The sequence below is a fragment of the Gastrolobium bilobum genome, unplaced genomic scaffold (genome assembly GCF_033153095.1).
Source record: "Gastrolobium bilobum isolate Gb01-03AN ecotype WA unplaced genomic scaffold, APGP_CSIRO_Gbil_v1 utg6170, whole genome shotgun sequence".
NCBI lineage: Eukaryota > Viridiplantae > Streptophyta > Magnoliopsida > Fabales > Fabaceae > Gastrolobium > Gastrolobium bilobum.
This window is the reverse complement of record NW_026896618.1, coordinates 24,413-167,111: the sequence shown is the minus strand read 5'-3', so window position 1 is coordinate 167,111 and position 142,699 is coordinate 24,413. Positions and strand designations below refer to the sequence as shown.

The 142,699-nt window shown below is 34.9% G+C and overlaps 13 protein-coding genes, 5 non-coding genes and 2 pseudogenes across 21 annotated transcripts in view; 15 read left to right on the top strand and 5 right to left on the bottom strand.

Annotated features, from left to right (window-relative positions):
• Positions 1-2,195, top strand: part of LOC133301033 (uncharacterized protein At1g51745-like) — a 5,723-nt gene extending 3,528 nt beyond the window's left edge. Inside the window, exon 4 of the mRNA XM_061500629.1 lies at positions 775-2,195. Coding sequence (XP_061356613.1) covers positions 775-1,850 — 1,076 coding nt within the window. The 3' untranslated portion in view covers positions 1,851-2,195. The remainder of the gene's footprint in view (positions 1-774) is intronic.
• Positions 2,196-4,279: 2,084 nt separating this feature from the next.
• On the top strand, positions 4,280-7,608 carry LOC133301036 (large ribosomal subunit protein eL28y-like). The gene is made up of 3 exons (XM_061500633.1): positions 4,280-4,466; positions 4,788-4,951; positions 7,281-7,608. The coding sequence occupies exons 1-3, from the start codon at positions 4,319-4,321 to the stop codon at positions 7,419-7,421; spliced, it is 453 nt and encodes a 150-aa protein (XP_061356617.1). The 5' UTR covers positions 4,280-4,318; the 3' UTR covers positions 7,422-7,608.
• On the top strand, positions 5,304-5,389 carry LOC133301044 (small nucleolar RNA R24). Its single transcript, XR_009750126.1, has one exon. It is a non-coding gene; the product is annotated as a small nucleolar RNA R24 (small nucleolar RNA).
• LOC133301046 (small nucleolar RNA R24) lies at positions 5,494-5,583 on the top strand. The gene has a single exon (XR_009750128.1). It is a non-coding gene; the product is annotated as a small nucleolar RNA R24 (small nucleolar RNA).
• On the top strand, positions 5,731-5,820 carry LOC133301048 (small nucleolar RNA R24). The gene has a single exon (XR_009750129.1). It is a non-coding gene; the product is annotated as a small nucleolar RNA R24 (small nucleolar RNA).
• Positions 6,045-6,134, top strand: LOC133301049 (small nucleolar RNA R24). Its single transcript, XR_009750130.1, has one exon. It is a non-coding gene; the product is annotated as a small nucleolar RNA R24 (small nucleolar RNA).
• Positions 6,736-6,825, top strand: LOC133301045 (small nucleolar RNA R24). The gene has a single exon (XR_009750127.1). It is a non-coding gene; the product is annotated as a small nucleolar RNA R24 (small nucleolar RNA).
• Positions 7,609-10,787: 3,179 nt separating the features above from the next.
• Positions 10,788-14,855, top strand: LOC133301041 (pentatricopeptide repeat-containing protein At2g30780). 2 transcript variants are annotated; one of them, XM_061500638.1, is made up of 4 exons: positions 10,788-10,927; positions 12,570-12,660; positions 12,989-13,429; positions 13,505-14,855. In XM_061500638.1, exons 3-4 carry the CDS (start codon positions 13,034-13,036, stop codon positions 14,627-14,629), a joined length of 1,521 nt encoding a protein of 506 aa, XP_061356622.1. In that variant the 5' UTR covers positions 10,788-10,927; positions 12,570-12,660; positions 12,989-13,033; the 3' UTR covers positions 14,630-14,855. The 2 variants fall into 2 exon arrangements, with proteins under 2 accessions (XP_061356622.1, XP_061356623.1); XM_061500639.1 differs by lacking the exon at positions 12,570-12,660.
• Positions 14,856-17,626: 2,771 nt separating this feature from the next.
• LOC133301042 (anoctamin-like protein At1g73020) lies at positions 17,627-22,802 on the bottom strand. Its single transcript, XM_061500640.1, has 16 exons — positions 22,626-22,802; positions 22,167-22,236; positions 21,907-22,022; positions 21,377-21,503; positions 21,192-21,292; positions 21,017-21,108; positions 20,826-20,930; positions 20,433-20,705; positions 19,550-19,682; positions 19,349-19,462; positions 19,145-19,212; positions 18,916-19,046; positions 18,641-18,723; positions 18,394-18,501; positions 17,941-18,099; positions 17,627-17,860 (listed from the first exon to the last, which is right to left on the bottom strand). Exons 1-16 carry the CDS (start codon positions 22,800-22,802, stop codon positions 17,732-17,734), a joined length of 1,986 nt encoding a protein of 661 aa, XP_061356624.1. The 3' UTR covers positions 17,627-17,731.
• Positions 22,803-26,325: 3,523 nt separating this feature from the next.
• On the top strand, positions 26,326-27,859 carry LOC133301039 (ESCRT-related protein CHMP1B-like). Its single transcript, XM_061500636.1, has 2 exons — positions 26,326-27,135; positions 27,253-27,859. The coding sequence occupies exon 1, from the start codon at positions 26,484-26,486 to the stop codon at positions 27,096-27,098; it is 615 nt and encodes a 204-aa protein (XP_061356620.1). The 5' UTR covers positions 26,326-26,483; the 3' UTR covers positions 27,099-27,135; positions 27,253-27,859.
• A 6,995-nt stretch (positions 27,860-34,854) lies between these two features.
• On the top strand, positions 34,855-38,918 carry LOC133301029 (IAA-amino acid hydrolase ILR1-like 4). Its single transcript, XM_061500623.1, has 5 exons — positions 34,855-35,211; positions 35,396-35,521; positions 36,628-36,942; positions 37,591-37,719; positions 38,526-38,918. Exons 1-5 carry the CDS (start codon positions 34,855-34,857, stop codon positions 38,916-38,918), a joined length of 1,320 nt encoding a protein of 439 aa, XP_061356607.1.
• An 8,546-nt stretch (positions 38,919-47,464) lies between these two features.
• LOC133301040 (IAA-amino acid hydrolase ILR1-like 4) lies at positions 47,465-51,907 on the top strand. The gene is made up of 5 exons (XM_061500637.1): positions 47,465-47,933; positions 48,199-48,324; positions 48,894-49,208; positions 50,363-50,491; positions 51,376-51,907. The coding sequence occupies exons 1-5, from the start codon at positions 47,577-47,579 to the stop codon at positions 51,778-51,780; spliced, it is 1,332 nt and encodes a 443-aa protein (XP_061356621.1). The 5' UTR covers positions 47,465-47,576; the 3' UTR covers positions 51,781-51,907.
• Positions 51,908-52,497: 590 nt separating this feature from the next.
• Positions 52,498-55,602, bottom strand: LOC133301032 (glycosyltransferase BC10-like). Of its 2 annotated transcripts, XM_061500628.1 has the most exons (3): positions 54,830-55,602; positions 53,363-53,445; positions 52,498-53,281 (listed from the first exon to the last, which is right to left on the bottom strand). In XM_061500628.1, the coding sequence occupies exons 1-3, from the start codon at positions 55,331-55,333 to the stop codon at positions 52,804-52,806; spliced, it is 1,065 nt and encodes a 354-aa protein (XP_061356612.1). In that variant the 5' UTR covers positions 55,334-55,602; the 3' UTR covers positions 52,498-52,803. The 2 variants fall into 2 exon arrangements, with proteins under 2 accessions (XP_061356612.1, XP_061356611.1); XM_061500627.1 differs by having other exon boundaries at positions 52,507-53,445.
• Positions 55,603-59,139: 3,537 nt separating this feature from the next.
• On the bottom strand, positions 59,140-63,319 carry LOC133301028 (protein HEADING DATE 3B-like). Its single transcript, XM_061500622.1, has 5 exons — positions 63,104-63,319; positions 61,893-62,000; positions 61,055-61,797; positions 60,271-60,322; positions 59,140-60,161 (listed from the first exon to the last, which is right to left on the bottom strand). The coding sequence occupies exons 1-5, from the start codon at positions 63,317-63,319 to the stop codon at positions 59,160-59,162; spliced, it is 2,121 nt and encodes a 706-aa protein (XP_061356606.1). The 3' UTR covers positions 59,140-59,159.
• A 10,191-nt stretch (positions 63,320-73,510) lies between these two features.
• LOC133301026 (transcription factor bHLH87-like) lies at positions 73,511-81,280 on the top strand (annotated as a pseudogene).
• A 7,163-nt stretch (positions 81,281-88,443) lies between these two features.
• Positions 88,444-96,022, top strand: LOC133301034 (vacuolar protein sorting-associated protein 26B). 2 transcript variants are annotated; one of them, XM_061500630.1, is made up of 12 exons: positions 88,444-88,678; positions 88,912-88,966; positions 89,102-89,176; positions 89,353-89,427; positions 89,568-89,640; positions 90,729-90,773; positions 90,895-91,006; positions 91,161-91,227; positions 91,487-91,531; positions 91,818-91,873; positions 92,253-92,428; positions 95,441-96,022. In XM_061500630.1, exons 2-12 carry the CDS (start codon positions 88,964-88,966, stop codon positions 95,617-95,619), a joined length of 906 nt encoding a protein of 301 aa, XP_061356614.1. In that variant the 5' UTR covers positions 88,444-88,678; positions 88,912-88,963; the 3' UTR covers positions 95,620-96,022. The 2 variants fall into 2 exon arrangements, with proteins under 2 accessions (XP_061356614.1, XP_061356615.1); XM_061500631.1 differs by having other exon boundaries at positions 88,902-88,966.
• Positions 96,023-97,621: 1,599 nt separating this feature from the next.
• Positions 97,622-102,334, bottom strand: LOC133301031 (probable LRR receptor-like serine/threonine-protein kinase At1g05700). Its single transcript, XM_061500626.1, has 13 exons — positions 102,250-102,334; positions 101,614-102,154; positions 100,841-101,319; positions 100,592-100,730; positions 100,435-100,506; positions 100,244-100,315; positions 100,077-100,157; positions 99,582-99,745; positions 99,248-99,456; positions 99,032-99,158; positions 98,514-98,582; positions 98,241-98,430; positions 97,622-98,164 (listed from the first exon to the last, which is right to left on the bottom strand). The coding sequence occupies exons 1-13, from the start codon at positions 102,332-102,334 to the stop codon at positions 97,753-97,755; spliced, it is 2,640 nt and encodes an 879-aa protein (XP_061356610.1). The 3' UTR covers positions 97,622-97,752.
• Positions 102,335-116,747: 14,413 nt separating this feature from the next.
• On the bottom strand, positions 116,748-120,966 carry LOC133301025 (probable LRR receptor-like serine/threonine-protein kinase At1g05700). The gene is made up of 13 exons (XM_061500621.1): positions 120,876-120,966; positions 120,251-120,791; positions 119,477-119,955; positions 119,228-119,366; positions 119,071-119,142; positions 118,901-118,972; positions 118,747-118,827; positions 118,227-118,413; positions 117,891-118,133; positions 117,676-117,802; positions 117,506-117,574; positions 117,233-117,422; positions 116,748-117,159 (listed from the first exon to the last, which is right to left on the bottom strand). The coding sequence occupies exons 1-13, from the start codon at positions 120,958-120,960 to the stop codon at positions 116,748-116,750; spliced, it is 2,697 nt and encodes an 898-aa protein (XP_061356605.1). The 5' UTR covers positions 120,961-120,966.
• Positions 120,967-130,474: 9,508 nt separating this feature from the next.
• Positions 130,475-132,433, top strand: LOC133301024 (uncharacterized). Its single transcript, XM_061500620.1, has one exon. It carries the CDS (start codon positions 130,475-130,477, stop codon positions 132,431-132,433), a length of 1,959 nt encoding a protein of 652 aa, XP_061356604.1.
• A 404-nt stretch (positions 132,434-132,837) lies between these two features.
• LOC133301023 (uncharacterized) lies at positions 132,838-139,997 on the top strand (annotated as a pseudogene).
• Positions 139,998-142,699: the final 2,702 nt, after the last annotated feature.

The window sequence follows — 142,699 nt, the reverse complement described above, 5'->3', positions numbered from 1 at the left end:
TGCTACAGTATTTGAATTCAAGAGTGTCTTCTGTATGTGCAATGTGTAAAACTTACAATTGCCATATGAATGCTTCACAGTTCATCATCACCCCTTTTTCACTTCTTTGTTTTCTCATTATGCTAATTTTCCATTTTTGTTTTGTGTATGTTGCATTAATACGTTAAATAGTTTGTGAACTGCCTCACTCAGAATATGGAATTTAGAAAAATAGAGATTGAAAATGAATGTGGATCCTGGAAGAGACATAATGATCGTACATATTGATTCATAACAGTTGAATGAGCTAAGTTGAAGCATGCTTTTATGGTTAGTTTCTTTGGAAATAAAATCTTGGGATACATTGACCCTTAATTTTGACCTTGAACGAGTTGCACTCATGTTACTTATGTAGCTGAAACAAACTTATTTGAATTGTATAACTTGCCCCCTTTCATGGTTTGTGTTATGTCCCAATATTATGTGTAGAAATTGATTGTTTCAAGTTGCTTGTTGTGCTGTACAGGTGGATTAAGCATAAATACGTTAATTGTATATGTGAATTTATTCCTTTTCTGAGGTTTGCATATCAATGCCACTTGCTTCCCTAATCCCATTTGTTTATCTTTAATCAATATAATCCTCTTGCCTGTTTTTGAAGCTGTAGAATATAGTCCGGTTATATTTCTTCTCTACTGCTTCAGTTTAGCCATGCTATTCAAGTGTGCCTTTTTGTATGTTGTGGTAGGCCTGGGCTGGATAATTACTTTGCACTGATGTAATATCTTTTGCCAGGTTTCTCACCCATACTTGTTTCTTGTTCATCTGACAAGCCTCAAGTTAGTGCATTGGGACATCAATCTTGTCATGCTAGTCAATCTGAAGTTCCGTCATTGAGAAATGAGGGCAAGAATGAATCTGGTTGTTCCAGTTCAGCTGCTGGTTATAATAGTGTTGGCTGCAGAGCAGACAAAGGTAGTTCAAAGTGGCAGTCAAAAGGGAAGAGGAATTTAAGACATACAAGTAAAAATAGAAAACAAATTTCAAGAAAATATATGGGCATGGATCATGAATCCAATGCTTATTTGCCAGGAATGGGGAACTTGGATGGATTTTGTCAGGGCGCAGGTCAGAAAGTTGATTGGAATGGAATGGGTGCACCCCATGCTTCATACAATTGTACTTCTCAAGTCAAGTGCAAACCTATTGCTGAAGGTCAACTAGATGGACTTCCGGACTTGAGCAAACATATTTGGGGGACAACAGCAGATGAATCTCTCCTCACACCTCAGAGATTGCTACCTTATCGCCTTTCGCGCTTTACAGTTAACTCCAGATATCCAATGGCAGATTTTCCTGGAAGAAATTATTGTTCTGATGCTTCATTATATGATGTTAAGCTAGAAGTTAAATCCAGTTACCGGCCACAACATGTCCCTTTGGTTTCTCTTGTGAGCAAACTGAATGGCAAAGCCTTTATTGGACACCCTTTGACAGTTGAGGTTTTGGATCAAGGTCATTGTGATAAAATATTGAGTGGCATTGAATGTGACTTGGAAGTTGGTGACATCTATTGTGTAGCCAAACCAAACTCGGTAACTAGAAGAATTCCTTCCAAGAATTTGTCGCGTTTTTCGCGTAGGAAATCTTACAAGGCAAAAAAATCTGGGCTGTTAAATAAAAAGATTCGGAAGTTGTCATCATTAACTGGTCACAAACACTCAGAAGAGGAAAGAAAACCAGTGGTAGATAAGCTCAAGGGTCCTGTTATAGCTTGTATTCCCCTTAAAGTAGTATTCAGTAGGATAAACGAAGCAGTGAGTGGTCAGGCACGGTCCACACACCGTGCATTACCAGCATCCAACCCATGACTTCAGTTATTCGGTAGGAGTTCCATTGAATGGATGTTGCGGATAATTATTTCTTTGGAAATTTGAGAGGTTTTGGCTTAGTTATGCAGACAATAATATCTACTTATTTTTAACTATATGCACAGTTTGCAGCCCCACATATTCTGCCATGAAGGTTAATCTTCTGTACAATTTTAAGACATTTTCATGTATAATTTGTAGGAGTTAAATCATCTGAGGCTTCTCTTGGCTTTGTAAATAATGTAAACATTGGATGAGGTATAAAGATGATATAGTATTAGGTGTTTGACCTGATATTAGGTTCTTAAAATGTTATGAATTAGGTTTTTTGAATGTTCAATAACTCTATATTGTACTCTAATGTTTAATAACAAAAAAAAAAAAAAAATGCAATTGTGAAAGCATTTGGATCAGTTTTCAATTTTCTGTTTGTATGGAACCTTATTATGCTATTAATGCATGTGCAGGTTGTCAAGTGGATTAGAACTGTTCTTTTTTATGTTTGTTTATGTCTTGGGTTTTATTTTAGAATTTAATGTTTCTACAGTGAATGTTGATAAATTATTTGCATTCACTCTCAAAACTAAACTATGTCATTTTGGGATTGAATGATTAAAAAATTAAAATGATAAAGACTATTATAACATATAAAAGAAAGAAGAGAATAATTGTTTTATTAATTATACTAAGTTTACATTTTTTTTAAAAAATAATATGAATTTTTAAATATGAATTTTTTTATTTAAGTTTTAGTATAGATTCATGTGAGCTCTGGTTCATCTTTTGTCCCTCTAAAGTACTGGTATCATGTTAATACATAGTAGGGGTGTGAACTATCTACTGCAGAATTCAATAGTTTAGTCTTGCTTTATGTAGGGAGTAAGTTATTTTGGTTATGTTAGAGTTAGACTTGATGGTTTACTCCAAAGCTACCTGTATGAATCCAAGTTTAAAACAAAAAGAAAAAATGTAATTGTGAGAACATTTGGATCAATCACCATTTGAATTTTCTGTGTTTGCATGGAACTTGTTATGCCATTAATACATATATGCAGGTTGTCAAAAGTACTAGGGTTTATCTTTGTTGTGTGTATGTTTATTATTTGTTGTGCTTTTTTATGGATAATGTTTTTCTTATGTCATTGGAGAGAGCTTACCTCATGCCATAGATCCTTCGAAATTTGAGCCATCAAATTTTTTCTTTTCTTTTTGTTATAGTGTAGGACCCACTTGAATATGTCTCTATAGAAGATAGTCTTGTCTTCAATGACATAAGAAAAAGCAATCCTTTTTTTTATTGGTGTAAATATTTAATTATTTTCTGGTGTGATTATCTTTGACTAACTTATAAAAGAAGAAAACAATTATTTTATTAATTATACTAAATTTCAATCTTACATATTTTTTTTTTTTTAATTTTAGTATAGATTCATGTAAACTATAATTTGTCCTTTGTCTCTCAAAAACTAGGTGCGTAACCTGGTGTGGATCGGCCGTAGCTGGTTAAGTATAATTCAAACCAACAAATTATTGATTCAGTTACTTTTATGTGTGGTGTACCTTATTTGGGTTAATTTACTCAGTATGCATTTTTCTTATTTATATATATAATTAGAGTTTAAAAATAGTAATTTTAAATAAATATTTTACTAACTTATTTTAAAAAACATAATTTATTTGATAGGTTATGATTAATTGAATGACAAAGCTTAAGTGGATATAAAAGATACATATTTAATCAGAAAAAAATAATCTTATAGCAATGTCAAATTGATTATTCAGTTGATAATAACAATAAAAAATTCCTGAGAGATGGACCATTACTACTAGGTTATAAAAAATGGAAGATATGGAAGAAAGCAACTAATGTATGAACCAACAAATCACATGATTGTCATCCCTCTCTCGTTCTGTTGATATTTTTAAGGGAAATATTAAAAAAAGAAAAGAAAAGAAACCATGGCCTATTCGTTTCCCTAGTGATACTCTTTCAGCATTTCAAATTCAAATAATAAATGTAATTAGTTTGGCTATTTTCTGTCATTTTCCCCTATTTTTTTAGCAAAGTATTAACAGAAGTCTAGATGATTTACATAAATTTTTGAAAATTTTATTTATTTATTCCAAAAAATCTATAAATAAAAGTTAGATTACAAGTTATTTCATAAAATAAGTTAATTAAATATATTTATAAAATAAGGGAAAAGTATTTGAGCCATGTTTATTTATTTATTGCTAAGGTTAAGATTAATCTTTTGTTCCATCTTTGTTTGTTTTTTTGCTGAACCTTGGGCCCATTAGTAATCAGATCCAAATCCAACACACAAATATACAGATAATGTAAACGGATAAATGGGTCGAACTTCCCGACCCGGTTTATTCAAATTGATAAATTAGGGTTTCCATATTGTGACTATAAATAAAGCCTAAACCAAAACCCTAGTTGCTCGATTCAGGTGAAGGAGAAGATGGCGACGGTACCAGGGCAGCTCGTGTGGGAAATCGTGAAGAACAACAATTCATTTTTGGTGAAAGAGTTTGGTAATGGCACTCAGAGCGTTCGATTCAGCAGAGAGAGCAACAATCTCTACAACCTCAACTCTTTCAAGTACTCTGGTATGTGCCTTTTTTTGTTTATGGAAAAAAAAATTGATTTTTGAAAATGGGTACTTGAAAAACTTATCCTTTTAATTGATAATTTTTTTTTGAATAATATTTACTTCACTATTAAAGCAAGTGGTAATGTTTGGAATTGTATTATTGAGGTAGAAATTGGGCTGGTAATGTAATTTTGAGGATCATGTGTTTACCCAATGAGGTTAGGGAAGGGAGAAATCTGATCTCAGAGTTGATTCTTTTAAGGAACCTTTTTATATGGTAGAATTTTAGTATTTCAATTACTTGTGATTAAACTTGACCTTTACATTGTTATGCTAGGCTTGGCAAACATGAAAACTGTTACCATTCAGCCTGTGGGTAAAGATCTGTCTGTGTTGTTGGGTACCACCAAGACAAAGAAACAAAACAAGCCTGCTGCTTTGCTTCACAAGTCTGTCATGAAGAAGGAGTTCAGGAGGATGGCAAAGGCTGTCCAAAATCAGGTAATTAAAATAGAAACAAAGCTCACTTTGGTTTCTTTTTCATAAATGAGAACCGATTTTATGCTGTTGCAGTTAGGTTAAATGTTCTATTGCATTATATTTTGTTATGGATCAGTTGGACTGCCCTTTTTTAAAGGTACCTTGCCAATATGTCTTGGTTTTAGTAATTTTTGTAGCTCGTAGTTGGGGGGATATGGTGCTAGATTTGTTTTAGGCATTGCAGTAAATTGCAAGTGAAACTTAAATAAGATGAGCCTTTTTTCTTTTTTTCCTTTTTTAAGTTAATATGAAACCTCTTTGAGCCTTTTCCCTTTTTTAAGTTAATATGAAACCTCTTTGAGCCTAATTTTACACAGCTGTGATGAGCCTCTAACATATAAGAAGAACAGTTGGGTTTCTTTAATGAAATATACATGTTACGCTTGGCTTCTGAGCTAGATGTTGCAGTACATTGCAAGTGAAACTTAAATAAGATGAGCCTTTTTTCTTTTTTTCCTTTTTTAAGTTAATATGAAACCTCTTTGAGCCTTTGCCAATAATACACAGCTGTGATGAGCCTCTAACATATAAGAAGAACCCCTAGTTGGGTTTCTTTAATGAAATATACATGTTACGCTTGGCTTCTGAGCTAGATTTGGTGTAGATTTGGGGGATATGGTGCTAGATTTGTTTTAGGCCTTGCAGTACATTGCAAGTGAAACTTAAATAAGATGAGCCTTTTTTCTTTTTTTCCTTTTTTAAGTTAATATGAAACCTCTTTGAGCCTTTGCCAATAATACACAGCTGTGATGAGCCTCTAACATATAAGAAGAACCCCTAGTTAGGTTTCTTTAATGAAATATACATGTTACGCTTGGCTTCTGAGCTAGATTTGGTGTAGATTTGGGGGATATGGTGCTAGATTTGTTTTAGGCCTTGCAGTACATTGCAAGTGAAACTTAAATGAGATCAGCCTTTTTCTTTTATTTATTTTTTAATTTCTCCAGTCGATATACTTTTTAATAAGTAAGATCTTTTGTTGAGATCTGTCGATGCTTAGGAAACATATCATTTTTAAGTTAATATGAAACCTCTTTGAGCCTGTCATTAATACACAGCGGTGATGAGCCTCTAACATATAAGAAGAATCCCTAATTGGGTTTCTTCAGTGAAATATACATGTTACGCTTGGCTTCTGAGCTTTCTAACATTCAGAAGTTCTTTCATGAATGTATTCTGTTGATCTCTTCCTGATATAAGGTTGTTAATAGAGGAAATCTTACACCTTTCTTATGCCGGCTAATCATTCTCCTCTAATCTGCATCCAAGTTATCATAAAATAATCATATTTGGTCTTAGTCTGAATTTCCATAAATGTTTTGCATGTCCCCATGAAGCCTACTGGCTTTTGGTGTCCAAAATCAGGTAATTAAAATAAAAACAAAGCTCACTTTGGTGTCCTTTTCATAAATGAGAACCAATTTTATGCTGTTGCAGTTCGGTTAAATGTTCTATTGCATTATATTTTGTTATGGATCTGTTGGACTGCCAGGTAACTTGCCAATGTGTTTTGGTTTTAGTAATTGTTGTAGCTCGTAGTTGGGGAATATGGTGCTAGATTTGTTTTAGGATTGCAGTATTTTGCAAATGAAACTTAAATGAGATGAGACTTTTTTTTTTCTTTTTTTAATATCCGCTGATGTACTTTTAAGTAAGTAAGATGTTTTGTTGAGATCTGACTATGCTTAGGGAACATGTGGTTTTTAAGTTAAAATGAAACCTCTTTGAGCCTTTGCCAATAATACACAGCGGTGATGAGCCTCTAACACATAAGAAGAATCCCTAATTGGGTTTCTTCAATGAAATATGCATGTTACGCTTGGCTTCTGAGCTTTCTATCATTCAGAAGTTCTTTCATGAATGTAGTATGTATTGTGTTGATCTCTTCCTGATATAAGGTTGTTAATTGAGGAAATCTTACACCTTTCTTATGCCAGTTAATCATTCTCCTCTAATCTGCATCCATGTTATCTTAAAATAATCATATTTGGTCTTAGTCTGAATTTCCATAAATGTTTTGCATGTCCCCATGAATTCTCATGAATAAGCCTACTGGCTTTTGCTCTGACAGTTACTCTTCATTACTGGGTTATGAATGTCACTTTTAGGCTTCAATCGGCAATCATTATCTCATGTTTTCCAATTGCACAAGCTTTCCAAGTTAATGCAAATTCATATTTTTTCCTTGGATGCTTGCTTCTAAGAATTTGATGAAGTTGTTATTTCATTAAATCCATATAGTAGCTACTTTTGTCTGATTTCTTTTTACCAATTATGCAATGTGCTGCAGGTGGTGGATAATCATTACAGGCCTGATCTCAAGAAGGCAGCTCTTGCAAGGTTGAGTGCCGTTAACAGAAGCCTCAGAGTTGCCAAGTCTGGTGTCAAGAAGAGGAACAGACAGGCCGTGAAGGTCCGTGGTAGGAAGTGAAACTGAATTGAGAAGAGTTATGTTGCTTTCAACCCTCGTTTTTGTCCCCTCTTATTTTTGTTTCTAGAACTCCATTCTAGATTTCCTGTGTTGTTTTTGAAATGCAATTATTTTTTATTTAGTATTCAATATAAAACTGGAACTAGCATGTTATAGCTTTCAATGATAATCGCATTTTGGTTGTTGATATGTGTCATTGGTATCAAAGGAGGGATGATTAGTGTCATTCCTATTGAAACCCTTGATCGGCAGAAGCATTTTACTTCTGTATTTCTTTTATCTTATTTGCTTAAGAACACAGCTCACCCTTCCTTGAAACCATAGCTGAAGCATGGTAAGCACAAAAGCTGCATAAATGTTATCATTTCAAGGGAAGTTTAACTTGACGTGTTTGGATTATTTTACGTGGAAAAACCGGGAAGTTAAGAAGAGTTCGATTTGTAACCATCCCAAGTAACTTCGTCTATTAAGATTTTGGCATTATAACGATACACGGCATGAGTTGGATAAGCTGAATTGCATCTCTATATGGTCCTCGTCAGTCGTCATTGCCATGTCCTTAGTTGAATATAATTAATTAAATCTTAAGTTAACTTGAAGCTTGAAATTGACCAATTTTATACGCTGTAGTCTTCGTAATGAGCATCATGTTTAAGTTAGTTCTCATTTGATTAGATGAAAATATAGGGGATAGGACAACTTAATGGGTAAAAACTCGTTGAATACATGAACTAGAGAAGCATTGCTAATTAACAACCAAAAAAGTGCAGTAATAAATTTTCCGCCCACTAACTTTTATCCAACATGCATTAAAGAGGGTTTTTGATCATTGAAAGGATAACAAAAAAACAAGGCTTAGAGGCTGTTTGGATCTTCTTATTTTTAAGCTAGAAGCTACTTATAAGCTAAAGCTAAAAAAAAGAGCTTAAAAAAATAAGCTAAAAGTTGTTTGGAAATTACATAAAAGTTTTAGCTTAAAAATTACTTAAAAGTACATATTTCAAGAAAATTATCTCTTTCTATCTTTATCACTCTTCATTTTAAAAAAAAAGCACACAATTCAAGAAAAACAGATAAGAGCTTAAAAAAAAAGCGGAGCTTTTAATTTTCAGCTTTTTTCTTCGTTATAAAAAAAGAGCTTTTCGTTATAAGAGCTTTTCCCAAAACCTGTTTGGCCTAGCTTATGCTTATAAGTAGCTTGTAGCTTAAAAAAGAGAGGATCTAAACAGCACTAAATCTCGTAAAACCACCTTATAGTTAGGGAGGGTCATTTTTAAAACACCACTTTACATTTTTTCAAAACAATTAAACCCCCATACTATTAAATCAGAACAATTAAACATATTTAATAATCTTAAAAACAAATATACCCTTCTCCAATTATCACTCTTCTCAGCCATCATGAGAATAATAATTCTGTGTTTGATTCTTCGGAGGATTCACATCCACTTTCAAAAGCATCTGCATTTTCCACAAATGAAAAAGCTACGTTCCACAAGTAGCGTATTTGAGTATTTGATAAATACTAACCCAGGCTGGCAGTTCAAAGATTTCCTCGATTCATCATCATCACCTTTTGTTTTGTTTTGTTTGGTTTCTCCAAGGTTTGTCTTTGTAATGAACCTCTTCCTAGTTTCATTTGAATATAATTGGGGATCTGAGAATTTGATTATTATGTTGATGAACTGCATAATGGTGATGATGTGTTGCCATTGCTTGGCACTTGTAATGAGAGAAATATTGCTGTTCTTTGATTGACCAAAAATATATATCAAATCTTGTCAAAATCTCATTCTCAAGAAAGAGAGAATAGAAAAGTGGTGGATATTTGGTCAATTTTTGAAGCTTTTATTTTTTGTTTTAACTCAAGTAACTTTAAAGTTAAAAATAAAAGGTTATGCCAAATATGTTGTAAGTAAAGGGCTTGGAGAAGATATTTTCAGAATATTGCCTATGATTTCAGTCAAATCAGTAATAAAATCCGGGAGATCCATGTTGTTGATGTTTGTAGATGGTGTTGGCGTAATAATAAGTTGTAATATGAACAACCACAAAATTTTGTACATAAATAGCCACGTAAATTGACATGGAGGACGATCATTTGTCAGCATTGCATATGTAATAAGTTATGTGCCCTTGTTATATAAGAAAAATGTGTGTCATTTTAAAGGATGTAAAGTTATGTCATTTTAAGTGAGAGAAATAGATAAATCATGAAAGAGAGAGTGAAAAAAATAAAAATAAAGGTGTAGGTTACATTTATTTATGAGAGTAAAATGATACAAGTTGTATCATTTAAAATGACAAATACTTTATTCTTGTTATATATATTTGTTTAAAAAAAAAAAAATTTATGTGCCATTGCATCAGTAATTGATATTACCTTGGGAGTGAATCGAGTCATTGGTACTTTTACTTAACCAGTTGCCCGTAATATATTGTGCAGGCCCTCATTTTATATTGATGAAGCACATATAAAGCCGAATGCTTCTGGCCTGGCTATATCTAAGTTAGGTGATTCCAAGATGCCTATCCTTTGAATCCCCGTTACAATCTTTATGGTATTCTTAAGTGGTTCTTGTGTGAACTTACGAAGATTAAGTTGCATCCAAACTTCAAGTCCCAAGCACTTTCACCCAACAAAGAGTTTTAGAAACTAAAAAAAATATAGAGTAAATACTCTTTTCGGTCCTCTGCAAATTTTAGTATGTCCGTTTTAGTTCCTTGCAAATAAGAAGGCTATTCGTGGTCCTTAAGAAATTCAAAGTGGATCCATTTTAGTCTTTTTTGAATTTGTGAGGGACCTCAATTTCAACTAAATGAATTCATTTTGAATTTCTTAGAGACCACAAATAGTCTTTTTATTTGCTAAGAACTAAAACGGATATATGAAATTTGCTGAGAACAAAACAAAGTATTTACTCAAAAAATATATTAATGGGCCAACATATAACAATTTAAAGGTAAAAGTGAAGATAGATCCTTAATTAGGGTTGACAATATATGTCACGACCCGACAACCAGATATGAAAAATTTGTGTTCGAGTCAATCTGATATTTTATTATTTTTAATTTTTATAAAATTATTATACTGATTTTAGTGAATGGTATAAAAGAAAAATAGTAAAGCCTATTTTTAGGAATTAAATTGAATCTTTATTGAATTTTGAATGAATCTTAATTTCAAAGAATTGGAATTACACAAAACCCAAAAGTTAATTTTTTTTTTTTTATTCATGACAAAAGTGAAAATTATATTTTTGATTAGCACCGAAAATGGGCTTTACTCCATAAAAAAAATTAAATTAGGATTTCAATTTCGAACCATAATTTACATTCATTCTCCCCCAACGCAGCCGACATCAAACCCACCTCATTGACCATCAGATTGCGTTCATCATCGCTGTGGGTCAAACTGAAATCACCGACCGTACAGTTCGAGTACCTCGTCGGTCTGAGCTTGCAAAAGTTGGCGCTCACCGAAGCTATTGGCCAACGTAGAAGAAGTAAGTAGCAACTCCAACTCCATTGCCCACAAGCTGTTTGATGAAATGCCTTATATATTTGACATGGTTTAATAAAAAACATGATGTTGGTGGCTTCATAAGAATATATTATGTACAGTACACCATAAGTTAGAACAAAAATTAGATCATGTCTTCGGTATTGGATTAGATACAAACTGTCGACCTCTCTCACATACTCTATAATTCGAAATACAACCTTATCAACACTCAAATAGAATTTTCTTACCTTTCTACACCATAGAATTCTATTTCCGTTGCAAGTGTGTTATGGCTTTAATGTTGTTCAAGTGTGTTGTTCTATTACTTCATCACATGGCATGTGTGGCTGCCAACAAATTTAAGGAAACAGAAGCCTAGCTTGGTAATGAGTTTCCCGTGTGCTATAAATTGCTTCTGATTTCTGAAAGGACATGTATAGTAGCATATGATTCATATCTAATGTCTAGTATGGTGTGGAGCTTCTTAACCTTCAAACCCGGACACCAACAAAGATTAAAAGAACTTGTGAGGAATGAGGAGTAAAAGATATGAATTTCTTGTTTTTTTTCCCCCACTGATTTGATTGATGCTTTTTGGTACTGGGTTAATGTTGGAACTTTGAACAGAAATGACTTTCTATGGTTGAGGAAGCTCATCGAGGTTCACACTTTGGTTTATAATATGCGAGCAACAAATTATAGGTCATTCAAAAGAATAGCTAAAGTTATATTAATTAATGAATGTAGTTTAGAAACAATGTACTCAGAAAGAAGGTATTCAGGTCGATAGTTGTTTATCACATTGATTTCCCTTCTTTATTATTTTTTTAAGAAAATCCAAAGCAAAAAAGAGTGGTGATAATGAAACTTTTTTGTTCTCTATCCTTTTCCCGTTCCCACTTTATCTAAAATTCTAAATTAGTTGCTCCTAATGTGTTCCCTTTGCTAGGAACAAAATGATTATAGGCCATGGGATGTAGTTTAATTTCATATGGGTACTTTACCTGCACTTAGAACTTGGTTCTGAAATTGTTATGCTTTATCTTGAGTAATTTTATTGTGTGAATTATTTGTTATTGTCATTTTGCTGGTCGTGATGCTTTTGCAATAATGCAACTTGAGATGTTAATTGAAGCAGGCCTTGGCTAGACGTTTTGACATTTCTCAATCAAAAACTTCTTTGCTTGCGTTGGTTCGTGAATTGTAATAATTTTTGCATTACTGTATGTTTAATTTAAACCGATCTTCCTTATTTCATTAATCATGTGAAGTTTCTGAGATGGGCATTGATATTTTGCAGTGTAGCAATAATAAATGCTGGTTAATAATAAAAATCGAGAATGGGCTTTTTTTATAAAAACAAATACATACTAATTTTTGAAAGGCTCACGGGCTAGCTCTAACCAATAGGGCTTTTGGCCTTATTGAGTTTATATCATTGCTAAATGAGTCGGGCTGGCCCGTTTTGACAGCACTACATGACTCATGTACAGTTTCATTTAAAGGTGCCGCCTTTTCAGTCAATCAAGTCTCTGTGTCCTTCCTTCAAATGTTTGAAATAACATTAGTTGTTGAACCACATGTGATAAACAAGGATTTATGATAAAGTATTCATGTATATTTATGTGCGACATTTTGTACAGGGGCTGGAAAGGATGGCACTTGTTAAATCCTTAGCTGTAGTCAAAGACACTTGCTGATTTTGAATTTTTGGCAGCACCTTAATTTGATGGAGTGGGTATTTGTAATGGAAGACACTTCTTTGCTGATTTTGAATGTTAAAACCAAGGATACATGTGATATTAAAATTATGGAGAAACGTTTTGCTAAACTTTACAGATTTTGTTGGATGTAATTTTGTTTTATCGTGTAACTGCTAACAAGTGATATTGAAATTATGGAGAAATGTGTTACTGCTAAATTATGGAGTAACATTAACTAAATTGCTTGTAGCAAGGTTGTCAAGTCTTACATATGGTATGAACTTTGCTCATTTCAATCAGTCCAGACTAGAAAATCCACAAAATCATTCTCATTATTTCTTATTTTTGTGGTTCTTAAGGGGTTTCTTCTCTGTAAAACCCTAGACAAATCTCGAGCAGTGACAATGAAGCGAATGCGGAGATTTTCTGCAGATGCAGCGCAAGCTGAGTTGTTATTATCCCAATTCGATGGAATCTCTCTCTCCTCAAATCCCAAAGCCATTCACCCTTTCACCACCACTATGTCTTATGGGTCAACCCGCAAGGTCAACACTTTGCAAAACAAGGTATCAGGCATCGTTTCCTTGTTCACTGCAAAGCCTGGCTTTTCTCACAAAGAGGAACTCACCCAAAAAGTCACGATTTTGAGGAACGAATTGGTTCAGGAAGCCTCGGACTCTATTAGGGTTCGTAAGATTTTGGACGAGAATTCTAATTCGCTAAGTGGGTCTCACCCCGGTGGATCCGCATTGCTTGAGCTTTTGCATCAGTTGGATTCATGGCCTTCCCTGGCCCTTGAGGTATTTGCAATTCCTAACTTCGATTCAGTTAAATCAATGATTGTAAATTTGAAATTAACCCTTTTTTTTTTCCAGGTGTTTGATTGGAGAAGAAAGAGCTCTGATGTTGGCACCTCCATGACTACTTATGAGTACTCTAAGGGTATAAAAGTTGCAGGTAGATCTAGGAATGTTGATCTTGCGGTTGAGATCTTTAAGGAGGCTGCAAGCAAGGGCCATAAGACAACCAGCACTTATAATGCATTGATGGGTGCTTTTATGTTCAATGGTCATGCTGAAAGGTGCCAGTCCTTGTTTTGTGATATGAAGAATGATGCAGCCTGCGATCCTTCCATTGCCACATACAATATTCTTGTATCTGTTTTTGGTCGCTTGTTGTTGGTTGATCATATGGAAGCAACATTCAAGGAGATGAAGAAGCTAGATTTCTCCCTTAATATAAGCACTTATAATCATTTAATTGTTGGTTATATCGCAGCATGGATGTGGGATGATATGGAAAAAGTTTTTCTTGAGTTAAAGTCAAGCCATGTCAAGCCTAACTTGAAGACCTACCTGCTGATGCTTCGCGGATATGCGCTTTCCAGTAATCTAGAGAAGATGGAAGAGACATATTCCTTGGTAAGGGATCATGTAAATGAACAAGAAATACAGCTGATTAGGTCTATGATATGTGCCTATTGTAAAAGTTCTGAAGCAGATAGAATTAAGAAAGTAGAGGTATTGTTGAAGTTTATCCCAGAAGTAGAGTACAGGCCATGGTTAAATGTGTTGTTGATTAGGCTCTATGCTCAGGAAGACTGTTTAGAGGAAATGGAGAATGCAATAAATGAGGCATTTGAGCACAGAACCCCTGTAACAACTACTGGTATTATGAAATGCATAATTGCAACTTATTTTCGGTACAATGCTGTAGAAAAGCTAGAAACTTTTATTAGTCGTGCTGAATTTGCTGGGTGGAGAATATGCCGCAGCTTATATCATTGTAAGCTGGTCATGTATGGGTCACAAAAGCGCTTTGAGGAAATGCCAAGAGTGGTCGATGAAATGGAAAGTGTCAACATTGATTGCTCAAAAAAATCATTGTGGATAATGTACAGAGCTTATCTGCTTGGTCGTCAGAGATCCATGGTTCTGAAAATATTGGGTCAGATGTTCAAGCATGGTTATGAAATTCCCTTGGATGCATTTCCGTCATAAGATATATTGTCTGAGTCGATTTGTAAACTCAATTCAGTAGATTAATGTGAAGATGTTCATTATGCTTGCTAGTCAATTTGTCAACTCAAAAGTCTACTGCTGTAGATTTAATCTGATAGTTTATGTTTTATGTTCACCAGCACCAACACATCCTGGTTGAAGGGATGCACCTTAAACTTTCCCTTAGAATTGGAATTATTTTATTAATTTATATTTTGAATGGTATTGGTAGCACAGTCATATTACTGATCCTGGGAACTGGAAATAATGATAAAGGACTTTGTCTTGTGGAAGCTCTTAAATTTTATGTTACTTTTATGCTGTTTGTACATTAATATTTACGGGTTAGTTATCCTGCACAGATTGAGAGGTCAAATATTTGGTTTTTGTAGAATGCAAGGACCCAGAGGTGGCAGGGATTCTTTCTTTGACTTTAGTTACCCTTTTGTTGGTTTTGGAGGCTTTGGTACCTTTGGACCTCCCAGGAGTCTATTGTCAAACTTTTTGGGGGGAAGGGACCCATTTGATGATCCCTTCTTCACCCGTCTACTCCCTTTGGTCCAAGTGGAAATCCCTTCACCCCAGGTATGCATCCATCTGGATTTCTTGAGCATCAGGCTCCAGAACCTAGAAAACCCAGAGGGCCAATCGTTGAGGAATTGAACTCTGATGTTGAAAAAGAGGATGCACTGGAACAAAAACTATCTTGATTTCTGTGGCTTAAATAGCTTTTAATTGTTTCTACTTTCTGCATGTAGTAAGTTTTGTTGGGGACCTTGGCACCCAGCATAAATAGTTTTATATTCTATATTTTAGATTTTTCTAACACCACTGTTACTTGTTTGCCTCGTCCACTGCCATATATTACTATCGCAAATGTAGATGGGATTTTTCACTGAGAAGAATAATTCATCGCATTTGAAACCTAATGCTTGTTATTTCATTTTTTTGTTATTTATGTATTGTTGTGCCTATATTGCGTCCATTTTAGTGGTAACGCTATTGTTAATTTGTTATATGGTGATGTGTTATTATTGCCAACATTTGGTCCTCTAATGATTAGGCCTGACTATTGTCTGGCTTGTCACGTGTGACAATCATAAACGGCTTGTCACAAATGCGCATATACCCAAATCTTATCTATTAGAATATTGTTCAAATTATTCTTCATAGTTAAGCTAACGCGGTCTATATTATTTTCATAGAAATTTTCCAAATGAATAATGCAATTGGTGCACTCGTACGGATTGGAATATATCTAATGTTGAAAGGTAAACACCATTCCTATGGAAGCCAACCATTGTTTTGCATATTATATTCAACACAAATACATTCATCCTATACAAAAGAAATAAAGAGTTTTAAATTTTCGTTTATAATTCTATTAATGACTTCTCTCAGACAAAAGAGAAGAACAAAATAAGAGAAAAATCAAATAGAATATGGTGAGGTATCAATTAATTTAAACTTGCTAAGGAATCAATCCTAAAAACTGTTGACAAAGTCTAAAGTCAATGAAAACAAATTATTACACGCATTGGAATACTAGGTTACTTGTCATAGTGTAACTCTTCAGCCTTATAAATAATTAGACATAATATATAGTTTCATTATTAGTAAATATATTTCTTTCACCAACTATTCTGGCTGCTGATCAAACAGCAGCCATGTCTGTAAAGAAATCACATTCTCTCAATGATGGCAATGCCACTGCCATCCTTAAGGGACAGAAACCTTCGAAACGGAGGCGTTTTGGTCGTTGTTTCTCTTCGGTGGAGGTGTCTATGGAGCCAGGGAAGAAGCTTAAAGACATGGATTCCAACAAGTTGAAGACTGAGATTAAGAGGTGGGCTAAGGCTGTTGTTGCATATGCACGCCAAGTTAGTGACCGTTTTGGAAGCTCTCATGGCAAGTCAGAAATTTAACTTGATGGAATAAAAATTTGTTGTCTAAGGGAACAAAATGGAAGAACTGTTGTTGGTGGACTATGAAGATGAGCTTTACATGAAAACATGGTGTCGCCTTGAGATTTTGTGCATAGATGTTAGAGATGTGGTTGTTGTACATATGTTCATGTGAAGCAAGATGGATCAAATAATGTTGGGGGAGGTGAAATTGTGTCCCTGAAAATTTACAATGACAAGAATCAAAGCCTTATCATTATGAAGGTAGAATACCAAATTACAATGAATTTCAATCTCACAACAGATATTGTATATATAATCTGGAATAAAAAGTAATTTTTATTTTCTTCTTAGCTTGGGTCGATTTCAATTTTGGGTTTCCATAAGATAGTTATGCTATAAATTATAAGAAGCCCTGTTTGTAAAATTGATTTTTGATTAATTCAATGTTCAATAGATAAGCTGCTACCATTTAACTGCTTATGTACCTGCCTTCTGGGATATAGAGTTTTGCCAAATACACACTTGTAAGGAAGCGTTTAGTTACAAATATCAAAAGGAGAAGCAATTGAAGGTTTGAAATGTGAATTTTTGACTTTTCAATCCAAATGTATCCTAATCAAATCATTAAATTGCATTTCAGTATTAAACCCTAGCATCTTTTTCACAGGATAAACCCTTTTTGTCAACTAAGCTTTCATCTTTTGGAGATGTCACTATTTGACATTGGTCTGTGCAACTATTGATCTGCTGCTGTCTCTGTCTCCATGCAGAACAATCCAATATCATTGTGTCAATACAGTTTTTTTTAAACAGTATTTACATTGTGTCAATTACACCAAAATATATAAGTCTCTCTTTTCAGAATAAATAACAAAAAATATAATAACTTTACAAAAATGCACCTCAAAAGAAAAATCCCAAAATGCAATTCTCAGTTCCAACAATATCTCCCCAAGTATTGAGTACTACAGCTATAAAAGACAATTGAAAGGGAAGACTAAACTGTAGGATTATATAGGTAAAGTTTTCTTATCAGTTCAGAAGAGGGAAGAAGACAAACGTGTGGATTACAGCAAAATTCCTTCTTAATATACAACTCAGCCGTGGGAAACTGAGATAATAAAAAAGAACAATCTAGCTTAAGCTTTCTTTGTTTTGTGCTGAAAAGACAATGAAGTGACTACTTCATAAAAAATCAGTCCAACTTTTTAACATCTCTAAAAGTCTTGTTTCCTCCAGAAATGGTCCTCAAAAGCTTCTTAGAACACATATCCTGTGCTTGTGTAGTGTGTTTTGCACGGTTGGCGCTTACCCAAGCAGGTTCCTGTAAAGAAGAAAACTTTCATCTCTGATAGACATGGAAAGGAATGATTGTGGATGGGAAGTAAGAGAGGAAACAATCACCTCAGGAACCAAGCGAGAGAAACCAAACTTAATCAACAAGAGGACATGCTCAATGATTAAAATTGCTACAAGTCCAGGCTCTATTTTCCATTTTCCCTCCTCATCAAATAGCCATGCTAAAAGAGCACAGTTTGTGCATATAGACATCAATATGAGAAACTGCAAAATGAAGTACATCCTCATATCAGATTAAGTTAAGATCAAAATTAAGAATAATTCATAGTGTCACACGTCAAAAGTTTACTGATGAAGCATCATTCATGTTTAAAGACATACTTTTACAAACATCTAATGGCAATGACAGTTGACAGTTTGGACTAACATAATTCTTTTACATGTCCCTTCATCAATTAAAACTTAAAAGGTGACATGCTAAAAATTTCAAAAGATACACCTTTTATATAGTTGCTTATTTGGTACGCACGAGTTCCAATCCAATTTATCAGAAACTACCTGAAATATGTTAAGCCAAGCTCCTACTGTTGCTGCGGCACGAGGAACAGGCCGTCTCAAAATTGCTAGCAGCTTCAATGCATCTGTCCTGATTTCCATAATGTTGTTCTGAACAGGGAGGGACTAAGTTGTCAACAATAAAATATTTTACAAAAGCTCAAAATAAATTAAAGAGCGTTTATAGCAATGGTGAAGGCAAGCAAAAGTAAGTACAAAAAAACAAAAAGAAGGTAGACAAAAGCAGTACCACAGCAGCAAAAGCAAATGCAGGTGGGAATGCACAAGCAAACATCAAAATCATTCCAAACTGCAACGCCAACTCCAAGAAATCTGCAATCAGGTTAGGATTTTTCAGTTAAATGAAAATGTTAGGCTTGCGATGCTTCCGAAACATGCCGAGAAATTAAGTCTTTTTAGTTCTAACTTCTAATACACGTTTAACCAAATGAAATTACTTATATTCCATATGTTCAAGAATTAAATATCTTACGAAATTTGAGAGTATAATGGATTTGGAAGTACCATCAAATAAACCATCTTCAAGCTCCTCACCAATGCTAGCAGAGTAAGAAGGTTTAAGGTATTCTTTCTCCACTCTAGAAGTAAACTGGATTTTATCTGTTGATTCTCCTTTCTCATTCTTCTTCTTGTGTCTTGACAAATGAAAGATAAATTAGCTATTGTATGGTGGTAATATGGTATACAACGTAAACCTAGCATAGTCCATGTCTAAGGGGATTAAAAAGCTTACCGAACCCTGTACTTTTTATAGCTGTACTTGAGATAAGGAATTGAATTTTCCAACAAGTTTTCAAACACCTGGAATTTTTTATTTTTTTTCACTCCACTAAGTTAAAGGAGAAACTCCAAACTAGAGAGTGGGAGAAAGTAGAAAAGAAAAGGGATAAGGGGAGAAGGAAGAGACAAAGAAAACAAAAGAAAACTTTTCTGTGACCTCAGACAGAAGGAGGCGCTGAATCAACACTTTGCGAAGAGTTGAGAAGTTACGGTGCAGTAGGGCATGGTAAAAAATTCCAATGTATGTCTGCATGAAGTACAGACCAAACACCTGCAGGAGAAAGTAATCTTCTAAGCTCCATGTTTACTACTAGGGAGAAAAGCAATATTGGAACTATTAATTCCCCATCATCATTACCTTGTAGACCAAGCTGTCAGCCCGTTTTTCTGTGTTTTCATTGTTTTCAGACTTGATAAGTTTGACAGACACCTTGCCACCAATCTTGGTAATATACTGAATGGCGAAAAGATAAATAGCAGTGAGCCCAAACCTGAACCCCAACATTTAAAACAAGAGTCATATTAAGGAAATTTTTTGACTCTACCAAATATAAGAATTTATTGACTAACAATAAGTTAAAAGATACATTTTAGTACCCAATTACAGATTATTTAGTAGAATCAAACTAGTCCTTTCTAATGGGATACAAATTCAAAATTTCCAAGTTATTTTGGCAATAACAAATGGCATTCATGAGTTCTGTATGGACGAATGAGAAGCCTGTGGGACTGTTTTAGAACAAAATGAATATGACTTGTAAGTTCTTATTCTCGTGTACAAAGGCAAAAGGTCCAGATTGGCATGCGTGAATCATGGGATGAATTGCATCTAGCAAAATCACACTCAACAGAAAAGATGGCAGGTATTCAAATAGAAATAGTATATTTAAGAGCAATTATTAGTTTGACAGAAACAAGAAGGCTAAAATAGGGTTATTGCAACTAAATATGTCAAAGAAAAAATGACATTAAAGGACGTGGTCACATCAATACTCTTAAGGGGCTGAAAATATAACACAAAATCTTTCAGAATGGTTGAGAAAACTATATCAGTAAAGATGGTGACGACATAAATGTTGCAAACGGAAGATCCTTTTGTTGAGACACGAGAACAAAAGAACAATATAAAATCATTGGAATAAGTGAACAACCTAGAGAATAAATTTCCTAAAAAGAAATAACAGAATATTCAACTAACACTACCAAGTTGAAGCACAAAAAAGAATTATTCAGATTCTTACTTAATTACATCAGAACCAACAACTTCATAAAGATGAGCGTATGCCAACTCAAATGGTAACTGGAGGCATATTATGCTGAAGATAATGAGAGCGTCATTTCTGAATCGCATGAGACGCCCAAACCACTCATATCTCTGGAATACTTTCTTCCCTTCTACTTTATTAGACTCAAATACTTTTATGAGTTCCATAGGGGGCTGTAGGGAGCTTCCCTTCCTGCCTGGAATCTTGTAGCCTGGGTCAGTTACAACTTCAGAGCTACTAATAGGCCATCTGAAACACCAAAACATGAGAGAAAAGGTATGGGGGCAGAGGGAAGAATCTCAGCAAGTGGAGGAGTCCATAACGAAAGCGAATGCACTGATCTCAAAAGAAGTAGAAGTAAATCATTACCTGGCTAAAAGTGCAGAATTTTTACGTTTCCAGAATTGAGAAAACATTACAGCCCAAAGTATCACCACGATGAAGAAAACAGGGAGCATTACTAATTTCAATGACCTAAAATGTAATAAGAAGTCATATAATCACTTAACTAGATGCAAACCAAAGAAGAAATAGTAGCATAAACAGACAGATTGGCCCACCCAAAATCAATCAATTGCAAAGTAAGCCCAAATGCAGCAGGGAAGAGCAGCCACCGTGTGTACATTCCAAGAAAAGCAAAATAAATTGCAATCTGCAGATTATTCATTCCTTCATTGGATAAGAATGGACAATCTCATTTTCAAATAATGTCATAAAGCTCATAGTCTCATTCACCTTTGCCCCATAATATGAATAAATCTCATCGATTGGCTGACTTGTGAAGTCCCACCACTGGAGTGCCCAACTTCTGAGAAGTTTCTTTCTCTTCTTTTCATCTATCAACCGCAAGCAATATTAGTTCAGGCTTCAAGTGATGCTAAATCTATAGAAAATTTGATGGCACATGTAAGTAAAAACACCATGCAAAGGAAAGACTTGCTTAACAATGTTCTCTGATTCCAATTTCAGAATTAGATTCTCCCCTATTTCCCAATGAATTTCTTTTCCATCAAATTCAAGGGTTATGGCTGACTTGCTGTTGTTTACCTGCAAATTCAATTTACAAGAGAACCAAAATATTAAGACATGTCAATAGGGGAGTTCATACAAGAGTGCCATTCCATGATATTCATGTCTATAATGCTGATCATAGCTACAAAGTTAAATAACAAGCCATCAATTTTTTTGTTCATTCATCATCACAATAATGCATTTTCATAAAATTTTCTTGAAGTAAAAAGTCAAAGCATCTATGATCTGGGAATCTGATAAAACAAGAAGTGGCATGTGTGGAACTGGCTAATAAGTAAAACCAAATCAAGAATTGAAAACCTGATATTTAGTTAATGGAAAATTTGAAAGCACACTCCCTATTAGGATTGACTACATAAGAAGCCGAATTCTATTAAGAAGGATTTTGACATGCACATTCACTACGAAAAGAACTCACCATTCCATATATCAAGTGACAGTAGCACTGGAAACGCTCACACCAACTGAAAACCGAACCATCAGGTTGTTTCACAAAAGCTTCGACCTCCTCCACCTCAAATTGCAAATCCATACCTGGCAATGAGCATAAGAAATAGTAACATAAACAGAAGAATTGCTCAACCAGTCAAATGCTAGTTATCACCATGTGACACAATGAACTTAAACATAAATAGCATTAGGTAGAACAGATGCCCCTTTTGGGGATTTTTCATATACCAATATGAGTTCGTTTCTTGATTTGCAGTTCAGCTGCAGCCCTCCCCAGTGTCTCCAAAGGTGCAGCCAACTACACAAATGAAAGCTAAGTTTTAGTTACTCAACAAAAAAGCTTAAATTAAACACACAGAACCGAGTAAACCACAAGATACATGCACCATGGAACAAAATAAGAAGAAGAAAATGCTTGTCAAAAAACAGACTAGAATTCCCCAGACAAACCAAGAAAAGGAACAAATAAAACCACAATTTACTTCAGATGACAGAAACAAAAAACATTCCTGCCACACTATTATGCAATGGAAATTCTATGAGGCATGAAAATATGTATGAGAAAAAAAAAAAAAAAAAAACTTCTGCCACGCTATTATGCACCATAACGTTGGTTAAGGTGACTTGAATTAATATAAAAAGAAACAAAACGGGTTAAAACATAGGGAGGCATTGATAAAACCTAACCTTGATAAACTCATCTGCAATGCCAATAACTCTCTCAACTACAAACCCCACCTTCGTAAACTCCTCTACAAGGACGCGTGCGCAGTCAGAGGAGGATTCATCTTTTTCCTGCACAACCCTCCTGGGAATTACCACCCCAATCTCAAAGGCAGGTTCTTCATTTCCATGCTCCTTCATTTTTAAATAACAATGACACAATGTACGCGAGAGGAAAAAAAAAAAAAAAAAGCAAGAAAATATAAATTCAAATGAGGAGAAGAAAGATTCCTTTTTGGCCAAAAGGGGTTGTTGAAAAAATTGCCATAAAAAAATGAAGAAATTTTGAGGGAAAAAAATGGAGGTTTTATTGGAATGGGCTGAAAAAGCAACCTCTAGGGGAGTGTCTTGTTTAAAGGGTCAAACACAAATGACGAGATTTTCGAGGGAAGCGGTGAAAGTGGAGATGATAAGATAAACACAAACTAACAAATTGGAAGGAAAAGGACAGAAAGAAAGAAGGAAAATACGATGAGAATTGAGTTTTGAGAGAGATGTCATGTAACAGGGGAAACACCCATTATTCGGCACCAACCTGTTCCTGTGCTGAGGACTGAGGAGGGACATACACATAACATAAGGACTTGTCCACACGTGCATGCATATTTCTCTTGCTTCTTTTTATTTTAACACATTATTAATTTTTTTTATTGACTTGTAAAAACTTTGGAGGTGCTAAGAAAAAAAAATGCTAAGTATAACCTCCTCCCCCAACTTATATTAATAAAATCAATATTTATGGTTAGTTATTAATTTCACTTATATTTAATGATTCTAACTTATTAATTATATTTGTTTATATATATATATATATATGGGCTTTGGTTTCGTCATTCAACAGGTTTAATTTTTTTTTTTCCTACAAAAGTAACGACAAGATAAATAATAATAAAAAAAAGTTGAAGAAGCACTGTTTTCATTAACTTTATTTTGTCTTATGTGATTGCATGATATCATCTTTTACCTGCAACATTATTCTTATTAATCCCTATATATATATATATATATATATATATATATATATATATATATAAATATATATAAATAAAGAAATATTTCTAGTGATGAATCATATACTAATTAATAGTTATTATAATTTATCCAAAAAAAATAGTTATTATAAACTATTAAGAGTACAACAAGGGGTGTGTAAATGAACTGAACGGGTTTAGTTTTGATCTAAATAAGTTAAGTTTATACAAAATAATTTGAGTACGAAGCAAAATATTTTAAGTCTATCAAACCTTCTATAACTATAAAACTTAGAAGAAAAAAATATATATAGGGGAGATTGGTAACACTAATTTTTTTTTCCAGTTCTATGTCATCATTTAGGGGAGATTGGTAAGCTTACATTCATTCTCTTCTTCAATAGGATATATGCCATGGCACTTGCCCACTTGCATCAAATCCCACCGTGTGTGGTGTGCAATGATACATTGCAGCGATTTGGGTGAGTACTTGTTCTTGTTCGCCTTATCCTTTATTCGTTACTCTTTAGCAGATTTAACAGAAATTAAATGCTTCTGAATTCAGTTTCGAGGAATCGAATCTGAGTGAATGAATTTTTACATTAGTTGAAATGAATTAAGTGAGCATTACACAAGTGAAAAAATTCATTCATCTAATATTTTAAGGGGGCGTTTGGTTGATGAGAAATTTTTTAAATACTAGGGAAATGTAATTACTAGAGAAATGATTGGAAAGTGAGTTTGGTAGGAAAATATAAAAAAAGTTGTTTGGTTGACCGAAATATTATCAGAGAACTTTATTTAAATTTGCAAAATCTATGTTCGGGAGAAACTTTGCACCTGTTTTTTCACTTTCCCAGTTATCTCAAAATACCACATCTCAAGTGGTATTCCGTAATAGTGAATTTCATCTAAAAATCAACACAAAAGTCATTTCCCCATCTATCCTATTTGCCTAGTATTTTTTGAAAAAACCTAAACTAAACGTGATATTTTCCAATATTCACTTACACTTACCCATCAATCCCAAAATAAACCTTGAACCAAACAGGGTGATTGCTACAAGAGAAAAAAAAAACACTGAGAAAATAATTTTGTTGGAATGTGATGGAATTTTTTTTTTTCGGATAAGTTACAAAAATGTGTTTGGTTGACCAAAATTTGTCCCAAAAATATTTGATTAAGTTTACTGAGTTGATGTTTGGTTGATTGTGAAATAGTAGTCAGAATGTGAGATTATTTCACAAATATAACCCCACTTTTATTTTTTCATTCAAAATTAGTATACAAAAAGTAGGGTTAATTTGGTCAACATTATTTTGGTTACTTTTTATTTCCCATGCAAAAAATTATACCACATAATCTATGAATTTTCTAACAAGATAGCCGTACAAGAATTTACACATAGCAACAAAAATCAGATAAACTTTTTATCGAAAAAAGATTTGCATTTATTGGTACCAAATATGACATTCTAATTCTCCTTATCAAAGTTTTTCAAGGAATTCCAGTATAATCTATGTAACAAACGCCCACTAAGGTAATGGAAAGGAAGCATATTTTTAGTACCAAAAAAAAGAAGCAAATTTTGATAATAGATTTGAAGATGTATAATTACGTTAACTATTTAATATTAGATTTTTTATTTGTATTCGTATGTTTTCATGCATACACATTTCGCTTCCACTAGGCGCGGGGCTTACAAGTCGTACTTTTGGTTCTATTCAAAAAAAAATTGGCGCTAAATCCAATTTGCATTTCATTGGGTTGGAAGTGGATAATATAAGGTTGTACTTGTACCAAGATAGTTTGTATCAGGTTGAATGTTTAAATTTTACTAATATACAAAATAAATAATATATATTCAGGGAAAAGTATTTGTCCTTTTAAATGACACAATTTGTGTTATTTCACTCTCACAAAGAGATAGGACCCATACCTTTATATTTTTTTGTTTACTCTCTCTCCTTCTTTATCTATCTCTTTCTCTCACTTAAAATGACACAATTTTACATACTTCAAAAAAATACACACTTTTTCCATATATTTATCATAATAATCAAATTTGTTTGCATTACATATATGTGTAACGTAACCAGAAGAAAAATTCAGTCAATACTAAAAGACTCATCAGCTAGAATTTAGTCGGTATCAATTTTAAAAAACTCAATTAATACTAAAGTTGTACATAATTCTATGTTATTTTTAAAAATTAACTACAAGTGGCTCCATTATTGTATATGGGAAAAGTGTGTATAATTTTGAAGGATGTAAAGTTGTGTCATTTTAAGAGAGAGAAAGAGATAGATAAAGGAGGAGAGAGAGTTGACAAAAAAAATAAAGTTGTGAGTCCCACCTCTTTGTGAGAGTGAAAGGATGTAAGTTGTGTAATTTAAAAGTATAGACACTTTTCCATTGTATATACTATATAAATAACACTTCATATCCAAAAGTTTAAGTAGATTTTTATCTATGTTCACATTTAATCTTGTCGTTGCATCAAAACTGTTTTTAAATTGATCCTTATACTTGAAATCGTTTTTAATTTAGTCCATATATGTCATACTCATTTTATATATTTTTTTACGATTTTATTGGTTCAAATTGAAATAGTCGAGTTAAAAAAAGAGAGAGTTGATTACACTTGATTTTATACTCATTTGAACTTGCGGTGTTCCCCATCATAAGTTTTTGAAGGGCGCGGGCAGAAGAATATGCCCTGTTTCCTCACAAATATCACAACATCCTCCATTTCCTCTCTTTCAATCAAAATCCCCAAATTTTCAAATTCACCCAAAAGCCCTAGTTTTTCTTTTCTTCTTCTACCTCTCGAGGAATTAATTAGGTAACAATGGGGAACACGGAGAAGCTGATGAACCAGATCATGGAGCTGAAATTCACCTCGAAATCGCTTCAGCGTCAAGCTCGAAAATGCGAGAAGGACGAGAAATCGGAGAAGCTAAAGGTGAAGAAAGCGATCGAGAAGGGAAACATGGACGGCGCTCGAATCTACGCCGAGAACGCCATCCGGAAGCGAACGGAGCAGATGAACTACCTCCGTCTTTCATCGCGCCTCGACGCCGTCGTTGCACGCCTCGACACGCAGGCGAAGATGTCGACGATAAGCAAGTCGATGGGAACAATCGTGAAATCCCTAGAATCCACTCTCGCCACCGGAAACCTCCAGAAGATGTCGGAGACCATGGACAGCTTCGAGAAGCAGTTCGTGAACATGGAGGTTCAGGCTGAGTTCATGGAATCCGCCATGGCTGGATCAACCTCGCTTTCAACCCCTGAGGGCGAGGTTAACTCCCTCATGCAGCAGGTCGCAGACGATTACGGCCTTCAGGTCTCCGTCGGCCTCCCGCAGCCGGCGGCTCACGCGCTTCCCGCCATGGACGCCGCAGACAAGGTCGACGAGGATGACTTGTCTAGGCGCCTAGCCGAACTCAAGGCCAGAGGGTAAAGGAAAGTTGAGATTTTCATTGTCTTAAGGATGATGGGTATGCACTGTATGTATTTTTTTAGTAATTGTGGATTTTGCTACTTACAGTGGATGATTTGTGTTGTGTGTTTATTGAATTTCATCTGAATTTGTCTCTTTAAGTTATTGTGTATAGGTTTGAAGGAAACCTTTACAGGTTGGATTCATGCAATTAATGTAGACTCACACAATGGATCTGATTCTTAACTCGACCTGCACACAGCAGAAGCTTTGTACTAGGTTGTTTTTATTATTATTATTGTTGTTGTTGTTGTTGTTGTGTAGAAAGAAAGCAAGTCTTGAGCCGTGGTAAAGCTACTTTTTTTATGATTGAAAGGTGACGAGTTTGATTCTGGAAAACAACAATATCGTTGCAAATATACCAGAATAAGGCTGCATATAGAACTGTCTGCATCCCTACTCTCGCTAATCGGTGTTTATGGGGAGTGATTTTTTAATTATTATTGTATAGAAGTTGCTTGTGGGCATTTCAATTCCCTTTGTCTGATGTGAAAATCTGGTTGTTTCTTATGGATATTGACTGTGACCATGAGAAGAGAATGCTTGTGTTTGTTTCTTTTTCTGTTTTAGGGGCGGGTTCTCATTTTCAATTGTAGGATGTGGTACTGAATTTGTGAATGGTTAAAATGGGTCCTAGGTGAGATAGCTATTTAGTAGATTGGTGGTGTTTTTCCTTTGGAAATACCAAAGCAACAACATTAATTGTCTTATTGGTGATGTTGATTGATAGTTGGCCTTGTGTTTGATCTGTGGAGGTTGATGCATGTAAGGATTGTAACATTCATTACTTGGTTATGCTGCATATTCTTGACCATATTGGATCCAGAGTTTGTAGTTGTCTTCAGAATGCTTCTTGTCATATATAAATCCACGTTTTCCCTTATAAATACCTCACTTTCCATTGAGAGTCACATTTTGCATACCATTCTTCATTGTTGTTACTGTGCTGGATTTCAGCTGTATAGAGCCAATCATGTCCTTCACCTCCCTCTCGATTCTCAGCCATACCCTGCCCGAGACTCTCTACAAGGTGATTCCATTATTGAGTTCTAATTTTTATTATCTCATTGGTTCACTGCAATATTGAGTTTTAAATTAGACCAAGATATAGTGATATTTTGTGAAAAATTAATCCAAAAGTTTAAATTCGTGAATAAATGATTTTTATATTAAACTTTTCTAATACACATTCTCACATAAAAGTTCATTAGACTTAAATGTTGCAGAAATTTTTCTCCAAATCAAAGCTGGTACACCTTCCGTATATATTAGCCGTGAAAACCGTGTTTTGAATTTATACCATGATTCATTACATATTATATTGGGGAGAGTTATATTTATAAACTTTTTGTTTACAAACTCTTATAAACTATACTATGTTCTCCCGGGAGAACATTGAGTTACACTATGTTCTTCCGAGAGTACATAGTGTAATTTACAAAATTTTATGAAATTTTTTTGTAAACGGAGCTTTTCCCTAATATGCAAAACTTTGCACAGTATAATTAATTTATATGAAATTATATAATTAAAGTTTATGCATTGAGCGCTCACGGTCCAACATGTAGATGCCAGAGCAATTTTAGGCTACTTTTACTAGTGCACTCTGAAAAGCCCATTAAAAGCATGAAATGTGGGCATTCAGAACGAAGAGTAGTCTTGAACTCAAAGGATGTAAGAAAATCTCGTAAGAAAAAAAAAAGGAGAGAGAGAGAGAAAAATAAAACCTATTTCAAGATTGAATTTATAAGTGCTAATTTTGTTGATCATGATATGGTCAATTTAATTAAAAATTTGTGAAATGTGAGCATTATATGGATTATCTCATTGCTTCCCTTGCTGCTAATAATAGACAATAGTATCATTCCCTCACAAGCAATTATAAAATAAATTTCCTTAATTCCAGACAGAAAAAGGGAGGATGACCCTTTCTAATTGACTATAGCTAGTGAGGAGAGAATGATAGGTGTTGCAGTTTTCTTGAAAATACTTGCATTGTGCAAAATCGAGATGGTTGTTAATTAGAACATCAACGTCTAAGTGTTGAAATACATCATATAGATTAGGCAGCAGAACATGTATATCTAATGGCAACTGGCAAGTGTTAATCAAGGTCCACTGTTGGGTCATAATCTTCAACTATACGACCATGGATGGATTTTTGTTTTTGTTTCCCAAGTTCACCAAGAATCTAGAGGTTTCCCAATAAGATAAGATCAACCAAATAAGGCAATTTGTATTTTTAACATTTCCTAGCTAGTCGTCCTTACTCCTTGTAGTATGGCATAAGAAACAATAAATTTATGGAATAGGTTATTTCACTGTTATTAAACCCGACCCGGGCATCGACCTGATCGAGATAATGGGTTACTGGATCCCTGGTCGGACCGGCGGATCACTGGTCGGATCGATTGACCCGGATATATATAGATATATAAAAAAATATATAGATATGAACATATAAATTCAATTATATTTTTCATAACTAAAATGAATTAAACATGGTTCACTAAATAAGCTAAAAAACATGAAGCATAAATAAATAAAAATGTACGCTATTACTATGTCAATTTAAATTGCAACTCAGAATCTCCATAAACATACATCTCAATGTCATTGAACTCATATTTTTCAAATTCAACTATATTAAAATAACATATGTCACATTCTCTTAATTTATTATTCCGCAAATTGCTTCAGTATTTGAAACTGAAATTTGAGGTCATTGTAGAAGAGTATATTAGCAAATAAAATTATAAAAAGTTTTTACAATGAGTTCTACATTTTTTTCTGATAAGATGAAATAATTTTGATTTTTTGATTTTTTTTAAAATGCATGACCCGACCGGATCAAATGGTCACTGGGTCACCGGGTTTGGCCGAGTTTTGACTGAGTTTGACCGGATCGATGCATGGCCGGTCCAATGCTTGACTCGGACCGGTCCAATGACCAGGTCTCCGGGTTTCGGGCCGGGTTTTACAACAGTGGATTATTCTATCTATATTTTTTTAATGTCTATTTTGTCTATCAATCTCTAATAATGTTAGATGAGAATCTCAAGAAAAGAGAGAAATATAAAAGTTAGTTGAGATTATGATCTAATAATGTTGGAAAGTGGCAGGAAGAAAAAAAAAAGGTAGATAAAATAACTTATCTCTAAATTTATATAACAGATTTTGGGCATACTATTTACTTTTGCAACATGATGGACTAACAATCATCTTATGCAATTCAGAAATATTATTACATTAATGTATTTTTTTGAAAAAAAATTAAATTTATAAAAAATAAATCTAACGAATTAGAAATACAATTTCAATTTTTATAACTTTCTTTTACAATATATTTATGATTTTTTTGCATTTTCACTTTTAAAAAATAAAAATAAAAATAGTTATAATTTACAATTTTCAAATTAAATGTGTCGTTGGCTATGAAGTGGGTCGAAGTGTTTTGTGTACTTTGGACGGAAATCAATGGCTGAAATAACTGTTGATTGACGAAAATCAACGGTTAAGATATGGTAGTAACATTATTTGGTAGTAACGATATCATATTCCAAAAAAAATTGATATTATTATTTAAATAAAAAATTACGAAAACGTACTAATTTTGAATCAATTTTTGAATTTATAACAACTATTCGCGCCTCATTTGGGCCCGTTAAGGGTTGGGTTACGCTCAATTTGGGTGCGACTTACTTGGTGATGACACGTGGCATAAAATTTTCAATAGTTTTACAATAAAACTTTGAAAAATCATAGTTTTTGGCTTGAGTATCAAAATCAGGTATTTTTTTATTTCACATAACTTATCGAGATCTACACAATGACACATCATTTAGTACCGTGTTATTAAACCCGACTGGACATCGGCCTGGTCGAGATAATAGGTTACTGGATCACTGGTCTGACCGGCGGGTCACTGGTCGAATCGGTTGACCCGGATATATATAGATATATAAAAAAATATATAGATATGAACATATAAATTCAATTATATTTTTCATAACTAAAATAAATTAAACATAGTTCACTAAATAAGCTCAAAAACATGAAGCATAAATAAATAAAAATGTACGTTATTGCTATGTCAATTTAAATTGCAACTCAGAATCTCCATAAACATACATCTCAATGACATTGAACTCATATTTTTCAAATTCAACTATATTAAAATAACATATGTCACATTCTCTTAATTTGTTATTTCGCAAATTGCTTCAGTATTGAAAACTGAAATTTGAGGTCATTGTAGAAGAGTATACTAGCAAATAAAATTATAAAAAGTTTTTACAATGAGTTCTATATTTTTTTCTGATAAGATGAAATCATTTTGATTTTTTGATTTTTTTTTAAATGCATGACCCGACCGGGTCTACGGGTCACTGGGTCACCGGTTTTGACCGGGTCAATGCATGGTCGGTCCAATGCTTGACTCGGACCGGTCCAATGACCGGGTCTCCGGGTTCCGAGTCAAGCCGGTCGGGTTGGGCTGGGTTTTACAATAGTGTTTTAGTATATTTTATCTCTCACAAACATAGTTCAAATTTGCAACAATAGTACTACAATCACAAGAGCATTTAAACCCATAAAGCCCTCGAATTCTTTTCGAACCAATACCATAAGCTGCAATATGTGTCGTCGATGTTATCAGGTGGGTTTAGAGAGAGTCTATGGCGGGGGACCACCTCCAATGAGCTAAACTTACATCGATGTTATATTTACAACCTACTTTCGTTTACAACCTCTTATAACCAAATCTTAATCGTTGATTTCCGTCAATCAACGGTTATTATTTTCGTAAATCAAACTTATTAATTAATTATTAATTCGTAATAAATATTAACCTTTGATTAGCGGAAACGGTTAAGATATGGTTACAAAAGGTTGTAAACGAAATATGTTGTAAGTATAATCTTCCTCTTAAAATTATTATAATAATGATAATATAATTATTGATTTTTTTCTTTCCATATTATCAATAATACGATTGTTGATTTGTTTTCCTTATTGTCAATATTATGACTATTGATTTTTTTCCTTTTCTTATTTTGTTAATTTCGTTAATTTAATGCTCCATGCATGTCTATCAGGTAACCAATGGAATCATGCCATATATAAAGTTTTACTTTAAAATGAGTCTATGTGATTGAGTTATTATTAATTATGGTTATGCAATGATATTTTGTAATTTCTATAAATTCATTCAAAATATCAAATTTATTATTATAATTATAATATGATTTTTTTCTTTTCTTATTATCAATAATATGATTGTTGATTTTTTTTCCTTATTATCAATAATTTGATTATTAATTTTTTCCTTTTCTTATTTTGTCAATTTGATTAACTTAATGCTCCATGTGTATCGGGTAATGAATAGAGTCATGCCATATATAAAGTTTTACTTTAAGATAAGCCCATTTGATTACGTTATTGATAATCATGGCTATGTAATGGTATTTTGAAATTTCTATAAATTCAAAATATCAAATTTTTTATAATATATAACGAGGAAGGTTATTATAATCTATTTTTGTTTTCGATCTCTTACAACCATATCTTTTTTTTTTAGTACAAACTTACAATTATATCTTAACCGATGATTTACTTACAACTATATCTTAACCGATGATTTCCGTCAATCAACGATTGTTAATTTGGTTAATAACCGTTGATTGATGAAAATCAACTGTTAAGATATGATTGTAAGAGGTTGTAAACAAAAATAGGTTGTAAGTATAATCTTCCTCTATAATAATATGATGAGGGAGGTTATATTACAACATTTTTCACTTACAACTAAATCTTAACCATTGAATTCTGTCAATCTGTTGATTATAATTTATTAAATAATAATAATTAATTAATAAATGTGACCCAATAAATTATAATCATCAGAGTGACAAAAAAATGCATTAGTTAATACATCAACCCTTTATCAGGCCTTATCCTATCCTCATAGGCCTGATTAAGTTATACATCATTTTGATGTATAAAGGATCCTACTGTATAAACTTATACTATACAATGGTCACACCAAACAACTAAAAATATCATAACGTATAGTATAAACTTATACTATCAAGCCTTATATATGATACCAAACAGGCCCCTAGTATCATTTTGTGGGAAAGGTTTAAAGCCTTAATTATGAATCCGTTTCGAACTCCGGATTAGTCCATAAGAAATCTATAAGATTACCGGAAATACTCTTAAAAAATGATAATTTGATGAATGAGCCAATTATAACTAGAAAAATAAATATTGTTTTATTGAGATAACTTTTTTTAGGTTTCTGTTCTAAACCATCCAGGAAAAACAATATTAATGACAACCAAGATTATGTGGAACATATTATCAGCCGAGTCATTCTAGATTCATAAGTAACTTCAGTTTTACTATGGGGGTTGTAATTGGATAAATTGATTAATAAATATTTTTTTTTTTTTTGGACATTACAGGGAATCGAACCGCACACCTAATACACACTAAACACACCCAACACCACTAGGCTATCCCTAGTGGTGCTAAATATTTTTACTTTATTTTATAACCAGTTTATCCTAGCAATTTTATAGGCGCACAAACCAGTTTGTAATATTATAGTTAATTTTTTTTTTTTTTTTTATAAACTTTTCACAAATTTATGACTGACGTGAACATAGAAAGAAAAAAAAATAACTTTCATATTATATTTATGTACTCCGGAGTACATAATTATAAGGGATCAAATAATATAATCTTATATATTTTAAAAGGATACACATTAAAACCTAAGTTAAAAATAATTTTTTGCTTACCAAAAAATAAATAATAATTTTTTTTCCTTGAGAGACACTAATTTCTGAAATTCTACTTAAATTAAACTGAGTAAATAAATTTAAGATTTCATAAATGTAAAGCACACTTAACTTCCGAAATTTGATATGTCGGTGTCAAATTCAATTTAAAAACTCACATTTTTGTGTGTCAGTACATATGAGATTTTTTTTATTTTATTTTTTTAAATAATCCATAGCTCTCCCAAACACGATTTGCATTCTCACATACTTGAATCAATATTTTATTTAACAGAATCAAATATTTATCACCTATTTACCACTTGAACAACCCCTTTTGATTTATGCCATATCCATAAGTTTCTTTTTTTTTTTAAAAAAAAAGGGAATCATATTTGCTAGAGATAACATAAACCGGAGTTATGAAACTAATGTTCCAAGAGCAAATTCATGAACCCAATTAGAATCATGAGAATATCCTTGGATGTTAATGAACCCAATTCTAGACACATGTAGTCAATTCACAAATCACAACATTTGGCAAAAATGCATTGAAACTGAATAACAACAGCAAAATTTGTGCTGTCAATATACCAGTTACCTTAAATTCTTCAACATTGCTTTATCTTTTTTGTTCTCTGTCAGAGAGAGTTACCTTAAAAGAGAAAGACTTAGTGGTTAAATGTTTTTGTAGTTTAACAGTAGAATACAAATTGTAATAAAGTGTAAAGGGACGTGGTGTAACAGAAGCTGAAGTTGTTGCGTACACGTTAGTTTGTTAAGGGTCTGAACTTGTATATAATAGTGAGTGATGGTGTAAAATGACTATCAGAAGAATAATACAGAAATTGTTACTTGTTTTTTCCTTTTAGATAGGTGCTCTCTTCCTAACATTCTCTCACTTCCACAACCACTTGCAAAGAAACATCAACATGAGTTTCTTCAACTGGGTCCATTTGTTCATCATTTTGCATGTCTTTGCTTCTACACCTGTCTTTTCATCAAAAGATTCTTCCTCCACTTCAAACCAACTCTTCACTAACTTTCTAGACATTGCCAAGAAGCCTGAGGTTTATGATTGGATGGTGAAAATCAGAAGGAAGATTCATGAGAATCCAGAATTGGGTTATGAGGAATTTGAGACAAGTGAACTGATAAGAGCAGAATTGGATAAAATGGGTATCCCATATAAACATCCAGTTGCAGTCACTGGTGTTATTGGCTTCATAGGAACAGGAAGTTCGCCTTTTGTTGCAATCAGAGCTGATATGGATGCTCTTGCCATGCAGGTTATATCTATTCTATCTATATACTCATTTGTTGAACAAGGGTTTTGATTTTTGATTTCTGATAGTTTTATCTATCTGGGGTAAGACAACAATGAACAAAGAGTTTTGTTTTCCTTTCATCATATTATATTGACACTCTACTTTATTCTATATTTAATTGGTTTATTGCCATATCTAACCTTAGGAATTGGTGGAATGGGAGCACAAGAGTAAAGTACCTGGAAAGATGCACGGATGTGGTCATGATGCTCATGTTACCATGCTTCTTGGTGCTGCAAAGATTCTCAAACAGCATGAAAAAGAGATACAAGTATGGCACTTTATATTGGCTTCTTTGTTTCTGTTTCATTTATTTTTCATGTTATGTTCTGCATTATTTTTCCTCATATACTGCTCTTCTGATTTCAATTTAATTTTTTTTTCTTTGGATGTTGTTCTGGAATGAACATTAATGTCTAGCAAGAAAACTAGTATTTTTATCTAAGGAGTGTGTGTGTGAGTCACCTGCGGTGGATAAGATGTGCTCTGAGCACAAGTGTGTAGATTATAGCCATGGTAGCTAGCCTTGTGAATACTGAGATAGGTTATAAGATGAGTTCCTTCTTTGTTAAGTATAAGGGGTTATATATAGATAAAATGCACTGGGAGATTGTGCCCTTAGTGGGTAGTTGCAGGTGACTTAACGGTGTGATGCAATGCTTAGTGGATGGTTATTGGTAGTAGATGGAAGTTAGGGGAGAGTGGTGGAATGAGATTCTCCATGTAGTGGGGATAGAAAGTGGGAACCACGTGGTATATAACAGATATCAATATAAAATTTCTGATCACTATCCACTAGGTCCAATTTGCCATCTACTCAAGAAATTTGGCCCTTTTGATGATTATATATGTTTTTTTTTTTTGGTATAATTTCAATTCTGTTGGTGTACTTAGCATATGGTCTTTTTTTAGTTTTTTCAAATTTCTTTATTTATTTTCCTTTATTTGGGTTCATATTGCCAACCAATCACAAATTTGGATAAAGATGATATTAATGTTAATGTTAATAATTTCAATCATATCAAAGTCAAACATGTCTTCTGTTTATAACATAATGGTAAATTGCTGCCCAATTATCAATGCAAGTTTCTTCTCTCACACCAACTTTGTAAATTACAATCATTCTATCATATGGTATGCATCTTAATCCAGTTTTCAATTTTAATATAAATCAACCTTGGTTCTTTATATTGTCATATAATCTAGGAGAAGAGAGAAAAGAAAACGAAAAGAGAAAAAGTTAAATCTGGCCCCCTTATCATTTTACTATATCACCACAGTCAGCTTTATCTGCTACTTTTCTCTGAAATGTATTGTTCTGTTGTCTTCATCCTCTAATGGATCCCTAATAAGTTCATTAATTTGTTGTCTAAACAGGGAACTATTGTTCTTGTTTTCCAACCAGCAGAGGAAGGAGGAGCTGGGGCTAAGAAAATTTTAGATAGTGGAGCCTTAGAAAATGTTACAGCTATATTTGGATTGCATGTGTATCCTGATTATCCAATAGGTGAAGTGGCCTCAAGGTCTGGTCCATTATTGGCAGGAAGTGGCTTCTTTGAAGCAATAATAAGTGGAAAGGGAGGTCATGCAGCTCTTCCTCATCATTCTATCGACCCCATATATGCAGCTTCTAATGTGATCGTTAGCTTACAACATCTTGTTTCTCGTGAGGCTGATCCTTTGGACTCCAAGGTATATTTGTTTCAACTTTGCTAAAATGGTATAACAAAATGGCTTGCTATAATTTATCATAAAGTGGTTATGAATTGGATCTAACCGACCCATTCTATTAAAAAATAATTAAATATTATGGAATTTCATAGTACAGGTAAGTGGATTTGTATATTGTTCATTCTTCCTGTCCAATGAACTCTTTTTTGAGCGGACATGTTAGGGAAATATACTATAAAACTATTAATATAGCCTTCACTTAACAATTTAAGTTTTTGGATTGAATTGACTTTATACAGACTTTCATTTCTTCCTTTTTCCTTGACACCACCCCCTTAGCTATGCTTTCTGTTCCTTTGGTATACTTGAGGTTTGATAGGCAAAACACTCACTTATTCCTGAGTGGATGTGGATGACAAGCAGGGTAATATATGTCCTTATTTATTTGCTAAGATAAAAACTCTATACTCTATTCTGAACCCATGAATATGCAAAGCCTACTAGCTTATGGACCATTTCCCTGTGTTTGTGCATGTGAGGGTACATGACATATATATATGATTATTTTTTCTTATTGAATATAATGAAAGGTTTATTTCAAGGACCTTACTAGCTTATTTATGGTAACAATCCTCTGTGCCTTCCTAATGTAAAGCAATCTCCCCACAGGTTGTGACGGTAGCAAAATTTCAGGGAAGTGATGCATTCAATGTTATTCCTGATTCTGCCAAAATTGGTGGCACCTTCCGTGCTTTTTCAGTAGAAAGCTTGGAGAAATTAAGACAGCGCATTGAGCAGGTATGTTACTGTGGAAAATAAATTCATTTTATATGCATAAACTGAAATAAATGGGGAAGTTTTTCTAGAGATGCACATACAAGAATGGGGCAACATTGTTATAATAAAAATTTCACATTCTTCTAGTTTAAGGAAAAATAAAAAAAAAAATGGGGCCAAAATCTAGTAGACATTCTTTCTCCTTTTGTAGACAAGTCTACGGGCCTTATGAGTTTGAGACTTTGAGGGTAACCTAAGGGGTCCTAATCTAATCAATGTTATTAACTCCGACCAGTCAATAACTCAGTCGGGATACTGGGTTAATGTGTCACTAGTTCAACCGGTTAAACTGAATTTTTATAAAAATATGTAATAAATATAGGGTTCCTTTTTTGTCATTTGACATGACAAGAGCACTTTCCTACACACACAAATCAAGTGTGGGTCCCACGCTTAAAAAAAAAAAAGTCAGACCAAAATCAGGATACGACGCCGTATCCTTGTTGCAGGAATGAACAGTGCCATTCCTGCAACATGATTCTTATATTTCCCATAAATATAATAGTAGGTGTATTTTAACATCAAAGTCCTTGTAAGTTGTAACATAGAAGTAAGTGTTGCTGGCAAGTCCGGATGGAATGCAAAACTTAAAATATTTTATTAAATATTTCAAAAACAGGTACTGATGACTCCACAATAGTTAGAGCCTTGTGCACTAGGCCTCCCTTATAGAAAAGCTTGTTCTGCTACTGAAAAAATGATTGCAGTGCTGTTGTAGTTTTCATTGCAATTCTTGTAGGGGCCTAAAGGCTGATTCATTTATGCAGGTTGTCATTGGGCAAGCTCATGTGCATAGGTGCAATTCAACGGTCAGGTTCTTTGATATCTTTCCTCCAACTGTAAACAATGATGACTTGCACCAGCATTTTCTGAATATTGCAGGGAATTTGCTTGGTATTAAAGTTAATGACTTTCAACCATTGATGGGAGCTGAAGACTTTTCATTCTACCAAAAGGTTATACCTGGCTACTTCTTCAAGCTTGGAATGAAGAATGCCTCACATGAACGGCTTGAGTCATTACACTCACCCCATTTCAAAATCAATGAAGATGCACTTCCTTATGGTGCTGCACTCCATGCATCATTAGCTACTAGTTATCTTCTAAAATATCAGCAGGATGTACCTCTTGTAGAGGGGAGATATCATGATGAATTTTAACTCTCTTAATAAATAATAAAAGCCAATGTTGACTTAATTGTTTCTTGCAGCAATGACCTGATATGTGCATTGTTTTACTTTAAGCATAGTTCAGTTATGAAGGTATTGGATTAAAATCATTAGATATGTTCATATCTAGCCTATAAATGGGAGTAAGACAAATAAACTTGGACAGAATTAAGAAAGATTATTATGTTTTGAACACTTAAAAACTCTTGCGAATTTGTCGGCCTAAAGAGTATTAAATTCGATTTTTGAGAATAGCATTTTTTAGAGAAGGTATATAGAGACTTAAATTCAAAATTAGATTGGTGCGGATGCTTAAGATTTTAAGCACATGCTGATATTTATAAAAAAAAAAAAAAAACGGAAAACTTTAAAAAACCTTACAAGTTTCCTCGAAATCACTTAATCACTTTTCCGAAATTTTCTATCATTTACCCCTTAGTTAAAATTTCTTTACCACTTACCCCCTAATTTGATTTTTCATCCAAAATTTTGTAAACAGACTGAATTTTTTTTTTTTAAAATATCAAAATTACCCTTAATAGAAAAAAGAAAAACATAATTTCCTCACAAACACTATAATAGCCCTAACCTAATTAATTAGCAAATTACATGTAATTAAATAATTAGCATGTTTTAGTGAGTAAAATTAAGTATGAGGCTTAATTAAATGAATCTGAGTCACTTTGGAGTTAAAAAGTGTACTCAGTGAAAATTAAGGGGTATAAATGGGTGTCAGCAAAAGTGCCCAAAATATTAAAAAAAATGAAAATATTCCTAGAATAATATTCCAGACTTTTGGGTAAAGTTTGATAATTAATGGAGTTGAATAGATAGATGAACTAATACCCACATGTTACCACTTAACTTATGTTAAGTGATAAAACAAGAAAGAAACCCAACCCCCCAGAAACCATCGACAGAAAGAAAAGAAGGGGAAAGAAGAAGGAGAAAGGAGGGAGAAGGAAGGGAGGAAGAGAGAGAGAGAGAGTTATTCTCAACCGATTGGAGTGATTCAAAAGCCTAAATCGCTTAGAATCTCGCCCTCATCATTAATCCAAGCTTGGTTCTTAGTGGGGAGCTTTGTGTGGTGAGATATTGCCCCTCAAAAATTCGACCATTTGTGAAATTTTGGGGTTTTGAGAGCTTCAACCTCCATTGAAGCTTGAGGAGCCATCAATCCTTGGTTGTGCAACCATTGATGGTAAGATTCTACCCCTTGAACCTTATTTTCATGGAAAATTGCATGAGTTGGGGTTCAATGAATAGTAAATTGGGGTTTGTGATGAAATGTTGTTAAATTAGCTATGTTCTAGGAAGAATGGAGCTTAGAGCATGTTGTGAAAAATGCTAGGAACGACATTTAATCGGTGAAAATGAGCTTAGATAGCTAAATGAGCATATTTGGAAAATGGCAAGAATATGACACTTAGATATTGGATTTCTTGCATTGTTGATAAATGGTTTGGTTTGGTTGGTTGTTGATTATGCCTTGGTGTTGTCTAGGATTGTGGTAATTGGACCAACCTTGAGAGACCAACCGTTGGAGCAAGCTATGGAGCTTGATTAGCTCATTGGATAGGTAAGTTCATGCTTATGTTTGGTATGAATTGTATAGCTTGGTTGATAGCTATGAGATGTTATTTGATGCAATATGTGTTAATTGCATTAAACCTTGTGTAGGTTTTGTTTGAGAAGTGGAGTATTGTAATTGACTGACTGTAGAATCCGTGGGTGGTGAACAAAGGTCGAATTGAAGCTTGAGGTAAGCCTTCAGACCTTGGGTGTAATTCCCTTGATTGTTCCACCAAGCGCTGAAAGGGTAGTGGTAATTATAGTGTATATAAATGCAATAAAATAGTGTAATGCTTTGTTATACGTATGTGTATGCATTTGGTGTGGCATAGGATGGTGTTTCCCTATGTAGTATGTTGCATGACGATGCGTAAATCATACTTGGTAGTTTAGCTGGCCAGTAGGACTATTTGCATCTGAGTTTCCTTAGGACAGCTTGAGAGCTCGAGGGATTTCTCGTGGAGATGTATTGCACTTTGCATAGATATGTATTTACTGCATTATTATTGTTATTGCTATTACACTGATATGGAACTGTGGGGTGGAGAGATGCTCCAAGGACCCCTGGTTTATTGGATATATTCGTATATCTCACCCCGTGTTGTGGGGACCCCCTTTTAGGTAAGGAAGCTGCAGGAGCCTCTGATGGCAAGTGGCCTTATTTGCAGTAGTTCATGCATGAAGAAAATGATGTTTTGAGATCATACATGTTATTTTGTAGATTTACATGTATAGGATTGATCATTGATAGCATTGACGTATGTATATCTCGTTATATTTGATGGACTTAGCCTATGATCATGCCATTGGATATCTCTTTTGTTGATGAGAGCGAAGGGATGATCATAGCCTTTTGTAGCTAAGTTCCCCGTTATCTAATTAAACTTGTATTAATGTTATTTACTTCAAGGTTATGAATGCATGATGAATATTAGAAATGTTGAGCTGAATTGTCTATTAGGAGCTAAGCTGTTAGATTGGGAAACGTTGAGAAAACAAAGATTATGCTGCCCAAATTCCGTTCAATCAATGATGAGAGGATGAGAGTTAAGCAATGATATAGGGATATCGCAAGCTTGTTAAATAGGTTGTAAAATGTGTAGGATTGATTCCCCTAGAAAGATACATGAAAAATATGAGTATAGGAAATTGCCCAGAAGAGGGGGCTTAAGCCTGCAAATGGGGGCTTAAGCCTGCTCAGGGGGCTTAAGCGCCCTAATGCACCTGTGAAGACCAAAAGCTCTCTGCCGCCTGGGGCTTTAACGCCCAAAATGGGGGCTTAAACGCCCAGGTAGCGCGCTTAAGCGCCCTGGAGCGAGCTTAAGCGCCCTTGGTGGCTAAAAAATGTAAATTCCCTCTGTCTGTGGGCGCTTAAGCGCCCTGGAGCGCGCTTAAGCGCCCTGCCAGCGTAGTTTTTCAGCATACACCTGAGTTAGTAAAATTGTCATAACTTGAGCTACAGAGCTCCAAATGAGAAGCAGTTTGAAACCACGCGTAGCTAACGAAGAGATCTACAATATAGTAGAAGTTGTGAAATAAATAAGAAGTAAATTAATGGTTTAAAAATGGAATAAGAACATGATGTTAAACTTGATTTATCTGATTCCGCAAAGTAATATGGTTATGATCACGCAATTGGATATTTTAAATTCGGCGTCGTTTTAAAAAGAAAAATTTATCCGGATTTTTAATTGAGCCAATGTGATTGTAACTGCGCTTAATATCATAATGCGATGTTAACAAACCGGTTCTAGAACGGGGTGTTACAAACACAGTTTTAGACGAACTCACGGAATGTTTTCTTTAAGGTAGCCTTGTTAGAATTAGTAATTATTAAAATTGTTTCCTGCAAATCCCATTGCTATTAAACACCGCACTTACAATTGTTGGTGTTGTTCAAATAAAATTATTAAAGAGGCATCATCTCAACATGTTTTGATCTTTCCTTTTCTGTTATAAGCTTTTCTGCTTTTATATAACCAACAAATCTGACTTTATAAATTTATTCAGAGCCGCACTTTATTTTGCTTGCACAGCAACTGAAAAGCTTTACATTCTGTGCTTCATATATGCCTTGTTTTTCTCTTAATCATATGATATTACCAAGCAAACATGCAGAATGTGCTATTTCATTGTTTTCTGTGTCGTTGAGAGTAGAGGGGGAATTCAATCGTTGATTTACATTCACGTATTGCTTATGTGAGTTTGTCTAAAACTGTGTTGGTGAGAAAATTATGTTTTTCTTTTTTCTATAAAGGTTAATTTTGATGCCTTTTAAAAAATTTAAGTCTGTTAACAATATTTTGGATGAAAAATCAAATTAGGGGGTAAGTGATAAAGAAATTTTAAGTAAGGAGTAAATGATTAAAATTTTTGGGGAGGGAGTTAAGTGATTTTGAGGAAACTTGTAGGGGGATTTTTAAAGTTTTCCCAAAAAAAAATTCTAAATACATACTTTGCAATTTCAATATATACTTTGTAAATTTAAATAAAATTATAAGTATATTAATTGATGTATAATTTGAATCAATAAACATATAGTGAGGGACGTACAACTTAAGTATTAATATTTTGACTAATACCCTTGAAGATTGCAACTTCCAAGTATTTCTACTCAAGATAACAGGCGGGTGGCAATATGGGTTGAGTCCCGCAAATTAACCCGCTAATCCGTCCGGTCTAAAAATTGGTCAATTCAACTCGTCCTGGCCTTGTGGGGCAGGTTGACTCGCCAGGTCATATTTTTTTTTTTACAATTAAATAGTATTTTATTTGTTATTAAGCTCTTATGATATCCAATTTTTTTAAATCTTAGTACTCCTTAAAATAATAAAGAATAAAAGCTTTATTTATGACAAGTTTTATTTATATATGGAGACAAATGAGTTCCCAACGAATATTTAACTGAATATTAGTATATATGTTAGATTGAGATCGAAAACAATTAAGATGAGTGTGAAATAAAATTAAATAATATTATAAAATTCATAAAATATAATTCATTTTAAATTTTAATTAATTTTTTAATTGACGGGTTAAAATAGGGTGGGTTTATTTTTCAACCAATATTCATGGCAGGTCAACTCACCTCACTATATTTTTGACGGGTTGATGGCGGGACGGATCAGGGTGGACCAACTCGTATTGCCACCTCTAGAAATGACCATATGAGATTAAATTATGAGAATAAATTTACATATTAGTCTTAAAAAGGAGTGTTAATGGACTCTTTTGTCCTTTTTTTTCAAAAATTATCACCAATTTTTCTATGTTGGACCGCATTGACAGCTAGTTGTTCAAGTAAATGAGACTAGTTACTCGAGTAACTTATGTAAGTGAATAATTCAAATTTTGATCCAGGAATAATTTTTATTAAAATCAAGTTCTAATATCTTGTACATGTATAAATGAATTTGAGATGAGTGTTTGTGGTTCCAGAATGATTGAGAACAGTCTCCATATAAGCTTTTCATATCCTAAAATTATGTAAACTTTGAAAAGACATAATTTTTGGCTCGGTTGTCCGAATCAGATTTTTTTTTTATTTCGCTTAACTTTCAAGATTTATGCGATAACAAATATCAAAAGGGATTTGGTCAAACAAAATTCCAAAAAAATGATTATTTCATGGGTTTTGGGAATGAAAAAGTAAATGAACATAAATATTTAAAAGCAATGCCACATAAACATAAATGTGCACATAAAATTTAATTTATTAAATTTAGTTTAGGGTATGAAGAACTTTGATGAAGATTGTTCTCAATTGTTTTGGACCCTCGAACTCATATATAAAGTCTAAATATATGTGTGCATGATATAACAATAAACATGGATTAATAAAAAAATAATCCAATTTAACTAGTCATATTGAAAATTAACATAAAATTAAGTTGACACTTTAAATTGAATGAGAACCACCCTTAATTGTAATTTGTAAATGACCCGCAGGCCACAAACACCTATCCCAAAAATTTATTTATATGCCTACAAGACATTATGATTTGGTTTTGATAAAAAAATATTCGTGGATCAAAATTTAAATTACCCATTACCTGAATTACTCGTGTACCGTTTGAGGTCTATAAGCCCACTATGTTCTCGGTAGGGATTGAGTCAGTGTATGGATTATGCTCTAAGCGTTGGTATAGACCAAGCTCAAAGACATTGTTCCAAGTATATATGCGGATGATAATGGGGTAAGGTGTGTGTAAGTGTACTCAATGTAAATGGGCAGAATAACGATACATAAGATACCTGGTTGTGTGCCCTTGGTGGGCTATTTATAGAGAAAGGTGATGCGATTCTGTATGGGTTGGTGAGGAGGGGGTCAACCCTCCTTGGTATCTGCTCTGGGAGGCAGACGTTGCTGGGGGTGGCAGTCACTGCTATGATAGCAGTGATGCATCCCTTATGCCTGGCGATGTCAGCATGTGGCAAAGGGCAGTTTCCTCTTTAGGCACCTGGGGCGACCTCCTTAGGGGCTAGAATCCCAAGTCGAGACATTTTGGTGTCTCTCCTAGGAAGTGTCACCGCATCGGGGGTTGGGGAGCAGAGGATTGGTAGGGCTGACGTGGATAGGGAGTTTGGGCTTGGGCCTTTGGGCTACTATGTTGTTGGGTTATCTGGAACAACTCGAGTAAGTTATTTACTAAAGTAATTAACGGTCAACATAGTCAAACAGAAATACTTTAATATATAATTTTAATAAAATATTAAAATTAATATATAATTTAAAAGGAGGATAAAGTGATAAAAGATTTTAAATACATGACACAATAATCAATCACCCCTAAAGAGTCGACTTAAAATATAGAATAACTCAATGGGGCTCGGCACTTTTAACGCATCTAATGACCTACTTGTCATTTTACCCATCATCCCGTTCTCACATAGGGGCGTTGTGTCGTGCTAACAAAAAAAGGGCGTTCTGAAAAGGCACGTATATGATATATCTATATGGGGAATGCGTTTGTACTGTTGTAGGAAAAAAAAATTTGTCCTACAGAGAGAACATTTTGAGAGAGAGAAAATGATTTCAAGAGAGAGAAAAAACAATGAATGGGTCCCATGATAAATTGTCTATATAGGAAAAACGAAAAAAATCCTGTAACATTACCGATTGATTACCCTATCTATATATGTGCTTTAAGAGGCATATATTCATTGGAGGTGGCAAATAGATCAATCGGTTCAATTTTAAATTGGGTCATAATAATGAATAAATAACAAAAAAAAAAAAAACAATTTCTCGATAAATTTAATAGAGCACCAGAGCCAGTAGTTGTAAAATGTTAATAGAATATTATTGACAAGTTATTAATATTATTAGTCCAGTATACCAACATATAGGTTCATGGAAACTTTTTCTCAATAAATAAAGTATCAATCCATTTAAGATTTATTAAAATACATATTAAAACACCCTTTCCATGCATGATTCATTCAATGTATGAATATTCAATTCACCCATTAATGATAGGATGGATGAATATTCAACTCGTCCATTTGAAGTTATAGTTTTTTTTATTATTAAAAAAATTGCTATTCTCTCCTTTATCTAAATACATTTCATTATTCACATTTGCATTTATCTCAATTACATGCATTTACATTCTTGATGTGTATTCCATTTTCTTGCTTAGCATTTGTTTCAACCGGATGCTGTTATGTACATCTATTTTTTAAGAAAATAGGGGATTTGAGTTCAAATAGATAATACAATCCAACCATAAAATTAATTAACTACCCATTAACATTAGATAGGCGCACCTGTCATTTAAAAAATTGTAATTCTAATAACAAAATAATCACTCACTACTTAAACAATCCAATAATTCAAAAAATAAAAAAATAAAAAATAATAAAAATAGCTGTAACAGATGCACATGGACTTCTTTTACATTCAAATACATTTTATTTAATTCAATAAATTCTATGTATATCCATTAGACATCCAATAAAAAATTTGTTGGTTCATAAACTATCCATTGTCTCCGTCGGGTCGACCAAAAAAATCAGTGATATAATTGGTTCGGTTTTCATATTTGTGTAAAAAAATTGAGGCTTGACTTGACCTTTTAGCTTTATGTAGGTCTAAATTACAAGTTTGATCTTACCTATATTTAAAAAATAAAAATATTGGTCTAGGCCTGTTAGCCTATTTAAGACTATTAAATATTGAATTATTAAAATAAATAACTAAAATAATATTATTTTAGAGTAAATACCATTTTTGGTCCTCAGCAAATTTCACGACGCCCGCTTTAATCCATTGCAAATAAAAAGGTCCATCGTGGTCCTTAAAAAATTCAAAATAGACCCATTTTAGTCCTTTTAGGGACTAATACGGGTCTTTTTTGAATTTGTGAGGGACCACGATTTCAACTAAATGGGTCCATTTTAATATTTTTAGGGACTACGATGGACCTTTTTATTTGCTAGAGACTAAAATGGGCATCATAAAATTTGTTGATGACCAAAAAAGATATTTACTCATTATTTTATTATTCAATATTACTAAAATAATAATTTTATTTAAAATAAATATATAATATAAACAGACTTGTAGGTTTATAGGCCACACTTATTTAAAATAAATAATATAATATAAATAGACTTATAGGCCTTAAGTGTATGAAAAAGCTTAAAACCTATTTTCTAAATATATTTTTCTAAAAAGTCTAAATCTATTTTCTTTGACTATTTATAATAAATTAAGATTGACCTAATATAGACTACACCGTAGCAGTCTCTATAGACCGGCCTAATTCATTTATATATCTATCATAGAGAGATTGTTCACGCGCAATAAAAAAAAGCCAAATGTAAAGAAAAAATTTAATACACGTGGCGTGCTGTTACCGGATAAAGTTGTATTCATATTTAAAGTTGTATTCATATTTTAAAGATTGTTTCAGTGAATCAGCAATATTTTCTTATAAAAAGTTTTCCAAGACAAGCAATGGTTGTCGTTTTAAGATTTCTGTCCCTCAAACCGAGGTGGTTCGTTTCATTCTCATTTTGCTTACTCTTCTTCACTCTTTTCTCTTTCACAACCACTTGCGAAGAAACATCAACATGGGTTTCTTCAACTGTGTCCATTTGTTCATCATTTTGCATGTCTTTGCTGCAACTTCCATCTTCTCATTAACAGATTCTTCCTCCAAATCAAACCAACTCTTCACTAACTTTCTAGACATTGCCAAGAAGCATGAGGTTTTTGATTGGATGGTGAAAATCAGAAGGAAGATTCATGAGAATCCAGAATTGGGTTATGAGGAATTTGAGACAAGTGAACTGATAAGAGCAGAATTGGATAAAATGGGTATCCCATATAAACACCCAGTTGCAGTCACAGGTGTTATTGGCTTCATAGGAACAGGAAGTTCGCCTTTTGTTGCAATCAGAGCTGATATGGATGCTCTTGCCATGCAGGTTATATCTATTCTATCTATATTCTCTTTTCTTATATGCTTGAACCAGGGGTTTGACTTCTGATTCCTTATAGTTTTATCTATCTAGGGTAAGACAACAATTGTTAATATAAGATTAAAGTGGATTTCAATTAGGCCTTTAAGTTTTTGGATTGAAATGATTCTTTGCAAATATGAACAAAGAGTTTTGTTTGCCTTTTATCAAAATATATTGACACTCTGCTTTGTTCTATGTTTAATTGATTTATTTCAATATCTAACCGTAGGAATTGGTGGAGTGGGAGCACAAGAGTAGAGTACCTGGAAAGATGCACGCATGTGGTCATGATGCTCATGTTACCATGCTTCTTGGTGCTGCAAAGATTCTCAAAGAGCATGAAAAAGAGATACAAGTATGGCATTTTATATTGGCATCTTTATTTACATTTCTTGTTATGTTATGCTTTATTTTTCCTCAGGCACTGCTCTTCCGATGTCAATTTAAATTGTGTTGTCACTCCAATTTGCCATCTGCTCAAGAAATTTTCCATTTTGATGGTTATATACTTATATACGTTTTCTTCTCTTAAATTTTTTTGTTATATAATTCCAATTAAATCAAAGTCAAAACATGTTTTCGGTTTCTAACATATTCGTAATTTGCTGCCCAATTATCAATTCCAATCAATATAGTCCATCATGCCAACTTTGTAAATTACAATCATTCTATCATCTGTTATGCATCTTAATCCGTTCAATTGTATTCTCTTGAAAAATCATCCTTGGTTATTTCTACTGTCACACAATCTAGGAGAAGGGAGAAAAGAAAGCGAAAAGAGAAAAAGTTAAAGTTGGCCCCTTTATGATTCTAGTATTCCAGCACAGTCAGCCATATCTGCTACTTTTATCTGAAATGTCTGGTTCTGTTGTCTTCATCCTCTCATGGATCCCTGATAAATTCATAATTTTGTTGTCTAAACAGGGAACTGTTGTTCTTGTTTTCCAACCAGCAGAGGAAGGAGGTGGAGGGGCTAAGAGAATATTAGATGCTGGAGTCATAGAAAATGTTACTGCTATCTTTGGATTGCATGTGGCACCTAACTTTCCAATAGGTGAAGTGGCGTCAAGGTCTGGTCCAATATTGGCAGGAAGTGGCTTCTTTGAAGCAATAATAAGTGGAAAGGGAGGTCATGCAGCTATTCCTCAACATTCTATTGACCCTATATTGGCAGCTTCTAATGTGATAGTTAGCTTACAACATCTTGTTTCTCGTGAGGCTGATCCTCTGGACTCACAGGTACATTTTTTTCAACTTTATTTCTTCCTTTTCCCTTGCCACCACCTGCTCATTTATGCTTTCTGTTCCTTATGTCATTGCTAAGATCAAAACCTTTATACAGTACTCTGAACCTATGACTATGCAAAGCCTAAGCTTAAGCTAGCAACGTAATTTGGTTTAGTAATTCTTGGCTTCCCTTGCCTTCACTCACTCTTCTTTTTTGAATGCTTTCTGCCTAAAGTTTAGAAGTACCAGTTCTACCTTTTGTTCACTTTACTTGTTTGAGATGTTGGATTTGTATATTCTTGTATTAAGTACTAGAAGAGGCACCCATGATATAGATGCAAAGTAAACCCATGATGAAAAGAAAATTTAACCTGACAGTTTTTTAGCTTTTTATTTAATAAAAATTGAATGTCAGCTGATTTTAAACTTGGATTTGGATTTTCGAATGTGAGGAGTGCACTCTGGAGAATAAAGTGTAGAATTGTAACTTTTGATGAGAAAATCAAGGGTTTAGGATTTTATAAAATAGAAGCATCCGTATAACAGATCATGGATATATGATAATCCACTTCCATGATTTTCTTATTCTTTATCAAAGAATAGAGATTGAAATGACTCATGACTCATACAACGCTTACACACTGTCTTGTGTGCTGTTTTCACTGTTTTGTGAAAAAATATACCACAGCTTCATCTGTTTACAATGATGCTAATTGAACAGGAAAATATTTCAGGGCACAAGAAGTGACAATATTACTTACGTGTCGGTGAAAAAGTAGATAGACTAGCATAGACTTTGTTTGCACAAGCTGTATAGGCTACATCAATCAACAACTGACACATCATTACTTTAAATATAACATAATTACGTTGCACAAGGATTTAGTTATTATTTAATATCCAACAATGATGTATCAATTATTGATTAATTTAGGATACACACAACTTGTAGGGACCACCTTACACAAAAAATTCCCCCTAAAAAAGATGTGATAGCAGAACACGACTCTAGGACCGTTTCTTTGTGTTTGTGCATGAGCGTGTGTACATGTCTATATGTGATTATTATTGCTTATTGAATATAAGAAAGGCTTGTTTCAAGGACTTTCCTTGTTTATATGGTAACAATCCTTTGTGCCTTCCTAATAAATAGCATCTCCACACAGGTGGTGACGGTAGCAAAATTCCAGGGAGGTGGCGCATTCAATGTTATTCCTGATTCTGTCACAATTGGTGGCACCTTCCGTGCTTTTTCAAAAGAAAGCTTCAAGCAATTAAGACAGCGCATTGAGCAGGTATATCATGGAGAAGTAAAATTCATTTTATATCCATAAACTGAAATTATATATTATGCATATGTCCTAATAATTTTAAATACTTTTTTCTTAAATTTTTTTTTTATCTTTTAATGTATACTTTTTTAACTTATAATTACATATACAATATACTGGATACTTACTAGTAAGGAAGCTAGTATGTGACCCAATGGGTGCAGCTCAGTTGGTAATTTGGCGCTGAGTTAGTGGGGTTGGACATGTGTTCGATTCCTGCTGAATGCATTCTTGGGGAGGGGGCTGAACCTTTAGCCATCACTGCTCCCCCGCACTCCGGATTAGTCCCATAGCCGGCTCAAAGAGTCGAAGCTCGTGGGGATACCGGAGGGAGCCAACTCGCCTCAAAGAGGTAATTAGGGTTGGGTAACTCCAAAAAAAAAAAAAAAAAAAAGGAAGCTAGTATGTGTGTATAAGGACAAACACGACATAAAAATGCTGCATTAGCATCACAGTTGTGTCTCTTAATTATTCTTATTTATGGTCATAGGAATAATTAAACATAACTGCAAATGGATTATAGATTGCACAAATTTGAGGAACCATGTGGGGTAGTTTTTCTTGAAAATGCAAGGAGATGCACATAGAAAGATGGGGCCAAAATCTAGTAGGCGTTCTTTTTCCTTTTGTAGAGAAGATTATGGGTCTTATGGGTTTGAGACTTGGAGGGTGAGCATTTGTGCAAGGTAAGGCTACATGTATAGTCCATAATAGTAAGAGCCTTGTGCACTAGCCACCCTTTATGGAAAAGATTGAGTCTGTAACTAAAAAATGATTGCACATTTGCACTTCTAGTGTAGTTTTCATTGCAATCCTGGTAGAGGCTAAAGGCTGATTCATTTATGCAGGTTGTGACTGGGCAAGCTTCTGTGCATAGGTGCAATGCAACTGTCAACTTCTTTGATGAAGAGAAACCTTTCTTTCCTGCAACCATAAATGATGGTAACTTGCACCAGCATTTTCGAAATGTTGCAGGGAGTTTGCTTGGCATCAATAAAGTTAATGACATGCAACCATTGATGGGAGCTGAAGACTTTTCATTCTATCAAGAGGTTATGCCTGGTTACTTCTTCATGCTTGGAACAAAGAATGCCTTACATGAACGGTTTGAGTCAGTACACTCACCCTATTTCAAGTTCAACGAAGAAGCACTTCCTTATGGGGCTGCACTTCATGCATCATTAGCTGCTAGTTATGTTCTAAAGTATCAGCAGGACGTATCCGTGGTAGAGGGGAGATATGATGAACTATAAGTTATAACACTGTTAATATTTAATCAAAAGGCAATGTTGTCTTATTATTTCTTGCTGCAATGACCTGATATATGCATTGTTTTACTTGACACATAGTAAAACAATATTGCACCTATAAAATCATTTGATATATGCATTGGTTTGGGGACATTGCTTTACGCTCTCTCTTTAAAATCATTAGATATGTGCATATGTAGTGTATAATGGGAGTAACAGAATATTTTTAAGATATTTAATGAAGAATATAACGTTTTGGACACTTTCTTTCAATAATCAGGAGCAATCGTTCATATATATATTCCTCTGAAGAAGTTCCTAAGAAGTATTTCACAATTCTAATATATACTCCGTAAATTTGAATCAATAAATATAATGTTGAAAAAGTAGCTTGCAGAAAGAGTTGAAAATTTGAGTTACTTTATAAACTATTCACTTCTCACAACCCAATGTGCCTAGAGTTGACAATGAATCAATAATTGAGTTATCTCACTTCTCACTACTCTCAATGTAAAGTAAGGCAAAATGATTGCTTAATGATATTTTAACCTACAAACAACAGGAAACAAGATTATACTTCTGACATCTGAGTATGCTTCATAGATATGGCCTCTGCATCTTAGTTGCAAGGCAAAATAAGTAACAGGGATGGAGACTAAACTGCCATTTGCAATAACCACAAACCGGATGCCTCAGAATAATATAAGTGTAGGTGATATTGCATCATATAATGTTCAGGAAAAATAACTTGTGCTAGTGGCAAGACATATTCCAAAAAGATAACTACTATATTTATTTAATTAACAAGTAATCCAACAATATATATTAGTCTATATTTTGACTAATACTTCTATAAAATGTGGTTTAGATTCATTGTCCTACACATCTAAACGCAGGAGGAACAACTCAAAATTTCTGCAAAATAGGGAGAATAGAAGAAGATGAATCATGCCTCTAAAATGGAGTTAGCTGATAGCTAACTAACATGCTCTAATCAGCACTCCTTCAAAGATAGCCATGATCTTCTCAAATTCCTAGAGCTTTGGGTGATATATCTAAAAGAGGAGCCAAAGCATTAGGTGCAAATTTTCTTGCAAATAAGAAACAAAGAGAAGTTGGCTGATTATTATAAAGACAAGTCTGGTCTTGCAAAATTTTCTTGAAGAATTCCTCTTTTATGTCGTCCTTCCCAAAGGTAGCCGGGTGAGCACCACCCCTTGACCAGTCCACATAAGTGAGGCTTCTATTTGCCAAAAGATGAGGAGTGCTAATGGTTAACATTGTCTGGAAATAGTGCTCATCAACATAGCATTTGTGTGGTGTGCAGAATTCTTTGAGCTTAGGATAGTAAGTACTGTCTTCAACTATCCTAACAGCAAGTTCTCGATTAATTTCAAACCACTGAGAGCCTTTGCGCCAGTCACTCATGTTGATCTCAGGTGCCATGTTTTCATCATAGCGTCCTCTCCCATAAGGACCAGGTTCATCAAATGAACCCATAAAGCTATACCTTGAACGTGATATGTAACGGTAGACAATGCTGAAGTTCTGGAGAGGAATGCAGGACTCAGATAAGAGGATAAACCATTCATTTGAGATATCAAGCAATGCATTAGCCAGAAGTCTTCTTTCAGCATCACACATAGTCATCATTCCCCACTCTGCCACCTGTAAAGAAGATGCCTAGTTAGAAATTTCTTAAAAGCAGAAAATATTCAACCTGAATTATATTTAATCCCTAAAATTAAGGGATTTGATATCTCTCCTAAAATACAAGGATTTGATTTTGATTAAACTCATGCAAATCAGGATTCTGCACAAACCCGTACAAAAGTCGCATGAAAACTATAATAGATGACCTTTTCTTGAGTTTATGCCAACAAAATTAATATTCAAACAACAGATTAATAGGAGTCCTGCAACTAAGTATCACAACCATGCCACATAAAAGCTGACCCAAGCTTATATATAACACTTAAGATGGTGGTCTAGCCATATACATTAAGGCAAGAAGGTGGTGATGGTCTCATAGCGCATACAAGATGTTTGAATCATCCTGTAGACCCAAGAACAAGCTCTTGAAGCTTCATTCTCCTTCCCCTCCGGCTCTCTCTCTCATACCCAGCAATTCTTGTGTCCTAGTTCTCTAGTCTAATAATTATTATATCATAAATTCTCAACCCCCATCATAATTTGCAAATTAGTCCAATTTCAAAAACATTTATTTTCTTTCCATTAGGCATCAAGAAATTCATAGACCATGAATACTCTCTGCATTCCAATGTCCCCTTCTAGCTGGATGATTTACTAAATAGCCTTTCAAACCGATCCGATCACATAGAAAGCTTATCTTTCTATTCTCACCAACGTCAAGACTCAATGCAGTAATTCCTATAAAAAGATGCTGGCAGACTGAATTTATTAACCAAAACAGTCTTCATGGAATAAAATTTTAATTCATAAAAGAGTTAGAACTACAATTCATAATAAATTGTACATGCATACATCTCTGAAAAATGATACAATACAACAGTCAACAGCTTTTAACACACCTCAAAAAGTGATGGTATATGAAGCTATCTAGACTAGGGGTGATAAAAATTACAACTGATAAAAAATTCCTTCTTTTTAATAGCTACATATCATAAATTTGGGCAGAATCACAAACACAACAGCCACAACATCAAAATGAGAGATGGGTTCTTCCCCCAATTGAAGGTCAACTTACCCATATATGTTTATCCCAGGAAAAAAGACCAATTCTCCACTAGATCTTATATGGACAAAGGACTAGAATATAATCATCATTTGATATGACCTAAAATTAGCACCCATCATGAAACTCCATAACAAATAAGGTGGATAGGTTGAAAGGCAAATAAATAGCTGGCATTGCTAAGCCTCAAAATAAACAATTTTGATGACAGACATGTCAATTGACAGATGACAATCCATACAGATAATGCTACTGTCCCGATGAATACATATAGCACCTAACCACATGAACCATGTTTTAAAAACAAACGTAAATTAAAATAAAGCTCGCTTATACCTGGCTTGGAATCAGTCTCCTATAAAAAACCGATGATGGTGGAAAACTAGCAGTGTAAGATGGCAGTGAATGAACATAGATGGAATAAAGCCTCTCATGCCCTTTAAAGAACTTCTCCCAGAGTGGTGCCAGTGGCAAGGGTCCCTTGGTCAAGAACATGAAGGCAATCTTGGGAACTCTTTTAAAAGGATAACTCTTGATCCTTGGAACAAAAGAAGCACGCCAGAAGAGTTCAGTGTCATTCATCTTATGCATCAAACCTGATGGAGGCCTAATCCAAGTTTCTAAGGTCGCTGGCTGCTCAAAGCAAGGCTTGAAGGTAGACTGTACCAGAGCCATGTTATGAATACCAAAATGCCTAATCATGTACATACTAAGAAACGAAGCACCCAAGCCAATAACCAAAAAGAGCAAGAAGAACTGCAGAAGTCTCAAAGGGAAGGGCCTAGAGGGAGTAGTTCTTATGGAAGCAGGGTCCTTCCCTTCCTCCAACCTAGACTGCATGGTTTTCCCTTTGCTCTCTTCCAATCAAATTTAGGAACTTGGTACTTGTGTGCCTTCACACATGATCAAATCACAAAAACACCTCATATGCATAAAAGAAAAAAAGGTTCACTTTTCAAGGAAAAACCAGATTAAAACAAACGCGTCATACTATTATATCACATGGGGCATCATTCTATTCCACCAAATGGGGTATCATTCCTTATTGGGAGAAAATCAGAACCCATATCAAATAATAGATCAAAACACCAATAAAGCTCGAGATCACATCAAATAACGATGGAAAATCAGCTCCCCATAAAACCAACACTAATCATACCGTTCAAAAACCAGAAAGTTATGAACAAAATCAAAACTTTGCTTTACTGTTTTCTCTGTAAGGATGGAAAAGGCATTGGATGGTGGATTAGAGAGGGAAGAAAAACAGAAAACAAAAAGCAGAGAAGCGTGAGAATCGCATCACCATGTAGCTATATCGTGGTATGGCCAGAAAGCCAGTTTATATACACAGTTCAATCAATAACAAAGAAAGACGTTTGAGGAACAAAGTGATGGATCCCTTCACACTTTTCTTCTCTATTCTTGAATTGCGCCAGATTTCAATGGATGTGGGAATGGTACTGTCCTTTCAAGCTCTCTTTTTTTTTTTTTTTCATTTATCAACTCTCTATAAAATCGTGCTAAGTGGGGTGAATGTTACTTTTATTCTTTTTTCACTTTTTTTCTTTTGGCCTTGTCTGAATCCTCAGATAAAGGAAAGTTGAAACGAACAGTAACATCATAAGTGGTTCTTTGAAGCCTAAAGTTTCATATATTTTTGTCTGTTTTGCTTTTGAGTTTATTAATGTTGTTTGTTATAATGTATTATGTTGGTGTTTTGTTTTGGGTTCGGTTCGGTTCGGCCCATTCTATTGTCATTGGTTTACCCACTTCTATGGTCAATTGTGGTTACACGTGTACTGTTTTCGGCTAGGCCGTTATGTCTATGTAGCTATACTTTTCCACAATCACATGCTCATTGTTGAAAATTCACCACCATAACCATGTTGTATTGTAATGTAATTTTATTAAAAGGCCCTTTTCATTTTTTTGAATCTTCATTTGTATCCAAGTTCTTCATGGATGATGGAGCAGTTTCTAGAGAAAGTAAATTGTTGGAGGGTTAGTGTATGATTTTCTTTTCATTTCTAAGCATTTTTTTTCCCTCCAATCATATTGTTACAACAAGGTATAATAATTCGAAGATGTTACAAGTTAGAATAATTCCAAAACCACCAAACTTTCATGCAACAACTTTTTCAGTCCATTTTGAACCATGACTAGATTTTTCTTTTCCTTTCCTTCAACGTTTTGATGTTGATGATGGCAACGTTCATTTTAAGATTCTTTAGTATATAAACAATGAGAAGATGACATTCATAAATGCTTCAAATCTGCTCTTTGCAAAAGTAGGTTTAAGTGTCTTTAAAAGTTTTTTTCAAAGGAAATTACATTATACTTCATAAGATACCAATAATAGGGTCTACTTTGGGGGCTACCATATGGGACAGAAAAATTTAATATAGAGACCGAAAATTGAAGCATTTTTTTAAGGGAGTTCATTTTAACTATTGCCATCAACGACTTTTAGATAATTATTATTATTAATTGATTTAATTAATATATATTTAATAAATTTTACAAACAACAATAAACTATTTTTTAAGTTTTTTGTTATACAAGTGAGAATAAACACATAACCTAATATAACATATCCAAACTTCTCACCACTAAATGTCTAGACCAATTCTATTTGCTTATTTTTTAAGTTTTTGACAATGATTAGAGGGATTGAATGAATTGGGTGAATGAATTGTTTCAAAATAAAACTCCTAACAAAATTATCAACTTTCAACGTTTAGCTTCATTACTTTTCTTGTGGATATGTGAATGCTTATTCTTGGGAGGTTGCATTCATTGCATTGGTTTCTTTTTTAGGAATCTGAATCCAATATAATTCTAAAAGGAACTATAGGAACTGCAGTTAAAAAAATCTGATGGCTAACATTCAATATCTGTATAACACGTTAATAATTTAATTTAATTTAATCTGATGGATCATGATCTCATTAAACCTGGTTACATCTGCAGATAAACGACTATATCGATCATTAATATTTTATTACACACGAACAAAAAATTAATAGTGGAGATTTTACACAGTTTATCTTAAATTGTAAACGAACATGATCTCATTTTTAATTAATAAGGTCGTTGTCAATTTTTATTGTTGCGTGTTTGAGAAAAATGTTCAGATATCTTCCTATATATTTAAACTTATTAAAACAGGTGTAAGTTAAGCAAATTACGTGTGGGTTAGGTAAAAAATATAGGGAGCTAGCAAATTGCTAACTCATCTCACACCATAGGTTTGGCAAGTCAACTTATTGTCCAAAATTATTTATTTTGGGATACGATAGTATGCTTATTTTTTTGTCATGTTTATTTTATCTAATTCTTTTTAGATTATTAGATTATAATTTCAATTGATTTTCACTATTTCTCGCTTCTTCTATTATTAATTAAGATTATGATCTAATGTTGTTGTGAAAAGTAAATAAAATAAATGGATCTGGATCATCTCATATTAAAAAAAGTATATGACATAGTCATGTGAAAAATCATAATTATATAAAGATAGATCAATAGTAATAAAGGAAGAGAAAAAAATATTAAAATAGATAGTTATAAAATCATAAATGTTGATTCACATTTGTATGGTTGTGATCTTTCCACGTGACTATATTATTTTTTTTCACATAAGAGGATCAATTTTCAAAATAAATATAAAAAAAATAGATATAATATCATATCCCATATTTTTTTACATTAGTTTTTATCATGATAAATTCTTTTTTTCTAATTCAAAATAACTTGGTTTTAGAATCAGTTTTGGAATCACGAGAGTAATATTAAACCTAAAGAGAATATAGCTGAAAATTTTCATGTATTATATAATTTAATAATAATTTGATAAAAAAAAAAATTAGACATCAAACTATCGGGTTTGCCCGACACAATTGGCGGCAGTTACTGTTCAGACAGGCCCAAATCAAAGTCCAAATAGGGACAAAATATATTTATTTGGATACAATTTTTGTTGATCCAATTCTTTTATTTATTTTTTTCACTCTAGGCTAATTTTCAACACCCTTACTCTTAGAAGCACCTGGTCAAAAATAAATAAGATTTTAATATTTTTACAATGAATATCTATATTTACTTTTAAAACGACGTCGCTTTGAGTTGAAAAAAAATTATAATAATAAAGACTATTATAACTTTAAAATAAATTATAATTACAAAAATACCTTGATTTTTGCTAAAAAAAACAACGTCGTTTGAGGCTATATTGACTGCAAAAAAGATGAACCCAATAAATAAACAAACAAATAATAGCGTATGACATTGCCCAAAACGTCTACATTTATTATTACCCTTTACGCTTGTACCATCCATATGTTCATTTAGCTATTTGAAGGATACATTATTTTCTTTCAATATTAACTTATGATTATTACCAATATATTTATATATTAACATATGATTTTTGTTCCATAGATGTAACCTCTTTCTACAAGCCAGAGCTGCCAATATGAGGTGGATGAAGTTTCTGCATTTCCTAAAGTGGTTGGTATATATTACATGTGTATGTGTGTCTATGTATATGAATCCATTCCGGGGTTATATTTATCAGAGAAAAATGGTTATAGATACAGTGTTAAGAGTGTGAGGCTATATTGTCAAATTCGAATATCTTGACTTAATAGACATATTATGAGATAGGCTAGTTACAAAGTTTCCTTTCTTCCTGTATTGACCTGAATATCCGTGCAGCTGATTCAGTTGCTGATTTTGGATTATGAGGCAAAGCCTTGATTACTCTTGGCTGGTTTTCAACATGTGTGTTCCTATCTGCTGATGACCAAAATGTTGGTGACACAGGAAACAAAGGAAGTACATCTCCTTTCACCCTCTTGGATGGACTACTAGCTGTGCTTCTTTGTGATTCTTTATCTTTCATTGATTGATAAGTTGAAATGTTTCTTGACATCACTTGACTCATATTGCTGGACATGTTAGATAAGCTTTGGTACAATATGGCAGAATTGACTTCTCTACATGATTGGTGATTTTCAGGACCATTAGACTGTCCCATTTCCTCAATAGCTGAAGCTGATATAGATGGATGCATGAATGGTGGGCCACATGGTGGTAAGAACTGAGGTAAAGATGAACCAGAAAATATTCCAATCCTTTGTTGAGAACCTGGTGCAAGAGCTGATGCATCTGAAACATCCTTGCTCCCTGGATTGAAGCTCATTGTACCACAAGCACCATATAAGGGTGCCATGAAACCTGAATTTGGAGGGCAATGCCCTATGATTGGCTTATATACAAGGCCTTCAGATGGGGACATGACAGGAACTAACCATTGGTTTCCTGGTGGAGGGTAGACACAGCTTGAGGACTGTTTGGAATTTATATCTGCAGAGGCTAGTGCAAGGTTTCCTAAATGATGGCCATAATTTGAAGGCTGATTAACTTGGCCTTTGCTTATGTTGTTGACACAAGGAAGGGGAATCTTCCCAACTGCATTGTTTTTATCATGCTCAGTAGTTGTGGCCTTCTCAGACTTGCTATCTACTTTAACAACTGAGGATGGTCGTTTACTGACAAAGTCAGATTGTAATTGCTTGGATGCTGCTGATGTTTTGAGTGGTGACTTGTTAAGTATGAGTTTATCTTCAAGCAATAAATGGGGTGACCCGGCAATTAATCTTTGTACCTGCTTTTAAGACATGATGTAGTTACTTCTCATACGACAATGTGAGTGAAAGCAAGGCACTCGTATTTATAAGAACAAACAGTCAATAATATTTCAGTCCGGCAATTACCTTTATCAATCTATGCAACTCAAACACTTGGAGGAGGAAGATTCTCTGTTGACTGAATATAGTAATTAATGTCAGTATCAGGTCCAAGTAGGGAGCAAAATAAAGAAAAAAATAATATGAATAAGTGAAATATATGAGCACTTATTTTGATACTCTTAATTCGCTCAAAACACTTATTTTGATATTGTGAATCGTAAGCCTTCCACTGTTTAGTACTTTCAAACCAAAAAGTATAAGACATGCTATATAATGCATGTGTGTACCAACTAATCCTTGGAGATTCAATCAAACTGCATAAACTTTTGGTCTCAGGATTCATATACTATAAAATTTGGCAATTGACATGTTCTTGCGATATATACATTTTGCAGTTACAGTCATTTAAAATTTACACTTGAGCAGAGACAATGTTTTGATGCATATAACTAGCGTAATATTTCATCCATTAATAATAAATATTTTAAGGAAGTAGGAAAATTAAGCACCAATAATTCATAAACCTAGCAGATAGAGATGACCGACATCAATCTTTTGACATTGTCTGGCTTTGAAGTTTAGTATAGCATCGGGGAACCCATGTGTATCTGTAAGTTGCTACAATTTTATTTTATTTTTATAAAGGGGAACCAAAATTACTATAGATCACATTAAAAACCATGCAATAGAAGTTTCAGAAACTTATAGAGATTATCTGTAAACAATAACAAACTCAGCTTAGTTCAGATGTAAATTTATGAAGTTTAACAAAAAGAGAAAAAGACCAAACATAGACAGATAAACTTACTTGATGATAATAGTTCTTGCTTTCCAAAATTGCTTTTCACCTATAATTTCTAGAACATTGTCAGGGGAAATATCCATACCCAATGTACATTCTGAGCTGGGTTTATTTAAGGCATCAGAATGTTTATATGTATCCTCATCTTTATTCCCATCTCTCTTGCTTAGGAAGCAACTTCTACTAATTTCCAACTCACCAGGACAATTGTGGACATCACTGGTTACTGGCTTCTCCATGCAATGGTCCCTTAAGTTGATTTTGTCCCCAAAAGCTGCATGTTCCTCATGTGTGTGGTCATTGCTACCTTGCAATGTTTTCAACCTATCTTCTGAAATACTTCTAATTTCTTCCTTCAAAGATCTATGTTCTTTCTTCTTTGGTTTAGAATTCCAACCTTGCACCGATGAGATTAATGATGCATCTGTCATATCACTAAAACCATTTAATGAGAGAGGAGACCCTTCCTCTGGCTTCTGACTTATCTCACTCACTTCTGTATGCTCTTCCATCTGGTTCTTCCCATGTTCTTCTACTGACTTCAGTTCCATGGCTCCAGGTGAATTCACCATCTTTCTAAATGAATTTAGACTTTTAAGTGAACAGCTCAAAGCAAGTTTGTCCTCATCTTTGTCATTTTGGATGATGCTACAGCATGAAATTTTCCCATTGGCAGAACCAGAATTTATAGAAGCATCTTCACCATCAAGTGTTTTCAGAGAATTCTTACTACTGATGAAATTATTTTGCTGAAAGAAATTGCATTTACCAGTAAATGACAATGAACATCAGAAGTTTATTTTTGGTAATTTGTAAGTTTCATAGGTTCTTACTCATGACTCACCATCAATTTCGTTAAGTTAATCTTTCTGGAACTATAGGCTTGAATCTTCTCAGCCAGAATAGAAGGTGCAGTGGAGGTGCAGAATTGGATGCTTTGACTGCTATTGACCTGCAGCATAGTATAGACATCATAATTAAACTGGCTATAAAAGGTGAACAGAAAAAACTAATGGTAAAGATATGTCAATATGTATTGCATGTGTGTTTATGCATGTATGCTGCTCAGTACTTCATGCTTCCCTCTGAAGAAATGGGGAAAACAAAAAGAAGAGAGAGAGAAAATCAGAACTACTTGTGCCACTCCCCCTCTCCCACAAGAAAAAGAGTGATATTTATTGTTCAAAGATAAGGAAACATAAAAGGAAGGAGAGGAAACAGACAAATATTTGAAAATAAGAGAATAAGGAAAGAAAAGTGATTAAAAGAAAAGAGATAGATGAAGTAATTCATCATTGCTGGCACAGTTGTGTGTTCCATTTCAATATATCATTTAAGGCTTAAAATATTTTTTTATTATTACTATTATTTAAATTAAGGGGACGAACTGGAGCAGTGGTAAAACTGTTCTTTCATTACTGAAAGATCATGGGAGTGATTTTTTTTCTTTTTTTTACTATTTCTTGAATTATGTTCGAAAATTCAAGTATATTCTTATAGGTTTTGCTATACAATATGTGTAAAAAAAAATTATTTTCTTCTGGTGACAGTTTCAAGTAGTATTATGATTTCATGCAACTTAATACCTTCTTCCTTACTTGTATCAAAAGTCTATACTTGAGATATTTAAAATCATTAATAGCCTCACCCAACAGCTTAAGCTTTTGGGTTGATTTGATTCTTTACATGGTATCAGAGCCTCGGTGTACCGGGTTCAATCCTCACTGCTCCTCACTTTCTTTCAAGTGGAATTTCTTTCAAGTGGAGTTTCTTTCTTCGCACGGGTAGGTGGGCCTGTGCATTATCCACCCTTCAAGTCCAGTGTGGACTCTCGTGTGAGGGAGCGTGTTAAGATATATAAAATCATTAATATAGCCTCACCCGACCGCTTAAGCTTTTGGGCTGATTTGGTTCCTTGTACTCTCTTTAGCTTGTGAAAGGGATAAAGATAGGTAAAACATAGTGAGTTCCATTCCATCATTGAAAATAGGGAAAAGATAAGAAGATACAGGAAATGATTACAGGTAAAAGTTTAAGGAACGTTAATTGACTCACGTGGCTAGATATTGAAGGAACTGTGTAGTTTCTGAGCGGGGAAGGAAACAAGGATGCTGATCCTGAGGCAAAACTTTGAGAAGGGATGCTGAATTGTTCATAGAGAGCCATCTTATTCCTTGGGGGTGCTTTTGGTCCTCCTTTTTCTGCATCTTTAACATGCAACCTAGGAAACATTGGGCTAATCTCCTTGCCCTCATCAATTTCCCCCTTCATCCTAGTCCTCCTTCTACACTCTATCCACTATAAGAACCTCATATCTCTGCCAAAGTTACAAAATATAGTTTTTCATTCCTTTAATAGAAAATTGCCAATCGAGTGTGTGTTTTTTCAGCTAGGCAAAACCACTTCAGGAGTATGAGAAACTCAAATTTTCAAGATAGAAACAAAGTTCTGTTTGGCAAATTTAGCCAGGAAAAAAAAAGATTCCAACCATATTAAAATAAATCAATTAATCCACAAGCAATTCATGGTGTAACTTTTATGAAAAAAAAAAAGTTTAACCCGCTTCAAAGAAACAGCTTTTCTGATGGTGCATTATAAACAAGGAGGAGGAGCACATGAGAAATGAGAGGTAAAACACAAATTCAGAGGCACCCACTTCTCAAAAATTGAACTTTTTAGCTGAAAACCAGAAACAGCCAAACAAAAAAGCACATGAATTTTACTTAGAAAAGCACAAGAGTTCCAAATGAAAGTTAAGTTGTGAATGAGAAGCATGGAGGCTCATCAAAGAACATGACAAGGAAGCAAAACTGAAGCAAAAGTTTGAAGGAAGATAGATTGAGTAGGAACACAACACAAGGCAACCTTGAAACCACAAGGGCACTACCAACAACAACAAAATGAAAAAAATAAAATAAGTGAGAGCAAAACTTGGAGGGCAGGGTACTATAGTAGGGACCAGCTATTGTGAAATACCCTAATGTTTCTTCAAAGAGATTGTGAGTGACCCTATAAAGTTGAATTGATATAAACTCTTGAAAGAGAAGGAACCAAAGACTATAAGAAGAGGGGAGAGTAAAATGGCATGTATTGTTCAAAGTGGATGATTGGAGAAAGAGACAGTGACCGGGTCTCTCTTTTATGCAATGCAGTGTGTGTTATAGCTTTGGCGAAGGGCAAGGCAAAACCAAAGGTGTTAAGTGCATGTTTTACCGCACGTTGCATTTGGCCAATCTTTCACGAAAAATCCGTTAAAATCCTTGTCCTCGTATTTTAGGAATTAAGGTGGTTTGTTTTTTTTAACACAAGTTTGTCACTCACTACCACCTCGTACGGTGCGTGCATGTTACCTTCCAATTGTATTAGTGTTGCAATGTGCGGTTTTTCACAGTCGCTAGTTGTTCGCGTGGGATTAAAACTATGTCTCCTCAAACATGACACTAGTTCAACACCCTTATGGGAAAGAAATTAAGATTTTGTGGTTGATTTTGTTTAAACTTTTTTTACTAACACGTGATTAATTTGGCTTAAATATGCAGTTTTTTTAGGGAGGAGGTAAAGGGATATTTGGTGTGAATCACGTGAAGTTTTTTGTGCTTTGGTGGCACACACTTGACACTCCTAAGATATTTAAAATTTCTTATTTCTTCTTCTTTTCTTTTTTTTTTTTAAATAAAATAATTCTTATTTATTATAAGAAGGGAAAAGTGTTTGTCGTTTTAAATGACATAAGGTTATGTCATTTTAAGAGAGAGACAGATATATAAAAAAAATTGTTTAAATTTTAAATTAAAAAAAAATCACTCACTTTCTCTCTCCCATGATTTCTATTTTTCTGTGTCTATCTCTCTCCTAAAATGACATAACTTGTATCATTTAAAATGACAAACACCAAACTTTTATAAGAATATATACATCATAAATATTAAATGCATACTTTTTAAATATTTTTTATTATTTAGTAAAATATCCATTATAAAAATAAGTCCAAATTAATTATTAACATTGACATAAAATTTTACTTAATAATAAAAATATTAAATAAAAAGTATCACAAGTTGTGTTACTAACATTTTTCTAATAACAGTATTCTGATTATCAAAATAATAATAATGATAATAATAATAATAATAATAATAATAATAACAGCATTCTCATACATCATGATTTTAATATTATTTAGCATTAAAAATTGTCAAACACAATTGACTAAAATTAAAAACAACAATAATCTCGATACATAACATAGTTACTAAATCGAGTTTTATGCAAACATATTTTATCTATTTTAAATAAGGGAAAAGTGTTTATCATTTTAAATGACATAAAGTTATGTCATTTTAAGAGAGAGATAGACACAGAATAAAATTTTTTATTTAAATTTTAAATTAAAAAAAATCATCCACTTTTTCTCTCCCATGATTTTCATTTTCTGTGTCTATCTCTCTCCTAAAATGACATAACTTATGTTATTTAAATTGAAAAACACTAAGCCCTTTAAATAAAGAGTAAAATAAATTACCAAAAAAAAAAGAGAGAATAAAATAGTGTGAGGATAAGCACGGTGGAACTGGAAAAAAAAAAAGCACACCATTTGAACCTTTTTCAAATTTTTTTTTGCTTAAAAAATTCAATAAAAACCTTGGGACTTAACTAGAAGACCGGCCCAAAAAATGAGTTTAATTTGGACTTTTAGGGTCCATACAGCCCATTTAATTTGGGCCATAAAAATAGAGCAAGTGTTTCCATTTGGGCTTTCTGGTCCAATCACAATGACCCACCTTGGATCCTAGATTGGGCTTTTCTTTGGGAAATGAGGCATATCCCTCGAAGCATGCAACTGTATGTCCCAATCATGAGGCGAGGGCGAGTAACACTCAAGCATTCACTTTTGAAGAACGCGAATAATATAAAATGGATTTGGATTTTCTCATATGAAAAAATGGTCAATGTAAGAGGATCCAAATTTGCATAAATAGAACGTAATCAATCTGAAATAAGTGAAATAAAATTTGTGGAACCTGCTTTATGTTTTCCTTTTTCCTTTTTCATACTTTATTATCTCTTTGGTGGTTTCAGGATATTCAAATTATTTTTACCAAAAAAGAAGAAAAAAAGGGCACATTATAGATTGGTTATATATGCCACCAACATTGTAGGAAATGTAATGCTTTGTCCATTGTTCAAGCTGATATAAACAAAGCAATCCATAGAATCGATAATGGTATCCCTCGATATTAGGGGAGTGACAACTTGAATTAATGCATATTTATACTAAGAAAACAAATATTTTATGGGGAGCTATGAAGCACCGACACTTCAAAAATCCTAACGTGTCGTGTTGGACACTTCCTGACACTCGGACACTCCCCGACACTCCAACACGCGTTATAAAAATTCAAAAAAAAAGATTTAAAGATTGTGTTGCGTTAAATTTTTAGTTCAAACTATTAGATTTGTTGGATTACGATTACTATTTTATTGAGTTTAATATAAATATTTGAGATATCTTATATTTCTTTGCAAAATTTATGAATATTATAAGTTTAGATTCATTTTTTTGTTAAATTATTGAATATTAAATATAATATACACTACATAAATTAAAAATATTATTTAATATTAAAACGTGTCCTAACGTGTCGAAATCTAACATTTTTTAGAATTAACATGTTGGAGTGTCGTATTATATCGTGTCACGTGTCCCGTATCGGTGTCGGTGCTACATGGGAACTACCTGAAGCGAGCATCAAAATTTTAATACATATAGCATGCTTGGCATGTGGCTTGTGTGCTGTTGTGCATCGGTGTAGCAAACTTCAATTAGAGAAGAATGATGAATGAAATAATAGTAATGGTAATTAACAATGATCAATAATTTCCACAACTAGAAACAAATAAAAAGGAAAAAAAGAAATATAAGATGATTGTGTGGGCCTGGTGTTATGTGCACGTGGGGGTCAACATCAAATCATTACCCTTGAACTTTGGCAATATCGGCAAAGCCAGCTTTGGAAGTTATAGGACAAAACTACGAGTTCTAGAAAATGTAAGAGAAAATGATGGTTTATTGTGAATGTGATAATACCCCCATTAGAGTTTATTTTATGGAAAAAAATATGCATTATTTATAGAAGAATATAAAATTGTGTCATTTTAAATGAAAAAAATATATAAATCATAAGGGACAGATAATGGACACAAAAAATAAAGATGTGAATATCACCTCTTGACGAGAGTGAAATAATACAAGTTATGTCATTTAAAAGGACAAAACATTTTTCTCTTATTTTATTTGGTTGTTGATTTAAAGCCATTGAATGTGACTAACCCATTGAAAGCCCACGATGCCATAAAAGAGAGGGGAATTCTTTCTTGGATTATGACAAGTCATGGTTTATGTAAATTCCATTTTGTCAACAAACCTATTCCTATCTGATCTTTAGCCGACATGTTTCATTTTCATTTATGCACCAAGATTGAGCTTAGTAATGTTTAGCACATCATGCATGGAATCAAAGAGATATGGAGGAGCTGGCAATGGGCACCACATTGTTGTTTATTTGTTGATAATTTTTCAACAGTTTGAGAATAATGAAGGCTGCTTCTAAATTGGGCCATTATTGAGGTTATGGGTTTACATGGATATATAGGTAAAAGCCTTTTATCCTTATGGTCCATACTCCATAGGCTACTGCATGCATGCCGACACCTCTCTTTTGTTCTTCTTCTAGTTACTTGTCTTTTTTCAATTACTTTCTCAAGATGAATTGAATTGAAATAAATAAATATATATATATATATATATATATATATATATATAAGAGATAATTTTTATAGTGTGAATCTTATATATTTTAAAATTAAATAAAATTTCCAATCTATATATTATTACTATTAGATGTAATTAATCATTGTGTATCAAACCAAATATTATTATTGGATGCAATTAATTGATCAATTAGTTAAAAGGAACATTTTTCAATTTTGAAATTTGAATTCGTGTAATGTTGGAATTATTTGAATTTATTTAATCAATTTATTTTTCTTAAAGGTCAAATGCAAAAAAATATACGAGGGAAGTAGCTTTTATTATAAGTTGACCTTTTTAGAGGAAAAAATGGGTAGGAATTTTTTTTTTTTTGATACAAGTGAAAATTTTGAACACATCACCTAATACAATATACCTAAATCCTTTGCCATTGGACCAATCCTAATGGCTTGAAAAATGGTTAGGATGATAACATGTTGCATGAAACTTAAATATATAAACCTTTCTTAATGTAATATATTTGATTAGATTAGATATTTCATATTAAATTAGAGTACTCACTCACCTATTCTCTATTTATCTGCTTAATTAAATATCAAATTTTAATGAATGTAATTCTATAAAAGAAGGATTATACTTAAAATTTCTTTTCTCTTACAATCTATTACAACCATTTTTATGGTTGATTGATGAAAATTATATCAATGACTCTCAATTAATATCATTTGTAACCAATGATTTAATTTTGATACAACAAAAAAAAATCATTGAAATGATTATATGAAAGGAACGCGGATCCTTATTGGAATTTCAGGGAGAAGAACAAGGAGAACAATCGTGAACAGAGAGAAAAAATATGGTATAAGGAATCTGTATATTCAAGTCCGTTCCAAAATGACCCAATTGGGGCTTTTAAGCCACGAGTCCTACCTCCAAGACTGAGTTTGTTACAAAATGACACATATGCGAAACTACTTAACAGCTCATCAAGAGCATTCACAACATAACAGCGATTTCAATACACGTAACAGAAAGCAATTAAAAATAATTCTCCTAACAGTCAATTACTCCTATCAGACAATTACTCCTATCAATGAGTTATTCCTTTCTGGGCCTAAGACATGGAAAGATTACACAATGTAATCTTTGGCCCAAGAGGGAGCCCCAGCCCTCCTCTTCAATTTATGAGTCTCCACCGTATCATTACTCCCATCTGCAACAGAAACCTTGTCCTCAAGGTTGATTTTGGGAAGGGAAAATTCTGGATAAAACAGAATTATATCATCTTCGAACTCCCATGTAGCATCTTCAGGGAGGGCATTGGTCCACTGAATCAACCATTGGCGACGATTTCCCTGAGCTCCCTGAATCATTCTAGTCATCACAGCAGTCAGTGGTACTTGGACGAGATGATTTGCTTTAGTAACAGCAGGCAATGGTACAGGGGTAATAGAACCATCCCCTCTGAATGGTTTAAGCACAGACACATGGAAAGAAGGATGAATTCGACAATCTTCAGGCAATCCCAATTGATAAGCCACAGGACTCAGTACACGTACAATAGGATAAGGACCAAAATACCTCTTAGACAGTTTCTGGCACTTCCTATGTGCTAAGGTGATCTGCCTATAAGGCTGCAGTTTAATGAGCACCAAATCCCCAACTGCAAATGTGAGATCCTTTCTATGTTTGTCAGCCTGAACCTTCATTCGATTCTGATCCGCCTGTAAGTGATCTTTAAGAAACTTCAGCAAAGAATCACGATGGTGCAGTGTGGTATCAACTGCCTCCTCTCTAACCGACCCCTTAACATAAGAAGGAATCATGACAGGGATCTTACCATAGAGTGCTTGAAAGGGTGTCATGCCAATCGAAGAGTGGACAACAGTGTTGTAGTGGTATTCTGCCCAACCTAGGTACACAGCCCATTTATGGTTCTCATCATGGCAGTAAGCACGAAGATATTGCTCCAAGTATCGGTTTGTGACTTCAGATTGTCCATCTGTTTGTGGATGATAAGAGGTACTGGTTCTAAGGCTTGTCCCACTATGCTTGAAGAGTTGAGACCAGAAATGACTCAGAAAAGTAGAATCTCTATCTGATACAATGGTTTTTGGAAAACCATGTAACTTAACTACCATATCACAGAACAGAGCAGCAACCTTGGAAGCAGTGTAGGGAGTAGCCAAGGCCCTAAAATGGGCAAATTTTGTCAAGCGATCAACCACAACCAGTATAACATTGAATCCCTTAGATAGGGGTAACCCAGTGATGAAAGCCATGCTCAAATCTTCGAACACTTCAGTTGGAATAGGCAAAGGGTGAAGCAAACCCAAGGGAGGAGAAGTAGTATGTTTAACCATTTGACAAATGGAGCACTGCTGGACCAACTTCTGGACATCTACTCTCATACCCTTCCAAAAGAAAGAAGCAGAAATTCTTAAAAGGGTCCGAGTAATACCTGCATGTCCTCCAATCAACGAGGAGTGGGCTTCATTCATGACAACATCCTTCAAGGCAGAAGTACTCCCAAGCAAGAATCGATTTTTATGGAACAGAATTCCATCTTTCTCAGTAATCTCAGGACTCAACAGCTCCTTATTTGCCAATTTTAAGTGAATGTCCAATAACTCAGGATCAGATTTGTTCTCTGCATGAATCTGATCAATTAATGAGAATTTGACTTCAGACAGCAAGGATAAATTGAAACCTGATTGCTCCTCCTCAAAGCATCTGGATAAAGAATCAGCAGCCACATTGCTAATTCCAGGCTTATACTCTATACTGAAGTCATACCCCATCAATTTACATGCATACTTCTGTTGCTCAACAGTTTGGACTGTTTGAGTAAGCAATTCTTTCAAGCTCCGATGATCTGTTCGAATGATGAATCGTGAACCCAACAAGTAATGCCTCCACTTCTTCACTGCTTCAGTCAAAGCATATAATTCTCTAACATAAGTTGAAGCCACTCGCATCCTTGGTCCAAGCTTCTTGCTAAAAAAAGCTATAGGATGATTATGTTGGTGAAGGACAGCCCCTATCCCCAAGGCTGATGCATCAGTTTCCACCACGAATGGGGAGGAAAAATCAGGGAGAGTCAAGACAGGGGTCTTGGTCATAGCATCCTTCAAAGCCTCAAAAGCTTGAGAAGCTTCTTCTGACCAACAAAATGAGTCCTTCTTCAGCATGTCAGTCAGGGCAGAGGCAATGGCTGCATACTGTCTAATAAACCTGCGGTAATAACCTGTAAGACCAATAAAACCTCTTAATTGCTTTATTGTCTTCGGTTGTGGCCATTGTTGCATTGCTGCAATTTTTCTAGGATCAGCCTTCACACCAAAACCTAAGACCAAATGCCCCAAGTACTCCACCTCAGCCAATGCAAAGGAACACTTACTAAGCTTCACCATGAACATATTTTCCTGCAAGCAACTCAAGGTCAGCATAAGATGAGTATAATGATCCTCAACGGTACCACTGTAAATTAGTATATCATCAAAGAAGACAATGATGAACTTGCGAAGATATGGCCTGAACATGTGGTTCATTGCTGCCTGGAATGTTGAAGGAGCATTGGTTAAGCCAAAAGGCATCACCAAGAACTCATAATGGCCTTCGTGAGTTCTAAATGCCGTCTTTGGAGTATCTTCCGGAATCAACAAGATTTGGTGATAACCACTCCTCAAATCTAGCTTGGTAAAAATATTTGCTCCCCTAAGCTCATCCAGCAGCTCATCTATTGTTGGGATAGGGAAACGGTCCTTAACTGTAATGTTGTTCAAGGCTCTATAGTCAATGCACATCCTCCAAGAGTTGTCATGTTTCCTAACAAGCAATACTGGAGAAGAAAAAGGACTTCTACTTTCCTTGATAAATCCAGTTGCCAACAACTCAGAGACTTGTTTCTCGATTTCCCCTTTTTGATGGTGTGTATACCTATAAGGCCGCACATTGACTGGTCGAGCCCCTTCCACCAAATGAATGGCATGATCACAACTTCTAGAAGGTGGCAAGCCATGTGGAAGCTGAAATACAGATTGAAACTGCACCAGAATTTTCCAAACAGCATTGGGAATTTTGTGCTTCAGTTCTACTAACTCAGGTAGAATTTCAGGCTCCTTGTGAGTTATCTCCCCATCCAATCGCAAGCATTGTTGATCAGAATTGACCACTTCTCTAATAGCTTCACCATGTAAAATCACTTTGCCTGTGCTGGACATAAACTCCATGGACAGGTCAGAATAATCATGAAGAACTCTGCCCAAATGACTCAACCAAGAAATTCCCAATATGATTTCAAAACCAGTCAGTTCAATAATCCATAAATCCACCGAAAATGCATAACCTTGAATTTCTAATGAAACAGCTAAGCATTTCCTGTCACAAATCAAGAACTCCCCATCACCAAGAAAAACCCGCATTCTAGGCACTTTAACAGTTGACAATCCCACAGCCTCAACCAGATGTTTTTGGATAAAATTATGGGAACTACTTGAATCAACCAGAATAGAAATCTCCTTGCCTTTAAACTTCACCCTAAACTGAAGTGCCCGAGGGTTGGTTTCCCCTTTCAAAGAATGTAAAGCAGCTTCATGAGGTACCTCAGTGATACCTTCAGGTTGCCACAAAATTTGTTCCTCCACCTCTTCAGGAAATTCATCAAAATCCCCTATCAGTAAGAAGAGCTTCGATTGGCACTTATGACGAGGATTCCATTTTTCATCGCAAGTGTAACACAACCCCAACTCTCTCTTCTTGCGAAGGTCTTCATGACTAAACTTCTTGTAAGGAACATTAGAAGGTAGGGAAGGCAACACAAGTTTCAAATTAGGTACAATAGTGGACAATGGCTTAGGTTTTTCCACTGTATAAGAATTCTTAACAAAACTCTTCTTAATCCCTGGCGAAGAAAAGGATGACCGCAGCTCCACAAAATGTGCATCATACGTGATAGCTAACTGTATAGCTTGATGGAGGGACGTTGGGGAATGGAGTTGAATGGCTCTTCGAAGATCAGGTAATAATCCTGAAACAAAGAAGCTCATAAGCACAACATCAGAAAACTCCGTGACTTGGTTGATTAATGCTTCAAAGTTGCGAATATAATCATCCAAACTCCCATCCTGTGTAAGCTTTGATAACACGCCTTTCAGATCAGTGTAGGCAGTACCGCCAAAACGCTGTCGAACAGCTGATTTCAATTGATCCCAAGACTGAACGGATCCACCATTGAAAAGCCATTGAAACCAAGGACCTGCTAAACCATCCATGCGCATACCAGCTAGCTTGACCTTCAATGATTCGGGAACCTGTTGTAACCCGAAGAAGAGCTCCGTGCGAAAAATCCAACTATTTGGATCTGAGCCACTAAAAACTGGTAACTCCATGCGGATTGACTTCATAAGCAGTCGAGGATCATCCGGAGCGAATCGCGGCTGTGATGTACCTCCACCATCAGAACCAGAAGAATGCGCACCATGTGTATGAACACTGTGGCCAACCACCGCTGCATGTATTTCTTGCAGTTGAGCATTGATAGAGATGAATTGATGCTGATGCTCGTTGAAACGCTGATCAACCCTAGCTTGCATTTCGTCCAACCCACGATCAATACGGATCTGGGACGTGCTAAACTCATCAGCCAACTCCTGAACACGCATCGTGAACTTCGGGTGAGCTCCAAAGAGATGAAAGCACCAATGAAAGGAACGCGGATCCTTATTGGAATTTCAGGGAGAAATAGAACAAGGAGAACAATCGTGAACAGAGAGAAAAAATATGGTATAAGGAATCTGTATATTCAAGTCCGTTCCAAAATGACCCAATTGGGGCTTTTAAGCCACGAGTCCTACCTCCAAGACTGAGTTTGTTACAAAATGACACGTATGCGAAACTACTTAACAGCTCATCAAGAGCATTCACAACATAACAGCGATTTCAATACACATAACAGAAAGCAATTAAAAACAATTCTCCTAACAGTCAATTACTCCTATCAGACAATTACTCCTATCAATGAGTTATTCCTTTCTGGGCCTAAGACATGGAAAGATTACACAATGTAATCTTTGGCCCAAGAGGGAGCCCCAGCCCTCCTCTTCAATTTATGAGTCTCCACCGTATCATTATAAGAGGTTGTAAAACAAAATATATCGTAAGTATAATCGTCCTCATTTTATAAATGTTGGTTGATTTAATTTCAAGTGATTCATCTTTATATGTTAAACTAGGGTACACTCTCTTGAAAATGAGTTAATCTCATTTTTTTCAATAACATGTGTGATTAATAATTTCTTTCTCTTTTTAATTTGAAATTTAATTTTTAGTAAATTATATGTATTTTTATTTATAATTTTAAATTTTTTATTTTTATATATATTTTTAAGATTTTATTTAACCTAATTGTGTTTATCTAAGACAATTACTTTTATCACCCTTTTGATTTGATATATATTTTAAAATTTACTTGGCGATAAAAATATTTATACTATACACAATACATATTTGGCACTCAATTGATAATAACTTTAAGATCGAATTGCTTAAAAAACAAAACCTATCTATATACCATATTAAATCCACAAATGGAATTAAAGATGATATATATGATTCTTACATGATCTAAATGCACATGTTACCTCATGATCATAATATATTCTTATCTTTTCTGATTACATATAAAATGATATCACTAAATGAGTTGATGACAACCAACCAAAACCAAATTGGGTTTATAACATGTTTATTAATTATTATAATAACCAATCAGTAACACATGATTGTCACGTGAGACGAAATCCATTAATAAATTGGATAGATAAAAGGACGAATATTGAAACATTTGAAAATGTTATAATATTTTTTAATATTAAATAAAATTTTATATCAATACTATTAATAAAAAAAGCCCAAATCATTTAATAAAGCATATAAATTTTTAATTGATTAATAAGAATTAAATATGTTTATGTTGCATAAGTTGGATGAGATGGTCCCTGTTCTGATCTTGCATCCCACGTGGGCGAGGGCTATTTCATCAGATTTCAACCAATGAATGGCCTCCACGTGTGAATAGAGTGTTCACTTCACGTGCGAGACGGTTATGATTGAAGCCATCGAGCCGAGCCGAGCGGATAAGATGGAGTAATGTTAAGCCAAGCCGACAGCTCACGTCGTGTTTTGGCAGAAGAATGAGAACATTGTGTCAGCAAAGCATTGATTGAGATTGACATTCTCATCAAAGACAAACCCAATCTAAGGGACCCACTCAATATGGCGGTTTCCCCTGTTCTTTCTTCACACTTCAAAGGAAAAAACATTTACTAAAAAAAAAAAAACTTTTATACACAATAAATTAATATCAAGATAAATGAATTATTTTTTAAGATATGTTAATCGATTCATCGTTTCACCACTAGCTCGATTTGAGGTGAGTCCCATGATTAAGACTTCAAATCACTTTTAAAGACGATGCTAAGAATGATTAAATACATGTGCTCATTTTTATTTATTTAGTCTTTTGATGCCAACTGAACTACCATCGTTTGATAGATAAATGAATTTATTGAATATAAGTTAACTCAATCGTTTTTTTAACGAGATATGTTACATCATTATGCACGATTTAATCCTTATTTAAAGTAATGTTTTGATCTTTCTTGCAATATTTTTTTATAAAATTAAACTCCTAACATTGTAAGATGAATATTTATCATTAAACTTTTAAATTTAATTTATGTTCTGATTCAAAGTAATGGATTAAGAGGTTTGATCCAATTAGAACCGACAAAACGGACTCGGTTCGGTGGGACAATCTGTCCCACCAGCTAAACGGGGTGGGGTGGGCTGAGTTTTTCAACTCAGTTCAAAAGTGGGACGGACTTATTTTTTTGCGGGTTGATAGCGGGCATAGACGAATCAATGTGGATTAATGTAAAACAGGATTGGGCTGGCTGGCCAACCCAACCCAACCCGTCAAACGGGACCGGACGGGCTGAGTTTTTCAGCTAACTTTTAAAAACAGGACGGGACGAGACTGACTGATTCAATTTTTGACGAGTTAATGACGGAGTAGGACGGAACGAGGGCGGACCACCCACTTTACCACCTCTCCAATGGTGCTGGTAATACCCGTGTTGATGTTAGTTGGGACATGTCACTTGGTTGTAAATTGTAATTGTGGGATCCTTTCGTAGGGGGATTGACTAGAGTTTATCTAGTATTCGAGATAACTCTTGGTAGGGGTATGAAAAATAAAATAAAATAAATTTAATTTAATTGTAAATTGATCAAATCGTATTAAAAAATTATTTATATATATATATATATATATATATATTTTATTTCAAATTCATTCAACAATCAATATATTTTTTAAAGATTGGTTTGAATTAAAAATTAAATCACCTTATCCATTCAGTTCGGTTCGAGCTAAATATAAAACCAAATTCAATTATACTCATTTTCAAGAGTGTTAAAAAATCAAATGAATCGAATTAAACTGCGAATCAACATTTTCAAATTTATTTAAGAATCAAATATTTTTTATAAATCGATTCAAAAATTAAAATGTTTTTTATAATCAGTTCAGAAACTATTTTTTTTTTTTTTTTAATTTAATTCAGTTCTATAGAAAACTGAATCATACCGTGCACACCAGTCTCTTAGCTTTCTTGTGGTGTATAAACCAAAAATTCTTTTGATAGCAAGTTGTCTAGATCGTTTCTCTCCGTCATCAACTGCATCTTCTGTCATGGTTCTGATGGGCAAAAGATAATCTATATCTAAAGGATTCTAACATGCAAGTCGAGGAAATCAAATTTAGAGAAAGTATTTTTTGGATTCTCAAGGGATTCAGTTTAATCCCATGAAAAAAAATTGATTTAAGCTTTTTTGATATTCAAAATAGTTCTATGTTATTCTTTTTGACTTTTGAGAGACAAATATAAGTTTTTTTTGAATTTTTAAGGGAGCACAACTTTGATTAAATGAATTTATTTTAAATTTTAAAAAGATCATAGATCAACTTTTTTTTTTCTTCAAAGGATTAAAATAAGTTTATAATTTTTGTTGAGAACAAAAAAATACTAGGAATGTACATGTATATAAGAATAAAAATCCTGAATTTATAATAGGTTATATGAGTCCCGATCCTCTAATTCGTGCAATCAGTCTATAACTTAACGCATTCCCGACAAATCGGGGATATATAAAACAGAGTACATTTAATATATATACACATATATATATATATATATATATATATATATATTTTGGTGAATGAGAGTACATTTAATATTAATTGGACTGTTGACAACGTATTTGACAGAAATTTCCGCAGCATTATTGTAGGGGGAAGAAAACATGAATGTTGATAAGAAGTTGATCTCATGGTTGACATTAGAGAACAGACTTTTTTTTATGGGTAAATGATTTCTCATGTTACAGGAGATAAAGTTATCTCCATTAAGTTCAAAATGATATCATTTTGGAACAAAAATCAAAGTGTTTTTACAATTATAATATATTACAGGATTATATTAGTCTTTATCATTATAATTTTTTAATCTTACAACTCAAAATCAAAACGACATCATTTTGAGCTCACTGGAAATAACTTTATCTCCGATAATTATAGAGAAATACTTTTCTCTTTTTTTATATATATAAAAATTAATAATCCTGCCGACGTTTAGAGTTAACTGAAATAAAAAATGACTAAATTTCTTAATGATACAGGGTCGATTTTCCGAACTTGAAAATAAAAAATATAGTATATTTGTTAGTTTATTTACTCACGTCACTTCTATATCAACATACACGATAAAATTTAAATTATATCCAAAATATTTTAATTCTTGTTATGGACCATAAATGTTCAGTCCGGAACAATTCTCATTATACCCCATTTTATTCATGTGGATAATACATTTTTTTTTTATTGCATATTGTTGGATGTGTGAAAGGCATATTTCTCTTATCATCTCCATCTTCCCAAATAAGATTATTTGTCTTACTATATCATAGCGTTTTAAAGGGTAAACTATTGACAAAATTCATAATATTCATACTTCTTACATAAAGTTGACGTCACAAATAAAAGAATAAATTTTGCAAAATTGGCAATTATATGTGATTTTAAAAGGATCACCTAATAAATCTAAACAAAAAGATAAAACTACAATGTGATGAGAAATGTTTGAATAGGCAACAACTTGCTTTGTCTATCTGCTAATCTGACTGCAGCCAACACATTATTTATGTCCTCTCTGGCTCTCTCCACTATCAGGTTTAATCATCAATCCTGTGAAAAATATATTTCTAAGCCAGATCTTTTCAGATTGTTTATGTGGTTTTTTCTTTTCTAATAAATTTTCAGGTGTTGCACGCAATTATACACTTACTTTCTATATTCTATAATTTTTAACACACCAAATTTTGGAGCTAATATAGATATTTCTTTTATATGGAGATATATTCCTTAACAAAATATTAGTATCATGTTGTACGAAAATATTATCCCACGAATATTTCGATAATTGTGCTGTCATTTTTTTAGTAGATCTCACTATTTTGTATCTTAGCATAAGATATGCTCTCTGCTACTATAGGAGACTAGACAAGCACTATTTCTCATTTCATACCATATTTCTATGAGATATGATCTTTTGATGTTGGTGTCAAATTTGAAATTTGACACTTCATCTAAGAGCCGTTAGATCAAACAAGATCAATGGTGTCACATGCTTACAAATCAGAGTCGTTGATTTTTTTTATCTAATTACTCTTAAATGAGGTGTTAAATTTCAAATTTGATATTGGTATCAAAAGATCTTATCTCTATTTCTATATAGTATTATATAATTTAACATTTCATATATTAATTACACTTTTGTAACTCTAATAACTATTTTGCTCATATCTATATAAATACCTAAACAAGTACTGTGGTAGAAAGTGAAAACATCAGAGGCAGGCTATGATCAAAACCATGATTAAGAGAAAGCTTTTGTAAAGAGGGTATTGCTGTATAAAAGATTGTTCACTTACATTGCAGTTTTTACTAAGCAACCAAAAAGAGGTCAGAGCTTTCCGCACTTAAAAAGAATACAAAAAACAGGTAGAGGATAAAATATTCAATCACTTGAGAATTTTTTAGATTACAAAATTCTCATCTGAAGTCTCATTTTCTCATGCTCCTGCAAAAATAGTATTACAGACCCACCTAGCTCATAAAAAATCATAATCATATTCAGAAACCACTGCACTCCTCTAAACTGTGAAACAATATTAAAATAGCCTCTCCTATTTTTTTATTTTTTCTCTCCTATATTCATTAATGTTCAAGTAGTGCCTATTTATTATACAATTTCCTGACGTAATTGCACAAGTACCAATATTTGTTTTATTATAAAAGCAAGTACCTTTTGTTCTTCCTACCTTATACAAGGTTCTCCATAACAAAAACACACCGCATCAGTAACTGGTCTTCAATTGCAGCTCAAGGTACAACCTTATTGTCTCTCTTTCTATTCTCTCCTCAGTTTTTTAAATGTATCAGAATGTTTTTCAAGAGCAGAATTTCTCATTCTCTCAACTTGCACAGTTTGTGCTGTAAAAAATAAAGCAGTACCCAAATTTAGTTGCTTAATCTGACAGTTTTTTTTTTTTTTTTTTAACTTCATCACAGATTTCATCATATTGAATCTTATCATATTGAATTTGAAGAACACAGTTAATGCTACCAACCAATTTGTGCAAAACTTGATATAAAAGCTACCCTCTTTCCTCTGCTTTGTTGCTGACATTGAAGACTCAAACTAGGATTCTCATCCTGTTGGCTTTTGGGTTAGTATTCTGGTTCTGGCAGCATCTGGATATCTAGAAGTAGAAAGGTCATTTTTTTCTTTTCTTTTTGTGGTACTTAATATTGTTAAGATAAAAAATTGTGTCTGTTTGTTTTATCTGATTTACTGTCTTCAACATGATAGGTAACTACTAACAAGGATAACTTTCTCCTCCAAGTTTCAACTAGATCTCTCTAGTTTCATTTCATCAGAAATTACAATCATCTATGGATAGTCTGAATTGGGATGCCTCACAATTTGCAGCGAACACACCTATCATGTGGAGTACTCAGCAACAAGACTTTGAAAGAGGGTACTCCATGCCCAACTCAAGTTCAGGTGTTCTTAATCAACTACAAGAGATGCAGAAAGCTCAAACAGTTCATGCATATTCAAATTCTGAAAGAGTGACTTATCAGTCAGCAGATGCTACCACTTCAGAGATAATGACTGTGATGCCAAACACAAATCACTCACAGCATGCAGCATCCCTTTCAGTCAATGGACCTTACAGTATGAACCTGATGAGCAACTACATGCCAGATTTCAACATGCCCCACCACCACCACCAACAACAACAACTTCTCAGTGGCTCCCAAAATGGGAAGGGTGGTTGCTCTCTTGAGTCTTTTGATCGCTTGCTTTCAGCTACTAATAGCAACACAGATACGTCTATAGAAGATGATGGTATTTCAATGATTTTATCTGACTGTGGAAACTTGTGGAACTTCAGTTATGGCAGTGCAGCTTCCACTGGTGAATCTGAGAGTAATGCTTCCAAAGGTAGAAACAAGGCCATGCAGTGTCCAGTTAATGAACTCGATGAAACAGTGTCTCAAAGTTCCTCAGATCAATACGCCAGTCAAGGAAACACAATAGAATATTCCAAAGCTAATTGCTCAAAGAGGAGTAATGATCAATCTGATTTGATCAAAGTTGGTGCCAGTGATCCCTACTTTAGTATTGCTCAGAATTCTTCTTCTATTGAAGGTGGTTTCAGGATTATCTCAGAGTCTAAGAAACCCAGATGGGATAAGAGTCCTTGTTCATCTAATATCAATTTCCAGCAACCAAATTCATCCATGTCTCCTTCCATTGAAGAACCTGATCCAGAGGCTATAGCACAAATCAAGGAAATAATATATAGAGCAGCAGCTTTTAGGCCTGTGAACTTGGGGTTGGAGATGATTGAAAAGCCTAAGAGGAAGAATGTGAGGATATCAAATGATCCACAAACTGTGGCTGCAAGGCAAAGAAGGGAGAGAATAAGTGAGAGGATTAGGGTTTTACAGAAGCTTGTTCCTGGGGGAAGCAAGATGGACACTGCATCTATGCTTGATGAGGCTGCAAACTACCTCAAGTTTCTCAGGTCACAGGTCAAGGCATTGGAAAGCCTAGGGAACAAAGTTGATACAATGAATTGTCCTCCTACTAGCATTGCCTTTTCTTTCAACCCTTCTTTTGCCATGCAAACCTCTCTCCCCCATCCAAATCCCCAGCCACATCCATCATTCCCAGGGTTGAAGTGATTGTTATCATTCGATAGTGTTCGAACCAGACTAATCATGTAATTGATGAACCAGTAGACATATCCAAAAAAGAAATGTAAAATGGGGCAAAAATAACTATGACCTCTAATCATTTCATTACCAATGACAATGATTAACATATCTGATCTTCATTTTCTAGCCAAAGCTGCAGGAAAATTCTAATTGTTGACATGTATTACTGTATTGTAACTGTCTTCAGTATAATCATCAGTAACTTGTTTAATCAGGTGCACCACCATGCATGAGTAAATAGAGTTTTTTTCTTCTTTTTTTTGGTTACACTGTTATTTATAATGCTACCACTGTCATTGCATTTCTTTTATAGATACGAAGTAGTGAAAGTAATGGAAGTGAATTACCTTACCTTTTAGCAAACAGAAAGGCCTAGCAATTATAACACCTAGAAAGTGATAGTCACTTTTTAAGTTTGTTTTATAATAGAGTTTAAGGGCAATGCATTTTTCTTGGAGACCTTAATTTAACAAGGTTTTTTTAATTAACGTGCTTTGTTAGCTAACCAATGCAAGAGACATTCTCTTAGGATTAGTGAGCAGAGTCAGTGGTCCTGTCTCCTTGATTCAACCCAACGCGTGCTCTTGAAAACCACACCAAACTCACATTGCTCAGCACGTGGATATTCTTCTTTTTTGGCAGGAGTGTTTGTCATAAGCAATATATATAAAACCTTTGTGTGTCTTATTTAAACGTATTCTCAAATATTAATGTAACCAATGATATCTTTAATGATGATGATTGATTATGAGAACGACGGCTACAACCAAATGTGATGTAGGTCTTGTGCTATTGTCATCCAACACTGATTATTTAATTTGGCTCGAATATATCTTCACTAAGCACGTCTTTGAGCTATATATTGTTAATTTACTGTATCTGCATGTGGTATTTCTACTTTTTGTTCACCTTTGATCACCAACATAAAAGTCAATTCTCCTACTATACTATCTTTATATATTAACAAAATAATTAGAGTTCATGAAGAGCCTAGAAAATGTTACACTTAAGCTTAAAAATATGTACTTAACTTTCTCCTATACTATAGAGGAAACTATTTGAGGGAAGATTTTCCACCTTAAGATGTGTTACAATATGTGACCATCTTATCACTAAGTTGAAGCCAATGAACTTGACGAGGGAAAATCAATTGGCATCTTGTGCACGGTTTTCAAATGTGGGGGAAAGGTTGGTGTTGATTGGAACAAATTAAAAATGTTATAGTAGTTGAAGTAGCTTGCTAAATTTAGAATTTCTGTTGTGAAATGGATCAGATATTTCGCTTGGTTTGTCTCCTTTGATTTCTTGATCAATAAAGCAAAAATGTCTACAAATAACCAATTTTCTGTGTCTTGAAAATGTCTATGTGAGCTCATTCTTTTGTAAGCATTCACAAGTGGGAGTGAGAGAAGAGAACATAGACTTGACTTTGTTTAAAAGACAGTTGTGTTGTAGCTGTTGATTCTACAGCTTGGATTCATATATACGAGTGATTTTTCTTAGTTGTAAAGGATACTCCAAATTTAAAAAATATATTTATAAAAAATTCAAAACTTTCAGTTGTCTTTAAGTAAATTTATACTTAGGATAATAGAAAAAAAAAAAAAAAAATGTCTTATGAAGGGTGCACATGATCAGTGGCAGAGCCTTGTTTATTTCTTCAAGTTCTCAAAGAATGAATATGTGTACTATAATTTAAATGCACGCGACATATATAGATTAAGGTTCCCACTCAGTCATTTGTTTTTAGTTTTTAGTTTTTAGAGTGTTTTTTTTTTTAACCAAAATTTACAACACCAGAGACTGGTGCTGCAGCATGAATATTAAAGTATTCTAGTTGTTATTTGAAGTTTAATCTCAAGAAAAAATAATGAAATTTATTAGGATAATATGTCGAATATTTAATTTGATTCTTTAACTATATGTTGATATGTTCAACTCAGAAATAACAAGCAGTCAAAATAGGCTATCGTAGGTATCTTGTTGAATGTAGACATTCTGTTGTGAAAGGGAAAAGTATTCTGCTTGGTTTATTTCATTTTTTATTTATTTTTTCCAAATCAAGAAAGGGCCCCTCTCTCTCTCTGAATGACCAATGAGTGTAGGTTGGTTGAGGTTGGAAATCTTAATTGCTAACTCATTCTTTTTTTTTTTTTTTGGAGTTATCCAACCTAATTATCTCATTGAGGCGAGTTGGCTCTCTCCGGTATCCCCACAAGCTTCGACTCTTTAAGCTGGCTATGGGACTAATCCGGAGTGCGGGGGTCAGTGATGGCTAAAGGTTCAGCCCCCTCCCCAAGAATGCATTCAGCGGGAATCGAACACATGTCCAACCCCACTAACTCAGCGCCAAGGAACCAACTGAGCTGCACCCATTGAGTTGCTAACTCATTCTTTTGTAAGTTTTTACAAGTGGGAGATATTTGACTTTATTCATTTCAGACAGTTGTGTTAAGCTGTTTCTAGTTGATTGTCCAGTTTGGATATATATGTATTTAGGCTCAATTTTATCAAGGGATTCTATTTAGCATGTTGTTGGAGATAATTATCTCCTACTATAGATATATGATATGGTGGGACCCACCATTTATTAAAAAAAATGAAAAATGATGACACAATTTTTGATGTGAAACAACATGAAAGAGTTATCTCATGTAAAATGAGATAATAATTTCCCTTTTATCAATCATGAAAACCACAAGCAAGTGCTCTAAGCTTTCTTTACGCTTGTTGAAACTTAAGTATCTTTCGTTTTCAATTGAAATTTTCGTTTTCTTATTCGTTTTAATTTGATTTTCTTCTTACAAAATGCAAAACACAAAAAAGGAAACAAGTGAAGTGGGTAAGGCAGGCTCTGTTTGAAAGTGTTTTGGTTTTATTGTTTTGAAAACTATTTTATAAAATAGTTTTTTAGAGTTGATTTTCAGAGCTAGAAAAGTAAAAATTCTGTTTGGTAAATTAATTTTGAAAAGAGTTTTAAAAATTATAAAACAAAAAAACTTGTTTGCAATGAACGAGAGTGTCGAAACCTGATACATGAGAGTGGCTTATTATTATTTACAATTGTGTCATTAATGAGAACAATTGTTCTCCGCCTTTTCATTCTTTAAGAACGGAAACTCAAAGTCAAAACAAAAACAAAAACACCTCCGAGATGTTCTGTAATTTCAGTTTTAAAAATTAAAAAGCAGATACTGTTTTCAGAATTGGTTTCAGAAAACACCACCTATCAAACAAGTTTTTTTATACTTTTATTTTTAAAATTTAAAAACTATTTTTTAAAACAGTTATCAAACAGGTCCTTAATGTCTATTTGATTATATTTTGGTTTTTTGTCCTTAGAATTGTTTTGTAGAATAATTATGGAAATATGTGTTTTTTGTGTTTTTTTTTTGTTTTTAAAGTTAAACAAGAAACAAAAATAACTCAGATATATTTTCTAAATTTGTTTCTAAAAAAAAAACAGTTAGAATTTTTAATTTTTTTTACAAAACAAATCTTATTAAACGAATTTTTATTTATTTATTTATTTCTAAAAATCCAAAAACTACTTTTAAAAATGGTATTCAAACATGGCCTTAGCTTTTTTGGGCTTTGGGCTTTCAGGGGTTGGGGCTCATCTTTTTAGTGAAGTATAGGTCCATTTCTCAAACTCCCAATGTCTGCCATTGTTTAGCAGAAATTGGATCAATTGTATCTTCAGCATTAGTTTGCCACTAGGGCCTTGTTTCTAACATGAAATTGGAAATAAGTCTTATCTAATTGTTCCAATTTTGCAAATCAAAGTTTTGCAAATTAGGGCCTGTTTAGAGCACTTGATAAAAAAGATAGAATATGATAACTTATCATATTCTACTTTTATCTTTTGTTTGGTGGGTCAATAGGATATGATTAGCTTATCCTATTATCTCATTTTATCCTATCCAATACATGATTTCTTATCCTATGGGGGGAGCTGAGTTAGGATTCAACAGGATATGATACCAATATTGATACCTAATATATCCCCACGCTACCCAATATATTTATATTTATTGCATTATATTATATTTTTTCTTTCTCCTTTCTCCTTCTACATAATCTTATCAGGTGCTCATCAAACACAAGACATTATCAACCTCATATCATATCCTACCCTTATCATCCCCATATCATATCTGCCCTTATCCTATACTGTCCACCAAACGAGCCCTTAGTCTTATCTAATTGGTTCTAACATGAAAGTGTTGTTTTTGTGTCTTCATTGCAATATCCAATAAGAGGAGCCAAGCATTTATGGTGTACCCTAGAGACAATTTTTTCCTGTAGATCAAAGTTAAAATTCCTTCATCTTATGCGACTTGAAAATGTTGAGGATTAAATGCAATGAAATTGTTGATACCCTTGAGTTGAAGGATAGAGCATCTCCACTATTACTTGTGTTTCACCTATGCAACCATGGAAGACAATTCCAAATCCTCCTTTATCTACAACCCTCTCAAAGTTATTGGTAATACACTACTACTTAATACTTTCGAGTAGGTGAAATCTTGTTTGTTTGAGTTTACACACTCGATTTTGTTGGAACGACTCAACTTCTTTAAACTCATGACAACTTATAGATGAGAAACCATAGTACAATATGGTTAATACTTGTTTCACCTTTTGTTAGCACGAATGATAAAGTGTAAAGTAAAAAAGTTATTTAAAAGATTTCTATGTTTTATCCTAGTTCTTTCATATATTACTTTTTAGTAATTTTATTTTTAGAGATTAAAAAAAAAGCGCAACTTTCAAAAGCTATCCTTAACGGTGCACCTAGAAGTATTTAAGATGTGGAGGAGGATCCTTAGTCACAGGATTCTAAGTTGATTAATAATTATTTAGTGAAAATTGTTAATGAGGATTGACGTATTTGGTCAAACCTTCTGCTCATGTTAGCCGTGGCTTAGGTTTAATTCTTATATTTCTCTTTTTGGTATACAATACGTAATTCCACCATAAACTCTTACTGAGGTTGGTGGTCCTTTTCGGCCTTGTAACTTGTAAGAGACATGTTTTTTCCTAATATCTTGAAGATTCCTTTGAAGGGCGTTTCCTCTTTTCCATTGTGAAGAGCTACTATGATAAGACTTTCTCAAAGGAGGAATGGATAAGGGTTCATTCTCCGAAACCCTTAAAAGAGTGGGTACCACCCGTGATATTCCCTCATGCCACCACTTCCTCCTTCACTACTACTTTCTCCCCTCTACATCAATTAACCCAGACGAATTGGAAGACAACAAAGTCATAATCCCATAAAACAATACTAGAAAATAGAGAGTTCAACAAGGTGTAACTCCAAAAAATTCCAAAGATAGGAAAAACTCATAATCGAGATGTGAGGTTCCAAATAATAGCAAGAAAATAAATAAAGCGGAAAGCTTTACAAGAATGTCATATGAAATTCGATGATAAATGAAGGAAAAGTGAAGACTTGACAACAAAACTTGAAAATTTTCAATGAAAAGGAAATGGAAGCACTATCTTATGGGAAAAACGAAGAAAGGCTTGAAAGAGAATGAGAAGAAAGTCCCAAGACTAAGTGAAAGTAAAAAAGAGGAGAAGTTTTTCCCTCCACTATTAGACCCTTGAAACTAAAACATTTTTGGGGCAAAAGGGGAATACACTCTTTAATTCAAGAATTGAACTGTAAATTACAATGGTAGATCAATCCTTTCATTAGGGGACATAATGGCCTTTTTTAGACACAATAAATGTCAGACAAAAAAGGTATAATCGCCAAAAACTCTCCATTATGATAGCACAAAGTAAGATGCAGTTTCCCCAACCAAGAGCTGACACGTGGCCAAGTTTAGTCCCTAAAAACTATCAAAGGACAACTAAAAGAATAATGTGTACAACAATGCCTCCAACACGCGACCACTCAGCCATATATCCTCTAATAAGCCCAACAAGAAATCACAACACGATGTCGGTTGCCACCTAACATATGAGAAGTCTCCATGTTGATCTCCCAACAATACCAGTTAGTCAAGCAATTGGTCGACCATGTGTCCTAAATATTACCTGTTACACTAAGGCGACCGAATAAAGCTTCTACACGTCCTGGCGCTTCGGCAACCGAATAAAGCTTCTACACATCTTGCCACTTTGATTTCGCACGCTACTAAGATGTGTGGCTTTTGTTCTAGACTAACCTCACAGTTTCAATGTTTTAGGCCGAACGCTAAGGCCTATTATAGGGATAGAACTTATGCACCCCTAAAGTGAGATAAATGCTCCCTCATTACACTAGATTCCCCTCTCCCATGCATACACGCCTCACATATAAGGGTGTGTTGCCTCACTCAAAGTGGGGTTCTCAAGGGAAAAACAATCCTTATCTTATATGTGACCCCACCTATAAATTAGTAGCTCGAGCCTGGTGGAATACTACTCTAACACGCTTTTTTGCAAAAAAAAGCTCATAAGACTTGAATGGTGGACAATGCGTAAGCCCACAACCCACCTACCTTTATTAAAAAACTCTATGATATTTAATATAAAAAATCAATTCAACTAAAAAGTTTAAGTTGTTGTTTTATATTACATTCCTCTAACACCATCAATCAATTTTCCTTCATTCCTATATCGCATTTGATATCATGAACATGAGTGCAACCTCCTTAGAACATATTGCCTTAAGTTAGAAATGAGATCGTCCAACCATCATCTTCACAATTGCTAGACAAATGCGGAAACCCAACCAACATAATATTTTTACAAGGGATAAATTCTTTCATGTGCAGTCTCAGTCATTCAAATACAAAATAATAGTTGTTTTTTCTCACAATTTATTTTAATACATTTTATGATCACCGTTAATTTGTATCTAGATAACTCAAATTATCCTATATAACCAATCTCATATCAAATGAGATAATACGTTCTACAATATTAGGTAATTCAAGAACATATGTTCTAAGTCTTCTACATCATAATCACAAAATTAATTTTAAACGTTAGTCCAACCGACATGTTTGTTTCCTAAAACCCAAGATAACGTAAGATTATTGGAGATAACTTTATATTAGGAGAAACACTTTTTCCGTAAAACAAAACTGTAAAAGAATAAAAATAAAAATAAAAATACAACAATGCAAAAAAGACAACCGAAGAAAAGATAAAAAAACAACTCTAAATTGGGGAGAAAAGAAGTCGGACACACGACACACTCAAACACATCAGGCAAACGACGTTGCGTTTAAACTTTGGAAATACAGAAGAATGAGAATATGCGACGACTTGTTCTTCCACCATCGTGTTAGTGTTAGGGCTTACTGAGCTGCAGATTTACTTCAAATTATGCGTTTCATCGATCGATTTTTCATTATATCAAACGACGTCGGAGAATATCGCAATTCCTCTACCGTTTCCTTTCGTTGATCCGCGAAATCGAAAGATATTGGCGTGATCGCGCGACACGGTATCGCTCTAATTTCGTTTAGATTTCGGTTTTTAGGGTTTGGGAGGGGTATAACCATGATCTTTGATAATTTAGAAAAAAAAAAAGATTTTGAGTGTGTTCTTGGACACTCAATTAGCCAGTAAGTGATTTTGATTTGTTTTTTGGGGGTGAAGATCAGTGGCATAAGGAATGCTGTTTTTGTGTTAATGCTATTTATGTAGAGCTCACAATGGTAAATTAGTGTTTCACAGGTGCTTGTGTGTTTACTGAGGTAGAAAGAAGAAGACCAAATTTCTGAACAGCATGGTGAGTGTTGTTTTGTTGGGTGTTCATGTTTTGGTTCTGTGCCTGAGTTTTATTAATTCTAACTTTGACTCACTGGATTTGGTGATGGTTGTGCCCTCCACACTCATTTACCGTTTTGTGGAACCAAAAATATAGAATTACCTTCTTGGAGCTTTCAAGCCAGCATGTAATGTCTTAATCACATTTAACGATGGAAAAAACCGTAAACAGGTGAGCCACATTATTATTATTTCTTTTAATTTTAATTATGGGAAATAGTAGTATGTATTACATTCTGTAATGTTGCAAATTGGTTTTAAGTTTATCTTTGCAAGTGGCTTTATGCCGCATTATTTTAGTGATTTGTATATGCTCGTTTTGGTTGATATCCTCTTTGTGGGTTTTAGGTTCCGTTTAAAAAGGAGAATGGTCAAACAGTCACGGTCCCACTTTTCCATAGTCAAGAAAATATTGCTGGGAAGGTATTTTGTTTGTTAATGTTAATAACATTATATTATTGAATGTATGTTAAACACATGATGTTATTGTCGAATTAACTTTTGATATCTTGTATTGTGAACCTGGCCGCGTTGACTATTTTCCTGTTTGCTGCCATCTTTAGATCACAATAGAACCAATGCAAGGGAAGAAGATTGATCACAATGGCGTAAAAGTTGAGCTCCTTGGACAGATAGGTTTGTACTTGACTAATCTTTCTGACTCTTTAATGTGTTATGTGTCTCTAAAGTCCAAATAGAGAAAAACAAAAGGAATAAGAAGAATGATTTATTGTTTAAAACCTTTTTTGTCATGATACTGTGTGATGAACTGATTATGATAGCAAAGTTCTATTGTACTTTGTATCAATTTGGTGCACTTGTCAAAGGAATTTATCTTATCAATCATTATTCAAAGTGTATGATTCTTCGTTTCCTTAAAAGGAGTTTTTTTTCATTGTATATGTGTTTGGCCCTTTGTATCATGACATGTATTAAATCCTATTCATTTATGATTATAACTCTTAGGTGTGTCACACTATCACATTTGCATGCAATATAAATGTGATTTTCTCTGTGTAATTGACCTTCATAAGGGGTCTGGAATTGTATTAAAGTTCAGTCCTGCATTGATGATGTATGCTACTTTGAGCTTTTTATTCATCATTTTCTTTTTAAATTGTTATTTAGGCTTCATATTCTAACTTGATTCTCTATCTTTTATATAATTGTCAGACAAGATGGCCTGCTGGATTGTTGCTTTACTGCTTAATTTATTTGAAAAGGATAAGGCTTTAAATAATATACTTCTTTGTGATATGTCATTGAATTATTATATTTAAAGCTTTCGGTCCTAAAGCTGTAAAGTCAATCTTACAATTAATCATGAATTACATTTTATAGATAGCAGAAAGATGGATTACCCTAATTCAAGCCTTCCATTTCAGTTTTGTTGAACCAGTTTATAGAAAATGTTTTCTTTGGATTTGTACCCATCTTTTTTTTCTTGAGAATCTGTAGCTGAAACTGATATGATCTTCCTGACATTGATGATTTTGTCCTAGTCAAATTTGAGTACTTCAGTTTTAAGTTTACGATGGTGTAACTCTTAAATTTTTCTTTGGTAATGACCAGCAAAGGATATAAAATTTCCATTCATAACTTGTATTAGACATATGCAGCTGTTATTCCACTACTGCTTTGGGAATAATTTTTGGTTTGACTGTTATCATTTTTTATTTTATTACTCATACAAAGTTCATCTTAAATTTTGTTTTACTGTGCAGAGATGTATTTTGACAGAGGAAATTTTTATGACTTTACTTCCCTTGGTAACTAAGTATTCCATCACTTTTATTCTTGAATGAAATTATTCTACATAGTATTTAATACTACAATTAATTACTTATACCACTGGGAATTAATAGATTTTCATTTTCCTGTCTTTTGTAGTAAGAGAACTAGATGTACCTGGAGAAATCTACGAGAGGAAAACATACCCATTTGAATTTTCTACTGTCGAAATGCCATACGAGACATACAATGGGGTGAATGTGAGGCTTAGGTATGATATTCTTGAAGATCCATGAACTTCTCTGTTGAAGTGTTGTGCATGTGCTTTTTTGTTTATTGTCTTTCTGGAATATTTGCTTTGCCAATAATAGGATGGGAAGCTTGAATGATATTATCTGATGTTTATGTACATTTGTAATTTCCAGGTATGTCTTGAAAGTGACCATTAATCGTGGTTATGCAGGAAGCATAGTAGAATACCAGGATTTTGTGGTAGGTTCTTTATTGGTAAAATGGAGTTTGTGAGTTATGGTCTGAGATATCAAGTTGAATGTTATTTTATTGAATCACTGCATTTCATGGATAATATTGTGTTGGATGTAGATGGAAAGTATATAACATATTAGTACACTATCCCCACACCTCAAAAAAAGTTTGTATACATGTATATACGTTAGATACATTGATAAAGTTTTTGTGATCCTATTTCATCTACTTATATTCAATTTTAATTTTTATCACCATTCATCAGGTTCGCAACTATTCTCCACCTCCACAAATTAACAATAGCATCAAGGTGAGCTCAGTAACATGATAATCGAATTTTAATTCTGTCTGTCACAAATTCACTGCCATCATATTAGCTGTGATAGTGATTCATGCTCACTACTTTACATCAATCAAACAAAATAATCGCCCAAGAGCAGTAGTAAAGTGGTGTCATCAACCATTTCCTTTCAATTACTCATAAATAAAGTATCTGCAGGCTCATATAGTTATTGCCTTGTGCTTTACTTCGCAATTTTGTTATTGGCTCCTTTTATTTCTTCATTGTATTTAGCATAATATTATACTTTGTACAGATGGAAGTAGGAATTGAAGATTGTCTACACATCGAATTTGAATACAACAAAAGCAAGTAAGTTGAATATTTTGATTGACCATTTGACTGGAATTGCTTCTAATTTTTATGTCTTTTATCAGGTTATTTATCTTAACCCGGTACCAACCTGGAATTTCTGTTTACAACTTGGAATATGAATTTTTTTATTGCTTTATCTTGTTTAGTTGTATTGGCCTGTAAATTTATTATTTCAACTTATGTGTCACGTGTTGATTATAACCAAAAATCCTAGATAATTAGGCAGGTATCTGCACCAAAGATATTTTTGTCAAAAACTAATAATGTACAGGCCTTTTATGCTTGGGTTTGAAGGGAATATTTTTCTCATTTACTAATATATATTTTATAGGGGAAAAAAAATTACGAATACTGATTATGATTTTCAACTTTTCAGGTATCATCTGAAAGATGTCATCGTTGGTAAGATATACTTTTTACTTGTCAGAATCAAGATAAAAAACATGGATCTTGAGATTAGGCGTCGAGAATCAACAGGATCAGGGACCAACACCCATGTTGAGACAGAAACATTGGCTAAATTTGAGTTGATGGATGGTGCTCCTGTCAGAGGTAGGTTAACCTTGAAATTGGATGAGTAAAATATAGCTTTTATAGTTTCTATTTACATATTAATTTCAATAACATGCTAATAGTTTAGGGGACAGGAATCACAGGATCATTTGACACCGGTGTCAAACTAAAAAATTTGACACAATATCTTAACTGTTGATTTTCGTCAATCTAACGGTTATTATTTATTGGAAATTAATAATTAATCAATAAGTGTGACCCAATAAATTATAACCGTTAGATTCATAGAAATCAACGGTTCAGATTTGGTGTCAAAGGATCGTGCCCCATGCAGAAAATAAACCCAGAAAGCCTCAATTCCCCCTCAAACCAAATACCTAGGCTTAAGAGTTCCCTAGAGGTTTCCTAATTTCCTCACTAAACCAGTATTCAATTCATGCATAACAGAAACATCACCCTAAACTTCTATATATACTAATTCTAAGATAGTAATGGGCTTGGATTATTCATTATAGGCCCATCAATACTCCCCCTTCAAAATTCACTTTGTCCTCAAGGTGAAGAAAGAGAATGGGTAGTGTGAGAGGACATCCACCTGGATCCCATTGTTTAAAACATCTTGACCAATTTCTCTCATTGACTTGATGCAACACATCAGTAAATCTAGAAGGCTGTTTGAGCTGAACTTCCTCTTTAAGTAAGCAGCAACTAAGCTCTGCATAAACCCTCTCCAGGCCTTTACACCATGTCCAGCTCAGCCCATTATGAGATATTGATGGAATAATTCTGTGCTCAATTCTCAAAGCAGCATACATCATGCTTAGCCCTTCAGCTAGGTATATTTGACTCTGAAGAAACAAGACAACTACTGGGATCCGATAATCCATTCTCGTGTCCTTTAAAGAATCCCTATTTTTCTTTGCCTTCTTTTTAGCAGCGCTATTGCTCATTGTCATCCGGAGACATTTCTTCTCTGCGAACTTGATCAACACAACATAAATATACCAGTATACCATGCAATAATCATGGATAGAATAGAGCTCCAACTCAAATCCCAAAATGAGAAATCGAAAAGCTATCCAATAAGTTTGCTCTTCTACCCATGCGATAATCTGTTGGTATATTTTGAAACATATTCTGATTTGGTGAGTATGGAGCATCACACAGGTTGCGTCGTCGTCGTTTTGATCTTTCTTCCGGTGACGAGCGGTGAAATCGTACCCCTCTCCTTTCATTCTCGTTCGTCATCCCCTGCTGCTCGCCTAGGTCCCTCATCACCAGCCCCTATACATGAATTAAATTATTGGGCCTTGTTATGAAAGAGTTGGGCCCATTTCCTCTATTGTTGGACCCATCATTAGCAAGCCCTCGTTGAACTGAATAAGACCCATTTTGAGAGCCCAAACCCACCCCTCCATCATCACTTTTCTGGTTCACAGAAATATTGGGCCTATGGTTATTTGGGTTGAGGCCAACCTTGCTCTTTCCCCCTAGCCCAGATCGTGATTCAACCCTTTCTGACCAGCTCCAGCCTGTTCCACCTCCCCACCTCCTCAGCACCACTTCACGTTCCTCCACCATTTGCACCCACATCTTCCTTCTTCCCAAATTTGCCACTGCGCGCAAGCACATCTTTGCTTGAGTCCCCTCCCTTCGACCGTTCAAGAAAGTTGCTGCCACCACCTCGTCATCTGTGTGCCTCAACGGAGCAGATAACACCTCAAAGTTCTCCCTTACTTCCGCCTCACACTCCTCATCTCCGTCTTGATCTTCTTCGTCTTTTCTCATTTCTTCTTTTTCTTTGTTTGATTCTGCTTTCTCTTCTTCTTCTGCTGCTTTAACTTCATTTTTGTCGATCTGCTGCGTTCGTTCTGATCGTTCTTCTGCGTTTTTAGCTCTAGCGTCATCTTCTTCTGATTCTTGATCTGCTTCTTCTTCTGCATGTGCTTCTGCTTGTTTTTCTTTTTCCTTCTGTGTTTTATTTTTTTCCTTCTCTGATTGCTTCTTCGATTTGTTCTTTTTTTTCTGCTTCCTTTTCTTGATCTTCTTTTTCTTCTCCAATTCTTTTTTTTTGTTTCGTTTCTTTTTTTGTCAACTTTTGTTTCTTTGATTCTCGCTTGTTTTTTTCTTCTGCAAAACAAGGATCGATGCGCTCTATTAACGTCCAAATTGTTTTATGAAGTTGATGAAAAGCGTCTTCAACTCGATCCATTCCTTCTTCCACTCGATCCATGCTTGCTTCCAATCGATCCAAGCGTCTTTATTTTTGTATTTACGGATCTATAAAATAATATTCCGGTTTGTAAGAAGTAATGAATATTCGATCCATCACTAAAAATGCTCTTTAGATAATGTCTTTAACAGTTTGTTGAAATAAAGATTGGGGTCTCATAGTAGACATTCATAATCTCCTTTTCACTATTTTACAGGAAAGGTGCAAATGTACTTTACTTGTTTTGCATTCAATAAAAGACCTTCATTGAAAAATGAGAGAACACAATAGCAAGAAAAAGAAGAAGAATGATAATTACTAGTGAAACTTTAAATAGCTGGTCCCAATCCTTGATAAAAGTGGAAGGTCGTCTTAGGTAAGTGGTAGGTAACTAAAATTTTGTCAAGTCATATATGACATCATTGTCTTGACCATTTAACATCCATCACTCTAAAGCCCTAAAATCATAATTTGATGTAAATTGGAGAAGACCGTCAATTTAATATGAAAAAACCAAATAGCAATAAGAAAAAAAATAAAATAAGAAAGAATACGTAATACACTGCCTACATTCTCTTCCAATTATCAAAACCAAATTCTCGATGCAGAAGTTCTATACAACAGATGTTGATTTCACCTACGTAAAATACATTTCACCTTTTAATATATGTAAGAGTAGATCTCAACAATACATAATATCTATTGTTCATGGACAATGCATGAAATGAATTGCAATGAAAAGTACAGTCAACACTTTAAACTCATCAACATCTGAAGTAAAAACTACATTTTCATATCTGCCCATAAATACAATGGCTAATGCTTGATTGTTTTCACAGGTGAATCAATCCCCATCAGACTGTTCCTCAGTCCTTACGAGCTCACACCTACTCATCGTAACATTAATAACAAATTCAGTGTGAAGTACTTTTTAAATCTTGTGTTGGTTGATGAAGAGGACAGGCGATATTTCAAGCAGCAGGAAATCACAATGTATAGGCTGCAAGAAACTTCGTGATTAATTGTCATACAGGAATGAGTATTAGGTTTGTTAATGGGAATAAAGAAGATTGAGATAAGAGCTCTTACATCTGGGAATCGGTCACGCGAATTGTGTTTTCTAAGGGGTAAAATGGCCGGTATTCTAACATGCTTGAAATTCTACCCTGGCAACTATGTGTATTGTCTGATCTCTCGTTTGTGTCTTGATTCTATAATATTTAGGCATACCATTGAAGGAAGCATCTCTTATATGTGCTGGATTATTGATATCCATGAGAATGTGGTGATTGAATATATAACTTGAATATTAGGGTTGATATCTTTAATACTCTGGTTTTTTGTTATCAGCATTGCTTTACCTCCTGAACATAATTATGTACCTTTTCAATTATTTTGAACTGAAAGAATCAGATGTTGGACTCAGGTTTGTTTGTTTACGCATTGGCATCTTGCGTTTTCTTTTTTTCATATTGGATTCATATCAGTGACTGTAACATTTTGATACGCCATTGTTCCCATTAAAGTGACTGGAATTTTGGATGACCTAAGTTGATTAAGGTTAATATTAGGGACACATGATTTTTTGCTAATGTTCACTGAACTAGAAATTCATTTGGTGTACACAGAAACAATAATTCTGAATCAATGAATCATGATCTTTAACATAAATTTCAGTTTCTCTAAGTTGGATCAATTCTGAGAAGAGGTTGAGTTTTCTTATATAACTGATTTATGTACATACTATTGAATTGGATTATAATTGCTTATTAACCAATGTTCTGATGAAAGCTAAAAATAGTGGGGAAATTACGAACGGTAAAAATCATGGTACCAAAATGATCAAATACAAATCTAAATATGTGCTTGTATAGGAAGGAGAAACTCCTGTTCATACTTTTTGGCTCAGAATTTGCTTGCGAGTTGAATTTTAATTTTAAGAAAAGTGCTGGCTTCATTTAAGAGCTGACAGAATTTGACACCTTTCTACATGGGCGACAAAACTTCCCTGCATGTTACACATTTTGGTTGAGGTTACAAGTTCAAATTGTAGAAAATCAAAATATATTAAAACATTTCTTTATGGGTTAGAATCATTTTACACTCGTGTAAGTTATATTCTCAATCTTAATTGTTGTTCCTATTTACATTTAACAGTTATGATTTATTAAATATTTAAGGTGTTAGATACATGTAAATCAATTATTAATATTTGATGTAAGACTTCTTATTCTTACACGTGAATGTAGATAAATTATCTATATTCATTTTCAAAATGATGTCATTTTCGGTTAAAAGATAAAAAAAATTATAATAATAAAGACTATTATAACCTTTGAATAAAATATAATTACAAAAATACCTTGATTCCTGTCTCACAATAATGTTTTTTTAGACTCAATGTAAATTATTTATCTATATTCATTGCAGAAAAAAATGAACACATATATTATTCAATGAAATGTTTGTTTATATCTCATGATTGGATTTTTTTTGAAGTGGTGCACTTTTGTGCATTTATATAAAAAAAATTCTACAAGATTATAGAAACTACGTATAAATACATCAGACTATTGATATATATTGAAAAATGTATCAAAACCTTAATTGTGCTTACAAAAGTTTTCAACTGAGAAGACTTGATCTTATTATCACTAAACATTGGACTTTATAATTTCAAAATATTTAAATTAGAATGTTATTGTGCAGTTTGGACCTATGATCAGTTTGATCACCAAAAAATATTTAAGAAAAGCCGAATGCTAATTTAATATTCTGCTGTGTCCAAATTGAGTGTGTATGAAGATTCTGTCTTGTTTATTCACTGTATAGTCTTAAGAGGAAGAGGTTCATATTTTCCCTTTTGTCAATTTACAAATGAGGTGTCTCATTGCTTTGCTGCAAGCCCGCAACCATTATCTATATCATGAAATGGATACATTACATTAATACACATGAATATTCTTAATATATATCTATGTGAAGATGGAAGAAAAAGATGCAAAGCATATAAACTGCTTTGTTTGTGATCATAGTATAGTTGCTTGGTGCAATTTACAAGACACCAGAAGAAAAACTAGTGCATTACATCAAACAGAAATTGAAACACACCACTGTTTACAGAAATATTGTTGTTAGCATCAAGAAGGTACTACCTAGCTAGGGGAACAAGTTCAGAAGTCACAGTGACCAACTCAATTGAATCTTTGTTTTCAGTGTCACGACCAGTATTTTTTCGAGCTGATTCTGTGGCCAAACACTCCTTTAGCTCGGTCACTACATCACTCATGTTTGGCCTTTTAGCAGGATTAGTGGACACACAAGCAATTCCTGTTTCAACCGCTTTCCAGGCAGAGCTAGTGTCAAAATCTTCTTGTAATCTTGAGTCAACAATATGTTTTATATCTCCTTTAGAAACCATGGAGCTAACCCACAGACTTATGTGAGTCTTCTCATTCTCATTCATATTTATTATAGCTGGTTCACTTGTGATTATCTCCAACAGAACAACTCCAAAGCTGTAAACATCACTTTTTTCTGTCAACCTGTTTGATATGCCATACCTTCATCAAGGAAGATTATACAGTTTAGTTCCAACAAAGTGATGCATAACCCTATATTATAATTTGAAGCACTTACTCAGGATCCAGATAACCAGGAGTTCCAGCAACAACAGTGGACAAATGTGTGCCCCCATCAGTGGGAAAGCTTTTGGATAGTCCAAAATCAGCCAATTTTGCTTGGAAATTTTCATTTAATAAAATGTTTGTACTTTTCACATCTCTGTGGATTATAGGTGGTGTGCAACCGTTATGTAAATATTCCAGTCCTGGTATCAAATTCTTAACATTAATAGATGGGAAGAATCAAAAGATTGAAGGAGAAATTTACATATTTAGTTTCCTTTCTAACCTTGGGCTGCATCCACTGCTATTCTGAGTCTGTCTTCCCATGTCAAGAACTTTGGCATGCTATTTTTTCCTGTATAATCAAGAAACCATGTGACCGAAACTCACTTTGGGAAAGGAAGTTAAACAAGACTTAATAGTGTGGGATATAAATTGGCGGACAGTGTGTTTTAGGACAGAATGGAGAAAAACTATTTGTAGGGTGGAGGGTTAGTTAGATCCGTTGATATTCCTATGTTTCGTATGGTCCTTTTTTAGTCTTTTTCCTCTTCATTCCCCCCTCCTTCTTTTCCCCTTTCCCATATATATCTTCTTCTTTTTTATTTTATTTTTTTAACTACTCGTATCTATCTTTGAGTTCATCTACCACCGACTCCAATTAACTTAGGTTAAAGGTGCTATTGATGCTGATGTTGATAATCAAATCAACATTTAGTTCTTTTTAAGGCTTTTGGGGTGAGTTGATTGAATCTAATTGAAAATAATAAATAATGATAACAGTAAGGTTGTGAACATACATACCTGAAAGAAGTTCATACAGGTCTCCATTTGGCATATATTCGTAGATGAGCCCTATATTGGTTTCTTCATTGCAATACCCAATAAGGGAAGTCAGATTTCTATGATGAACTCTCATCAGAAGTTTAACCTGCAATTCAAAGGCCACTTTCATGCCAGGACAAACACAATTTTGGTTGAGCTAAGACAGAAACTTTTGTGCAAGTAATGGCCACGTGCCTCGGATACAAATTGTTGATATCCTCGTACTGCTGATGGGGAAAGGATCTTGACAGCTACTTCAGTGTCATCAATAAAGCCATGATAAACTGTTCCAAATCCACCTCTACCAAGAACTCTTTCAAAGTTGTTGGTGAACTTAACAAGATCATTGAATGTATATTGTCTTTGCTTGGATTCCAATTGTGTTCCATTTGGAGTATTAGGCTCTACATGAATATTCACAGCAGCTAATTTGGTTAAAAAGATTTTAGTTGTCTAAAAATTATAATGAAATGAGAATGTATTTATTTAACCAAAAGAGATTGTAAATGGTAGTTAGCAACATCTTTACCTCGTGGTTTTCTCTTTTTAAGGCTACAAATGACAGCTGCTGCTGCAATTACAAGAAGCACCAAAATCCCAGCTACTGCTGCTACTACAGGAATAACTATGCTATTTTTGTCTGTCTGTGGATTGCATGAAGCTGAGTCACATAGATTTGGATTTTTCCCCACGCTAGCATCATTCAGACAAGCATAAAGTCAGAGCAATTATTGCATTTTAACATCACATTTTCTTTTCCAGCTATTAATACCTTTTGCTGATAATTCTTGTTTTCAAGTGTCTAAAAGAATAATTTTGGAAAGAAAAGAAACAGTGAAGAAAATTGCATTATTCCTAATGTGAATTTGAGTTCCATGCTGCATGCATATAAGTAGATAATGAAAAAAATTAACACTATAATTAACAGTTGTCGCTATATATAATGGTATGATAAAGAAATTAAGTTACAATCATCTTGAATATTAAATGCATTGTGGATTCACAGCTTTTTGATGAGGCATACCTCAATGACAGTGAACCTTTATTTGATCTGTCAAGGAGTTCACTGGGAACAAAACCTGTAAGGTTGTTATTCTCCAAGTTTCTGCAAAAAAAGGGACAAATATGACACCCTCTTCTCTTTTTGAACCAAGGAAATTACATTGACGCAGCGATATGGGGTAAACTTACAAGACTTTTAGTGACTGCAGTTGTGTCAGAAAATCAGGCACTGGCCCGCTTAAGCTATTGTTTGATAAATTCCTGAAAGGAGCAATTCAAATGCAGTATTACAATTCTGATTCTCCAAGAGTAGGAAATAAAACAATTGAATGGATATGGTTCCATCATTTATTAAGCTAATGTGATGATGAGGAACTCACAAGTACTGTAACATGGTGAGCTTGGAAATGGAAGATGCTATCTGCCCGGTCAGTCCACTTGAAGACAAATTCCTGGTTGCATTCCCAAATATATTATCAGTTTATGGTTGGAGTTTATGAATTTATTCATTATTTATTTTATGAATGTTAAGCTTACAAGGATGTGATTCTTGGGGGGTTATCTCCATCAAAACTACAGTTTAGACCTTCCCACAGGTACCCTACAGGAGAGCATGGATCTCCTTGCCAATTTCTAGCCACCCCATAAGAGTTCTTGATGTTTGTGATAGCATCAACTAGTATTTGATATTCAAAAATAGTTCGAAAAGAATTTCAAGCCAATATGTACATAGTTTAAACCACAAATGACACTAACAAGCAGCATGCGTTCGGATAAAGAGATTACCATCATCTTGTTCAGTTTCTGATTGTGAGAAATCTTTTACTGTATAAATCTCAAGGGCATTGATGATGGGTGGAAGAGTAGAAGTCTCTGTCTGAAAAAGAGAAAATTGATACCTTGTGGCTCTAGTCAAAGCTGACCTACTAAATATGGTATTTGTGCTCCGGTATGCAGGTACCATAGGTCCATAAAAAAGCTTGCCATTCATGGTGATATTGAATGCTCTAGTTTCATTTGCTGCCAGCTTTTCAACCTCATTAAAGTGCATGTAGATGTAGTATTGGTCATTTACATTATTCGGATCCCAAGAGAAGTTAAGAGGAGCACTGGCATTATCTGGAGTAATGGCAGTGCTCATGACAACTGCTGGTGGTTTATACTCATTCAGAGATAGTTCATCAGGGCTCAGAGCGGTGCTTAATGGTGTAGACTCTGAGAGTGTAAAAGGTGACCAGATGCGGTCATAAACATCATCTTTGTACCTGCATACCACAACTTTCTTTTATCAGCGTTTGATATATTTAGATGAATACACGTGAATGGTTTTATATTATATCTCTAACACGTCTCTTCATGTAAGAGCTCTTTAAACTTGAAACGTGGACAATATACAAATTAGGATGAAAACAATAAGGATCGAACTTTAGACCACTTGGTTAAAGAAGCTCTAATACCATGTCAGGAACCAACTCCCTCAAATACTTAAAGCTGCTAGTTTTATATGAAGTTGGCACATAATGTAAATGAGCTAGTCTGACACAATACAATGGACTCACCTGGATTCCAAGTTGGTGATGGAACCTAAATTCAATCTTAGGAAGCGTTCCAATGATGCAGATGAGTTAGTGTCATAAGTATCATTTTTCAAAGTCCTCAATTCTATAGCTGAAATGAATGGTGTCCCATTGCCTGTGTTAGCCAGACACACATGAATATAATCTAGTGGCGGAGAGTAAATGATCTCCCTGCTATAGTAGAGTGATGCATTGGGGAATGTCACTGTGTTCCAAAAATTAGCTCCTAGATGAAGACTAAATTGTGGGACCTGATTCTTCCCATCATAGTTTCCATAATAGAAAGTGACTCGGATTAAATATTTAGTACCACTGGTTACATTTATTCTGTAACAGTTTCTCACCCCACTGGGAAAGCTCCTCACATAATCTAGCTGCCGATAAAGAGTACCCTGCAATGCTAGTGATACTCTCTTACTTACACCACTATCAATGAATTTAGCATCTGAAATGTAATTTATGCCTGTGTTCTTCGAAGTATAGCTTGAATCTTCAGGTAGCCCGCAATCTATGCTAATGAATCCTGAGAGATAGAAGCAAAGAAAACATCAGCTATATTCTTTTTGAATACATAATTATGTAACTTCAAGCAACTCTTCAAAGCTATGATAACCAAACCTGATTGATCCTGAGCTTGAACCAGAACCACAATAGCAAGGACCCCAAGCAATACAAAAAGAAAATGCAGTAACATTCCCATCATTTTTTGCTGTATCATATGGTGACAAGTGTAGGTGCATAATTATTTATACTGCTAAAGTTGCATTAAAAATAATATAACCTATATTTGTCATGCTTTCATATACTTGATGGAATGCTTAAATAGTGACGTGGTAGACTCGGCAGAGCATAAGATTTTTAGAGGTTTATGTCAAGGCATTACGCGGTGGTGTACTATACAGAACACAGTTGGTCAGTCAAAGTAAACGGCGTGATTTGGGTGATGGAGTACTACCATTACCATATGATTTTCAAAGAACTAGCTTGTATTGTTAATTAACATTGTAATTATCGATTTCGTTATTAGTGGATACCGTTGAAACACATTGACTGAGGAGGCAATCAAATTAGTACGCAAAATGAAACTGTAACATCCCACGAGAGGAAGTTATATGAATGAATCGAATTGATATCTGAAAAAAAAAACAAAGAGATTGCAAAGATTATACAAATAAGGTGCATCTAATTTTCGGTAACCCGAAACAGAAAAAACTGTGCATCTAATTTTTGGTAGCCCGAAATAGAAAAAACTGAAAATTTCCCAGAAAATATGTGAGTAATGAAAAAACACGGTCAAACGTTACAGAACCACAATTGAGGCCAACTTGGTCTTTCAGTTTTAAACAACGACAATATTGTTATGTTTATGTCTGTTTGTTGCCTAGAAAATATAAGATTTTATTTGCACATATAGGACAAATACTGCAATACCGTGTTTTTTTTTTTTCCAACTTCTTTCTTTTTCGGAATTTTGTATTTCATATTTTCTTCCAAATATATGACAAATATTAACGACTTCAATGTTGTTCTTTTGCATAAGTCTTTCGGCTTTGCATGTAAAATTATAGAAAGTGAAGAAAACAAGCGTGGAATGGTTGAATATGTCCTAAACGTGAGATGCGCGTCCATGGGTTTAAATTCTTCGTCACTGCAAATTTGGTCGTGTTTTAAAATTAAAGTAGCCCTAATTAATTTTTAGTTAAATTTTAATGACTCCTTTTAAATTTATTTTGTGTGTAATTATTGTTATGATCTTTATTTTTTATTTTTTTTTCAGGGGGAGGGGGGTAAAAATATATTATGTGTAATTTGCTTCCAAATTCTGATACTGCAATTTATATATCTTCACATTTAACTCTATAAAACTATAAATCAAGACTTACCATTAAAATTGACAAAAATCTTTAAGTTCCGTTAACTTTTCAATTCAATCTTGCAAACTATAGGTTTTTTCTTAAATCGATTTTCATATTTTTTGTGATGAGATTAAATATTTACTAATTGAAAACTTAAGAAACAAATGTGATTATAGATGAAGATTATTTTTAATCTTTTTGTTCATACTTGAAGAAATGTGCATGTGTACAACTGTGAGTAAGAGTGTTAACGAGCCGAGTCGAGCCTAGCTTTGGTCTTAAAAGGCTAAGTCTGTGTTTAAATGTGTAACACCCCGTTCTAGAACCGGTTTGTTAACATCGCATTATGATATTAAGCGCAGTTACAATCACGTTGGCTCAATTAAAATCCAGATAAGTTTTTCTTTTTAAAACGACGCCAAATTTAAAATAGCCAATTGCGTGATCATAACCATATTACCTTGCGGAATCAGATAAATTAAGCTTAACATCATGTTCTTATTCCATTTATAAACCATTAATTTACTTCCTATTTATTTCACAATTTCTACTATATTTTAGATCTCTTCGTTAGCTACGCGTGGGTTCAAACCGCGCTCAAATCGGAGCACCGTAGCCCAAGTTATGGGTTTTCTACGAAACGAGCACGTGAATCCTGCTGATCCCGGCGCGACCGGCGCCAGCTGTGGCGCGGCGGGCGCCAACGAAACAGAAGCTCTCGATCCATATGGCGCTGGAGGCGCCAAGGTTGGAGCCAGGTGCGCCAGCTGGTGATCCCGGCGCGATTTGCGCTACGAAACAGAAGCTCCCAAGCACTATGGCGCGCGGTGCGCCAAGTTTGGCGCCAGGTGCGCCAAAGCTCTGAAGGTTTCACCAATTCTTAGTATTTTACCTCTAACTAGAGTTGTACTTGTCCAATTCACACAATATTGGTCTCTATGGAAAGCTAAGAAAAATATCTACAACTTCCATACATACACCACGGTCCAAATCTATCATATAAATTCCTCTCCATAATTGGTTCTTAGTTCTTGCATAATACAAACACATCTAAAGAGGCATACATGCCCTTTTCCTCGTGGCTTGTACTAAAATTTGGGTAGCATAATCCTTGTTTTCTCAACAATTCCGAATTTAGAACTAGGTACCTAATATGATTTCTCAGCCCAACCAATTCAATAACTCAATACATAATAGCATGCATATATTGAATTTCAAGTATGCATCATTTACAGTACATATTCATTACAAATCATGGAACTTAGCTTACAAAACACTATGATCATTCCATTGGCTCCCATCAACAAAAGAGATAGCCAAAGGCATGAGCATAGGCTAAGTCCATTCCAATATACAAATCATAAATCTATCATTTCCTATTAATTACAATTCTATACATGTGAGCTACAAAACAACATGTATAATCTCAAAATTGCAACACTTCATGCATATGCTAATCCAGATATGGCCACTTGCCACTGGTGGCTCCTACAGCATCCTTATCTGAAAGGGGTCCCCACAACACGGGGTGAGATATACGAATATATCCAGTAAACCAGGGGTCCTTGGAGCATCTCTCCACCCCATTGATGCATGTGCCTCATAAGGCTTCTTGGTCTTAGTCACATTATACACTTCTTCTACTTTCCGGAATTGGTTCACAAACCTGCTAAACTCACGGATGTCGCAATTAGACATCTTCCGAGATATTTTCTCATTCAGACCCCATTGAAACTTAGAGGTCATCTCGGCCGGAGTAGGTAAAGCTCTCCCATAGTTAGCATATTTCACCAATTCATTGAACTTGGCAAAATATTGGTCAATGGTCATCGTCCCCTACTTCAAATCATTATACTCATTCTGCTTCTTTTCCTTAGCCTCCCTAGGAAAGTAGTTATCCAAAAACAAAGTCTCAAATAACCGCCAAGTGATCTCCTGGCCTTCAGCCTCTAATGGTTGCACAGTGTTCGTCCACCAATCCTCGGCTTCGCCTTCAAGCATGTACACCGAGTAAACCAACTTCAGCGGATCGGGGTATCTCATCACCCTGAAGATCTTCTCCATAGCTTGGAGTCATTTTGCCGCCACCAACGGGTCATAGCCTCCATCAAAAGAAGGAGGTTTATGTTTTCTGAAAGTCGTCAATCGCCTTTCTTCGGCTTCGGGTTCATCGACGTGCTCTACATGTGGTTGACGAACCCCAATGTGATGACTATGACTACCATAATGGTGACTAGCCTCACCATCATGGTTACCCGCTCCACCCTCTTCATGGAGAATAGGTGGAGTAGGCGTGGCAGTATGAGGAGGAGGAGTGGGTTGTCGGTTCTTAGGTCTAGCACCCCTCAGGGTCCTCAACTCATTCATCATCGCGGTCATAGCAGTCCGTGCATCTTCATTAGTCTTCATCAATGTTTCATTAGCCTAACGACTATCAGCCAACTCCCTTTGCATGGCCGCCAAAGTTTCAGCCATGGGATAAGACTGTCCACCTGTTGCCCCACGACCACTTCGGGGCCGAACTAAAGCAGCCAAAACAGGATCTGGCTATGCATTGGCATTCGATGGTCCAGGTTATTCTGGTTCCTTGTCATGACACTACACATGTTACACAAAGAAATGAGTCGATCAGGCTAACACTCAGTGATCACAAATACAATAATCATAAAGAGTACCAAAATAACTATAAAGCATTAAACACCAAGCAGATATAACAATAATCCACAAGTTTCCCTAAGAAATTGCTCTGATACCATTAAATGTAACATCCCGTTCTAGAGTCGGTTTGTTAACATCACGTATGGCATTAGGCGCAGTTACAATCACAACAATTGAATTAAAGTACGGATAAACTTTTTCCTTTTTCCGTTAGTGAACGTTTATATTTAAAATCAAATCCGTAATTAAAAAAATTCCAATAGTTGTAATCATAACTTAAACTATGTGTGGAACACCTAACGTAATTTTATTTAAACTATATGTTGCTACCCTAGTGTGCCAAGTAGTCCCCTTAGACCAACAAGGCTTATAAACTCATTTGTATTGTTATTAAACACTAAACATATCCACTCTTTATTTATTTAAGAAATTACTATACTACTTTTATGGTCCCCATCTTCTAATATGTTATAGAATTCTTCGTTAGCTACGCGTGGGTTCAAACCGTGCTCAAATCGGAGCACCGTAGCTCAAGTTAGGAATTTTTGAAGAAAAACTGTTGAATTTCACACGGGTCCAGCGCTGAGAGCGCCAATCCCGCACTGTGAGCGTCAACCTTGCTGCCAGTTTCACACCTACGGTGCCGATAGCGCCAACTTGGCGCTCAGAGCGCCACAGTTCTGGAGATTTCACCATACTTTGATATTTTACCCATAACTTGAGCTATACTTATCCGATTGACACAATTTTGGTCTCGTTGGAAAGCTAAGAAAAAGATCTATAACTTCCATTAAGACACAAGGGGACAAATCTATCATGTAGGATATGAAAAATGGACAACAAGACATGATTTCCTTATTTTTTTTCATTAATACTCAAGCTATAGGCCTTCTTCCACCTAATTGACACTTTATAACCATTATAAGACATCATCCTTACACTTCTAAGACATACATTTATCAAATTGGTATCCATGCCCTTCAATCATATATACTATAATACCCTAAATTTAAGCATTTAATTGATTAATTTTAATTAAATAATTAAGCATGTTTTAGTGAGTAAAATTAAGTATAGGGCTTAATTAAATGAATTTGAGTCACTTTGGAGTTAAAAAGTGTACTCAGTGGAAATTAAGGGGTATAAATGGGTACTGGCGAAAATGCCCAAAACATAAAAATAAAAATAAAAATATTCCTAGAATAATATTCCAGACTTTTGGGTAAAGTTTGGTAATTAATGGAGTTGAATAGATAGATGAACTAATACCCACATGTTACCACTTAACTTATGTTAAGTGATAAAACAAGAAAGAAACCCAAACCCCCCCCCCCAAGAAACCGTCGACAGAAAGAAAAGAAGGGGAAAGGAGAAGAAGGAGAAAGGAGGGAGAAGGAAGGGAGGAAGAGAGAGAGAGCTATTCTCAACCGATTGGAGCGATTCAAAAGCCTAAATCACTTAGAATCTCGCCCTCATCATTAATCCTAGCTTAGTTCTTAGTGGGGAGCTTTGTGTGGTGAGATATTGCCCCTCAAAAATTCGGCCCTTTGGAGAAATTGAGGTGTTTGAGAGCTTCAACCTTCATTGAAGCTTGAGGTGCCATCAATCCTTGGTTGTGTGACCATTGGTGGTAAGATTCTAACCCTTGAACCTTGTTTTCTTGGAAAATTTCATGGTTAGGGTTTAATGAATAGTGTTTTAGGGTTTTTATGAAATGTTGAGTAGATTGGCTATGTTCAAGGAAGAATGAAGCTTAGAGTATGTTGTGAAAAATGCTAGGAATGACATTTAATCGGTAGAAATGAGTATATAATGTTATTTTAGTATGCTTTGATGTTTTGAGAAATCTAGGCTTGGAACTATGGATTTCCTTGCATTGTTAGCATTGTTTGATTGTATTCCTTGTGTTGATAGGATTGAGGCAAGAGGACCAAGTGGAGTGACCAACCCTTGGGGTTGTGTGCAATTGAGGAAAGCTCAAGAGCAAGGTAAACCTTTGGACCTTGGGGTTGATCCCATTGAGTGTTCCACCATACTCCATTGAGGAGAAATGGTTTATGAGATGTGATATGTAATTATGATAGTAATTGTATGCTCATGCATTGATTCATGCATTGATACATGTTATGATTGATTGATGATTATTGGTTGATGTTTGATTGTTTAAGAGTAATTGAGGAATGGTTATAGAAGTAGCAATAATGAATGAGGTAAGGGTTGAGGATTGTGATTGAGGTTATGAGTGATAGTATTATGATGAGGATGATTGGTAGGAACTTCCCTTGGAAACAGCCCTATGTGGATCTCCATGTGGTTAGAGCCTAAGAGGAACAGCCCTATGTGGATCCCTCTTGGAGGTTCCTAGATTGAGGAAAGGACTTCCCTTGGAAACAGCCCTAGGTGGATCTCCATGTGGTAAGAGCCTAAGAGAAATAGCCCTTTGAGGATCTCTCTTGGAATAGATTGAGGAAAGGACTTCCCTTGGAAACAGCCCTATGTGGATCTCCATGTGGTAAGAGCCTAAGAGAAACAGCCCATAGTGGATCTCTCTTGGAAGTCCATGTCATGCTTGTGGATAAGAATGTGTTAAGCTATTATGATTATGTGTACATCAAAGTGAACCTTAGGGTGGAGTGATCTCCAAGGACCTCTGGTTTACTGTGATATATTCGTATATCTCACCCCGTGTTGTGGGGCATCATTTCAGGTACTGATAGAGGTGAGGTTGATCGAGGCAAGAAGCATGAGTAGATTGTACCTGATAGCTGGACATGTTGAGTTGCATGCCATTTAGCATTGCTATATGTATATTTTGATGTCATATGATGTATTTTGGAGGACTTAGTGCATGATCATTGTAGTAGTAATGGGTATCTGATACATGGTTACTTGCTTTGATCATGTTCATTTTGTAGCTAAGTCCTTTGGCATGTATATGAGATTTGTGATTAAGACATGATGTAATATTGTAAGTAATGAAGATATTTGTGTATGATGATTACTGTAAGTTAAATGCATGAATGTATTTTTATGTATTGGATATGTTAAGCTTGGTTTATCCGATTCCGCGAGGTAATATGGTTATGATCACGCAATTGGGCATTATCAATTCGGCATGTTTTAAAATGAAAAATTTAACCGGATTTTAATTGAACCCATGTGATTGTAACTGCGCTTAATATCATAATGCGATGTTAACAAACCGGTTCTAGAACGGGGTGTTACATATACAATGAGTACAATATTCAAGTATCTCTAATACATAATCATGGGACTTAGATACAAAACATTATGATCAAATCTTTGGCTCCCATCAACAAAAGATATACCAAGGGAGATGAGCATAGGCTAAGTCCATCAAAATAAAGCATTACATACATATAACCAATGGCTTTCAAATATCAATCTTATACATAGGAACTACAAAATGGCATGCATAATCCCAAATGATGCAAAATCTTCATGTATCAATTAGTCCAAGTATGGCCACTTGCCAACAGAGGCTCCTGCAGCATCTTTACCTGAAAGGGGGTCCCCACAACACAGGGTGAGATATATAAATACATCTCAGTAAACCAGGGGTTCTTGGAGCATCTCTCCACCCCAAAGTTCACTCACAGTATAATAGCAATAATTAGTAAATAATGCAGTAAATACATATCCATGCAGTATGTAAAAACATCTCCAGGAGACATCCCTCGAGCTATCATGTCGTCCTAAGGATACTCATATGCAAAATAGTTCTACTGGCCAGCTAAACTACCAAGTATGAATTATGCATCGTCATGCAACATACAAAACATAGGGAAACACCATCCTATGCCACACCCAAAGCATACATATAATAACCCTTACTAGTAATTGTGGATTTAATATCGAAGAATAATTAGAAGTAAAAGAAATAAAGTCACCTTTGGTGAAAAAGGAATTAAAATGACAGTTAAGGAGTAAAAGTGCGGGTAAATAAAGTTACCCGAAAGTAAAAAGTAAAATTATAAATATTAGCATAAAAATATTCTAGTCCATTAGGTAAAGTTTGGTAATGAATGGATGTGTGTAGATAGATAAACCTTTACCCAGTTAAAATAAGTTAACTTTATAAAACCGTAACTCCTTTTTAAATTTCTCTTTCCTGCGTGTCTTTTCTTCGTTCTTCTCTGTCGTTCCCGTGGCTATTCTCACATGGAAGGGGCTTACAGTTTCAATTTTGTTTTCTTTGATTTCTCCATCATCAATCCTCCAAATCACAAAGTCCACTACATGAAATCAATTGTAAACCACCCAATAAATCCATTCCACCGATCAATTTGAGCTATATTTGAGTGTGCGAGGAGTTCTTCCTCCCCCCATTTTCGTGTCACTATTCATCAAGGAGGAGAAATTGTATTTTGGGAGGAGCTTTGCTTGGAGATGGCTTCCTAGACCTTGTACAAGCTATTGGAGGTAATAAAACCCTACTTCCATGATAGTATTTTGATGATTTGAGCCATGAAAAAATTATGAGCATGTGTGGGTGGAAGATAGGCTAGTTTAAAATTTGAAATGATGATTTATGGTGTATGTTTTGGAGATAGGAATAGGAAAATAAGCTTTTGTATGTTGAAAAAAATCCCATGTATTCCTTTCCCTATGCCTCGGCCTTCATGGAGTAATTAGGGTCTATTGTGCAAAAATTTATCTTATGTATTGAGAAGGTTTATTGTGTTGGAATTGAGCGAAAATTGATGAATTAGTGAGAATGCCAAAGTGGAAAAAATCCTAAGGATCATACCCCTATGTTTCGGCCTTGTGGGTCTTTTGAGGGGCTTGATATTCCAAAATTAAATTGGAACTTGATGGATATACACTTATGTATGTGTAGTTGTTAAATTAAATGAAGGAATGAAATGAAAAAGAAGAGAAAAACCTTGGGGTCTCCCCTTGGATTTCGGCCATTGAAGTAGGTTTAGGGGTAGTTTTGTTACATTTTATTTTAATAAAATGTGTAGTTTCCCAAGGTATGAAATGGACGAGTTAAAGAATGGTAATGACTTAAAATTTGTTGAAAGAAATATTAGTTCCCTTTATGTGTACCCACGACCTTATAGATAAAATAATGGCTTGAAATAGGTTGGAAATTCCCTTGTGAGTACTTAGTTAATTTAGGGAACATTAACGATAATAAAATGGTCTTGAACTTGTGTACTGACATATGATTGGCAAAAATGTAAAGAAACCAAAATAAGAGAGAAAATGTATGCCTTATGTAAGGCCCGACCGCTTCAAGAATCAACGACTATCCCCACATACTAACACGAGACTTTTCAGTGTGCTTTTTCCTCACTCGTACACTTCCCGGGAAAACTTCCCAGGAGGTCACCCATCCCAGAATTGCTCTAAGTTAAGCACGCTTAATTGTGGAGCTCTTCCGATCCGGGCTACCGAAAAGCAGATGCATCTTGTTAGTATAGGTAGTACTAATTAATTCTTATAAGCTATCCCAAACTGTGCAGTCTTATACCTGCACAGCCTTTGGGATCCCTCTCTTTCGGGTGTCGATTCGATTCATTCGTGCAAGTAACCCCCGCTGGAAGCTTGTCAGGAGCCGCTCATTGTCCGTGCCTCTTTGCACCGGCGATCACTCCCCGCCCTCGTCAGCTCTCGGGATGTTACATGCCCACCAGCTTTCGCCTGGTTCGTCCTCGAACCACACCGTACTGGAAGAGAGGCCCTGCTCTGATACCACTTGTAACGCCCGACCGCTTCAAGAATCAATGACTATCCCCACATACTAACACGAGACTTTTCAGTGTGCTTTTTCCTCACTCGCACACTTCCCGGGAAAACTTCCCATGAGGTCACCCATCCCAGAATTGCTCTAAGTTAAGCACGCTTAACTGTGGAGCTCTTCCGATCCGGGCTACCAAAAAGCAGATGCATCTTGTTAGTATATGTAGTACTAATTAATTCTTATAAGCTATCCCAAACTGTGCAGTCTTATACCTGCACAGCCTTTGGGATCCCTCTCTTTCGGGTGTCGATTCGATTCATTCGTGCAAGTAACCCCCGCTGGAAGCCTGTCAGGAGCCGCTCCTTGTCCGTGCCTCTTTGCACCGACGATCACTCCCCGCTCTCGTCAACGCTCGGGATGTTACACCTTATGAAAATCTAGGCATGATGGCATTTTATTGATTTGTATTTCGGATTCTCTCTCTATGTGTACCTAAGGACTAAAAAAGATCAGAATCTCTTGAAGATATATAAGTAACTTGTGCCACAAGTAAGCGTATTGAAAAAAGCTTCAAGAGGTAAGCTCTATGTTTAAGGAGTCTTTTCCTGCTTGAGTGCTCCACCATGGTTAGTGAACTATGGTGGGACTGTATGACTGTTGTTTAGATGCTTTGTATAGATGCATTCATATAGAGTTATTTGATAACATGATATGACTTGTTCTGATATGATTTATGTATTGATGGTATGGTACACTGATGTCTTCTTGGGGTTTCCCTGAGATTGACGATGTACACCTCTGACATGTTCTGGTTCCGCTTGGGGTCCTCCCTTGGGAACACGTGCGTTGATTTTCGCTTGGGGTCCTCCCTTGGGAATGACGGTGCACACCTTTGATATGATATGGATATATGCTTTGTTCTATTGGGAACACGTGTGTTGATTTCCGCTTGGGGTCCTCCCTTGGGAATGACGGCGCACGCCTCTGATATGATATGATATGAAATATGTTTTGTTCTGTTATGATATCTATTATAAATGCATTTGTATACTCTGTATCTGACTTTCATGCAGGAGTGAGCCAGGGGTATGGAGAATTCTCTATAAACCTGGAGCTTATGGAGATTTGTAAATCTCACCCCTCTTTGGGGATATATTTTCAGGTGCCCAAATTCCCGGTGAGTCCTCATTAGGCAGGGACGCGACACGTGGCTGAGGCAGTTGACAAATTGGATTTTGAGTGGCTGTAGGCTACTACCCTTTTTGGAGTGTATTAGTGTATTTCGTATTTTAAGTTATTTTGGGATCATGATGTTTGATCTCTCACCTTGTATATGGCCTGTATATGTCTTGTACATGTCCTTCAGTTTGATGCATGTACATTTGGGTATTCAGGCACGTTATATGATGATGTATTATTCAGTTTATGATTATGTGTTGGATTGCATGCTGATTAGGTATAGTGGCACGGAGCCATATTATGCATGCGCCCATGGATGGGTATCTGATTATAGTTGGATGTCTGGTACCTCTGAATTGATATGCTGTATAAACTGTCTATCAGGAACTCTTGTGAGTGGGATTGGAAAATCTCCAGTTGTCCAATTTACAGAGGTTACTCTTTCTGATTTTCGTCTCCGCCAAATAAAAGTTAAACTAAAAAAAGAAAAAGTTAGCTCATATTTTCGTAAGTTAAGTCTTCCGCTGTTTCTGTTTGTATCATATGTATGTTAATTGAATCGGCTCGAGACGGGGATGTTACAATACACATACATATAACAAAGCATTAAACTACTTTATTGCATTTACATACACTATCAATAACCATTACCCATTCCGGGCTTGGTGGAACAATAAAGGGATTAACACCCAAGGTCCAAAGGCTTACCTCAAAGCTCCAATTCAACCTTTGCTCACCAACAAGTTTTGCAACCAATCAACTTTGAATTCAAGCTACAATTTGCAAAATACACACCTACACCAAGGTGTCACACAATCAATCAATACAAGTTAATGAATATCCACTTATTCATCAACAAAACAACAACTCTACACCACAAATTGGCATGAGCTTACCTATCCAAATAGGCTAATCAAGCTCCATAGCTTGCTCCAATGAATGGTCACTCAAAGTTGGTCCACTTGCCTCAATCCTAGCAACACAAGGACACAATCAACCATCCAATTTACAATTTACTCAAAATGCTAGAAAACTCACAAACCCCAAGCATGAAATTTCTAATACATTGAACAACAACCAAATGACAATCTAAATCCATTTCTACCGTTTTTTTATCATCTACAACAACTTTTACAAAGGGCTTAAGCTTAAATCAAACCCAAACTCATATTACTCACAATGACACTATTCATCATCTTCCTCCATCCTTTCAAACTCCATGAAAACCAAGTTTAAGGAGTGGAAACTTACCACAAATAGTTGCTTATCCAAGGAATGATTGTTCCTAAAACTTCCAAGGAGTGAAATGCTCCCAAACCCCTTCAATCTTCAAAGGGGGCGAAATTTTGGGGAGAGAAATCTCACACCACAATGCTCCCCACTCAAAACCAAGCTAGGATTAAGGATGAGAGGAAGAGTCTAAGTGGTTTAGGCTTTTGAATCACTCAAAATAGTTGAGAGATGATGGAACTAGGGTTTGCTCTCCAATGGTCTCTTTTCCCTTTCATTCTCTGTTGTCGACGGGAAGGAGGAGGAATGAATGTGTTTTCATTAGCTTTGGTCACTTAACATAGGTTAAGTGACTTTAACCGGATATAAGCTCATCTATCTACTCAACTCCGTTCTCTTTCAAACTTTATCCATAGGTCTGGAATATTTTTCTAGGAATATTTTCAATTTTATTTTAGGTACTTTCTACTGATATGCGTCTAACATATGGAGATTTCTAAGTAAAAGAAGCAAGGAATTAATCATAAATGTGTGAAAATAAGCTCATAAATGCAAGAAATATTGATTATTCCTTCTCAATCATTCTCTCACTCAATTTATGCATTTTGATAGCAGGAAACACCAAAAAGAAGTGAAAGAGAAGTTAAAATTGCATAGTCTCGCGCAAAAAATGGCACGATCCGCACGGATTTGGCGCTGATCGCGCAGGCGTCATGAATGCAGTCCTTGATTTGTGGAGTCGCGAATTTGGCACTGATCGCGCGGGCGTCATGAATGCATTCCTTGATTTGTGGAGTTTGATTAAAAGTGAAATTTAATCAAATTAATGAGAGGATTATGACCTGATTGATTGGTGGAATTATGAGAAAAATAGAAATTTAATCAGAATTAATTCAAGGATTATGACCTGATTGAGTAGCTGGCTATATAAAGGAAGCAGAAACTCTAAAACAACATCATCTTGGGGGCTGGAGAGAATTTTTGGAGGCTCACGCTGAAGATCATTCATCTTCTTTTTCTTTTTGTTTTTATGAATTCTTTTTATTTTAAACTGTCAGACATGATTATGTCTGGCTAGTCTTTTTATATTGTGGTAAGGGTCACAACCCTTGATGTGAACCCCTTGTATTTTGGTTAAGTTTATGGTTAATTAGTCAATTGAATTTATTTTACTCTGTTTTTTTCATTCCATAATTCTTTTAGAATTCGCGACTCTATTAGGATTGCGAGGGTTAGGGTTCACAATAGGGATATTGGGATTCTAATTCCTGACAAAGGGTAAGATAATTGTTCATGTATGCACTAGGGATAGGCTACATGAACTGCAATGTGGAAAATTCACTGGGCTTAAAGATTAACTTGAAAAGGGATTTCTAAGGGATTAGGATTCTAATAGGGTTAATAAGGTTAAGATGATCACTAAGGGATTAGGGCTTAACTCATTAATTATAGATGGTGAATTATTTGGTCAATTGGGTAATTAAATATAAATATTAATCATTATTACAAGGTGGGGATCAGAAAGGTGTTGGCGTCCTTTACTGCAATAGTTTTTCTTTTAATATTTTTCTCAATTCTCAATCTTTGATTTTAATTTCTTCAAATTTCTCTCTGAATTGTTCACGAAATATTGAACGGTTCACAATTGTCACGTTACAATTACTATAAAAACCTCTTTTGTTCATCCAATTAAGAAAGGGCTAGTTAAAATTAGATTTGGTGCCTCAATCCTCGTGGGACGATATCTTACTCACTTTTATTATTACTTGGTACGATCGGTGCACTTGCCGATTTTACGCAACACCTACGCACATTTTTACCCCATAATTTTCACTGACAGCACTTTTTACCTCAAAAGTGACCTCAATTCACTTAATTAGGCCTTATACTTAAATTTATTCGCTAATATATGTTTAATTACTCACTTACATGTAATTTACTAATTAATTAAACTAGGGCTATTATAGCTCTTGTGCAGTTTGGACCGTTGATCCGTTTGATCACCCAAAAATATTTAGAAAAAGCCGAATGCTAATTTACTATTCGACTGTGTCCAAATTGAGTGTGTATGAAGAGTCTGTCTTGTTTATTCACTGTATAGTGTATAGTCTAAGAGGTAGACGTTCATATTTTCTTTTTTGTCAATTTACAAATGAGGTGTCTCATTGCTTTGCCGCAAGCTCATAACCATTATCTATATCATGAAATGGATATATTACATTAACACACATGAATATTCTTATTATATACTCATGACTATGAGAAAGTGAAAGAAAAAAGATGCAAAGCATATAAACTGATTTATTTATGATTATAGTACAGTTGCTTGGTGCAATTTACAAGACACCAGAAGAAAAACCAGCGCATTAAATCAACAAACTGCAAGAACTGACATGCAGGACTGCAGTAAATTCAGTTACATGAAACAGAAATTGAAACACACCACAGTTTACAGAAATATTGTTCTTAGCATCAAGCACGTACTACCTAGCTAGGGGACCAAGTTCAGTAGTCATAGTGACCAAATCAATTGAATCTTTGTTTTCAGTGTCACGACCAGTATTTCTTCGACCTAATTCTGTGGCCAAACAGTCCTTTAGCTCGGTCACTACATCACTCATGTTTGGCCTTTTAGCAGGATTAGTGGACACACAAGCTATTCCTATTTCAACAGCTTTCCAGGCAGAGCTAGTGTCAAAATCTTCTTGTAATCTTGAGTCAACAATATGTTTTATATCTCCTTTAGAAACCATGGAGCTAACCCACAGACTTATGTGAGTCTTCTCATTCTCATTCATTTTTATTATAGCTGGTTCACTTGTGATTATCTCCAATAGAACAACTCCAAAGCTGTAAACATCACTTTTTTCTGTCAACCTGTTTGATATGCCATACCTTCAAGGAAGACTATGCAGTTTAGTTCCAAGAAAGTGATGCATAACCATATATTATAATTTGAAGCACTTACTCAGGATCCAGATAACCAGGAGTTCCAGCAACAACAGTGGACATATGTGTGCCCCCATCAGTGGGAAAGCTTTTGGATAGTCCAAAATCAGCCAATTTTGCATGGAAATTTTCATTTAATAAAATGTTTGTACTTTTCACATCTCTGTGGATTATAGGTGGTGTGCAACCGTTATGTAAATATTCCAGTCCTGATATCAAATTCTTAACATTAATAGATGAGAAGAATCAAAAGATTGAAGGAGAAATTTACATATTTAGTTCCCTTTCTAACCTTGGGCTGAATCCACTGCTATTCTGAGTCTGTCCTCCCATGTCAAGAACTTTGGCCTGCTATTTTTTCCTGTACAATCAAATCAACATTTAGTACTTTTTAAGGCTTTTGGGGTAAGTTGATTGAATCTCATTGAAAATAATAAATAATAAGGTTGTGAACATACATACCTGAAAGAAGTTCATACAAGTTTCCATTTGGCATATATTCATAGATGAGCCCTATATTGGTTTCTTCATTGCAATATCCAATAAGAGAAGTCAGGTTTCTGTGATGAACTCTCATTAGAAGTTTAACCTGCAATTCAAAGGCCACTTTTATGTCATAACAACCACAATTTTGGTTGAGCTAAGACAGAAACTTTGTGCAGGTAATGGCCACTTGCCTCGGATACAAATTGTTGATATCCTCGTACTGCTGATGGGGAAAGGATCTTGACAGCTACTTCAGTGTCATCAATAAAGCCATGATAAACTGTTCCAAATCCACCTCTTCCAAGAACTCTTTCAAAGTTGTTGGTGATCTTAACAAGATCATTGAATGTATATTGTCTTTTCTTGGATTCCAATTGTGACCCATTTGGAGTATTGGGCTCAACATGAATATTCACAGCAGCTAATTTGGTGGAAAAACATTTTAGTTGTTTAAAAATTATAATGAAATCACAATATGTGTGTATTTAACCAAAAAAAAAAGATTGTAAATGGTTGTTAGCAACAGCTTTACCTCGTGGTTTTCTCTTTTTAAGGCCACAAATGATAGCTGCTGCTGCAATTACTATAAGCACCAAAATCCCAGCAACTGATGCTACTACAGGAATAACTATATTATTTTTCTTCTTCTTCTTTTTATCATCTGTTTGTTGATTGCATGAAGCAGAGTCACATAGATTTGGATTTTGCCCCACGCTAGCACCATTCAGACGAGAATAAAGTCAGATCAATAATTGCATTTTACCATCACATTTTCATTTCCAGCTATTAATACCTTTTGCTGATAATTCTTGTTTTCAAGTTTCTAAGAAAATAATTTTTGAAAGAAAAAAAACAGTGAAGAAAAATTCATTATGTCTAATATGAATTTGAGTTCCACGCTGCATGCATAAAAGATAAGGAAAAAAAATTTAACACTATAACTAACAGTTGTCACTATATATAATGGTATGTATGATAAGAAATTAAGTTACCATCATCTTGAATATTAAATGTATTGTGGATTCATAGCTTTATTATGAGGCATACCTCAATGATAGTGAACCTTTATTTGATCTGTCAAGGAGTCCAGTTGGAACAAAACCTGTAAGGTTGTTATTCTCCAAGTTTCTGCAAAAACCAGGACAAATATGACACCCTTTTTTCTTTTGTAACCAAGGAAATTACATTGGGGTAAACTTACAAGACTTTTAGTGACTGCAGTTGTGTCAGAAAATCAGGCACTGGCCCGCTTAAGCTATTGTTTGATAAATCCCTGAAAGGAGCAATTCAAATGCTGCATTACAATTCTGATTCTCCAAGAGTAGGAAATAAAAAAAAATTATTAACCTAATGACATGATGAGGAACTCACAAGTACTGTAACACAGTGAGCTTGGAAATAGAAGATGCTATCTGCCCGGTCAGTCCATTTGAAGACAAATTCCTGGTTGCATTCCCAAATATATCATCAGTTGATGGTTAAAGTTTATGAATTTATGCATTATTTATTTTATGAATGGTAAACTTACAAGGATGTGATTCTTGGGGGGTTATTGCCATCAAAACTACAGTTTAGACCTTCCCACATGTATCCTACTGGAGTGCATGGATCTCCTTGCCAATTACTGGCCACCCCATAAGTATTCTTGATGTTTGTTATAGCATCAACTAGTATTTGATATTAAAAAATAGTTCAAAAGAATTTCATGCCAATTTGTACATAGTTTAAAACCACAAATGACACTAACAAGCAGCATGTGTTCAGATAAAGAGATTACCATCATCTTGTTCAGTTTCTGATTGTGAGAAATCTTTTACTATATAAATCTCAAGGGCATTGATGATGGGTGGAAGAGTAGAAGTCTCTGTCTGAAAAAGAGAAAATTCATACCTAGTGGCTCCAGCCAAAGCTGATATACTATATATGGTATTTGTGGTCTGGTATGCAGGTACCACAGGTCCATAAAAAAACTTGCCATTCATGGTGATATTGAATGCTCTAGTTTCATTTGCTGCCAGCTTTTCAACCTCATTAAAGTGCATGTAGATGTAGTATTGGTCATTTACATTATTCGGATCCCAATAGAACTTAAGAGGAGCACTGGCATTATCTGGAGTAATGGCAGTGCTCATGACAACTGCTGGTGTTTCATAATCATTCTGAGATAGTTCCTTAGGGCTCAGTGAGGTGCTTAATAGTGTAGTCTTTTGGAATGTAAAAGGTGCCCACATGCGATCATAAACATCATCTTTGTACCTGTATACCGCAATTTTCTTTTTATCAGTATTTGATATATTTAGATGAATACACGTGAATGGTTTTATATTATATCTCTAACATATCTTTTCATGTAAGAGCTCTTTAAACTTGAAACGTGTACAATATACAAATTAGGATGAAAACAATAAGGATCGAACTTTGGACCACTTGGTCAAAAATACTCTAATAACATATCAAGAACCAACTCTCTCAAATACTTAAAACTGCTAGTTTTATATGCAGTTGGCACATAATGTAAATGATCTAGTCAGACACAAAACAATGGACTCACCTGTATTCCAAGTCGGTGATGGAACCTAAATTCAATCTTAGGAAGCGTTCCAATGATGCAGCTGAGTTAGTGTCATAAGTATCATTTTTCAAAGTCCTCAATTCTATAGCAGAAATGAATGGTGTCCCATTGCCTGTGTTAACCAGACACACATGAATATAATCTAGTGGTGGAGAGTAAATGATCTCCCTGATTGAGGAGAGTGATGCATTGGGAAATGTCACTGTGTCCCATAAATTAGCTCCTAGATGAAGACTAAATTCTGGGACCTGATTCAGATCATCATAGTTTCCATAATAGAAACTACCTCGGATTAAATATTTAGTACCACTGGTTACATTTATTCTGTAACAGTTTCTCACCCCACTAGGAAAGCTCCTCACATAAGCTAGCTGCTGTTGATGAGTACCTTGCAATGCTGGTGATATACTCTTACTTACACCACTATCAATGAATTTAGCATCTGAAATGTAATATATGCCTGTGTTCTTCTCAGTATAGCTTGAATTTTCAGGTAGCCCGCAATCTATGCTAATGAATCCTGAGAGATAGAGGTAAAGAAAACATCAGCTATATTCTTTTTGAATACATAATTATGTAAATCTTTAAGTTTTGATAACCAAACCTGATTGATCCTGAGCTTGAACCAGAACCACAATAGTAAGGACCCCAAGCAATACAAAAAGAAAATGCAGTAACATTCCCATCATTGTTTGCTGTATCATATTTTGCTTAGGGTGACAAAGATAGGTGCTATAATTATTTATAATGCTAAAGTTGTATTCTGCAGTAACTTACCTGGCAAAGTAGTCAATTTTCCTGGTGATTTAGGAACTTTGCTTTATTCAAAAAGACATTATTTAGTTGTTACAAAAAAAAAAAAAGACATTATTTTGTAGGAGTAATTCTTGGTTCAGAAACTCTTTGGTACTTGCTGTGTTTAAATCATTTCTCAGACACTCCATTCAATTGACTTACAAAGAGATATTTTTTAAAAATTGATACTCTCAGCATGATCTCACGACTCAGTACTTAACATTTAATATTGAACAGGGCACATATATTAAGTTATAGTGTTTACAGTATAAATGCACTAATGTTTAAGGAAATATTATACTTATTATTATTTTAGACTTATTATTATTATTATTAGTTTTGTTATTATTGGATCAATTTAAAATCAACAATTGAAAAAAAAAAAAAATAACTGCTATTAATTTAAAATTAAACTAACAGTAACCAAAGAAATAATAAGAGTGATAAGTATAAATTGATCGTAAATATAACCCCTTAAAATTTGGGACAGGTTATATTTACAAACTTTTTTGTTTACAAACTACACTAAGTGCGACAGACCGGTCACACTTTAATCATGTAGTGTACAACAGGTTGTACTTAGTGTAATTTACAAAACAAATTTGTAAACAGATCTTATCTCGTATATATATATTGCTTATATTTGTCATGCTTTCATAACACGGCAGAGCATAGGCTTTTTAGAGGGTTATGTCAAGGTACAACGCGCTGGTGTACTGCACTTAGACATAGTAGTTTAGTTGAGTCAAAGTAACCGAGGTTACCTATAATATAGATTAGACAGATTAGTAGAGTTGGATACTTTCCACGAAAAACATTTGGTTTCTATTTCTATCGGTCCATTGAAAAAATGCCCTTTGGCCTTGAAGACTATAACGTCCGGCAACTTGTAAGGATTAACGACTGTCCCCACACATTAACATGAGACTTTTCAATGTGTTTTGTCCTCACTTGCACACTTCCCGGGAAAACTTTACAGGAGGTCACCCATCCCAGAATTGCCTCAAGTCAAGCACGCTCAACTATGGAGTTCTTCCGTTCCGGGCTACCGAAAAGTAGATGCATCTTGTTAGTATAGGTAGTACCAATTAATTCTTATAAGTCATTCCCAACTATACCGTCTCGTACCAGCACAGTCTCTGGAATCCCTTTCTTTCATTCGATTCATTCATGTACCCCCGTCCCTAGAAGCCTGCCAGGAGCCGCTCCTTGTCCATGCCCTTTCGCACCGGCGATCACTCCCCGCCCTCGTCAGCGCCCGGGATGTTACATGCCCACCAGCTTCCGCCTGGTTCGTCCTCAAACCACACTTTACTGGATGAGAGGCCTGGCTCTGATACCACTTGTAACGCCCGGCAACTTGCAAGGATTAACGACTGTCCCCACACACTAACACGAGACTTTTCAGCATGCTTTGTCCTCACTTGCACACTTCCCGGGAAAACTTTCCAGGAGATCACCCATCCCAAAATTGCCCCAAGTCAAGCACGCTCAACTATGGAGTTCTTCCGTTCCGGGCTACCGAAAAGTAGATGCATCTTGTTAGTATAGGTAGTACCAATTAATTCTTATAAGTCATTCCCAACTATACCGTCCCATACCAGCACAGTCTCTGGAATCCCTTTCTTTCAGGTGTGGATTCGATTCATTCATGTACCCCGTCCCTAGAAGCCTGCCAGGAGCCGCTCCTTGTCCATGCCTTTTCGCACCAGCGATCACTCCCCGCCCTCGTCAGCGCCCGGGATGTTACAAAGACTAGAATTTGGAGAAAGCACATCTAAGTATTTCTTAGGTAATAAAATAAAACTTTTGCTTATTCAAACATAACTGTCTTTTTCAAAAATTAACTAAAATAGGGTAATTAGCTGTTAAATCCATCACAAGCGTGATGTTCCTTTTCCTTTTTTAATCTTACATTGTTTTTCTACATCTTTTGAGTATGAAACTATTTCTTGTTTGCGATGATAAAGTTACTGATAATTGTAAGTACTTTTCTGCATATTCAAACCTCTAACATTGTATAAACTCTTCAATCACTGATCTCAGGTATACTTCTTACTTCAACCATAACATAAAGTTATTCCGATTTACTTTTTCAGAGTTTGCTTTTATCCATCATAAGCATGAAATTCAGGACAAGAGAAATTCAAAAAGATATGCACGCAATGTGTTTAAAATTTGTGTGTGCATGGGTATTAACAGGCTGAGTCGAATTAAGCTTTGATATTAAAAGGTTAAGTCTGTGTTTAAACGTGTTATTGACCTGTTTAAAAAAAAAAGACAATAAAAATTTATTCAAACAGAAAATATAATCAACAGCATTATGATTTCATAAATATTCATAAATTCAATGTATATCTAAACAGTATAATACAAAATAAAATCATTCAAAAAATCTGTTTAACCAAAAAAAAATGGGGTGAAATAGATTGAGGAGAGAAAAAGTTATTACAAGTAGTATAAAAATATAAAATAAAAAAATTAATATACTAGGATAACCTGAAAGACTCTAAGGCCGGGCTTTTAAATTGGAACTTGAGGCATTTTTATTAAACGAGCTTTTATACAAGTCCAAACCTGATTTTAACAACCAATTTTAAACATATAAACTCAGGTTTTCACGAGTCGAATCAAAAGCTCTTAATTTGTTTATCATTCCTGTACGTAGGGGTGTTCATCAACCGATCCAAACCGATTCAAACCGCGGTAACCGAACCGAAAAATCGAAAACCGAATAAATCAAAAATCGAAAAATCGAAAACCGAAAAAAAATCACAAATTTTAATTGGATTGGATCGATTTTTGGATGGGTTGATGAAAACCGATCCAATCCAAACCGATCCAATATATTAATTCCCCTCTACCTACTTGGGTCTTTCCCTAATCATAACCTAAAAATTTCTAAACCCAAGACCCATTAACTAAACCCAAGAAAAAATCTAATCTCATCTCATCAACAAAATTTTATCTTTGTAGAGCTTCATATCTAATTATCCCAAAAAAAAACTATATTATAGTTTACTAATGTTTTTGTATTTCAAAAAATAATAATTTACAAAGACAATATATACAAAAGATGTTATTTGCACAATAATCATGAAATAAATTTTAGGATTTTCAAAAAATCGAAAACCGATCCAATCCAAACCGAAAAAAATTGGATCGGATCGGATTTGAAAAAAAATCCAAACCGAATGGATGATTATATGATCAAACCGAAGAGATTGGATCGGATGATTTTTGCTTCCAAAACCGATCCAATCCAGACCGCGAACACCTCTACCTGTACGTATGCGTTGGGGGGAGGGGGACGTCATGTTCAAGATAAAGGAATGTCTGTACGATATATTGATCTCAAATTTCATTGACTAATACGCAAGTTGTAGTATTAACTAAGAAATTTAAAAAATTCGTTAACAGCTAGAGTGATTTGGGTACAATTAGTAAGTCAACTCTGATTGGGTGGGGGATGCACAAGTTGAGAAATAATGTTGATTAATTGCATCCTCATATAATTGGAACAATTTTAAAGAATAGTTAAAAGTCAATTCACATAGAAGGTATTATAATAGCTTAGAAAGCTGTCTTCAAGAATGAGGATGATGGAGTACTACCATAAGATTTTCTAATTAACAGGAAATATTCTAGCTAGGGGAAAATGGAAAGTAAGGTTGTAGATTGAATTTTATCAATGATGAGGATTATATAGATTCCTGCTATTTCCTAACCTAAGAAGACTGTCAATGAAATAAAGTCAAAGATGCTTACAAATAAAAAATTTGATTCATAGAGGTATAAGCTTTTCCAAGTCAATTTGTACAATATATCATCTTGTCATGAAATATTCACACCAAGACCAATTCAAAGAACTAGCTTGTATTCTTAGTTAACACATTTTCTTCATTCTGAGTAGGCAATCAAATAAGTACACAAAATGAACCACAATTGACGCCAACTTGGTCTTTCACTTTTAAACACCGACAAGATTCCTATGTTTATGCCTTTTTGTTGCCTAAAAAATAGAAGAAAAAGCCTAGAATTAGCGACTTCAATGTTCTTCTTTTGCATAAGTCTTTTGGATTTGCATGCGCAATTTTCCAACAAAACTACAGCAAGTGAAGAAAACAAATTAGCCAGTCCCTTACGTGGAATAGTTGAATATGTCCTGAACGTGAGGTGCACGTCCTAATCAAATTAGTCCTAATTATTTTTTAGTTAAATTTTAATGATTCCTTTTAAATTTATTTTATGTGTAATTATTATTATTATTCTCTTTTTTATTTATTTATTATTTATTTATTTTTTTGCGGGAGGGGGATAAAAATATAATATTGTGTGTAATTTGCTTCCGAATTCTGATACTGCAATTTATGTATCTTCACATTTAACTCTATAAAACTATAAATCAAGACTTACCATTAAACTTGACAAAAATCTTTAAGTTCTATTAATTAACTTTTCAATTGGTTCAATTTAATCTCACAAACTATCGGTTTTTTCTTAATCGATTTTCATATTTTTGTGATGACATTAAATATTTACTAATAGAAAACTTTAACGAACAAATGTGATATAAAGATGAAGATTATATTTAATATCTTCGTTCATAGTTGAAGAAATGTGCATGTGTACAACTGTGAGTGTTGACATTGTATAATAGCATTGTTTCTTTTATATTGGTATTTTTTTTTTTTTTTTGTAAACCTTTTATATTGGTATTTAGTTTATAAAAGGCAGCAACAATTTTTTATTATAAAAGTTTTCCAAGGCTATAAGTTAATATTTAAAAAAAAAATGTTATCCTTGATATTGGCTCATTCCTTTCTTACTTATTTTTTATTATAGAAAAACAAAGAAAGAGAAAAGGAGGAAATTATTTTCTCTCCTTTTTTCTCTTAAAAAAATGCAAATTGAAAGTGTAACAAATTAAGGACAAGAATAATATTATAGTTGAGAAATTGTCTACAATTAGAGAAAAGCAATTTTATTAAACCCGGCTCGGTTATTGATTCAGTCGATGTACTGGGTCACTGGTTCAACCGCATGACCCGGTAAGTATATGTAAATCTACAATTTATATTAAAAAAACTATAAATATACTTAAATAATTGTAAAAAAATATACCAATTTCAAATATTTTAATATGAAAATAATAAATTAAATATCATTGTCCAACAAAAGATCAATCAAACATATAACATTTGTGATACTAGTGTTTTAGGTTCAGTAAATGACATCTCTACTATAAATCAAATCAAAATTCTCTGCATATTGCATAATCAAGATAATATCAGTGTTGTAGGTACACAATCTATGTAAGTTAATAAGCTACAAATCACTTAAATATTTTAAAAGAAAACAAATCATTTGTGTTTGAGAGTAAAAAGAAAGAAGACAATAATTTATGAAAATAAATTAGTTTTTTTTTTGATAGACCAGGTCGGGTCACCGGTTTTTACGAAAACCGGTCGGATCGCACCGAGTCACACTAGTTCTGTAACATTGCCAGTCTAATATGAAAACCGAACCGATTATATGATCGGTTTACCAATTTTCGGGTCGACCCGGCCGGGTCGGTCCGGTTTTTATAACATTGAAGAAAAGCATCTACCTTACCTTACAATTCAGTATAGCAAGAAATGTGACGTAAATGAAAAGTGTAAGAAAATGGAAAATCGCGTAACATTTTTACTAAGAAATGTGAACACCCTATTTTGTCCCAAATAAAATAAAATAAAACAGTAATAAATATATATATAATAAAAAAATCTATCTTTCAACCACAACTCAATCCATTAATCCATATCATGGGTTGATCCATGATATAAAGGCCAAAATTGGCCCATATTCTTCTAAGAGACAAATGAAACCAACCCAATACATATCAATGGACAAAATGGCCTCTGCATCGTGTGTACCTCCAATCTTTCATTTTCAAGACTAGCTGTCAAGTGGATGTTGCTTGTGCAGACACGCAACCTGGCACACGGCTCAAAGGAAGGTTTCTGTCATGACACTATCTCACGCAAGGAAGCATGGAATTTTGCAGAGATTGGGGAGAAGGGAGAAGCCAAAGCAGAGGATGAAAATGGAAAAAGTCAGAGATTGATTTGTTGGGTAGAAGAAGCAATATACAAAAATGGAATTCTGAGAGACCACCAAGATTGGCACGGGAGGAAGAGCTAAAATTTGGCAGAGATTGAAAAGATCATGAAGGACAACTTTAAAGAGACCACCGGGGGGTTTATGGAGGAACCCAGGTTCTCTCTCAACCCATCGAATAATAGGAGGATGGCCAGAAAAGAGGAGGGACGCTTATTCTATATAAATAAAGGGGACTTCGATGATTGAGGGGGTTGTTTTTTTTTCGTCTAAAGGAAGGAGTTTTTTTTGGTGAGCGGACTTCAGGTTATGAAAAAAGAAAAAGAGAAGACTAACTAAAAAAAATAGTACCCTCTCAGAACAGAAAAAGGCTTTGCCGTAAATTCTACTGTTGCCATCTATCGCACCACTATAGCTCTTTTTACACTCAGTCACCAACCACTGCAAGTCTAGCTGTTACTGTCATAAAAGAAAATCGTTGCAAATGTCCATATAGAGGGTTTCTAAGGTTGTTCACTGCCACCTAGACTCTGTCTACTCCACCGTCCATCGTTGTGCTTCATCGCTCAAAGCTCACATATCACCTTGTTGTCACCATCGTGCGACCTTCATACGACTTAAGGCTTGTGAGTTGCACTATGTTAAAATACCATTACTGTATCTCTTGTTGACTGATACAATTTTCTGAATCATATAGCTGTTAATATTATCCTTTGAACTTTATAGCTGTTAGTCTATTACCCTTTGAAACATATAGTCGTGGTACTATTCTTTGAACCATATCATTGTTAGTCTACTATTTTCTGAACCATTTAGCTGTTAGTATTATCTTTTGGATCACATAGCTGTTAGTCTATCATCTTTTGATCCCAACCGTTCATCTTTTGATCCCAACCGTATATTAGTATGGGTGTATGTGCTTTTGGTCTATTCTACCTTATGAAGGTCATATACTGATGTCGTTGTTGTCCTTCGTGTTTATTCTAGCATTTATAATATACGGTAGAGTTAATTAATATGAAAATATCAGGTGCTAAAGGAATGATTAAAATAATGTCCATCCAAAAGGGATAATAACGCTGTCATGTGATATTACTTTCACTATGCACACCTGTCGATTAGTTATGTAGTATTTTTTTTAGAAATATACGCCGCACTATTCACTTTTTGGTTTTTATGAAAGATTAGATGAGTATTTTATAGGTTAGTAAAACTTCAGCCTTTCTAGGTCTATGCCCCTACACTTCCTTGGAATAATGTTGCCATTTCTCAATTCACTTTTCCTTTTTATATCATAATAACGATGGCAGCATAGTATTTGGTCTTCGTTATTTATTTTGTCTATAACATGGTGAATATGTTGCGTAACCTTTAATTGAATTTTAGTATCATTGATGAACATTTGGCTGGGTAATTATCGTTTTTTTTCTTTTATTCTAAAAAATTTGTTGTTTAATGTTTATCTTTATAAAGTTTTATGCGATTAGGCAATCTGATTTATAATTTTATTATTATTTAATTATCAATCATGTAATCGATCACGAAAACAAATCACGAGATGTATTTGTAGTGAAAAGAAGGATTAGCTGAGTTGTAACAGCTTGTTAATCCTGTTAATTATAGAATCATTTCGACTGTGACAGCCCGATGATTTTAAAATATTTTAGTAATAATAAACAAATAAATCAAAACACAATAAAGGTTAGCTGAGTCGTGACAACTTGTTAATCTTGTAAAATTTGTGTCAGGTTATCTTGGCTACGATAATTTGATAATCCAAATTTTCCCTAAAAAAATAAATTGGTTAAAATCACAATGAATTTTTACAATTATTTATTAATTAAAGAATAATATCAAAGATTCTTGATTTTGAATAAAAGAATTAGCTTAGTCGAGATAACTTGTTAGTCCTACATCTTGCTTGGATCATTTTGGTTGGGACAACCTGATAATCCGGGAACACCGAATATAATCAAATGAATTTTTCAAAATTAAAATCAGTAAATGTACAAATTTTTTATAAAGAACGACGTAGCTTTGAATTCCTCACTGTACCGGAGGATACGTCGGAGCGAAACTCTTTTGCGTCAAGCTAAAATAAAATTTTAATATTTAGTCTTTCTACTCCCTAAACAATCATATTTATTTTTAAGGGATAAAGCAAACAATTTTAAAAGCTATTAATAATTCGCACAATTAATTCAAGGTAACCGTTTTTAAACGGATGTGTCAAGGGTGCAGTGGGATTAAGTTTCCACCCTTCCTTGCGCATAATTAGACTCCCGAACCTTCGATTTATAATTTTTAAGACTAGTTTGAAAATAAAGGTTTTCCAATTTTTCCAAAGTAAATAAAATTGGTGGCGACTCCATTGTTTTAATTTTTTCAATTTCGGGTCGTTACAGATGGCGACTCCACTGGGGACGTTAGAGAGTCAAGCCTGTTTTAATTAATTGTGCAAATTGATTTATATATTTGCTTTGCTTCCCTTTAGTCTGTTATTTTGCTTTATTTTTATTTATTTATTTTCTCTCTCTTTAATTTTTTTTTTTTTTTTTTTTTTATGCGAAAGATGTGATTATTGGCTTCAACTTTAGAATGGAGGACTTTTTATGTTATTATGTGCTTGCTCTCAATTGTTTTGCAGATTGGGTAGACTAGGGTTTATATGAAGGGTTGTATGCTCTTTCACACACGCCACTTATACATTTATCACACACGTACGAGTGGGGCCCTATACCCGGGTCTGAGTGCAACTTAAGATAGGAGAGAGGTTGTGTAGTGGTAGCCATTTTGGATGTACATCCTGTTTGGTTATCACGAAAATCTCGGCTAGAGTGTGACTCTTTCGGAATTATAGTCATTTTGGATGTACATCCTATTTGGCTATTCTCCTTCGAAATGGGATCTTAGCTCTAGTAGCCAAAATACATAGAGTTATAAAACTACCCCAACGAAAGTATTCACGTCATAGAATGACCTATGAATCAATATAAGACACAAGGGGAGCGTATTTCCTTTTCACTTCTTACTTCCATTTTCGCATATTTGCATTATTTCAAAATCATCGTTCCATAAATTTATCTTCCAAACATTCATGCATCTTGCATAGTGGAGTATTTTAGGCATACGCATACCTTTCATTATAAAAAAGGATTTTATTTATTTTTTTTATTTATTTTTTTTTTATTTTTTTCATCTTGCACCATTTAGCATTTTTAACATCTCATATTGTCTACCTTAACCCCTCCAGGGAATTTTGTTAGAGAAACTTTGAGTTCCAAAGTTTGATTGTGAGTATTATTGATGGATGATAGTACGGGATCACATCGCGATGAGGTAGCACCACGCGTATTGAAAAAGACTTTGCAACTGAAAGCAAGGAAGCCTGACACTGAAAGTTTGAAGGTCTTAGGTCGAATATTGAAGAAGACACAATGTTTAACTCTTGTTAGAAAATATGGGGAAATTCTAGATCTACTGGAAGTTGATGTGCAAGTAGATGCGATCACTGCGGTTACTCAGTTTTACGACCCACCTCTGAGATGCTTCACCTTTCGAGATTTCCAATTAGCACCTACTTTGGAAGAATTCGAGCAGATTCTGGGTTTGTCTTTGGAAAAATATGAGAAACCATATCGCTACTCGGGGCATTATCCTTCTTTGCATACTATTGCCGATGTCCTCAAAGTTCATGTGAAGGATTTGCAAGAGAAGAAACAAAACAGAAATGGGATCGATGGATTTTCAAGAAAGTACCTGGAGGAACACCTTCACCACTTAGCTGGAATTGAAGACTGGGAAGCTTTCATTGATGTGCTAGCTCTCACCATTTATGGCATTCTCATATTTCCAAATGCTGATGAGTTTGTGGACTTCGCAGCTATAGATGTGTTCTTTGCTCGCAAGTTTAGAGGTGAAAATCCTGTTCCGGCCATTCTTGCTGATGTCTACTATACTCTAAATTTCTGTCATGAGAAGAAAGGAAAAAGAATTTTGTGTTGTTTGCCGATGTTATTCATATGGCTCACTGCCCATGTCTTCAAAAGAGGATACGAGATCTCATACCCCATCACTGAGTTTCACAGATATCAGTTAGGAGTCAAGAGTGGTCGTGAATGGGCCCAAATTTTAGCACAGCTGGATGAAAAGAGCGTCCGATGGTATCCTCGATGGGTCGAAAGAGAAAATTTGATCTACCAATGTGGGGATTTCCCCAATGTGCCTCTCATGGGTACCAGAGGGTGTATCAATTACAACCCATCCTTGGCACGACGACAACTTGGCTATCCTATGAGAGGAGCTCCTACGGAGGAGATGATAACTCCATTCGTCCTTTATGATATGAACCCAGTACATAATGAGACCCTCAAAAGGGTTCGAGATGCTTGGAACAATGTCATTAGAATGGGGAAAGAGTTGAAGACCAAAAATTGTGGAGTCCAAAATAGTTACCGACAGTGGGTTACAAGTCGAGCACGAGAAGTGAAGCTACCTTTCCAAGCTCTGACAGTCACTACAAGTGGTGAATCATCAATGTCTGCCTCCCACGACAACGAAGAAATAAGAGAAATACAAGGAGAATTGGTGAGGGTTGAAGAAGAGAAGAAGAAGATTGAAGTAGAACTTAAGGAAACTCGACAAAGATGCGAGACCCTTGAACAAGAAAATATGAAGAAGAACCTTACTCTTGAAAGAGCTGATAAAAGGGCCAAAATTGAGGAAAATTATATGCTAAAAACTAAAGGGTGCCTTCAGGCAGCAAACAAGGAATTAAGCCTCCGAAGAAATGAAAGAGATGAGGCTATTACTAAGAGCACACAACTTGAAGAGTTACTCAAAAATTCTAGTGCGGCGTATAAAGATTCAAGGAGGCAAATGGCAGAAATGGGGCGACAAATGGAGATGAGAGCTGCAAAATATGAAGACAGGCTAAAAAAGGAAAAACAGTCTACAGAGGAAGTGATCATGATGTACCAAGATGCAATTCGAAGAGAGCAAGAAGAAGTACAAAGGCTAACTGATTACATCGGAGGGCAAGATGAAATCATTGCTGCGTGCAGACATGAAGTAGCATTCTGGATGACTCGTTTTTCCAACTTAGCTGAAATCTCTAATGATGCAATTAAAAACATCCCGAACAAATTAGGAATGGCAGAGGCACTGGTGAACCCCCTCACTACTCCTGCAGAGATTCGCGACTTTATTGAGTATTGTAGGAATTTGATTGTGAAAATGAAACAATCGATCATCAGGCGCATGTAAAAGCAATGTATCCCTTTGAAACACTTGTACTATGTTATGGCTTTAATGAAGATATTTTGTTCGCTACCTATTTGTGATCCCGTATTGATATTTGATAGGACCTAGTACTTTCGAACGTGACGTTCCGAGAAATGGTCCTAAGAAAAACAATCAATGATACTCACGTCAAACTTACACGCATCAATGGTTCTCCGACAAACTTGCAATATTAATATTATTCTAAAAAATAAGAACATTGATAATAATACTCATTACGCCATCTTTACACAAAATAAAATAAACATTTTTCTCCCAAATTTAATTGCTCTCACTTGCAGAATATATTTTAAGACTCAAACATTGCGCGACCAAGGAGAAGTAATACCAATCAAACCCGAGTTCACAACACCAGATCTCGGACTAGAATGGAAGCAGGCGATCAAGAGGGGAGGAACATAAGCCAGGAAGTAGACGACGTAAGAGCTAGAATGAATACGATGGAAGATTTATTGCGAGCTTTAGCAGTGTCCATCAATGCGCAGCAACAGTCAACGACTCAGCCAGGCGGTACCCAAGGGATGAATGGGATGGGAGATGCAACGAACGATCTTAATGGTCAAACTCATACAATTCATATTGGTGAAGGATATCAGTCAATGGGGAATGCCGATGCTGAGGCACACATACAAGCTGGGACAAATGATTTCACCGCGGGACAGGCGACGGGAACCCAGTCTGGGAATGGTCACATCTCTGGTCAGAAGGATAAAATAAAGGATGGATGGATGGAGAAGATGGAAGAGAAGATCAAAGCTATTCAGGGCCCTAGTGCTTACGGATCTCTTGGGGTGGAGGAATTATGCTCCACGATGGACGTGATTATCCCTAAAGATTTCAAGGTCCCAGATTTTTGTAAGTATGATGGAAGTACAAACCCAATTATCCACTTGAAGACGTACTGCACGAAGATGGCAATATGGTCCAAAGATGAGGTCTTCCTCGTTAGTTTCTTCCATGAGAGTTTGGCCGGTCCAGCATTAGAGTGGTACATCCAGATGGATCATTCTAAAATTGCCTGTTGGAAAGACTTGGCAGACGCATTCATGAACCAATATCGCTTCAACTTAGATACTGCCCCAACTAGGGAACAGTTAGGGGCTTTGCAAAAGGTGAATGATGAAACCTTTAAGCAGTATGCCCAGAGATGGAGAGCTCTTGCTGCACAAGTCCAACCTCCGCTGACACTGTCTGAAATGTGCTCTTATTTTCTAGGGACTTTAGGAGCTCCATATGTTGGAACGATGGCCGGCGCTGCGTATCGTGACTTTGCTGATCTCATAGCGGCAGGGGAACGAATTGAGATATTGGCCAAGGCTGGAAAGCTGCCAATGGACTACAGGCAGAGTAGCCCTCCTAAAAAAGGGTTGCAATCCAAGAAACGAGAATCTGAAGTAAATCATGTCAAACAACAACAATTTTTTGTTCCTCAATACCCCATGCCAAACCCAGTCCACCAAATACTATCGTACCATCCTACCCCGTATCCCTCTTACCAAACCCCCACATTCTCTCAGCCGCCGCCACAAAACTTCCCAAATTTAAGCACTACGCCCACCCCACATTTTCGTGTAAATAACATACCTACCCCATCACCATATGTGCCAACTCGTCCGTCTTATGCTCCTCGTCCCCCCACACGTCCACAGTATCGTCCAAATTACACTCAACCACAGCAAAACTCCCAAAACCAAACCCCTTTTCGTCCCCAAAATCTTCCACCATTTCCAAGGCTGTCTATCTCCAATACGGATTTATTCCAACGTCTGTTTGATGCTCATTTGATCTCGGAAAACCCTGTGCGCCCAATGCAACCTCCGTTCCCAGCATGGTATAATCCAAATTCTACTTGTAGATATCATATGGGAGTGGCAGGACATTCCATTGAAGATTGTGAGGCCTTCAAAACAGCAGTAAGAAAGTTGATTGCTTGCGGAAGATTGGATATCCAAGAAGAGACTGGGCCTAATATTGTCAATAACCCCATCCCGAGTCATGAAGGAAAGAATCAGGTGAATGCTATAGAAACAGAGGATACCGTGATAAAGAAAGTTCTGAGTCTGCGTACACCCATGTCGGGTATATGGGAGTGTTTAAAGAAAGCTGGTTATGACATCACGGTGCCAGGGCGTTTGATGAAGGATGATGAAAAATACGATGATGAGTCAAGTTGTGCGTACCACAATGGACACACAGGACATGATATTGAAAACTGCTGGGATTTCAAAGTCCGAATCCAAGGCTTGATCGCATTGGGTATCATACAGGCCAGGCGAAAGAATGCTTTTCCTGAAGAGGTTAATATAGTAGAACGCTTTGTACTTCGGGTGCCACCTATTAACAAGCATCCTGTGCCTGAGAAAATGGTCATGAAAGTGAAGAAACCAACGCCTTTTTCTTATAATGATACTCATGCAGTACCGTGGAACTACGAGACAAGTGTTGAAGAAATTGGAAACACCTCGAGAGCCAATGTTGATGATACTCGCTCGGTGGAAGAATCAATGAACACAATGAGAGTGGGGGAAGTCACGAGAAGCGGGAGATTCTATTGCCCGAAAGAACTAGAAATGAAGAAAAATGGAAAGGAAGAAGGAGGTGAAGGAATCATCAACAATGAAAAGAAAGAAGGAAAAGAGGAAGATGAGCTCTTAAAGATCATGAAGCAAAGTGAATACGATGTGATGGAACAGTTGAAGAAAACTCCAGCTAGGATATCACTTCTGTCACTAATCCTCTCATCGGAATCTCATCGAAAGGCGCTCATGAATATGTTGAGTGAGGCTTATGTCAAGTCAGATGTTACTCCTGAAAACGTGGTCAACATGGTAGATCCAGTGAAACATGTTAACATGATCACATTCTCAAATGATGAAGTTGTCTGTTCATCGGAGAAAACCTCGAAAGCTCTGCATATAACGCTGAAATGTAAAGGGTATATTATAGCCAAGGTTTTGATTGACGGAGGATCAGCACTAAATGTCCTACCACTGTCAACTTTGTCTCAGCTATCGATGAGCACGAATGATTTAACCCCTCAAGAGATGATTGTGCGAGCTTTTGATGGTACAAAGAGAGGAATTCTAGGGGAGATAGTTTTACCCTTAGAGATAGGCCCGAGTAATTTTCAGGTTTTATTCCAAGCCATGGATATCGAACCTGCCTATACCATGCTCCTGGGTAGACCTTGGATCCATGCAGCAGGTGCTGTGCCTTCTACCCTGCATCAAAAGGTCAAATATATCGAGAATGAGTTGATTGTCACCATCCATGGAGAAGAAGAAATCATGGTTTCTAAACCGGTCTCGGTGCCGTATGTTGAAAACACAGATCCCATAGAAGGAAATGGGTGGCATAGTTTTGAAGTTGTTGAATCTAGTTGCAAAAAAGATGAATCACTGGGGCAAGGTGTGAATGAGATAATCGCTCGAATTATGGCCAAGAGTGGATATAAGGTGGGTAAAGGTTTGGGCTCGCAGCTGCAAGGTAGCCGATCACCTATAATGGTTCCAGAAAAATCAAATAAATTTGGTTTAGGGTATGAAGGGTCGTTTGAGGAAAAAGTTGAGAGAAAAAGAGGCAACAAGGGCAAGACGCAACAAATTCCCCATCTAAGAGAAACATTCCCGGTGCCAGCAGAGGTTATTATGCCTGAAGAGGTCGTTCATCTCCCACATATCAATGCACTGGATGATGAAGACCTAGAAGGATGCAGCACGATTCGTCTGTCCACTAATGATGAAGCATTGAAGAATTGGCAGACAGAGCCAGTTATTGATGTGATTGCTATGAAGTAATTGTCTAGTTGATTTGTATTAGCAGCTGTTTGAGCCATTTTGAAACTTATGTTATGTTGCGCGAGACATTAATTAAGTAAATGAATTTGTATGGATTTTCAGTAATTTTAATTATTTCTCATCCAATTTGGTTTTTTTTTTTTTTTTTTTTTTTCATTTTAAATTCTTTAACCAGCGTTATTATTATCATTTTTCTTCTTCTTTTCTCACGTTCATCCTTTCATTATTCCTTGCATTCTTACTTTTGTGCCATTATATCTGTTGTATTCCAACTCCACATAAATTACTTTCCAGGAATCTTGATCTCATTGAAACTTTGCCTCATGAAAGGGACCTTGAAAACTCACCGATTGATTCTCTTGTGGCTATCAATGAAGAAGATCCGGGGTCTGATGAGGAGCAAATAGTAGAAGAATTTTCAAAGTTGTTAGAAGGCTCGGAAAAGAAATTTGATTTGAATGATGAGGTGTTTGAGTTGATCAATATGGGCACTGAGGAAGAGAAGAAAGAATTGAAAATTGTTGATAATCCCGAGCGGGAAGAGATGATTCAATTATTCAAAGAGTATCTAGATGTCTTTGCATGGACGTACCGAGATATGCCTGGAGTAGATCCAAGGATTGCATCACATAAAATTCCCTTGTACCCGGATGCTGAACCAAAAAAGCAGAAGTTAAGGAGGATGCGCCCAGATATATCCCTGAAAATTAAAGAAGAGGTGACAAAGTTGTTAGAGGCAGAATTTATAGAAGTCTCAGTATACCCAGATTGGGTAGCCAACGTAGTGCCTGTGCCTAAAAAGGATGGAAAAATCCGCGTGTGTGTAGACTACAGGGATTTAAATAAAGCTTGTCCGAAGGATGATTTCCCACTTCCTCATATCGATGTGCTTGTTGATAATACGGCCAAGTATCATACATTCTCATTTATGGATGGATATTCGGGGTATAATCAAATTCTCATGGATGTTGATGATAAAGAAAAAACTGCTTTTATTACTCCTTGGGGGACATTTCGTTATAGAGTGATGTCATTTGGACTAAAGAATGCAGGGGCTACTTATCAGCGCGCTATGGTTGCATTATTCCACGACATGATGCACAAGGAGATTGAAGTGTATGTGGATGACATAGTTGCTAAGTCAAAAGAAGGGGGGAGTCATGTGAAAGTCCTGCAAAAGTTGTTCGAACGACTCCGAAAGTACCAGTTGAGATTGAACCCTAGCAAATGTGTTTTTGGCGCATCCTCAGGAAAATTGCTCGGTTTCATTGTTAGTAGAGAAGGAATACAGGTGGATCCAGAAAAAGCAAAAGCAATACGAGATATGCCCGCTCCTAAATCAGAGCGATGTGAGAAGCTTCTTGGGACGACTCAATTATATTGCTAGATTCATTGCAAACTTAACTAGCACTTGTGAGCCTATCTTTAAGCTATTGAGGAAGAATCAACCAGGGAAGTGGGATAAAGACTGCCAGAAGGCATTCGACAAAATAAAGGCTTACTTGTTGAACCCCCCTATCTTGGTACCGCCAACGCCAGGTCGCCCTTTGATTTTGTATTTGACTGTGCTGCCCACCTCCATGGGAGCAATGCTGGGGCAACATGATGAGTCTGGTAAGAAAGAGAAAGCTGTGTACTACATTAGCAAGAAGTTCAATGAATGTGAGGTTCGTTATATGGCAATCGAGAAGACGTGTTGTGCTCTAGTGTGGAGCTCGAAAAGACTACGACAGTACATGTTGTATTACACCACTTGGTTGATATCTCGAATAGATCCTTTGAAGTATATATTTGAAAGCCCTCATATTTCTTTAAAGGTCTCAAAATGGCAGATGATATTGTCAGAATTTGACATCCAATACGTGACTCGGAAGTCGATCAAGGGAAGCGCAATTGCAGATCACCTAGCTGAAAATCCCATTGAAGACGACCAGTCAATGCAAATTGAAATTCCAGGCGGGGAAATACTGGCAGTAGAAGAAGATGAGATTGAGAAAAGTGCATGGAAAATGTATTTTGATGGGGCAGTTAATATGCACGGCAGTGGTGTAGGAGCAGTGGTCATTTCACCAACCGGCAAGCAATACCCGGTGGCCATCAAGCTGGACTTTGAATGCACCAATAACATTGCAGAATATGAGGCTTGTGCAAGCGGTCTACGTCTTGCGATCGATTTAGGAGTGAAACTGTTGGAAGTATTTGGGGATTCAGCTCTTATCATTTACCAGGTGAATGGCGAGTGGCAGACTAAAGATGCGAAGTTGGTGCCCTACCAAAAGTACTTGACTCGATTGATTGCAGAGTTTGAAGAAATAGAATTCTCGCATTTAACTAGAGACAAGAATCGATTTGCAGATGCTCTAGCCACGTTGGCTGCAATGACTAAGCTGGATATCCTCAGTGATGTCCAACCTATCCAAGTTGAGATGAGAGATGAACCAGCTCACTGCGCTAGTGTGGAGAACGGGCCAGATGGTAAACCTTGGTACTTTGATATCAAACAGTATATTCAGCACAGAGAATACCCAACTGGGGCAAACGAAGCCCATAGGAAGACCGTTCGCCGGTTGTCGATGGCCTTTTTCTTGAACGGAGAAATTTTGTACAAGAGAAGTCATGATGGCACCCTTTTAAGATGCGTAGATGCTCGTGAAGCTCACTCAATCATGATTGAAGTCCATGAGGGAATTTGTGGGACTCATGCCAATGGACATATGATGACGCGCAAGATTATGAGGAGCGGATATTATTGGTCCACCATGGAGGCAGATTGCGTAGAACATGTTCGAAAGTGCCAAAAGTGTCAAATGTATGCAGACCGTATCAATTCACCGCCTTTTCCATTACACAATATGGTGTCTCCTTGGCCGTTCTCGATGTGGGGAATAGATGTTATTGGTTTGATCAATCCAAAGGCCTCGAATGGGCATCGCTTTATCCTGGTAGCAATAGATTATTTTACCAAGTGGATAGAAGCCTCATCGTATGCCAACATTTCACAAAAGGTGTTTGTCAAGTTTCTCAAGAGAGATATCATTTCCAGATATGGGATTCCAGAAAGGATAATTACAGATAATGCTCCTAATCTTAACGGTGCAGAAGTACGAAAACTATGTGAGCATTTCAAGATCAAGCATCACAACTCAGCTCCTTATAGACCTCAGATGAATGGTGCAGTTGAAGCAGCCAATAAGAATATCAAAAAGATCATTGCCAAGATGGTTGTGAGTTATAAAGATTGGCATGAGATGTTACCCTATGCTTTACACGCGTATCGAACCAATATACGTACGAGTACTGGGGCAACACCTTTCTCCTTGGTATATGGAATGGAGGCTATCTCTCCGATAGAAGTTGAAATTCCTTCATTAAGGGTTTTGATGGAGGCAGAATTAGAAGAGTCCGAATGGGTGAAAGCACGATATGAACAACTGAACATGATTGAAGAGAAAAGATTGACAGCTCTTTGTCACGGGCAGTTGTATCAGGGTAGAATGGCTAAAGCCTTTAACAAGAAAGTCCGGCCGAGGGAATTCCAATCAGGTGATCTGGTCTTAAAAAAAATCTTGCCTAATCAAGAAGATGCTAGAGGAAAATGGGCTCCAAATTATGATGGCCCTTATGTGGTCAAACATGCTTTTTCTGGGGGAGCATTAATTCTACAAGACATGGAAGGGCAGGAGTTACGAAGACCAATAAATACTGATGCTGTCAAAAGATTCTATGCCTAAAAAAAAAAAAAATAAATATGAAAAAAAGAAGAAGAAGAAGTCTGTTAGATCAAAAATCCAAAAGGGAGGTCTAAGCAAAAATTAGGGCAAACAAAAAAGGGAAAGCCTGTTAGATTGAAAACCCGGAAGGGCGGTCTAAGCAAAAATTAAGGCAGATAAAAAGAAAATTCGTTAGGCTGAAAACTCGACAAGGTCACTCAAGCAAAGTTAGGCAGACAAAATCAGTTAGGTTGAAAACCCGCAAGTGCAACTTGGACATTAAAGACTCGAAACTAAACTGCCCAAGATTTTTGAAGAAAGTAACGCACACGGGGGCAGGATCCAGAGAGGAAACAGAGGATTGTACCGCGGAAGAGACCATGACTTCATTGGTGATGCAGCTAGAAAGCTGAAGAGAATCAATTCAACGAATGACAAGAAACTGATACTGGGGCAAATTTTTCGTGGGATCTCAAAATTTCTCTTGTCCTTTTCCTTTTTTTTCGTGTCTAATATCTCCTCCCACAAAGATTTCATGTACAATCAACTTTCATATCAATGGAATGGTTTTGCTTATCTCATCATTTTTATTTCTCTTTCCTTCTTCCACTCATGAATGCATATTTATTTATCAAGTTTATGTCTCGAGTAACGTAATTTAAGTTTAACAATGTGACTAACATTGCTCGTAGCAATTCTTCGATTATTGGTTTTGATCGTGGAACTTGATAATTTAGAACACAAGTCATAAGGGAGTGGTATAATCATGTTGTTGGGAGTGAATTTTCATGGAAAAGGCAGGAAGAACAAAGAGGCGAAAAAGATGGGACAAATGGGTTCACAAGAGGTTTTGAGACCTGATAAAAGTCTCACGAATGAGGGTTTGATTGGCTTTAGTTCTTTTTGGTCGTCAGTTTGGTTTTTCGTTCGAAGAATGGAAAGTTTCTTGATTCTACTTTATTTTCTCATCGTTTAAGTAAAGCTTAACAATTTTACCTTATTTTTCTCATCATTTTAAATTTTTTATTTCTCTCACAAGCATCCAATTCCGAGCTCATGATTTCAAGCTCAGTGGCTCATTGCAATTTATTTTTCGGCTCGAAGGCCATGCAATTTAAATTCATGTCATTTATTTTTGAGCTCAGAGGCTCGTTGCAATTTAATCTTTCGGCTCAAAGGCCATGCAATTTAAATTTCTGCCATTTAATTTTGAGCTCAAAGGCTCATTGTATTTAATTTCAGACTCAGAGGTCATGCATTTTAAATTTATCCATTTTTGAGCTCAGAGGCTCGCTATTATTTAATTTCGAGCTCAGAGGCTCATTGCAATTTAATTTTTTGGCTCAGAGGCCATGCATTTTAATTTATGTCATTTCATTTCGAGCTCAGAGACTCAATGTAATTTAATTTTTCCCGGTTCAGAGATAGAATGACTTGATTTTCTGGGTTTGCACACTTCAATTGCTTAACTCAACAATCATTGGACATAGTTTCGCTGTCATACTTGCTTTACTAGTAACATTTAATTTATAAAAAAAGTGTTTGTCCTTTTAAATGACACAACTTGTGTCATTTTACTCTTACAAAAAAGTAAACTTATTTAAACATGTCAACAATAAAGAAGAACACTTTTTTGAGTAAACCCAGATCCGTCAAATTTTGTTCCCAGGTACGCATAAGATACTTGGTGGGAGTAAAGTATGAAGAGAAGGGTGTGGTGATGAACGCAGGAGAGTGAAAGGGCAAAAAAAAAATTTGTGTTCTTGTCATGGATAATTGTAAATTTCCTATTTTTTCTTGTTTACACAATCTTGAATCAACCTTATATCTTTCATGAATGTGTACAATTAGATAAGAGAATATTATGTACATTTTTGTTTTGTCTAATACAACTTCATATTATAGTAAATGAGTGTTAAAGTGTATTTTTGTACTTTTACCTATTTAAAAAAGTATTAATCAAGTGCGAGCATGAATATGAACTATGATTGATGTATTATAGTGTTGCTTTTGGATAATTAGCATTTAGTAATTATTCTCAAGGAAATGTGAAGAGATCAAACAAATAATAAATTGGCTAACAAATAAAGTGATGGGCCCCAATTCTCAAATTATGATATATAAACCTTTCAACTCTTAGATATTGGTAGTCTATAAATGTTACAAAATGTGACAAACAGTGAAGGTTTAAACCTGCCAAAATAATAAACAAATTGTGGAGGTTTATGCCCTCTAGGAAGTGATAAATATTTGTGGGGGTTTGAAACCTCAAAGTGCAATAATTGTGGGGTCTAAAACTTTCAGAAAATATTTCGACAAATTGTGGCGTTGCACACAAAGACGCCTGAAAATGTGTTGTGGCGTATGCAAAACTGAGGGTTGAAGTGGATGTGGCTAATATCTTTTGTGGGGGTTAAAGACCGCCACAATTTGCAAATATGACCCCCACAAAATATCTGAATTTTTGTAATGAACCTTGATTTCCGCCCCAAAACGATATCGTTTTGGGCTCAATACAGATAACTTATCTGCATTCACTGCAGAAAAAACGAACCCTATTTTTAAACCTCTAATTGATATAGGTAATTAGAAACTGAGTTTGTTGATGATTGTTGGCGGGACGAGTGCAGAAGAGATGAGACTAATAACAAATTTCGGTTATCAATTCAAACAGAAGACTCCTCCTCCAATATCCTTATTTAAAACAAAATCAAATCCATTTA

Bases quoted from the DNA above. Each gene is read 5' to 3' on its own strand.
- LOC133301036 (XM_061500633.1), top strand. From the start codon at position 4,319: ATGGCGACGGTACCAGGGCAGCTCGTGTGGGAAATCGTGAAGAACAAC. The intron at 4,467-4,787 runs GTATGTGCCTTT...TTGTTATGCTAG, and splicing joins CAACTCTTTCAAGTACTCTG to GCTTGGCAAACATGAAAACT. The intron at 4,952-7,280 runs GTAATTAAAATA...AATGTGCTGCAG, and splicing joins CAAAGGCTGTCCAAAATCAG to GTGGTGGATAATCATTACAG.
- LOC133301041 (XM_061500639.1), top strand. From the start codon at position 13,034: ATGAAGCGAATGCGGAGATTTTCTGCAGATGCAGCGCAAGCTGAGTTG. The intron at 13,430-13,504 runs GTATTTGCAATT...TTTTTTTTCCAG, and splicing joins GGCCTTCCCTGGCCCTTGAG to GTGTTTGATTGGAGAAGAAA.
- LOC133301042 (XM_061500640.1), bottom strand. From the start codon at position 22,802: ATGAAGGAGCATGGAAATGAAGAACCTGCCTTTGAGATTGGGGTGGTA. The intron at 21,504-21,906 runs GTGAGTTCTTTT...TTGAATTTGCAG, and splicing joins GTCACTTGATATATGGAATG to GTAAACAACAGCAAGTCAGC. The intron at 21,293-21,376 runs GTGTTTTTACTT...TGCGGTTGATAG, and splicing joins GCAAGTCTTTCCTTTGCATG to ATGAAAAGAAGAGAAAGAAA.
- LOC133301039 (XM_061500636.1), top strand. From the start codon at position 26,484: ATGGGGAACACGGAGAAGCTGATGAACCAGATCATGGAGCTGAAATTC.
- LOC133301029 (XM_061500623.1), top strand. From the start codon at position 34,855: ATGAGTTTCTTCAACTGGGTCCATTTGTTCATCATTTTGCATGTCTTT. The intron at 35,522-36,627 runs GTATGGCACTTT...TTGTCTAAACAG, and splicing joins AGCATGAAAAAGAGATACAA to GGAACTATTGTTCTTGTTTT. The intron at 37,720-38,525 runs GTATGTTACTGT...TCATTTATGCAG, and splicing joins TAAGACAGCGCATTGAGCAG to GTTGTCATTGGGCAAGCTCA.
- LOC133301040 (XM_061500637.1), top strand. From the start codon at position 47,577: ATGGGTTTCTTCAACTGTGTCCATTTGTTCATCATTTTGCATGTCTTT. The intron at 48,325-48,893 runs GTATGGCATTTT...TTGTCTAAACAG, and splicing joins AGCATGAAAAAGAGATACAA to GGAACTGTTGTTCTTGTTTT. The intron at 50,492-51,375 runs GTATATCATGGA...TCATTTATGCAG, and splicing joins TAAGACAGCGCATTGAGCAG to GTTGTGACTGGGCAAGCTTC.
- LOC133301032 (XM_061500627.1), bottom strand. From the start codon at position 55,333: ATGCAGTCTAGGTTGGAGGAAGGGAAGGACCCTGCTTCCATAAGAACT. The intron at 53,446-54,829 runs GTATAAGCGAGC...TCTTCTTTACAG, and splicing joins GGAGACTGATTCCAAGCCAG to GTGGCAGAGTGGGGAATGAT.
- LOC133301028 (XM_061500622.1), bottom strand. From the start codon at position 63,319: ATGAAGGGGGAAATTGATGAGGGCAAGGAGATTAGCCCAATGTTTCCT. The intron at 61,798-61,892 runs GTGAGTCATGAG...AATTTCTTTCAG, and splicing joins TTAACTTAACGAAATTGATG to CAAAATAATTTCATCAGTAG. The intron at 60,162-60,270 runs GTAATTGCCGGA...TCTTAAAAGCAG, and splicing joins AGTTGCATAGATTGATAAAG to GTACAAAGATTAATTGCCGG.
- LOC133301034 (XM_061500630.1), top strand. The intron at 91,874-92,252 runs GTAAGTTGAATA...TCAACTTTTCAG, and splicing joins TTTGAATACAACAAAAGCAA to GTATCATCTGAAAGATGTCA. The intron at 92,429-95,440 runs GTAGGTTAACCT...TTGTTTTCACAG, and splicing joins GGATGGTGCTCCTGTCAGAG to GTGAATCAATCCCCATCAGA.
- LOC133301031 (XM_061500626.1), bottom strand. From the start codon at position 102,334: ATGATGGGAATGTTACTGCATTTTCTTTTTGTATTGCTTGGGGTCCTT. The intron at 102,155-102,249 runs GTTTGGTTATCA...TCTATCTCTCAG, and splicing joins TCAAGCTCAGGATCAATCAG to GATTCATTAGCATAGATTGC. The intron at 100,731-100,840 runs GTAATCTCTTTA...ATCAAATACTAG, and splicing joins AGAAACTGAACAAGATGATG to TTGATGCTATCACAAACATC.
- LOC133301025 (XM_061500621.1), bottom strand. From the start codon at position 120,960: ATGATGGGAATGTTACTGCATTTTCTTTTTGTATTGCTTGGGGTCCTT. The intron at 120,792-120,875 runs GTTTGGTTATCA...TCTATCTCTCAG, and splicing joins TCAAGCTCAGGATCAATCAG to GATTCATTAGCATAGATTGC. The intron at 117,423-117,505 runs GTTAGAAAGGGA...ATTTGATATCAG, and splicing joins AGCAGTGGATTCAGCCCAAG to GACTGGAATATTTACATAAC.
- LOC133301024 (XM_061500620.1), top strand. From the start codon at position 130,475: ATGGATGATAGTACGGGATCACATCGCGATGAGGTAGCACCACGCGTA.